At 41.0% G+C, this 144,179-nt stretch overlaps 5 protein-coding genes, 2 long non-coding RNA genes and 1 pseudogene across 11 annotated transcripts; 4 read left to right on the forward strand and 4 right to left on the reverse strand.

Annotated features, from left to right (window-relative positions):
- Nucleotides 1-3,882: 3,882 nt before the first annotated feature.
- LOC145443715 (proteinase-activated receptor 1-like) lies at nt 3,883-16,659 on the forward strand. 3 transcript variants are annotated; one of them, XM_080321666.1, is made up of 7 exons: nt 3,883-4,223; nt 4,371-4,499; nt 5,674-5,792; nt 6,068-6,195; nt 12,267-12,365; nt 12,441-12,561; nt 12,628-16,659. In XM_080321666.1, the coding sequence occupies exons 1-7, from the start codon at nt 4,011-4,013 to the stop codon at nt 12,830-12,832; spliced, it is 1,014 nt and encodes a 337-aa protein (XP_080177792.1). In that variant the 5' UTR covers nt 3,883-4,010; the 3' UTR covers nt 12,833-16,659. The 3 variants fall into 3 exon arrangements, 1 of the variants encoding a protein (XP_080177792.1); XR_013916515.1 differs by lacking the exons at nt 3,883-4,223; nt 4,371-4,499; nt 5,674-5,792; nt 6,068-6,195 and adding exons at nt 6,297-7,106; nt 7,580-7,801; nt 7,860-7,916 and having other exon boundaries at nt 7,974-12,561; nt 12,628-12,655; XR_013916514.1 differs by lacking the exons at nt 3,883-4,223; nt 4,371-4,499; nt 5,674-5,792; nt 6,068-6,195 and adding exons at nt 7,125-7,522; nt 7,580-7,801; nt 7,860-7,916 and having other exon boundaries at nt 7,974-12,561; nt 12,628-12,655.
- LOC145443722 (uncharacterized) lies at nt 12,868-21,555 on the reverse strand. 2 transcript variants are annotated; one of them, XR_013916517.1, is made up of 4 exons: nt 21,420-21,555; nt 19,755-19,856; nt 19,463-19,562; nt 12,868-14,872 (listed from the first exon to the last, which is right to left on the reverse strand). It is a non-coding gene; the product is annotated as an uncharacterized LOC145443722 (long non-coding RNA). The 2 variants fall into 2 exon arrangements; XR_013916518.1 differs by lacking the exon at nt 12,868-14,872 and having other exon boundaries at nt 15,283-19,562.
- A 12,529-nt stretch (nt 21,556-34,084) lies between these two features.
- Nucleotides 34,085-36,669, reverse strand: LOC145443708 (heat shock cognate 71 kDa protein-like). Its single transcript, XM_080321656.1, has one exon. It carries the CDS (start codon nt 36,561-36,563, stop codon nt 34,689-34,691), a length of 1,875 nt encoding a protein of 624 aa, XP_080177782.1. The 5' UTR covers nt 36,564-36,669; the 3' UTR covers nt 34,085-34,688.
- Nucleotides 36,670-42,620: 5,951 nt separating this feature from the next.
- Nucleotides 42,621-45,129, forward strand: LOC145443707 (heat shock cognate 71 kDa protein-like). Its single transcript, XM_080321655.1, has one exon. It carries the CDS (start codon nt 42,725-42,727, stop codon nt 44,615-44,617), a length of 1,893 nt encoding a protein of 630 aa, XP_080177781.1. The 5' UTR covers nt 42,621-42,724; the 3' UTR covers nt 44,618-45,129.
- A 2,332-nt stretch (nt 45,130-47,461) lies between these two features.
- On the reverse strand, nt 47,462-61,662 carry LOC145443706 (uncharacterized). The gene is made up of 12 exons (XM_080321654.1): nt 60,920-61,662; nt 60,096-60,288; nt 58,681-58,858; nt 58,454-58,551; nt 56,927-57,213; nt 55,147-55,369; nt 52,377-52,583; nt 51,581-51,670; nt 51,455-51,515; nt 48,746-48,888; nt 48,290-48,481; nt 47,462-47,701 (listed from the first exon to the last, which is right to left on the reverse strand). The coding sequence occupies exons 1-12, from the start codon at nt 61,045-61,047 to the stop codon at nt 47,540-47,542; spliced, it is 1,962 nt and encodes a 653-aa protein (XP_080177780.1). The 5' UTR covers nt 61,048-61,662; the 3' UTR covers nt 47,462-47,539.
- Nucleotides 61,663-65,797: 4,135 nt separating this feature from the next.
- On the forward strand, nt 65,798-81,109 carry LOC145443413 (uncharacterized). The gene is made up of 13 exons (XM_080321381.1): nt 65,798-69,148; nt 69,955-70,011; nt 70,582-70,818; nt 71,738-71,821; nt 71,876-72,059; nt 72,248-72,406; nt 73,425-73,539; nt 74,230-74,434; nt 75,090-75,237; nt 76,321-76,497; nt 77,122-77,342; nt 78,192-78,391; nt 79,144-81,109. The coding sequence occupies exons 1-13, from the start codon at nt 65,884-65,886 to the stop codon at nt 79,288-79,290; spliced, it is 5,199 nt and encodes a 1,732-aa protein (XP_080177507.1). The 5' UTR covers nt 65,798-65,883; the 3' UTR covers nt 79,291-81,109.
- A 2,245-nt stretch (nt 81,110-83,354) lies between these two features.
- LOC145443187 (uncharacterized) lies at nt 83,355-87,105 on the reverse strand. The gene is made up of 2 exons (XR_013916333.1): nt 86,981-87,105; nt 83,355-86,882 (listed from the first exon to the last, which is right to left on the reverse strand). It is a non-coding gene; the product is annotated as an uncharacterized LOC145443187 (long non-coding RNA).
- A 19,624-nt stretch (nt 87,106-106,729) lies between these two features.
- On the forward strand, nt 106,730-126,493 carry LOC145443415 (protein DD3-3-like; annotated as a pseudogene). The gene is made up of 16 exons (XR_013916426.1): nt 106,730-107,954; nt 108,266-108,412; nt 108,606-108,840; nt 110,448-110,561; nt 110,627-110,737; nt 111,442-111,522; nt 111,632-111,807; nt 112,717-112,802; nt 113,538-113,682; nt 114,625-114,721; nt 114,782-114,946; nt 116,267-116,387; nt 117,561-117,701; nt 123,702-123,819; nt 125,288-125,430; nt 125,820-126,493. The product of XR_013916426.1 is annotated as a protein DD3-3-like (transcript).
- Nucleotides 126,494-144,179: the final 17,686 nt, after the last annotated feature.

The raw sequence follows: 144,179 nt of genomic DNA on the forward strand, positions 1-144,179 counted from the left end.
TGATCTGTATTAATGTTGGTAATTTTGCACGCACATCGAATCAACTATTGAGATTAGATATTGCAGATACAGGCGGTTTTGCATTGGCCGACACTGAATTCACTCTCCAACACCGTTGTCTATTCGAATTTGCTAAACTTCACTTTTTTGGTAGTGCAAGCAAGCTCAGCGAAATTGGAGAAGTTTGGAGGGTTACGTTGTTCATTGAGCCCCAAAGGAAGGATTTGAAAATAAAGAAACAGTGCTAATCTCATCCAAGTATTTTATAATATCAATGTCACTCGAAACAAGGAGCTCCTTTTAGTTTTCAATAAAGTCCAGGAGCAAATTGCTGTTCTTGCTATCGCCATGACGATTATGCCACCATTACAACAAGAATGTAGGAGAGGATATCAAGTCGCAGTCGCAGTATCATTAAGCTTCGATCATCGGAATTAATCTACTTAAATTTTTTTGCAGGTATTATCGGCGATAAGGCATCTATGCGTTATATATTGATCCGTAGAAGGATGTAAGTCATATAATCGATCGCGTAGCAAATGGATTAAAGCCGATAAAACTGCACTTTGTATTCAAGTATATAGCGAATAGACCGTACCGACGAAATATCTGTCGTGGGCGTCCGACGCAGTGGAATATCAAACAGCAAGAAATTTCAAAATGGATTCCATGTAAGCAAACAATATTTTGCTATATGTGTTTTGCTCCAATATAAATAGGAATTGCCTTGTTTTGCTCCAATATAAGTAGGAATTCCCTTCTTTTATGCTTAAGCAGATTTTGTCACTTTGTCATTTTGTCAAAAGCCACGTAATCATGATTTTTCTTATTCACCATGATGTAGCAATGAAACAGGGTACCGATGAAGCAGCACTGGGATGCCGCGATAAAATAAGGAAAAGACGGATGCTGTCGGAATATAGTAAAAGTTAGCAACATCCGAATTCTGAGTAGCATTTGGGATGCTATAATAATATATTGGAATGGTCCACGGTTTATTTTTATCAGCTCAAGACATACAATGTAGAACCCGATACAGAAGACACGAGGCGGTTTGTAACAGTGTTCGATCATGATCTCTCCGACTCTCTTTTAGTTTTTATCCTGACTCTGTTCCGTTGGCTGTCCTCGTAACCGTCATAGACTGGATTTTTTGGTAAAGACGCTGTACGAACAGGGACATACGGGAGGGGTGCCCGATATAATACTGTTATACACTTCGTAACTTGCTATTTCCGGGAATCGAACTGGTGCCCATTGCGTCAATGACGTTGAATTAACAACTTCGCATCGCAAATTCAAAATCATGAGCTGACTAAAAAAGATCATCACCGGGGTCATATTGAGGCTTGGCCCAGTATTAGCCAATTACGGTAATACAAGGTTAAACAGCGATATAACGTAGGTATCATTCAGGGTACAACAAGTGCCAGGGTGTCGTGAACTGAATTCTGAGTGTTCCGCAAGGTCAAAAAGGTTTAGAATCACCGCATTACAGACATAGAATGTCGTGTTTGGCCTCATTGTGGCTGGCCTCACCGTTATATTTTAATCACCTGAAAAGTTGTCGTGTCAATTATAATAGAGCTTTTATCCAAAAATACTTCATTACATATTAGGCTTCTGAGTTAAAAATGGAATTGGTATACTACCGGTTCTTAATAGGTTTAGCACAGATCGGGCAGACGTCTTAGGTTACTCAGGTCCAAATCAGGTCCTTTTTCTAGCGCCGTGCTTCTGTAGGCTCAAACAGGAATAGAATAGTTATATAAACTATCAGTTAATCATTTGATAATGTATTTTTAGGGCGACAAATACTACCGATGAAAGTCATGGCAATGACTGGGTGGATCGTGATTTGGAGCATTGTATGTATCATGGCAGTATTTTGCATCGTAGCAAATCTGTTCACCTTGATTGTGATTGGCTCGTCAAAAAGTCTCTAGGTGAGTCGTCGATACTCGGCGCACGAGTGAGTGCACGACTATTGTAACATGCATCGAGTTCCGTAATATTCTATGGGAATAAAAGTTGTGACAGGCAGACATGGTTTACATAGTATACTGACTATACTCGTGGGAGGTTTTATCATTATTTAGTTTTATGGTTGAGCTTCGAATCTTTCTTTGGTACTGCTCTGTCAGTATCTTATAAGGTTTCTAAGAACGTGCTCGGGGCAGAGATTGGGAGTAACCAATCCCTTTTCTGGAGTACCAATTAGAGCAGTGGTTCCCAAGCTTTTTGTCTTCGCGGAACCCTTTTGGGCAGTCACGGATCCCCGCGGACCCTCAATGTTTTAGTTCAAATTTAGCTATGTTATCGTGCAACCGTCATCTGTCCTGTGACGATATAAACTGTACGCTAGTGATAAACAGCAACAAAATGGCCATTCTTGAAAATAACATAATAGCCTACTATTTAAGTAGAAATATAGAATAATTTTGTTATTTCAAAGCGAATTCTGTAGCTATTTTAAACAGTGTTTTAAACAAGGACCTTTAAAATGAATTTTGCTTTTTTAACTTGCAAAATTATGCTATAATTGTGTAAATACTTCCCAAATAACATGTTATATGAGCCTACGGACAATCAACACCCGATATAGCCTACGTATACGATATGGGAGGATTGGAACCCTCAAAATAGTACGCTATAGTACTATAGCTACTACAGCTATAGTACGTAGATATTTCGTCAAAGGATCTATATTTACCCTATATTTTCAATGTCAATCCATTATGACGTCACAATTGAATATTTGTGACTTCATGGCTTTAACGAAAGAAAAATAAAAAACAATAAAAACATGTTTTAAGCAAGGGCCTCGTTTTAAACAAGTTTGTTTTAAATTGCTTTTTGTTTGAAATGCTACCCATACTTCTAATGCAATATTTTCTGTAGCAAAACATTCGCATTTTAGATCGCGCCAAGTAGAAAATACCGTTTTGGTAGATATGCATCGTTTTATCAATAAAATCTCCACAGCAATAATTAGCGAAACCATCTCTAAATCACTGTTATCGAATATTATTTCGGTCACCAACTCGAGCATTTATGTTTTTGGCCGTTCGCGACTATGTGTACTTGTCATTATTGCGTCACAACGACAATATTCTTTCTATATTTCGAACTTGGTTAACCTCATTTACCGGCGTTCACTGCTGAAGAGAGCCAGTTGAAAAGCTTCCAGTGGAATAAATATGACAATATGAACGTATTGTTTGCAGCAAAATTATTACTTTTCACACCATTAATCTCCTATACTTCTGATTCAGATAGTTTCTTGTGAAAAATCATTATTTCGATTCAACCTTTTTGTTTTCGCGGACCACTTTGGGACCGTCACGGAGTTCCGTGGGCCCTTAAAGGTTTAGTTCAATTTTAGCTCCATCATCGTGCAACCGTCATCTGTACTGTGCAAATATCAACTGTAGGCTAGTTGTAAACAGCAACAAAATGACAATTCTTGAAAATAACATCATAGCCAACTATTTATGTAGAAATGGTGGTGGCGACTGGCGAACGTAATAATATCGCGCAACACTTCCGACGACACCTCTGGCTATGATCGCAACACAGGACATCAAAATTGAGAAACAGATTATTAGTGAACATATAACGTCCCGCATATAGTCATTTCTATCTAGCAGCTTATCTTGAAGTTATTCAGGAATAGCGGTTATGCATATCACATGAGAAAATGGATTTTTGCAAATATTTTTTTCCAGAGCACCAACAAAACATCTCTAAACAGCAATAAGTTTGAATCAGTAGGCTATTGGAAATTTGGAAATCAAAATGAGTTTGCACAGTATAATATTTCATCTCAAACTGCCATTCCGTTTATCCAAGTTATAAAGTTATAACAGTTATGAAGCGAAACTGTCTCGTGATTTCTCTTATTTAAAGATATAAAAATTCGGTTATCAACTATTTTGCAAATTTGGAGGTTTCGCGGACCCCCTGAAAATGCTTCGCGGACCCCCGGCTGAGAACCGCTCGATTAGAGTATGACTAACACTAAATCTCACGATCAGTTAGCTGTAAGAATTCAGTTCATATTTGAATTAACATCTTTGTCTTCCTGTAGAAAGCCTTTCAACGTCGTGCTGATGAGCCTCTGCATTTCTGATTTTTTATCGGCCGTGGTCAGTCCCTTCATATACTACAGATCGCCAATTAGACGGAATCGGGAATATGAGCTTCCCTTGTTTGTATGCAAGGTAAGAAAATACGAAAGAATACAACGCAGATCCCGCAGATTGAGTTTCAGCGAGCTGATCGCAATTATATGCAGATTACACTAACAAGATGTGTCTGCCCATTAGTACAAAACACCGATTTGCTCAACGATCGATTATTATTTGTAGACGTCGCTCACTGTAGATCACTGGTCCTCCGTGGCAACGTTGCAGCACATACTTAGTTTCGTGATTTTGAGAGTGCTTGCGGTTACTAAGCCTCATTCCTTCGGAAAGTTTACATTCAAACGTGCTTTGGTAAGTCGCGACCATGTATTTGTCAGTGCAATACAAACAGACATGCATGATCCATATGAAAAATTAGAATTCGTCAGATATTTGCTGGGGATTGACTTTGAATCTGTTTGCCATGGGTTTTACTATTTTAGCACAAACGATGGAGTTACCAGAATATTGAGGTATACGTTATAAAACACTTACGGCGTCTTTATGAAAAAAGGTCCAGAGATAGATACAATTAAGGACGAATTCAAGGTTGCTGGTTCGAGTCTCGGCTCTGCCATGTTTCGATGTGTCGGAGGTTTATCTGGGCTCCTCATCTCCGAGCCCGCTGTATACACAGCGCCTTGAGTAGCCCGGAGGAAGGGAGAGCTGAACTCGGGAATGATGGCAGCAAATGACCAGAAAAAGACCGCAAAGACATTGATGTAAATGAAATTTCCCTGCTGGGCGCGAATGACCCAAGTTGTTAAAAGCGCCACTAGATGTGAATAGAATAAACAAACAAGGAAGCGAAGGGTAATCGCGAGCAAATAAGCGTAAAAAGAAAGACATCAGAACAAACAAGATCGACGTTTGTTTCGTCGGGCACTAGGCGGAGGGGGATGTCAGATTAAACGGCAGTGGTTGGTCGTTTCGGCATCTTCCAATCTGTGCTCTACATATAGGCTAAGTCTTGTGTGACGCACTGGTCCATTGTGCGTCCTATTTCACGGTCCTACAGCACACTTACGTTATCTGTGAGCTGCTAACAAAGTGTATTGTTTAAACAACTAATCTGTTTGCATTCGAATCGACATCTATTAAAATCCACCAACCGTGCTTGTGTCAGCAGGAGGAATTTTTACTCCAGCTAAAAATTGGCCACTAGTTGCAGCGCTCGTGGTTTGCCTGTACTTCATGCTGTATATTCGACTCTATGAAGCCACAATTGGATGTATGCGATGGAGTTCGATGCAAGTTTTTGAAATTTCGTATTTGCTGACGATTGCCCCTGAAGCGTATCAGCTCGAAAAGCTTCGGGTTTTAGTACATTTACGTTATGTATATATATTTAAATTCTATAATCATACATTGCGAAATATAAATATTGAGCTGTAATAGTAGCCTACTTGCGAAAGTCACAAAGAAAACAATTCTGTTATATCTCACTCCACGTCCACTATATTTATTTATGTATTTTTGCCTTAAGATTTTAGTCGCTGGAATATGGATCAATACGTTCGTCACCGCGGGTTGTTTCAAAATCGCTTCTCTAGGACTATTGGCAACAGGGAAGAAGATTCTGCGTTGCCGCACACTCAGTGATTGGTGAGAAGGCTACCTAACATGTAACGATATCACGAAAACTGACAGCGGTTATACGTCAGGCAGCAGAGATGTGCCTGAAATTTGCCTTGGGCATGTGAGTAAGTTATCCAAATCTAGAACTAGCGCTCCTTCACCCTGCAGTAATCAACTAGCGCTATAGGTTAGTTACTTGTCATCAGTAGGCTTATAGCACCATGAGATCAAAGCTGCATTTTCTAATAACTCATGTTCTAAAATGTACATTCAGCCCTAAGCAAACGCCTAATTCCTTACAGGCGAAAGTGGGATATTGCGTACATTCGTTACGTTATCCCGGCAACGTTGTACGCACCATTTCTGCTGGTGCCTCTATTATCTGCTATTATGATAGCGAAGTTGGTTCAAAGACGCAAACGAAAACTAGGTAAACTTACCAATGTACAGGGCTTATGCATAAGACAAATATTCGTACACTTGTATGCACTATTTTCAAACGTTGACATTATTGTCACAGCAAGTTCGTGACATGATTCGGCGACCCTCCAGCTGATAAAAAAAATCAGAAATCAGACAAAACAATAGTTATAAGATTGCATTTAAAACAAGAGGTGTTTTAAAACAAATTGTTTAAAACATGTTTTGAAAAGTGTTATAAACAAATGTCATTTACAACAAACAAATTTTTTTGAAGCTATTGTGTCGTAATTGTGAAAATACTTTCGAAAAAACATGAAATATGAGCCTTGGGACGACTTGCACTATTATGGTCGACGTACACTATATGAATTGTCTTGAACACTAGAAATCGGCATATAGGTTCAACAGTTAAAGCACCTATATTCATATATCACTGGAAGGGAATGGATGTTCTGATGATGATGACCGCCGACCGTAAATGCTGCTTGACGATGTAGTCTTAGTCCAAGATAATTTTGGTCCGTTTAAGACGGGTCGGAAACCTTTTTCGTCAAGGGAGCCATATTCACACTATTATTATATTTTCAATCGTAATTCTTTAGGAGCCCTATAACAGTGCCAATCATTGGTGACGTCACTATTGCAAATTCGTGAAGTTTTAAATGCAACCTATAGCTATACACTGTAAATGAGATAAAGCGCAATCGCCAAATCTGCCGCTTGTGGCAGCACAATATTGTGCTAAAGCGGCACGACCGGGAGTGACCTTTAGTGCTATTCTTATACTTCCTCTTTTTCGACCGCTCCTCGCTCTTTTGCGATGTGATTCGATCACGATGACAGGGAATCAGCATTCGGGTTTTAAAGCTTTCTTGGCGAGTAACGGTATTGCATCGCAACACATCCAGAAATTGGAAGGTAACTATAAGTAATATAGCTTCAGCAATGTGCCCTGTTAACTAGCTAATCGAGACAGCTTGTGCAGTTATAATCAGTACCTGTTGTGTGGATTTGGTTGAATACTGGTGCCAATTGTGATCCATTAGAATGGTTATTTTGCAGCTTAGGTTATTATTAGCGTGTACTTTTGATGAATGTCTAACGGACAGTCTTGTTATTGGTTGCGCCACTTTGCTGGGAGTTCAGATAAGCTTACAAAACATTGGCTGAAACATCAAGTCTGATTTATACATGCAAGCTCTGTCAATTCATGTTATGTTCAAAATTATTTCATATCTTAGAGAATGACATAGATTCGGATATTTTCACCAAGCTTCGTGATAAAGACCTCCGGCAAATGACGTACCGTCTGGCGTCTGTTGAGACTGCAAGAAGTATGAACTAATTAACTATGAAAGCTCTGTTCATGCAACTAAATCTTGTTGTTGCAGTTATGATAGAAGCTATCAACTAATGGAGGTCCAGACAATACACGCCATGAATCATCCTCAGTCGCAGACCCAAACAATCCGTGCGGTGAATCAGCGTCACTCGCAGAGTCGGACACCACCTTGCCTGTGGATGAGTCGCTCCGTATTGATGTAGAATCAATCGCGCAGTCAGATACTACCCTACCCATAGAGGATATAGGAACTTCAGCCATGCCAATGCCGGTAATAATTATTTTGTAACATTTTGCTATGAATTGAGCTAAACTGTCTGCGTCTGCAGCTCCTATCTCTGGGAGATGCCGGAGCAACCAATGCAGATCTCCATGTGGATGTTATGGTATTTATCCGCATAATCCTAGTAAGATTGTATCTTTTATTACCCTCAATATTGCAGCCGTCGTGCACTCCCAAAGACCCCGAACTCATTGCTCCGATGCCCCTGCCGGTATTCAGTTTCAAACTTCAACAAGCGCTCAAGCCACGTACACTCGTACAGCTTATGTAGACCGCAATTGGCACAACTGCTTGTCTCTATTCAAGCATCAATACGGACTCCCGCGTTCTCAGCTAACGAAGAAAGAGATTTCTTGGAACGTTCCCTACCATGGGCGACATCCGACTAGTGAGTATGCATGCAATTATGACAACTTCTTATTGCTTTGTTATAGAGATTATGTGCCAAGGCTGTTTCTTCACTGTATGTGTATGGCAGGGTTGTAACCAAGTCACAAGGCTCCGATTCGCAAGGCTCGGAGTCGCAAGTCAATGTCACTTTTTTAGTTTTGACTCGAGTCAAGTTGAGTCATCAAGCAGAGGTTCGAGCCCGAGTCATGGTATTATGACTCAAGTCTGAGTCATTGTGTTTACTGCTCAGTTTCCAGATAAAGTCTTGTTAAACCCACTGTTATAACCCACTGTTTGGTGATATCGAATGGTTCGCATTTATAATATACTAATTTTTCTCACTTTCACTAGTATCTGGCAGTGTTGGGATGGCTAGAGTCATGACTTGACTCGAGTCACTTTGCTAAAATGACTTGACTTGAAATGCGGATTGGCTCGTGACTCTGAGCAAAATTCAGGAGTCCATTTGAAGTCATCAAGTATTCGTTGTCGATATTAATCACTGTATCTTGCATATGTTCGGATGGTTCACGAAACGCTGGTGTAACCCTTGAAAGTGACCAATCATTCAATGGTCGAACGTTTCACTGAGCCTCAATCGTTCTCTCACAAATAAATTGACCGCGAACGAAGTAATCGAAGCTTACAGCTACATTGTCGTAAACTCTAGTAGTAAAGCAATAAAATAGCAAAATGTCTATTTCTGTTCTCTGTTCATAACTTTACCAAACCTCTTGTTTTATTGAATTTGAACATAGTTTATGTTGTCCTCAACCATTAGCGCATGCTCGAATTTTATCATATCTATTTGTAAATGGGCAATGTATTGCATCTTATCAATTCGTTTCTCTATTTTGACTGTGAACTATATAAACTGAGACTATGCAATTATCTACGTAGTTCAACAACTCTACGTTTATGTGCCGATGCAGCGCCTTCTTGCCGGTATATTCAACTCTATATTCGTGCATCGGTTCGGAATCAATGATCACTAGTGCAAGTTTTTTTACAGATTTCTACAGCTTCCTAGATAATGTTTGGAGGGATTTTATATTGAACCTTTTCTCTCGTTTTCATACCAATTTTTACTGCAGCTTTGATCAAATAATGAGAAAAATGGAAAGGAGTGCTTTAAAAATGCTATAAACTATTTCTAGTATGGTTCTATTCTCTTTGGTTCACATAACAAAGTGCTATATGATGGTTTATCTGCATCTCAATGTTATCTATGACACAATATCTTGCAAGCAGAAGTTCAGCTACCCCTGCCAAGCACGACCGCGTCCAACAGTATGTAAATTGATCGCCTCATTAGTTCATGTCGCCTAAATTTGAGATAGTTTCCCATTTCGCGAACGCCCAGGCGAGACCGCCGAAAATTTCACTTTCACTAAGTCGCCTTATACACGCTATTCATTTTGTTGAAGTCGCCAAGAGTGTGGCAACGCCTTGGGTCAAGTTTGCAGACCTAGGGGGTTTAGGGTGTGTTATTTGACTTCTTTTAGAGGGAGGGTTATTGCTATGCTCTTTCGCTTTTTTATGGAAAATATTCCCGCATTGCGTAATTTTCTTGCTGCGTCCCTGGATAAATGTAATTTTTCCCGGTCTCACCAGAATTTTTGGCTTGCCTAAATGTCCGTTAAATGGCAAAGTAATAAACTTGACAGTTCGGCAGAAACTAGGTTGTATTCAAATATCTCATACCCTATTAATTCATCCAAAATTATAAATGCAACTTTTTACTGCAACTTTTGTCAAAATTAAGAGAAACTTTCTCGCGATTTTAGTGCAAAAAACTTGCCCTAATGATCACGCAATCTGTATTTCAGACAGCTAGCAATTCGTTTCTCTATTCTTTATTTTGGCTGGTAACTAGGGATATGCAATTACTTGCAAGGTTTAACAGTTCTGCGTATATACGAGCGATACAGCGCCTTCTTGCGTGCATATTTAACTTGATATTCGTTCATCGGTTCAGAATCAATGACCACTCAATCTGTATTTCAGACAGCTAGCAAAATGCTATGATGTAATCATGCCTCATACTTCGAAAAGGCAACTTTACTTGAAATGTGACTTGAGTCGAGGCACCGCCAAAAATCAAGTGCCTTGACACAACTCGAGTCACCTTTGAAAATCGATTGACTTGACTTGACTCGAGTCAAAATGTGCAATGACTCGTGACTCGAAGGTAGTGACTTGATCCCAACACTGGTATCTATCTGGTTACATTTTCAAGTACCAGTACGAATAGATGAACTCCCAATAGGGTGGTTATACTTTACTACTCTAGAGATTACATGGAAACGTCGCTCTTGACCGTCTGAGTCTCGAGTCATATGACTTGGTTCGAGTCATACGTAATGACTCGAGTCCAAGTCGAGTCGATATACATATTGACTCAAGTCGAGTCATCAGAAAATCGAGCTCGAAGGGGGCCCAAAATTATTTCGTGAATTAGCATAAATCATAGAGTATTTTTTGAAAATTTATGCAATTTATTCAAAATTTTTTCGCGCTGCGCGCGAATTCAAGTAACCGTTTATCTATATTATTGGGTATAGGGCCATTACCGCGCCACGACCCACCAAGACATACAATCAAGTTTTAGGTAATATAACATGCGACTCCAAGAAGTGTGCCAGAACGATCGGCAGCGAGAAAAGCTTGGCCGAAAAGGTCTATGCCCTTATGCAGACCGAAGACTTCGTTACATAGGCTATACAAAATACATATAGGTTTAATTGTCCATAGGCGCCTAAATGACTGGCGCCGAATGTTCCTGTCTTTGCAATCTGAACCTCACAAGACAAATACCATCCCGCTGGGAAAAATTTTATGCCAGTGAAGAAATACCAATTTGAAATCGTGTGCGTCTCTTAGTTTAGAAGCCTACGTTTGGGCGATTCTATATATTTTGATATAGCAGACTGGAAGTCACGAAATAACATCATGTAACGAAGTCATATCAACGGGTCCGCCCGCCCGAAGATGTTTAATCATTATTTACGGGCCCTCCCGTTTTAAATACACTTCATTCAGCTCTACCGGTAAATCTAATTACGTGAGTAGAGAGGACAATAAATTGATAGCATAATATATATGCAATCGCCGATCTGATTGACCGATTATATCATGAATTATCGAAAATTTTCGCGCTCCGCGCTGACTCACAAGACAGTACAGATAATTTCGTGACAAACGCGAACAACGTGATGGGGGGTCGTTTTATCGCCCTATGGGAGCCCAAGACCCATGTTTTTGGGCGCCTGACGAGGTGCTGTTTCGTTCCTGCCAACGGGTATACGCCCGAAGATGTTTAATTATTATTACTGAGTGCAGGTCCCACCTTTTCAAACACGCCTCACTCAGCTCTACCGGCAAATCTGATTACGTGAGCAGAGAGAAGATAAAAATTGATAACAATATATGCAATTCCCGATCATACTGACCGATGAAATCATGAATTCTAGAAATTTTCCGCGCTTCGCACGCTTAGGCGACCAAAGCTCATTCGCTAAACAAACTCCCAATGAACATGATGAATAGCGGTGAGCAGTGTATCGCGGGAGGGGGGTCTGGGGGGCGAAGCCCCCCAGAAGTTCGGTCTATAACCCTATGGGGGGCCCAAGACCAAAGTTGTGGGGGGGCCTGACGAAGTGCTGTTTCGGCCCTGGCTATAGTCAGTATTGAATTGAGCCTATTGTGATTGAATGTGTTAAATGGGCCACTAGTGTTTACTGTTCGAGTCATCCATGAACGATTTGTCTAACTTAATGTTACCAGGCCTATACATCTGATGATTGTCGAGGCTTCATATAACTGTTTGATCGAAATAGCATCCAACATAGCTAATCCCGCTGTTGCACAAATGTACTGTGGGTTCGAGTCAGACCGAGATCGATTTCTGATTCCCTACCTAACTTTTGGTAGTTTATGTGGGCCCTTCATCGCCATGTGATCCGTGTATAAGGCTATCCCTAGTTATGTCAACTCTTCACATCGTATAAACAATAGCAGACCATTTTTGCATATCAAAAATATACCTTTCTGATTCGAGCAGCTAGCGATGCTTCTAATGATGTTTCCGAAGAGAGCCGCGCGATCCTACAGGTGGCTGCCGTTGTCGCATTATTCCTGATTGGTTACACCCCGGAAATCGGTATTATATAGCCTATCATGTATGAGGGCCATGACAGGGTAGGATGAACCACTCGTGTTGTACTGTTCAAACCAGTCTATCGTGGATTTGGAAAATCAAAGAGAACGACGATGGTCTATTTCTTCGACGGAGCTCGCTTCTTCTCGTTGAGAATTTCTGAATGTCTGAATCCAATTTTCTACAACTTTACATCCAGGTGACTACAATTTTCAATCGCGATACTCTAGAAATATATTTCGGAGGATTTTTCTTTCTGTTGCAGTACTATTGGAAAAGCTTCGTCCAGTTTGCTCTGTAAAGTATTTCGCAGCAAAAACGACGACTCTCCATCCACTCTAAATTCGAATGCGTGCAGAGGAACGCAAATTTACACGCCAAATCCGGTTTTTTTTTTAACTGCCACACAACGTGCTGGAGCCGATGTGTGCCTGGCTATCCTGTGTTTAGTGGTGGTGTGTTCATGCTGACTTGCGCAGAGCTCGAAATTAATACCAGCCATCCATGAATTTTTACTCAGCTTAGGCTCAAAAAAGATTTTATTGCAACGAAAGATGAATACAGAACATTCATTTGCAGACGAAAATGTGTGAATTTCTAGCTTGCACAATTGAAAAATTTAAGCTTTTCCAAATAGAAATAAGAACTACAGCTACAAAGTTGTCATAAATTAGATTCTAATTAGAGCAAAGAAACGTTTCACTAATTGGTGTAGAATTAGAATTATAGCAACACAGTTGTTTTCGCAAATTAGATTCTAATTAGAGAAAAGAAGCATTTCACAAATTGGTGTAGCAATAGAATTATAGCGACACAGTTGCAACCACAAATCACATTTGAATCAGAGCAAAGAAACAATTACAATCCTAGCGACACGGTTGTTTTCACAAATTAGTTTCTAATTAGAGCAAAGAAACATTTCACAAATTGGTATGGAATTAGAATTATAGCGACACAGTTGCAACCACAAATTACATTTGAATCAAAGCAAAGAAACATTTCACAAATTGGGATAGAATTAGAATTATAGCGACAAGCTGTCATCACAAATTAGATTCTAATTGGAGCAAAAAACATTTCAAAAATTGGAGTAGAATTACAATCATAGCAACACAGTTGTTTTCACAAATTAGATTCAAATTAGAGCAAAGAAACATTTCACAAATTGGGGTAGAATTACAATCATAGCAACACAGTTGTTTTCATAAATTAGATTCTAAGTAGTGCAAAAAACATTTCCCAAATTGGAGTATAATTAAAGTCATAGCGAGACAGTTGTTATCACAAATTAGATTCTAATTAGTGCAAAAAACATTTCATAAATTGGAGTAGAGTTAGAATCATAGCGACACAATTGTTATTACAAATTAGATTCTAATTAGAGCACATAACATTTCAAAAATAGGAGTAGAATTACAATCATAGCAACACAGTTGTTTTCACAAATTAGACTCTAATTAACGCAAAAATATTTCCCAAATTGGAGTAGAATTAGAATCATAGCGACACAGTTGTTATCACAAATTAGATTCTAATTAGAGCAAAAAAATATTTCCCAAATTGGAGTAGAATTATAATTACGGTATAGCGACACAGTTGTTATCACAAATTAGATTCGAATCAGAGCAAAGTAACATTTGAAAAATTGAAGTAGAATCAGAATAATTACTGCAGTAGGCTATATTTTCTGAATTAGACTAGAATCCAATTAGAGGTAGTTTTTATTTCAAATTAGAGTAGAATTAGAAATATAGCTATACGGTAGTTGTTTTCTAAATTAGATTCGATTGAGAGCAAAGAAACATTTCACAAATTAGCGTAGCATCAGAATTTATAGCTACACAGCTTTTTCCAAATTAGAGTAGAAATAGATTTGTAGCTTTTTTTCGAAATTAGAGTGGGATCAGAATTATAGTAACAGTTTTTTTCAAATTATAGAGTAGAATTAGAACTATAGCTACACTATTTTTTGCAAATTAGAGTACAATTAGAATTATAGGTTCAGTTGTTTCCACAAATTAGATTCGAATGAGAGAGACGAAGCACTTCACGAATTAAAGTAGAATTATAATTATAGCTAGTTTTTTTTTTCAAAATTAGAGTATCATCAGAATTTTAGCTACACATTTTTTTCACTCTAATTAGACAACTAGACTAGTACTAGAATTGTATAGTTGTCCAAGTCAGCAAACGAAATCAAAATCATTACTGGGATTTCTGAAATCTGCTCATAAAACAGAGAAGCTTGTTTGATTGAAACCCAAATTTTTGTCTTCAATCAGGACATACTGTAAAATGGAGAGTATCTGGAAAACTTTTGGATATGTGGGGTCACAAACATAATAGAGAAGATCCAGCACCATCTCAAATGGTGTCGCTTTATTGTGAGACGATCCCTTTATGCGGAAGCCATTCGCCACGATCCATGACTGCAGGTCACCATTTTCATGGTGCGCTAGTACGAGATGTCGAGGACTCAGCTTTGTGGCCGTTAATTGGACTGAATGGGGCTGGAATTGAAAGAAATATGTTAAGTAAAATTATATTGCCAATAATCCATGTGTGAATTGAAAGCACAAGATATAGATTATGTAGAAATGCCTTTATGGGACTTCTGCATAATGAATATTGAATGAATATAGAGCTGAATAGGTCAATATAGGTTTTTGTCAATATGGTTTAACAAGCTTAACTCATGGAAACAAGTGATAGCAAATTCTGTCGTCACGATATGCTGTCTAGTCGTTGACATGTATGGGTTTTTTCCACATAATCATAAGTTTACTAACCTTTAATGATCCATTCAGATTTGATCAGTATACCATCATACAGGTTCCTTTTGGAACGGCACAAGTATTATGTTCACATTCACTGATTCTATGATGCACCATATCCATGGTAGCCATCCTCATGGTCTCGAAGTCAGGAAAACCAAAAATTACATTAGCAGCAGAAATGATTTTCCATGGTTTGGGACAAAAACGAATTTGCACCAGCTCATTCTAACTTAGATTTAGCCTTATCAAAAAGAATGATGTAATTGAAAAGCATTTAATAAACATTTATTTTTGGAGGCCTTTTTCAGTTCGAGTGTTTATTGCACCGTCATAACGTAAACATAAACAGCGTCAATCAAAACATAGGCCTACCATATTTTCAGCACCCAAAAACAATTGTGCCACATTTTGGCGGCACACATCTGAGCTCAACAGACCCTGAATTGGAACATATGTTTGTGGCGCAACTTGGAAATTAACAGACCCCCGAATTAGAACCAACTCAACATGCGCGCTAGGGTGGAGTGAAAAATGAAAATTTTTGAATTTCAAAAAAGGGTCTTGATATGTGGTGCCAAGTAGTAAACAAATAAATTCTATCATAGTTTTGGGTTCGTACACCCTCTAGTGGTCGTGCAATTTCACCGAACGAGCCCAAAACAGCTAATTTCGCCATATCTTGATCATCACTTACACTAGAAAGTCAGTTTTGGGCTTAAAAGATGCAGAAGCAACATGTTTCTATCTCACTTCCATAGAATTTACTCTTAAAAATGAACAGAAAAAAAGTTACAAGCAAATTTCTGATTTTATAGGTAAAATTAAGCACTGAAGCAGTGGGTAGGATGTCAAAAGCGTGTATTGATTGATCTTACGACTGAGCAACATACCCTATCAATTAGAACTACTTTTAAAAACTTGCTCAAACAAATGAAACCCCCTCCAAGCATAAATAGGGCTCGGGCATCGAATAGAGACTGCTAAAACTGTATTTAAAACAGCGTCCATTGGTAGTGCAGCGTCACGATATCGGTAAGTTTATAACAACGGCCCTCATGAGATTTCTTACCATATGCTGTCGTAGGGTGTGTATCATATTTGTCACAAAGCTCCTGAATGAAAGCACAAAAATTGAAAATGCACATTCAAAACACAAACATCAATTCTATACTGGAAACAGAAAATTTTTGTAGCAGTATCATATGAGTATCAGTGTGCACAAACATTAAAATCATGTTTAGCATTGAAAGATTTCATCTGCTTTCAAGACTTCAGTTTTTGTCTGATGAGGCTATCTTTACGTTTAAATCCTGAAACATGGGTAGATGCTTCAGTAACCACGTTTTAATGCAGGGGTCTCCAACACGCGGCCCGCGAGGTCCTATTTTGCGGCCCGCGACCTGATTTGAAAAAAATTCAGAAAAACGCTTAGTAAATCATGTTGAAACGCTAAAATTGATTTCAGTTGAAACATAATGTTGTTGTTTTTCAAAGTGAGCCATTCTATGTGCCCACTATCACTATTACTCACTAGTTGATACGGCTTCGGCATGGTAATATCATTCCGTGGATGAAGAATTTGCTGGTACGAATGGGCATATTGCCTTGACGTGCAATGGCCCACTACTGCCAAGACCGAGACGCCTGCAAAACGACTTCGGGCGCTCCAAAAGACCATGCTTTACGAGGAGATAGTTGTCTAGCAAGTAGGCCTACCGTGTATAGCTAACCCCAATATTGATTCTTCAATCCATGGGTGGCCAATCTGCAGCAGTAGAAGGAAAATTATGCGGCTGTCGACACTTGTAATAACAACCCTAAGTTTTCACAGATACCCCCTGCATCAGCTGTATCTGGGAATCTGATCACATTGGCCGAGAAAGGATAAATATTTTATAGTAATATGTGAAACTATACTAATATTTATTGACGAAATTCACTCATGAACATTAAAAATTTTTCGCGCTTCGCGCGACTACAGATTGGTTCTCTGTGGCTCTTTACAACATAACTACTAACGATTTGGTGCGCATAGTAAGCCGATATGTGCATATAGATTAGTTCGGAGTGTACCGGCAATGGACATGGACATGATAACGTGGGCATTTGGCCCCAGCTAGTTTATCACGACTAACCACCGGTATGCGGCCGCAGGCTACATGAGTACGCGAAATGCGGCCGTGAATTACAAAAATGTTGGCCACCCCTGTTTTAGCGGCTAAAGAGTGTTGTCATTGTCAGGTATCGTGTACAGCTCATAGTCCAAAATATAATGACATTGATGATCATGATACTTTTTGTTGTATTTGTGTTTGTTCAATAAAATATTAGTTCTTTTGTGGTGACTATAACCGTCGCCTATGTTAGAAAGCACAGCGTTGTAATAACGTAGAGTTATCAGACGTGGTTGTTGAACTGCGTTGCCTACTTTTATATCGATATTGATGTCATGCGGCCCGCGGCCTCCAGGAATTTGGAAAAGTGGCCCGCGACCTATTTTGAGTTGGCGACCCCTGTTTTAATGTCTTTCCACTGCCTTGTTGTGGCAAGGATGACTGAGCCTTAATGGTGATGATCTTAGGTTTTCCACCTCGATATCTGACAAGGTTTGGTGTGGTTGTTCTGCGCATAGCTGTAATCTTGTTAACTGTAAATCTTCGGTCGTTTCCCTCCTCGTCACCAAAGCATTCCCAGAAAAATATTTTCTGGATGTTCAAAATGAGCATTTCTTCGTAGCAAAGAAGTCAGCTTTGTGACACCGGAAACTATATTGTGGAAATTTTTAGCACCATCTACAATGGAATTGTGCATTTTTATTTCAAACCATGACGGAAAATAGACCTCCATGCAGAATTGAACAAGACAATTCAGATTTCTCGATGGACGACTCTGTCCCACATAGTACTTTGAAATCTAAGATGCGAGAGTCAACCATATTGGATGAACGGCGGGCCCAGCCTCTAAATATTGCAGATCTGGTTCCAATTGACGACTTTGAAGGAGGATACATAAATGAAACCAAACCCTAAAGCAGCAACATTGACACCAACATCAGATTCTTCCAAATTCCAGTTATCAACATCAAGGCTTAATCTTTCCACCAAATTGTCAACTTAAACCTCAAAAATATTGAACAGCCGCCTGCATCGCAATCAAGACCTTGTCTGATCACGAGTTGGGAAACCTATGATCATCACCATTAAGGCTCAGTTATCCTTGCCACAACCAGGCAGTGGAAAGACATGTGACAGTGGTGACATAAGCATCTGCTCAATGTTTCAGGCTTTAAACGTAGAGATGTCCTCATCAGACAAAAACTGAAGTCTTGAAAGCAGATGAAATCTTTCAATACTAAACATGACTTTATTGTTCGTGCACACTGATACTCATGTGATATTGCTACAAAAATTTTCTGTTTCCAGTATAGAATTGATTTTGTGTTTTGAAAGTACATTTTCAATTTTTGCGCCTTCTTTCAGGAGCTTTATGACAAATATGATACAAACCCTACGACAGCATTTTGGTAAGAAATCTCATGAGGGCCGTTGTTATAAACTTACCGATATCGTGATGCCACACTACCAATAGACGCTGTTTTAAATACAGTTTTAGCAGTCTCTATTCGATGCCCGAGCCCTATTTATGCTTGGAGGGGGCTTCATTTGCTTGAGAAAGTTTTGAAAAGTAGTTCTAATTGATAGGGTATATTGCTCATTCACAAGATCAATCACTACACGCTTTTGACATCCTACCCACTGCTTCAGTGCTTAATTTTACCTATAAAATCAGAAATTTGCTTATAACTTTTTTCTGCTCATTTTTAAAAGTTCTATGGAAGTGAGATAGAAACATGTTGCTTCTGCATCTTTTAAGCCCAAAATTGACTTTCTAGTGTAAGTGATGATCAAGATATGGCGAAATTAGCTATTTTGGGCTCGTTCGGTGAAATTGCACGACCACTAGAGGGTGTATGAACCCAAAACTATGATAGAATTTATTTGTTTACTATTTGGCACCACATATCAAGACCCTTTTTTGAAATTCAAAAATTTTCATTTTTCACTCCACCCTAATGCGCGCATGTTAAGCCATAAACTTTTCAAACTAGCTGTACTTTTGTGACGGTCTGTTAAGTTCGAACTTGTGCCGAGAGTGGCATGCAAAACGTCCAAGGTGTTACGGAAGACGTCGAACAATGTTTGCCGAAAAATCAGGACAAGAGTAGAAATCAGTACAAATCTGACAAATCAGGACGTTATGGTACTTCTATGTTCATTGTTCACACAGTTCCAGGTTAAGCAAGCAGCAAATCCTACAACTCACCTGATAAAGCGTTATCGCCCTCAAATCCTGTTGTGATTCTCTTTTCAGTTACTGCATTTCATAACTCCATCAGGAGTATAACCGCAGCGGGTTCTTTACCCTACAAATAAATATAATAATAAATATAAATAATGTAGAAGATTTGGTTGAAGGACAATCCATTTATTGCATTCCGGTTGATATGAAGGCAAGAGTTCTGACACAACAATATTTAATATATAAAATTGCAACAAAAATAAACAGGATTATCCCAATTAATAAATTCATTCTAGAATAGTTAAATAATACTAACCTCTAACATCTGTCTCTAGCTCTACTCCAAATATTTCGTCATGAGTAGTAAGTATTTCGCTTCGACACTCCTCGGAACGAACATTTGAAACCCCGCTCTGATCTATTACAAAGGCAAAGTGTTACTATAAAAGCAGCTATGTAGTGAGCTAAGCATGCACATTGCACACACACTTCTATGTGTTATATAGAGGGAACTTGATATGAATATAATAAGATTTATTTCACTGGATAATATTAACAATAATTATTATAATAGGTTCATGAATGAAATGTCATGTTTTCAACCAATGAAAATGTCATGTAATTGGAAAAACAAGTGAGTCAACTGCAAAGCAAGATCTATATAACTTGGTCAAGAATTCTAGTTGTAAACCCATATTGCATCAAGTTAGAGGATTAACAGACATTCTGAAAGTCAGTTTCGATGCTACTTCAAGTTGATCTAAAAGGCAATCTACCAATATTTCTCACACTGCTGCTTGCTGAAAGGGTTGCCAGTGAACCCGTCCCTAGGTGAACCCGTCCCGTGAACCCGTCCCTAGGTGAACCCGTCCCTAGGTGAACCCGTCCCTCGGGAAATTTTGAAATTAAGTGTGTTAACAAGTATTAATATGAATTATTAAACTAATAATGTTATTATCAACTGATTTGTCGATCTTGTAAGGAGGTCAGAGCATGCGTAGATCACACAGTCAGGCCGATTGTGGTCTGCTCGTTATTGCAACTGTAGGTTGAGGTGGGGTGTTAGGGTTGGGTAGGGTAGGGGGGGGGGGGAGACATTAGGGTTCGGGGAGTGGGACATTGGGCTCGGGTAGGATACTAGGGTTGGGGGAGGGGGGATATTAGGGTTGGTGGAGGTGGGATATTAGGGTTGCCGGAGGTGGGATATTAGGGTTAGGGTTAGGATTTAGGGTTGCCGGAGGTGGGATATTAGAGTTAGGGTTAGGATATTAGGGTTGCCGGAGGTGGGATATTAGGGTTGGGGGAGGGGGGATATTAGGGTAAGGGTTAGGATATTAGGGTTGCCGGAGGTGGGATATTAGGGTTGCCGGAGGTGGGATATTAGGGTTAGGATATTAGGGTTGCCGGAGGTGGGATATTAGAGTTAGGGTTAGGATTGCCGGAGGTGGGATATTAGGGTTGGGGGAGGGGGGATATTAAGGTTGGGGTAGGATATTAGGGTTGCCGGAGGTGGGATATTAGGGTTAGGATATTAGGGTTGCCGGAGGGGGTCCATTAGGGTTGGGGTTAGGGTTAGGATATTAGGGTTGCCGGAGGTGGGATATTAGGGTTAGGGTTAGGATATTAGGGTTGGGGTTAGGATATTAGGGTTGCCGGAGGTGGGATATTAGGGTTGGTGGAGGTGGGATATTAGGGTTGGGGGAGGTGGGATATTAGGGTTGCCGGAGGTGGGATATTAGGGTTGCCGGGGGTAGGATATTAGGGTTGGAGGAGGGGGATATTAGGGTTGCCGGAGATGCCGAGTTCATCGAGGGACGGGTTCACCGAGGGACGGGTTCACCTAGGGACGGGTTCACCTAGGGACGGGTTCACGGGACGGGTTCACCTAGGGACGGGTTCACTGGTAATCGCTGTAAGAACCCTCTTGACAACATACCGGTAATCATAACATATCGGATGTTGATATTCTTGAACGAATTACCTTCAATTATTAAAGCAATGTGTTCTCTCGTAATGCCGTACGCAATCAACATCTTCTCCATTCCTTCCGCTATGATGAGATTAGCTACACGTTCATTCACATCCACAAAGTCACTGTACTGCGACCTGTCGCTCCATTTAAATTTGACCCTTTGACCCTGACTGAGTTCGCGCCGTTACCGAGAGATGTGAAGCGTGAATGAGAGAGAGAGAGAGAGAGAGAGAGAGAGATAGCAATAGAGAAATATAGAGATGTTTATTCAGTCAACAGTCAAAAGCAGAATGCACCGATAATAGCCAGGTAACACCAAAGAATATAGAAGGACAAGAAGTGCGAGGTCATTGTGTCGTCATTTCATTGTTACGTAGGACGCCCTCCATTTTGGTCTCAGAAGACCACAACCAACAGCCTGAACCTGCTAGTGCGGCAGTTACTTTTCGGTGATATTGGCAGTGATATTTATGGGATTACGCTCGTCGACTGGGATATTGGACATCAAAACCAAGGTGAATTTGTGTATATTTGTAGTCTGCTGTTCGTTTTTATTTCAGATCTACCCGGATTACCACATCAAAATGCCTTCCTGTGCTGCTCCGAATTGCACATCTCGCAAAGCCGTATACCGTTTTCCAGCGAATGAAGAGAGGAGGCGGAGATGGAAAATAAACTGTAGGCGAGATAAATGGACGCCAACACAGAGTTCTAGACTTTGCGAAGTCTGTTGCAATTGAAATTTAAATTCAATAGCTTTTTGTCAACGCAATAAACTCTAGAAACACTTCGAAGCCGATCAGTTCGAAAGAAAGCGCATTGACGGTCGCGTAAAATTGAAGCAGAACGCAGTCCCCACATTATTTGATGTACCGAATCCGCCCCGTAAATTGGAAGGTACTCGGCGAATTCTTAAAAGGTCAATGTCAGCTGAAGGTACGAGATTATATTGAGTAGTTAGATGGAAATTTTCCTGGCCTATAAAATTCAACTGTCACAGAAATGGATTGCAATGATGGCGTCGATATGTCTGGTGAAGAACAAATCACCGGAGAATCACTGGTAGACCAACATTGCTTCTTCACATGTTTTGGCGATAAGCAACATTCGTCTGCACAAATAATCTCTTCATTTAGACTATCATCGAAGAGGCTTCTTGTGATGAGTGTACCCTGTTGAGGCAGGAGCTGGAACTGGTAAGATTAAATATTGCCGATAGCTCCATAACTTTCAGTGCAGACACAGTAACAGCTCATATCACCCACTGCGATATAAAATCTGTAGTTACAAATTGCAGCTCCAAGACCAGTGTCAGGAGAAAGATGAAGAAATTGCGCGGCTTAAATCGCAGGTAATGCGAAATCCTTGTGAAATTCATTAGCCTTTTTTACGTTTCAAATACAGAGAACCATGCAAGATATCCAAATGTGATTATAGCGTTATTGCACCTAATTCCTGATCATTTTGGTAGTTGAATGTAAGCTTCGAAAAGATGGAACGGGTGGAGAAGGTGATAGGAAGGTTTCTTAACGAGGATCAGATTCAAGTTTTGAAAAGAGAAGGGCAGGCCTCTGGATGCAAATGGAGCGATGACACAATTATGTCAGCATTGAAAATCAGGTTTTCATCTGGAAAACACGGGTAGATAACTACAGGATTTATTTAAGTCTTTTAGCTCCAACAGTATAATAATGATCTTCAGATATGAATACTTGAGAAAATCCTCCTATCCTCTTCCCTCTTATCGTACGCTCTGTGAACGGGTGGTATCACTGAAGTTTGCTGCTGGAATCCAGTACATAGTCTTGGATTGGATTGCCAAAAAACTAGGCAGCCTGCATGACTGGGACAGGAACTGCATTTTAGCTCTAGATGAAATGCAGCTGTCCCAGAGCGTGGAATTCGACCCCGGATTAAAATCATTTGTCGGGTACGTCAGCCCAGAGTTCAGGTCAGGCGAACGACAAGAATTCGCATCACACGCTCTGTGCTTCATGCTGAAGGGACTTGCCACAAAGTGGAAGCAAGTAATAGGTATAGTATTTATATATATATATATATATGTGACAGTATACTCGTATTATAAAGAATACACATCTTAAAGGAAAATTCGTATTGAATTTAACAGCTTATTATTTCACGGGAAATTCGGTATCTGGCGATCAATTGTGGGAAGTGACAAAAACATTGATCAAAGAGTTGGGTCGACGAGGAATGTTCGTCGCTGCTGTCGTGAGCGATATGGGGCCATCCAATCAAGCAATGTGGCGATCTGCCAAAATCAAAACAGGAAGGTTTGGTGACGATTAGTATAGACCGCCTTTGTCAGTTCAACTAACTGCGAACGTTTTAACCAACTAGAAATCAAGTATCGTCGTTGGTTGACCATCCGCATCTTGATGGTGCGAAGCTATGTTTCGTGGCTGATGTCCCTCATCTTATAAAAAATTTACGGACCTCATTTTTATCCAATGAGATTTACTTGCCTGAATATGCATTGGCAATACCGGATATCCCATTAACTTCCGCAACGGTATGGTAGGACTAATATTAATATTTTTAAGCCATCACAATCATCTCGGAAATTTAGGTTTCTTCATCTTACGTAAAGGAATTAGTCAACTACCAGGAGGGTAAGGAACTGAAAATGGCACCAAAACTTACTCAAAAACACGTTCACCCGACAAAACTTGAGAAGATGAGAGTTTGCACTGCTGCTCAAGTGAGATATCAATATTCGTCATGATATTGCATTTCATGTAGTCCTAGGCCTATGCATCTGTTGGCTTTGGATATACCATATCATATTTATTCCAGGTACTCAGTCACAGCACCGCGTCTGCTCTACGAGCAATGCACGCCTGCGGTGCTGTTAACAAGGATGCGGAGACAACTGCCTTTTTCTGCGAATTTTACAATAATTGGTTCGATTTGATGAATGCTAGAAGGCCAGTAGAAGGTTTATTTTCCACCTCCGATGCAAAAATACAATCAATCGAAATGGTAATTTCATATTTTGCAATGGCTCATCACAATTATCCACTTATCGTAATTAAAATCGAAGGCTATCAAAATGACTGCGGACCTCGTATTTTCGAAGCCAGGATGGAAGCCTGTCCTGACTGGGATATTGATGTCCTCCCAAAGCGTCCTCTATCTCCATCAGACGCTGGTAATCGGAGGTGAACTAAAATACCTTCTCACTGGCCGCCTCACGCAAGATGCCGTAGAGAATCTTTTTGCGCAGGTAGGCTATTATGTGGTATTATCGATTCTGCGCTGAAGTAACAGAAATGTGCTTGACATTGTAGTCTATATATCTTGCAGATAAGAAGCCGTGGCCAATCACACCCGAAAGCGATACAATTCCGTAACGCCTTAAAACTCATTTGCGTATCGCAGTACATGGGAAGCAGCACAGGGGAGAATTGTGAGCAGGATGATTCAGCGAATTTGATAGATTTTTTGAAATCGGCGGTGGACAACCACAAAAATCAAGAACGGGAGGAGAGACACGAAGTGGAAGAAAATTTGAAGTTACTTGCCGACGCTTGCCTGGACGAAGGAGAAGCAAATGCGCACTATTACGTTTGCGGCTGGGTGATCGCTAAGGAAATCAAGCATTCAGAGTGCGAGAGTTGTCGCTCGCATTTTTCTGTACAGGAACCAGTTCTCCGTTCATCTCACAGTTCTTCAAATTTAACAGTAATACGGTCCTACACTAAGGATGGAAATTTGTCAATTGCGAATGAGGATGAATACTTAACCCACCCGACTCCGTCAATGCTCCGTTTTTTCCGGATTATAGAAACAATTTTTCGCAGTAATATAGATTTGGCACGGTTTGAAAATTCACCTGACCTGTTTATTTTTGAAAAACTTTCGAAACCAAATGATTTCCCCCCGTGCCACGCTAATGTCGCCTTTTCCAGAATGGCGCTCCGATACATTAAATTAAGACTGCATGCTTATGCAAGAAATGTATCGAGGAAATCGAATGCACACAGTCATGCAGGGAAATTGGCCACACGTTCAAATATTAAGTGAGACAAATACCTCGAACACTGCTAAGTTCTTGCCTTATAAGTTACTGCTTTTCTAGTATTTAGGAACTGATTTTCCGGCCAATACTACTGATATACGTTTCGCTACTTTTTCGACTGCTATTTCTATACTATGGATTTCTCAATCTATCATATATATAGGCTAGTTCTTTCATATTTATTGCTCCTTTATTCATACTGTTCCTTTGTTCGCGTGCTTGCGATTATTGCATTTTAATTGTTGTATTATTCGTATTGTCATATTTATTGTCGCTTTATAGTCTTACTGTTTCTTTGTTAGTGTTGTTGCAATTGCTATTCGACATTATATTTGTGACATATAATTGTTATTTATATTGTATTGAATTGTTTTTTGATCACAACATCTATTGCAATAACATACATTTACCATAACTTGAAGGGTAAACGTATTATTGCAATGGGTGTTGTGATGAAACCAATCTTCAAGTTCTGTACCACGAACAGTCATTAATTTTTGCAAGTAATCTCGGGTTATAGCTGGGTTCGTTTCAGTTTCTTAGTAATAATAGATTATAAATTAAACCCTGATACTCGGACTTTTCGCAAATTATTGGAATGCTGGATCTCCAAATATCATATAGTAAATTATCATATTTATTGTTCCTTTAGGCTAATCTTACTGTTTGTTTGTTCTTGTTGTGGCTGTCATTATACTCGGCATTATGTGTATGTATATAATTGTAGTTTGAACTATATTGCATTACTTTTTATCACAACATCTATTGCAATATTATGCATTTGCCATAACTTTAAGACTAAATGTACTATTGCAATGGGTGTTGCGATATGAAACCACAATCATCAAGTTTTGTACCATGAACATTTCCTAATTATTTTAATATATTCATGGGCTAGCGTTCGTTTCAGTTTCTTAGTAATGATAAGTTAAGAGTATAAATTAATCACTGATACCCGGACTTTATAAATAAAGCGCGAAATCACCCAAAATGTCAATTTCAATAGAACCGGCGAGCGCGTCTATAGGCAAATTATAGGCAGACGGCAGCAGCTTCTGAGACCAAAATGGAGGACGTCCTACGTAACAATGAAATGACGACACAATGACCTCGCACTTCTTGTCCTTCTATATTCTTTGGGTAACACTAACGATTACTAAACAACGTACTTCAAAATAACATGGTGATGACAATGATTGATTGATTGATAGATAGATTTCTTCATTGCTATACTGCTGATATATCAATGATCAATAATGGGGAAACGCAATATAATGGAAGTCATAGTCAAGTCAGACAATCATGTGGTTGTAACAATGATATATATAATTGGGTTGAAATTATCAATTTCTTCTGCGAGTTTGGTAGGTAAATAAAATGAGAAGAGAAACGTTCACAAAACCTAGTAAATGCAAGAAAGCGACAAAATAAAATAATGGAGCAACATTGATGAAACAGCAGTCCACTTCATGGCTCCTGAGCAATGTGCCCTTTTAGGTACGCATATGTGCAATTGATTGGAGCTGACACGGGCTCTGCTCACATAAATTATAAGTTGCGCACAAAAATCCGAAGCGATGACCTTTTTTTCAGTGGTTACGCATTGTTGTCCAAGGGACCGCGCAGTGAATAGGTGAGCGCTTGCTGCAGACTCGTCAAAATTAGAGGTAACATTGCTTCTGAGCTATATGTAAACGGGGCTAAAAGCACGCATTACTTACACGAGAGTCGTTATTACCGTTCAACATCTATTATAGAAATGCTGCATCATTTGAGAATCTATATCTTGCAGCTTAATTCCTCCCCTGCAAATAACCCAGCGGGAGCAAACGGACCCCAGGGTCATTGGGTTTACCGATGACGTCATGATCGGCACACGAGTGTACCGTACCTTACCCTGGATGATCTGGTCATTTACCAGTGACATTACGATAAGTTTCAGCAGCGTTTCCAGCGTCGACCTCACAATCCCTCTCAATCTTACTGATCTCACAACTCGTGCGGCGACTTACCGGACTATTAAAATGTATACGTAAACTCTTTCATAGTGATCAAAGCCGGCGACAGATGATAAGATGAGAGCAGAAGCACATATTTTGTAACTTTATCTGATGAAGTGTGGACTTGCACATATTATGACACCACTTCGGCGAAAGATTTGGGTCGACTTTATGTGTTTGTCCCATATTGCATCTTTGAATGCACAATTTTGTGTCTAACTCGATTCTTTCGATTTAGAGTGCAGCGTCAAGAACACAGCAAATTCAAGTAAGCTGAGGAGTAGCCTAGGATTAAATTTGAACTTTATTCAACGTCATAACTCAGGCGATACCCGAATCAACAAACCATCATTTACTATCTACATGTTAGGCTCGTCGCCATATATATCGGGGTTAAATTAAGAATCGAATTAAAGAGGCGGTAGAAATATGTGAGTCCCAAACTGAAAACACTTTTTGCTAAGATCTAGAAAATTTCCATGATTTGTGAAAACGAGGTACACGAAGCCTATTATGCTACCCAGGAAACGTATAACATTGCATAAAGCAGGAGTTCTTAATGTATGGGTCACGAAGGGTATATATTGGGTCGCGACCGTAACCGAGTGATCTTTAAATGTGTATGTAATATTTACTGAATTTCTCGCATGCAGCAAAATCATTTCTTCGCGGCTCACGCGATCTCCTGTGAATAGTTACAGGGATTCCCGACCTTATTCAAGGTCGCCACCCAAAATTTCGATTTGAAAATGTTACGCGACACCTCCTCAAAATGTGGCGTGCTGATTACTAAATAAACGAACAGTACCGTCGCCCAAACCTACTCACGGCGTATGGGGAAACTGGCGACTATGTGCTCTGCTGGTACGGAGCATGGACCGGAGTCGGATTGGATATCCTGCTGGATTTTTTCAATTTTGGCCTGAGCCGGATCAGTACTTTTTCGATACGGCAGAATCTTTATCGACAAGCATGACTTTTGTAACTAAATAACTACCAACCAACCAACCACACGCAAGTAACCGCTAAGCCAGTGCGAAAATAAACGAGCCATATTTATAAATTCACGGAGCCACCGTACCATGTAGGGCGGAGCATGGACAGGAGCCGGATTGGGCATCTGGCCGGAGTTTTTATTTTTGACCAGATCCGGATCGGAGTCGGATCAGTACTTTTCCTGATACGGCCGGAGCCGGATCGGAGCCGGACCAGAGAATTGAAAAACAAGTTCGGAGTCGAACCAGAAAATTAGTCGATCCGCTCCGCACTATTGTGTGCAATTATGAAATCGTCAACCTCCGTCAATCAAGACGAAGTGATACTTGAAATTTTGCGTCACGCGAATTACGGATAAGTTATTTGGCCACGCCGAGCGAGCATGTATTATACTGTTGAGACATAGCACTGTCGATCACTTGTAGTTTTCCTGGTAGTAAAAACTACTGTTCTATTGATTTCTATGATCCCGACACTTTAATCTTCATAGTGAAGGCCAGACACCAAATTTAAGTTTTAGTAGGAAACGCATTAAATGACGCTTCGACTGATCTGATAACTTGGTTTCCCGCCGATAGCATCCGTTTAATTGGATTATATTGTAGCCTAATAGTAATTTGTATTTAATTTTCGTCGCCACCGCGACCTCAGAGAGTAGGCAAACGACAACCATTGGGGTCGTGACCCGTAGTTTGGGAACCCCTATGACAGTTTTTACATGTCCAAAGTTACCTCATTGGGTGCTATATCCAATAAGCGAGACACGCAGACAAGTGGTTGCGATACAATATGGCTTGATCATGAAAATGTGCCGGTATCTTTGCATTGCACAAATTGGTTTGATGTTAGAATAAGGTTTGTCTGACATTATGGCTTCTCTTGAATGCTTGCACGGGTAATACTCGAGCAGGGTAGAGGGAGCGAAACAGCGGGGCCGTAAATGCAGCGTGGCCAATGGTTAGCAAACGGCGATGGGTTCAGGTCAATCACAATATATTTATCTAAAATAGGAAAGCAATCGTTAAGAACTACATGTGGCGAGATAGCGTATAGTGGTATAATCCACAGCTACAACACCAATGGGTTGTGCGTTCGAGTCCGACGGAGGGTGACTCCATATTTCCTACCTAAGTGTTGGAGGTTTGTCTAGGCTTCTCCTCGCCATCTCATCCGCGTTAAGCGATGTCTTACAAAAAGTGTAGAAGTGGGCCGTGCTACAAGTCGGCAGATACGGAATGAAAAATAAGAAATATCGGCCTGTTGTAAATGACCACAGTCGTCGACAAACACCATGAATACCACAAACAACAACAACAACAACAACAACAGCGAGAATGGGGGTATTCGTTTTCTCCTGCACCACCGCGATGATTTTAACGACGGAGATGCGGATACGACCGTAAGGTCATCTATAGTCAGCACTCCTGTTTTCTTGTCTCCTCCATGCCATCTGTGGATGCTGAGCGCCTAGCTGCGGATACCAGTTTCGGAGTCTTCGGTTTGTGAGCTAAATTTAGCCATGACAATAGTACAGAAAAGACTCGAAATCACCACAGAATTCCGGAATGACTCGCATAATACTGTCTAATGAGCTTCCCAAATCGTGATCAAGTCCCATCGGAAGGAAGAATTCCACATATTCCAAAGTTAGTTTTTGCAGTGTGAATCATGTTGTAAGTGGCAAATATAGCGGCTGGTTTAAATCGGATTGGTACAATGATTTGAGGATATTCGAATTTGCGCCGAGCACTCGGTATCCAAATCATATTGCACAAGCTATGCATTTTCGCATGTCGACCCACGACATTGTCACAAAGCGCTATGATTAGGGTTGCATTTGTTATCAATTACTTTTGGTGACAGTCGCAATGTGGGTCTCAGATTGCCAGGGCAACAATATTAGGTGCCATCCATTTTAGGTGTCTATTGAAAAGGGCAAATTTGACATCTAGGCTTATATATATATATATATATCGGTCTCGACCAACACGAGGCGATCTTTTCAGGTCAAGGTTTGCGAGCCGCTGAGCAATTTGGCAGTACACACTTCACGGGGTCACATGTTAGCCGAAACGTCTTTGTCAACGTCTTGGTGTGTCGTGACGCGGTGATGGCCGACACCGAAATGCATATCCCTACACCTACATATATTACGCGTTTTTGTTGTGGTAGGGATACCTATATTAATACCAAGACAGCTAGCGACAAGACAACGCGCGAGGAGCAAAGAAAATTTGAAAATAGTTCTATAAATATAAAAAATACTATAGCCTATCATTTATGTTAATTTACGAAATAATTTTGAGCCCCCTTCGTGATTGACCCCCCCCCCTAATTGAGGAGTTTGGGGTGCGGCAATTACGGCCCTGCCTAAAGCGTAGAAAAATTGACAACCCACGGAGAAACCTCGAGTGCCCTATAGAATTTGAAAATCCCGGACATCAGAGCGCAAATCCCAGACAAGTTCCGGGTAATCCAGATGAATGGAACCGCTTACCATAGCTATATGCGTGAAGTATGCCGCTTTACGGACAATATTTTATCGTTCCATAGGCTGAAAGATTCGTAATACAGGTTGGCGCCGTTTATTACCGTGTACGTGTATGATGTATTTGAATTACCCTACCATTGTTATTAATATAGATGTTGTCATTTTATACTTTCTTTACTGCCGTTCACGAAAAATCACAACTTAAATCTGCTTGCGACAAGGTGCGTAGGAGTAGAGTCGATTTGAGATTGCGGCAGATCTTTTTTATTCTACCGCGCGATACAGCGGCCAAATCGAGATTGAAATAATGCAGGGCGGTGGGCAATTATATTCTCCGCGGATCAAATGAGTAACATAAAATACGTTGGCGGGACGAGTCAAAATGTTCAGTTATATTCTCAGGCGTATTAATAATATTTCTAAATTGAGAGCGGTAAATTACATTGTTAATAAATGCTGCTCGGTGGATGCGTTGATATTAGATATTGAGAAAATGAATTAATTACCAAAAAAGCAATAATATATTTATTTTCCGTCATAATTCGAAATAATGTTAAACAATAAACATGATACATTTTGAATTCTCTTTAATCCACGTTTTTATATTAAGAGATTAAAAGGTATTTGGGATACAACCAAGCTCATTGTCTTAATGGCTGCATTCCGAACAGTTGCTGCTTGGTAAAGTCGGCATATAGATATATCGGTTTCGGCCAATACGAGGCGGTACTTCTGGTCAAGGTTTCCTCGCCGCCGAGCTTTCTGGTAGCACACTTCGCAGACTCGTATGTTAGCTGGAACGGCATTATCAACGTCTTGGTGTGTCCTGTGTCGTGACGCGTTAACAGCCGACGCCGAAATGCTGAGCATGCTGATCTCTATAAATTAAGCGTTTTTTCTGGGAGAGCGGTATCCATATTAATACCAAGACAACTATAGCCACGATAAATCGCGCGAACGAAATTCGAATAAAGTTTTATAAATAGCTGAAATCACTCTATATTTTATGTTAATTTACGAAATAATTTTAGGTCTCCTTCGAGCTCGGGTCCCCTCCATACCGATTTCATTCCACTTGGTGACAACGAAACTAAAACTCTCGTTGATAAATTAACTTTCATTGGCGAGGAGCGTATAATTTCAGTACTCGAAAAATTCGTCTTTTACTACTCGATTCGAATCATTAAAATCAATACTCGATTCGGATTCGAGTTCTCGAATCATCAACGAGCATTGATTAACTTGTTTTACAAAATAGGTTTTTCGAAACGTAGCATATCACGAAACAATTTGAAGCACGGAACGTGCAATGCGTAACGTGACAATGGCAACAATGAAGGTTAGAACTATACTATATGGAAAGAGTGACTTCTTGTGACTTTAATTGTCACGAAACATACGTTGTAACATTGGCTTTATTTTGAACCTGGATTACGCATGCGAACCTGCGAGGGACGTATAGGCTGCGTAATCGAGGCATATTAATGAACAGGCTTCAAAGTAAACCAATTTCCGTTACGGTTCAGTTTATACAGCCTTTGAATAGTATATTCATATTGAAATAAACCCGAATATTTTCGGTTGACACTCGTCAGGGTTATTGTCAGCAACTAGTGACGATTACTCCTGACGAGTGTCAGCCGAAAATATTCGGGTTTATTTCAATATGAATATACTATTCAATTGTATATTAAAGTTCTGTACCTCCAAGAAGCTCTTCATACAGCCTATGGTTTCATTCTACGCAGCAATATTCAGAAGTACGTTTTATGTTTTGAATTCCATGCAACGGGCACGCGGGCCGCTCATAATAACTCCGCGCATTTGGCCCGCAAGCCGCACTTTGCCCAGGTCTGCCATAAGGTCACGCACGCACTAATCTAGCCGATTGTCCGACATTTGAGAATGCGACAATTTGGCTTAGCATCAGGGGTAGGGAACCGTTTACGAGCGGGCTACATATTTTTAATTATATTTCCGTGATGGTCACATGGAAACTTTCGAAATTTAAGTCAATTAACATGCAAATTTTAAAGCAAAGTGAGCAACTGTAGACGACAGTAAAAATCTGAATCTACTGTTTATTCTACACAACAGAAACACGATCTTACATTAGGGGCTTTCCAAGGAATCCGTGCAGCACGAGCGTGGGTAGCCGTACCTCATTTGTTCTACTGGCCGTCACGCGCGGTTCCTCCAAACCGGAATATATCATTTCAGCGATGGAGAATATTGTTAATCATATCACTCTGTTAACTTAAGTGGCTTACTCAACTCTCAAATTTATCGTTGGGAACTCAACGGTGCGCTATTGCGACCTACCTAACAATTGGGAATGTGGATGGCTATGTTGGTAATTTAAATTTGTAATTGGGAATGTCACTTTCGAGGGAGTTCTTTCTCGCCGATGACCAGGAAGACAGTGTGGATTTAAAAACTGTATTGTTATACAGGCGCCGTGTCTGCTTATCTCTCCGATCAATCAACTCACTGCGCGATCCAGGATTTCAAGGCCCAAAATAGCGGATACGTCCAATTCGTGAGCGATATGAGTTGCCATCGCAAGAGCAAATTTGCTTTTGAAATTATGCAAATTTCGTATCGAACTCGGCAGATTAGAGTCGTCATCAGTAGACACCCTTAATTAATTAGAAGGTTCCGTATTTGCCCTATAAAAACTATTATATTGGACTAATAAATGAGTTATCAAATTATTGGAAATTTTAGGATTTTGAAAAGGGAGGGGTTCCAGACCCCCCAAACGCCCCTGTATTCGCCATGGTATTGACCTCTTGTAGACTTGTCTCAGATATTTCAAGAATATTTATTCTGACCGTTAAGACAATTTACCAAAAACCTTCAGCAATATTGATTAATAAGATGCGAAATGGTATCGTAAAAATATTTAGCAGTGGGACACGTTAAACGTATAATATATTATCAAAATACCCATGCTGGATGACTCGCGAGCCATAGATTCCCTATACCCCTAATGACACTCAATATTGAAAATAGTCCATCAACGGTATTACGACAAATTGTTGTATATCTGACGCTGCTTACAACTGGGATTCAATTTGCCACACTTCAAACTATCTTTTTAATAATGAATTATATAATCGACACAGGTTCCAACACACTGACATAGGTATTGTACATTGTACGTACATCTCTGTATATTTTCAAAGTGTATACAAATCAAAAATCACCAAGAACGAAGCGACCTACATGGAGTTATAGTTCGCCATAGCAGTAAAATATGCCTAATCAGCGCGGGTGCAAGGAGACTCTCAAATGAAATTAACTGAATACGTAACAACCGAAAATACATAAAATATTGAAACAACAGTGATAAAGTGATAGATTTGAGAGCGGAGCACCGTGGATTTAGAGCTGCTGAGCGGCCTACATGAAAGTGCGCAACTAAATGCTAAGTTGCACAGCAAATGGCAGTGCCGTAGCACTCCTACTGCGAAGTTCAAGAGGCGAAAGATGACGATGAAATATCAACTTTAATGTCAATGTATTGTACATGATTTATCGCCCTATGTCTAAACGACACAGAGATGACGAAATGAGAAAGAGTGAAAACTAAAGAATAGTGCTTTCTAAAGTATGCAAACGAATATCACACGGCCACGGAAATAATATATAGTTCAAATGATAAACCGGCCTAAGGGTAGGAAGTGACTTTCTACGACGGAGTAGTGATCGGCAAATGAGCTTAAAATAATCGACAGGTAGGTTTGTTAGTCGACTTCTTCCACGGTCGGTCCGGTTGCATTGCCGCCATTGAAATCTGCGCTTTGACCTTGATGAAGCTTTGTAAGGATCGGCGACGTCACGTTTTCCAACTCCTTCTGATGGTATTCGTACTCGTCTTTCTCGGCGGTGTGATTGTTATCGAGCCAAGAAAGACTTTCGTTGCATTTATCCAATATCGTCTGCTTGTCTTGCGCGGATAACTTGCAGCCGACTTTGTCGTCTTCTACGGACGCTTTCACGTTGAAAATGTACGATTCTAAAGAGTTCTTCGCTTGGATGCGTTCTCTTTCGCGATCATCTTCTTCTTTATACTTTTCGGCTTCCTGGACCATCCTCTCGATTTCGTCTTTACTCAGCCGACCTTTGTCGTTTGTGATTGTGATATTCTGCGATTTACCGGTGCTTTTGTCCGACGCAGACACGTTCATGATTCCGTTCTGGTCTACATTGAAAGCTACTTCGATTTGAGGCACGCCTCTCGGCGCTGGGAGATCAAACTTTCCTAGTAAGTTGTTGTCTTTCGTCAGGGCGCGTTCGCCTTCGTAAACTTGGATTGTTACAGCCGGTTGATTGTCGGAGTATGTAGTGAAAACTTGGGACTGTTTCGCTGGTATCGTAGTTCCGCGTTTGATCAAAGTCGTCATAACACCGCCTGCAGTCTCGATCCCGAGAGACAGCGGAGCTACGTCGAGCAATAGCACGTCTTTGACTTGTTCCGATTGATCACCGGAGAGAATGGCAGCTTGAACGGCGGCTCCATACGCGACTGCTTCGTCGGGATTGATCGACTTGTTGAGATCTTTTCCATTGAAAAAGTCCCGCAATAGCTTCTGTATTTTCGGTATGCGCGTGGACCCGCCGACGAGGACGATTTCGTCGATCTTGCCTTTGTCGAGTTTCGAGTCGCGAAGCGCCTGTTCCACAGGATCTAAAGTTTGGCGAAACAGATCAGAACACAGCTCTTCGAACCTGGCTCTTGTTATGGAGCTGTAGAAATCGATGCCTTCGAACAGCGAATCGATTTCTATGCTTGCTTGCGTTGATGACGAAAGTGTTCTTTTCGCTCTTTCGCATGCAGTTCGAAGTCTTCTCAAAGAGCGTTTGTTGACCGTCAAGTCCTTTTTGTATTTACGTTTGAATTCTTGAACAAAATGATTGACCATTCTGTTGTCGAAATCTTCTCCTCCCAGATGAGTGTCTCCACGCGTCGCCTTTACTTCGAATATTCCCGAGTCTATGGTCAGAACGCTTACGTCGAAAGTACCGCCGCCGAGATCGAATATTAGAATGTTCCGTTCCGAAGTCTTTTTGTCAAGTCCGTACGCTATAGCAGCCGCCGTCGGTTCGTTGATTATTCGCAGAACGTTCAACCCGGCAATGACGGCTGCATCTTTAGTCGCTTGTCTTTGCGAATCGTTGAAGTACGCCGGTACGGTGATGACTGCGTCTGTAACGCCTTGTCCTAGATAAGCCTCCGCGGTTTCTTTCATTTTTGTCAGCACCATCGAACTAATTTCTTCTGGGAAGAATCTTTTCTTTTCGCCTTTGAATTCTACCTCGATTTTTGGCTTATCTCCGTCGGCAATCACGTTGAACGACCAATGCTTCTTGTCGCTCTGAACAGTAGAGTCGTTGAACTTGCGTCCGATCAATCTTTTCGCATCGAAAACCGTGTTGGTCGGATTCATGGCCACTTGATTCTTAGCGGCATCTCCGATTAGTCGCTCGGTGTCGGTGAAAGCCACGTAACTCGGAGTTGTGCGATTTCCTTGGTCGTTGGCGATTATTTCCACCTTTCCATGTTGGTATACTCCAACACAAGAGTACGTCGTTCCGAGATCAATACCGATCGCTGGCATTTTTAGTTACACGTTTCCTAAACTTCGCAGATGCAATATATCGTCCTTCAGGAAATTTGCTTTCGTCTCAGCATTCGAATTTCAAGTAATATGAACAGGGTCGGTTTCATCGTCCATTATATATACTTGCGATCGATTCGTCGCGAGATGGCGCGCAAGTTCGAGAATTTTCTATAGCAGAAAATTCGAGAAACCCGAATGATTATAGTATAGTATTTGCATTGATTCTCGTCATGATACAGTTGTTCATTTTAGTCGTAGTTGTCATCAGCGACAATGTTCTTTGTCATCCGCACGGATATCACCACAAACTCATTCATTTGCCGTTTTTACCAGATGTCAGCTTAACTCGGCCATGACAATAGTAGCCTACAGAAAAGACTCGAACTCTCCAGAGATTTCCGGAATAACTAACATTGTGTCTGATGAACATACCTATATCGAGATCGAGTCACCTCACTCTCCTTGGGACGAAGAATTCCACCCATTCCTCCAAAGTTATTTCTCCGTCGCGTAGAATATGTTATAAGCGGCACATAGCATCACAATACAGCGGAAGTTATCGCATGCGAAATACTCCGCAGAGGTTGAGCTGTAATGTGTATAAAGCAGTGGTTCCCAACCTTTTTCGGTGGCAGGGCCAAATTTGGAATTTCAGAGTACGACCGGGGCCGCACAAATACCAAGGCAATGAAAGGAACCGAAAATGGTCACCAAAATACGAAAATTGGCATTGTTCCGATCATTCGCTTGACGCCTTTGGCCATTGTGTTGCCGCGTTCCCGTTGTTCGGAACAATCAACCTTTGCTGGCTATTTCGGAGTAGTTTTATTGCCATGCCGAGATTTCAATTCGTATTTATGGAATCGGTGCGACACTTGCTTTCGATAAACACCGACATATCAAATTATTCGGACGTTCGGGTCGCGAGCTACAGGACTACCAATTATGTTGCTTTTTGCCGGCTAAGCAGTACGCATCTCGGCGTATTCAATCGTGAGTCATAGGATGATAACAGAACTACAGAACTTCGAAGCCCCCACACCCCCTCAGGCTAGATGGCTGTTTACCGCTATTTATCATCTACATTGTGTGTCCATTTTAGGCAGCTTCTCTCGACTGATCGCGCGAGGCGCGAAAAAATTCTATAATTCATGATTGAATCGGTCAATATAATCGGGAATTGCATGTATATTGGTATCAATTTTTATCCTCCCTCTGCTCACGTAATCAGATTGACCGGTTGAGCCGATTGAGTTGTGTTTGAAAAGGTAGGGCCAGTCAATAATAATTAAACATCTTGGGCGTATACCCGCTGGCAGGAACCAAGCAGCACTTCGTCAGGCCCCCCGAAACACTTAGGTCTTGAGCTTACATAGGGTGATAAACCGACCCCTCGTGCCGTTGTCTGCTTCTGCCACGAAATCAGGATCCCCGTTTAGTGAACCAGCGTGGAGCACGAAAATTTTCGATAAATCAAAATAAAATAGGTCAATAAGATCGGAAATTGCATATATATTGCTATCAATTACTTGTCCTCTCTGCTCACGTAATCAGATTTACTGGTAGAGCTGAGTGAGGTGTCTTGGAAACTGTAGGGCCCGTAAATAATAATTGAACATATTCGGACGGGCGGACCCGTTGGTACGACTTCGTTACATGATGTTATTTGTTATTTCGTGACCTCCAGTCTGCTATATCAAGAAATATAGAATCGCCCAAACATACTGAACTAAAAGATGCACACGATTTCAAATTGGTAGTTCTTTCCCGGCACATAATTCTTCCCTGCGGGATGGTAGCCTATTTGTCTCGTGACGTTCAGATTGCCGAAACAGGAATCTTCCGTGCCACTGTCGAGGAGGTTCTTCTCTACGGAATAGAAGCACTCACGCTGACAGAATAGCTGGCTAAGACACTCAGCGCCAACTACGATGCACTCCTCCGCTACGCACTCGGCATCCACCACCCGGAGCACATATCCACCAATGCTCTGCGCAAACTCACAAAAACAGTCCCATGCCGTTTGCTGGCTGCTGAACGACGCTTACGCTTAATCGGTCATCTAGTGCGGCATCAAGACGATCAACCAGCCGCCGCCATCATCAACCACATTCCGACGGAGCCATGACGCAGAGGTGGCTGGAATAGAACCACATAGCGCTCAACAATAGAGACCGAGCTAGCGCAACGCGGGCTATCGCTCGAAGACGCCCACGACCGCCCACGATGGAGGCGCTTAATAAGGGCCCAAAACTCATTATCTTGATGTTCATTTGTTTCCTGTTTTCTTTTGCCCTTTTATTTAATTGAAAGCCGATATATATATATATAAGACAGGAACATTCGGCGCCAATCATTTACGCGCCTATGGTCAACTATAGCTATATGTATTTTGAATATACATAACGAAGTTTTCGGTCAGCTTAAGGGCAGTCCTTTTCCGCCAAGGTTTTCTCGTTGCTGAACGTTCAGGTACACTACTTGCTGTAATATGTTACACGGCCTAAAACTTTATATGTCTTCGTGCGTCGTGGCTCGGTAATGGCCAACGCCGATATGCCCACTTCTATAAATCTTGCGTATTTTATCTTGGTCGAAGAGTACCCGATAATTAAGGTACTTGGAAACTTGAAATCGCGCGCACGCCAAAAATCTTTGAAAAAGTTGCATAGCATTTCATAAAATACGCTATAATTTATGCTAATTCACTAAATAATTTTGGGCCCCCTTCGAGCTCGCTCCCCCGGCAGTTACGGTCATGTCAATACCTATATCGATACCTATATCTATATCTATAGGTACTGCCCGTTCAACTGGAAAGTTGGGGCACATTGCATTGAAACAGAAGTGACATAATCTTAGCAGTCTACTCACAACTTTCCTGCAATCCTAATTGAAAACTCCAGACTCCAAGCCAAGCAAGAGTATTTTATAAATATATATTTTTTTCATAAATCGATTTCTCAATATTTTTGTGGGGGCCGCAAGAAGGCTAGCTGGGGGCCGCATGCGGCCCTCAGGGCCGCGGTTGGGAATCACTGGTATAAAGTATCAATTCGGAATATAAAATCTGCAGTATAACGTGACAATAATTTATGGGCACAGGGAAGTGGTACTTACCCTGTGTTCACCGAGCCAGTCCAAGCGCTAAGGGGTTCGCCGGAGGACAAGACACACATTAAACTGCTACATTGGAAGTTTCAATGATTCGCACTAAATATTTATTGTAATATTTTCGACTTGTGTAAAAATTATGTTTTAATGTTTTTTAACACTATTGTTGACGCACAGTCCTTTTTGTCCATCAGTTTCCGATAGTAAGGCATTAGATGTGTACTGTAATGTAGTATTTTGTTTTTGTGGCTTGAATGTGGAATGTGGCAGATATTTTTTTGACTTGGAGAAATTTTGGGTTCTCTTAATTAAAGTTACACAATAGCGTGAGTGCTCGGACAGAGTAGACGAGAAATGCCACTGTAATATGGCTGGACATAGCGATTGAATTACATGAATACGAGTATCATAATAATGATTCCAGTCGAGTGGTGAGAGTTGCCGTTTTCGAGTAACTAAGCTAGAGACAATATTGCGCCCTTTACACCAAGCCTTATTTTATGAACGGAAAATATAGTTTCAATGCCTTCATTCCGGAAGATCGATTGTTCGTTACTCGCCATCCAGAACCTGTTGCACACATCTACGCATTCTCAGTTAGTCACTGAAATAACATTTATTTTGAGTTAATGATCGACCCGCGACTTTATTGTCAGAAATGATTATTTTGGAATCGGGAAAGGAGGACACTTTTTCAAAATTTTCAATCTTGAAAAAAAATGGTAAAATATTCCCACTTCGTGGTCGGTTGACTAAAAAAGGTCAACTTTCCCGCTAAGTGCCCAAAATACGACTTTTCTTTTATATTATCAGGTGGTTGACTAAAAAAATAAAAGGCCAACTTTCTAGATCAGCTCCCGAAATAGCCACCGGAGCGATACTTCAATACTGATTCACTCTATCTCAATCGAATTTGCCCTACATTTAACAAAAGTTATCAAAAAAGAGGTCAGAATCTCAAAAAGGAGGACATTTTCAAAAACCTCAAAAAGGAGGACAAATCCTCCTAACGGAGGACGTATGGTAACCCTATGTTTGATTGGAACACTATTCCAAATCGCTTATAATGCTTTCTTTCTTTTGCAGTACTTCCATCTTGGGATGTATCGAACCGATGAAATTCTTTATACACTGTACTAAAGATACGTCTGTCAGGTTCGCATTTACATTTCACATGTGTCTTGTATTTCCGGGGCTGCTGGTTTACCTTGGGTCCTATTGCAGAGCATGCAGGAATATGCTTCTGTCTCAATGTGTCGGTGCCATGGTTATCGTCGTGGTGGTCGGTCTGTGGAATGATCACGAATGCGTGTAACTATTCCCGAGCCCGTTTTCTGGAAAGTTCTAGGCTTTTCGGTAGCAAGCACTATCGATCACAGTCATGTGACATTCTGAAATGAAGATAGGGACAATATCTATGCTGAAATAACAAATGTTGGGTCATGTGGCGCAATACATATATGGGTGATTTCCAGAAAATTCTACCACGCATAGCAAAGAAAAATTTCTCGAGCGCGCGCGCCATCTCGCGACGAATCGGAAAAAGCCAGACAACACACACTAGAGTAGACATTCGGAAGAGGGGAGGTTAATCACGGATTGGATTATACATTAATCTGTGAACTTGAAGAATTAAAAAACGTATTCTTTTTGCGTTTAAAAGGAAAAAATGCCATTTTCTCGTATTTCGTATCCATGACTATTTCATACGGCTTCGTGACAATGAAGTCGCGGGTCGATCATTAACTCAAAAAAATGTTATTTCAGTGAGTAACTGAGCATGCGTAGATGTGTGCAACAGGTTCTGGATGGCGAGTAACGAACAACCGATATTCCGGAATGAAGGCATCGAAACTATATTTTCCGTTCATAAAATAAGGCTTGGTGTAAAGGGCGCAATATTGTCTCTAGCTTAGTTACTCGAAAACGGCGACTCTCACCACTCGACTGGAATCATTATTATAATTGATACTCGACTCGTATTCATGTACTTCAATCGCTGCGTCCAGCCTTATTACAGTGGTTATTGGCCTTTACTAACCTGTTGAGCACTCACGCTATTGTGTAACTTAAATTAAGCGAACCCAAAATTTTCTCCAAGTAACAAAAACATCTCCCACATTCCACATCTCAGCCACAAAAACAAAATACCACATGGCACATCTAACGCCTTACTATCGAAAACTGATGCACAAAAAGGACTGTGCGTCAACAATAGTGTTAAAAAACATAAAAACATGATTTTTACACAAGTCGAAAATATTACAATGAATATTTATAGTGCGAGTCATTGAAACTTCCAATGTAGCAGTTTAATGCGTGTCTTGACCTCTGGCGAACCCCTCAGCGCTTGGACTGGCTCGGTGAACACTGGGTAAGAACCACTTACCTATGCCCATGAATAATTGTCATGTTATACGGCAGATTTTATTTTCCGAATTGATACTTTATACACATTAGGCTACAGCCCAACCTCTGCGGAGTATTTCGCATGTGATAACTTCCGCTGTATTGTGATGCTATTTGCCGCTTATAACATATTCTGCAGGATGGAGAAATAACTTTGGAATGGGTGGAATTCTTCGTCCCCAGGGGACGCGATCTCGATATAGGTATGTTCATCAGACACCATGTTAGTTATTCCTGAAATCTCTGGAGAGTTCGAGTCTTTTCTGTAGGCTGCTATTGTCATGGCCAAATTAGGCTGACATCAGGTAAAACGACAAATGAAAGCGTATGTGGTGATATCGGTGCAGATGACAAAGAGCATTCTAGCTGATGACAATTACGACTAAAATGAACAACTGTATGATCACGAGAATCAGTGCAAATACTATACTAATCATTCAGGTTTCTCGAATATTCTGCAATAGAAAATTCTCGAACTTGCGCGCCATCTCGCGACGAATCGATCGCAAGTATATATAATGGACGCTGAAACCGACCTTGTTTATATTACTTGAAATTCGAATGCTGAGACGGAAGCAATTTTCCAGAAGGACGATATATTGTATCTGCGAAGTTTAAGAAACGTGTAACTAAAAATGCCAGCGATCGGTATTGATCTCGGAACGACGTACTCTTGTGTTGGAGTGTACCAACATGGAAAGGTGGAAATAATAGCCAACGACCAAGGAAATCGCACAACTCCGAGTTACGTGGCTTTCACCGACACCGAGCGACTAATCGGAGATGCCGCTAAGAATCAAGTGGCCATGAATCCGACCAACACGGTTTTCGATGCGAAAAGATTGATCGGACGCAAGTTCAACGACTCTACTGTTCAGAGCGACAAGAAGCATTGGTCGTTCAACGTGATAGCCGACGGAGATAAGCCAAAAATCGAGGTTGAATTCAAAGGCGAAAAGAAAAGATTCTTTCCAGAAGAAATTAGTTCCATGGTGCTAACAAAAATGAAAGAAACCGCGGAGGCCTATCTAGGACAAGGCGTTACAGACGCAGTCATCACCGTACCGGCGTACTTCAACGATTCGCAAAGACAAGCGACTAAAGATGCAGCCATCATTGCCGGGTTGAACGTTCTGCGAATAATCAACGAACCGACGGCGGCTGCTATAGCGTACGGACTTGACAAAAAGACTTCGGAACGGAACATTCTAATATTCGATCTCGGCGGCGGTACTTTCGACGTAAGCGTTCTAACCATAGACTCGGGAATATTCGAAGTAAAGGCGACACGTGGAGACACTCATCTGGGAGGAGAAGATTTCGACAACAGAATGGTCAATCATTTTGTTCAAGAGTTCAAACGTAAATACAAAAAGGACTTGACGGTCAACAAACGCTCTTTGAGAAGACTTCGAACTGCATGCGAAAGAGCGAAAAGAACACTTTCGTCATCAACGCAAGCCAGCATAGAAATCGATTCGCTTTTCGAAGGCATCGATTTCTACAGCTCCATAACCAGAGCCAGGTTCGAAGAGCTGTGTTCTGATCTGTTTCGCCAAACTTTGGATCCTGTGGAACAGGCGCTTCGCGACTCGAAACTCGACAAAGGCAAGATCGACGAAATCGTCCTCGTCGGCGGGTCCACGCGCATACCGAAAATACAGAAGCTATTGCGCGACTTTTTCAATGGAAAAGATCTCAACAAGTCGATCAATCCCGACGAAGCCGTCGCGTATGGAGCCGCCGTTCAAGCCGCCATTCTCTCCGGTGATCAATCGGAACAAGTCAAAGACGTGCTATTGCTCGACGTTGCTCCGCTGTCTCTCGGGATCGAGACTGCAGGCGGTGTTATGACGACTTTGATCAAACGCGGAACTACGATACCAGTGAAACAGTCCCAAGTTTTCACTACATACTCCGACAATCAACCGGCTGTAACAATCCAAGTTTACGAAGGCGAACGCGCCCTGACGAAAGACAACAACTTACTAGGAATGTTTGATCTCACCGGCCTACCACCAGCGCCGAGAGGCGTGCCTCAAATCGAAGTAGCTTTCAATGTAGACCAGAACGGAATCATGAACGTGTCTGCGTCGGACAAAAGCACCGGTAAATCGCAGAATATCACAATCACAAACGACAAAGGTCGGCTGAGTAAAGACGAAATCGAGAGGATGGTCCAGGAAGCAGAGAAGTACAAAGAAGCAGATGATCGCGAAAGAGAACGCATCCAAGCGAAGAACTCTTTAGAATCGTACATTTTCAACGTGAAAGCGTCCGTGGAAGACGACAAAGTCGGCGGCAAGTTATCCGCGCAAGACAAGCAGACGATATTGGATAAATGCAACGAAAGTCTTTCGTGGCTCGATAACAATCACACCGCCGAGAAAGACGAGTACGAATACCAGCAGAAGGAGTTGGAAACCCTAACATCACCGATTTTGACAAAGCTTCATCAAGGTCACAGCGCTGCTGATTCCAATAGCGGCAGTGCTGCAGGCGGACCAACCGTTGAAGAAGTTGACTAACCAAATAAAAGCGGAGAAGTACCATTATCCACTGATTATTTTCAGTTTGTAAGTCCACAACTGCTCCGTTACAGAGTTTGACTTGCTGTATAGTGTATATAGATCGGTATTTCATATGGACTATTCAATTAGAGTTTAAACAATTCGTTGTTAAAGCATCATATTTTGTTTCTGCGCGGTATATCCTTAGGTCGATAAATCATGCACATTGTGCAATATATCGACAACCCCATTTATTTTGTTTAGCAGTGATCCTACCCAACGTAAATGACCTCAAAATTGAATTTGAGTGATTTGAGGCTGCAACAGTTTCATGAGCGACCTCGTGTACTTGAGCTCTTCTCTGTAGGCCGCTCAGCGGGACTGTAATAATAACAACCGTAAATTGTACACGGCGCGGAATCGCATATATTGCTTCATCACTGTGATGTCGATGTTCTGTGTAGGCATATGTATCATTTTTGATTGTCACGTATTTTTTCCATGTCATTAAAACGCCTTATTTGCACCAACTGGGAACAATTCGTGAGTCATTCTCGTTGAAGTTCGAAATTGGACAGTGTGTTATTGTGCCTGCGAATTGCAATGCATTGATGCGCATAAGAGTTACTCAAAGGGCTTTGCAAAAGTTGATCGTGAAATGCTGCAATTGTGCTGGCCATGGGGTAGAATTACATCAGCTTTTCAACAGATATTCTGATTTTATTCGATTCTTTTGAACGGGTCGAATCTTCTACATCCTAATTACCTTCGTCGCCGCTGCGCAGAATGGTATTACATAATATGAACTAATATATAACTAATTGCACATTTGGCAGAAATCGGATTTCAATTGATAAGGTCATACGATAGAGTTACCATATGCGCCATCCCTTTTGACTTTTTTGAAAGTGTCCTCGCAGGACGCCCAAATGTCCTCCTCTATTTTGAGACTTTTTCCTCTTTTTTGGAAAATGTGGTTAAATATAGGGCAAAAAACGACTGAGATAGAGTACATCAGCACTGAAGTAAACAACCGGCGGCTATTACGGGAGCTGAGCCGGAAAGTTGACCTTTTTTTATTCAATCGATTACGAAGTGCAAGAAATTTACCATTTTGTAGGATTTTCCTCCGGTATTTCGAGTCCTCTTTTCAGATTTCCAAATTATCGTACACCCTAATCAAACACTTACCATGAGCCACAAAACAAGGACAAAGAAGGAAATATGAGGCATGCACAATGGGCAGGAGCTCGTCTCGAAAATTGCCGAACCATGTCACTGGCACGCAATCGTACAATTTTTATACCATGTCGTAAGCAAATACATGGAGCTGGACTCCTACCACTACCGAATACACACCCCGGGGGCCGGGATTATTCCGGTACCAGCGATGCAAAACCAAGTATTTCCATGACCAGAACAGCCGAAACTCGGTAGTGGCCGTAGGGATTGTGTGCTGTGAACCTCTGAAAGGTTCAGGTTCGTGTCAAAGAGGAACCTTTTTAAAAGGTTCTGTGTGAACGCGAACCTAATGACGTCACAACGTTATATTGCTAATTCCAACACTACATATTAGTGAAGTAATAGCCTGTGTACACGATACCTACCTAGCGACGACTCGGGCCACATAATGCCACAATGCTGAAGTATTGACGTTTTAAACGTCGCCGAATGTATCAACTGGGGCAACCAAATGATATAATAATCCCGTAAATCAATATCTTCCGTCGCTTTGCCAACAATTTCAAGACTTGCACGAGAATATAAGCCCACACCGTAACAGTCTGAACTAGACCGGACGATGTATTCGGCGTCTGAGTATAATTGGTACGTTAATATTGAGCTGAGTGTATAAAACAGGTGTCTGTACTTTGTTACCGATATTACACCTTTACCAAGTTACACAGCAGTCAGCGGTAGCCAACACCCCAATAGCATGGATTTGGTTTTCATGATACAATATAAACATATGAAATCAAGATTGACTCTGTACGCCTGCTAGATTTTTTACATCAGGCAACTATATCGATATCATTGGTAGGTTGAACAAGCATCATTCGCTGACTATACTTACAAGTAGCGTATTTCGCTGTTGATGTTGTGTGATTGCGGGTCAAGCTCACAGCAGAGAGTCCCTAAATATTCAGTAACGAAAGCTGAATATATCGAGCAAACTTTTGTAACAAAGCAAGTAAAATGTTTGAGATTGTCAAGGTGCATGCTCGTTTAGGGTAGATTTTTTATGCAGCCAGCGATATGCATAGAGTGGCCCGCAGTTGAAATGCAATAAATTTCACACCATCCCTAGTAGTGGGATTCAATTTTTTGTACGCCATCAAAAAATATCAAAATAGTCATCGTAGTAGTGGCGTAGCAGCCAATTGTCGGTTATGGCTCTGCGCCACGAGCGGCAGGCTGCAAGGGGCGGTAAAATGCGAGGTGATGACGTTTTGTTAATCAACACAAGATTTCCAGTAAATATGATTGAAAAGCTTGACACTATTTAAATATTTGGTCGGCATTTTCAACGAAAGTCAGGGGCGGCGGCATATGTCCCTACGCCACTGCATTGAAATACAAGTAACATCGCGAATTTCACTCAAACACAAGCAGAGATATATAGTCGTATACCTATTCTCAGGGATATCTAGACTACTATCTAGTCTAGATGTCCCTGCTTATTAGTAGGCATAGTTCTGATAAGGAACTCCTAGTAAAAGCTGTTCAAGTTATCAAGTAGGTAAAACCCACTTCTAAAAAGTAGTAGTTCTTTCCCGACCACCTCTGGATACACGTGGATTACAAATCCACATTCAAGGATCCCTGCTCACCCAACCAAGTCTCAACACATCAGCGACAGCGAACAATTGAAAATTCCATATATATTTAAGATCATCTAGAACGGATGGTTAAGAATAATTCATAAGCTGTCGAAAACATTCACAACTTGGAGAGCTCGCCCTGGTTGTCCCCGACATTGAAATCGACCCAGTCGCGCGCTATAGGCGCCGACAGCATTTCGTCGCTGAGCTTGAAAGATTTGCATAAGTCGAGCGCGTCCGGGCTCAAGGCGCGGCAGGCCTCGGCTGCCACATCATTCACCTGCAAAAACACAGCATGCTAAAAGAGGTGGTCTAGCTAGTCACCGTCATTACTCGCCATACATCGCCATAAATTTCTACACAATTGCGATTAGACGTGACAATTTCCAAGACATGGCAAAGCTACACCGAGTGGATGTAGAAAAAGGCCTGGAAAAAATTCAAGTATTTCAAAAAGTTTATATTATCGAGGGGTCGCTCACTTTCAGCAGTTAATCAGAGGTGGATATTTCGCCAAGATATATCTTTGCGACTAACGCAAAATGGGAGCAGAGTAGCGAAAGACGATTTTTTCGAGTACTGAAATGATATGCTCCATTAGGAGTTAATTTATCAACGAGAATTATAGTTTCAATACTATTTTAGACTGTGTATGCCTTGAAACCTCGATTGGCCATATCACTATCGCAGTACGAAAAATGCGTAGTACAAAGTTGCTAGGGCGGAGCACGGACCGGAGCTGGATCACTAATTATTTCATATACGGGTTGGGCTTGACCTTTGAGTGTTTAAATTCCTGTTTGCACAGTTTCAATCAAGATTCAATACCGTCCTGCGAGTAGATAATTATTATCGGAGTTCAAATTACCTTTTTCGCGGCGGCAGTGCTCAGCACTTCGTTGGCGGCGAACCAACCCAAATCACGCTGAACTGTGTCGATGAGGTAGAGATGGTAGAGTTTGGACAGGATTGGCTTAAGCGAAGCTTCCGTGTCGTCAGAATCGATGGCGTGCTTCATTCTCTCGCTGATCAGACGCTCGCCGTACGACCGGGCGGCATTCTGGGAAAACGGTTCGGATGGATAAATCGGTGGTTCTTAACCTTTGATAACCTAGCCAACCACTTGCGGTAGTCTGCAAGCCTTCAGATAACCCCAAGTTTTGACCGAGTCACAAATCTACCAAATTAGACATATGATACATTACTATATTTTACTGGTGCACATAACAAACTGTGGATCAACAGAGGTTTTGAAGCCACATGCACATACGAACCATCCAATGCTAGCCCGTCGTTTTCCATTGCTCGCGACCTAAGAAAATACCTGAACGAGGTCGCTCTCTTGCAGCATCCAAGTGTCGAAAATCTTGTCCATGCCACCCTTCATGAGCTTCACCCCGAGCTCGGAGAACTGCGCGATCTCTCGCGTTTGAACGAGAAAGTGCAAATACGCGGGGTCGCTGAGATCTGGACACAAGGGCGTTGTTTTTCATCACAGGTTTACGCGAACCGAAATCGCCACTATGAATTTGAAGTCACATGCTGTGTGCTCTGATCAGAGCACCATATAGAGATGATACAGTTAAAATTGCGAAACTACATCCAAGTAAAGACGCATTTAGGAGTTACCTTGATAGGAAAGAATAGACTGCAGTCTTAGAGTATAGTATTTAGTCGCGAATTCGGTTCCATGGGAATGATTTTCCGACTGTTTTTTTGCAAATACTACACGAATAGTATGCTCTTGGGTTGGGTTGGCAATGCAATTCAATCCAATGATACAGGCCGAGTTGAAAGAGTGCATATTGTTTAAGTGAATCTATGCGTCGCTTGTGACGAAGAACTATTTTCTCACCAGGAATTATCGGCTACACACTTCCTTTTTGCTACGGGTATGGAAAATATGAATGATTGGTTTCATCGCAGCAACGAAATTATGTAGCATGGGAGTACTTACACACATAGGCACCGACTTACAAGGTTACGAGGTGGAGACCACCTCGTACAAAATGCTTAAACGCCCAAGTGATTTGTGACGAATAATTAGTAATCAGGCGAATCGACGCGACCTCGTTAGAGACGGCTCGATTTCGATACGCGCGTGTGCCAGGTGCAAAGCCAGGATCCCGATCCCGAAACCCCCTTTTTGAAACGCGAAACCACGTCATTTTGAAACGACCATTCAACTGTAATATTCAGTTGCAACTCAATAATTGTAATATCAGTGTTCCGCGCAGCCGATTTGTGAGAAGAGTGTTGTCAATTAGCGAGAGAGTCTGCGATGATCTCCCGCTGAGATGGTCTCGAAATTAGGTCATTCATTCCCGTGCGATCGGCAATCGTCGCTGGCCTGATTTATCACGTCTCGAACAAGCCTGACTCAGCTGGCCTGCACAACCACATCTGCAATAGGCCTGGTGCGAAAGATATCGTTGCAGGCCTAACTATCGCATCTCGGGCCTAGCAAGCCTTGGCTCCTATCTCTCGCTGGTTTGGAGACAACGCCGTCGAGTATACGCTGATTAGTGATTGTTAATATGTGATATTGATTAAAAGCGACATCGCGAAACTGAATAATATCGAATCGCTGCGAACATACTTTAACGTGCTTGATTGATTTCCGCTAATAATAAATCGTAACGATCAGAAGATGTATATCAATATCGAGGCTTGAGTTCTAAAAGACGAGAAAGGTTCGAACCACCTGAAATCGTTGCGGTCAGGTTGCACATTCTGATTTGCGAGAACTATCGCAGAGGCAGCGTGATACGCGGGCGTATTTTATTATTCACCCGAGATCGGGGACTTGCCAATTGAAAGCACTTTTGGACTTATCCCAGAACTCCTCTCCCGATCAAGCCCAAATAGACTTTATGTATTTCTAAAATCTAAATTATGTGCGCCCCTATTTGTTGACAGAACAATTCTTGCGCTAGCTAGCTTTGTGATAGTTGTTGTTGTTTGTGGTAATCATGGTGTTTGTCGACTACTATCGTCATTTACACCAGGCTGATATTTATTATTTTTGATTCCGTATCTGCCGACTTGTAGCACGGCCAACTTCTAGGCTTTTCGTAAGACACCGATTGCGCGGATGATATGGCGAGGAGCCCAGATAAACCTCCAACACTTAGGAAGGAATTCTGAAGTCGACCTCGGTCGGACTCGAACCCACAACCCATTGGTGTTACATTAAATAGTGATTGGACGTTACATTTTTTTCCTATATCTATTCAAGGCATATACACCGACTCCAAAAATGATTAACGAAGACGCGAGGGAAAATCGGGAAATGCACCAATGCCGCAAAAATAGCTGTTTTAATCTACAAACAATTGCTGCAATGCGAGCTACTAATGCGAAGCCGCAAACAAGAGACAATTACTGATTGGTTGCGCGATTTTGCGTTTGTAATCATCATTATTGTCTGCTTGAAACCTCGTATTCGAGAGTTGTCGTGTTTCGGACTGGTAGCGCAGTTACACTTTTGAATGATCGTACCGTTTTAAGGTTCCATTCAATAACTCGACTGTATGCTTTGATATTAATGAGTGCGGGGCCGGTATTAAAACGTCGCACGAACGGTTTAGCGCTACACGCACACCAGCGGCATGTAGTAAAGTGCGTTCTAGTATGACGATGACGTCATCGAACGATGATGACGTCACAAGACTCCGCCACCTCATAAAAAAATAAAAGTCGGCGCCTATGCTTACACAAGATCACAATTTCAATGACCGTTACTCGTAGCGACATTGTAACAAAGCATTGTTTTCGTTCGGATTGTGTGAAGGTACAAAAATGAATTTGACGACTTTTTTGACAACACATGATGTCACACTGATTGTGACTCGAATCAGTCAGATACTGGACATTGCCCTGTCGAATTCACAAGATGTGCGCATCGAATGGTACTGATACAATATTTCCTATTCGATCATGCTCGATCAACGATCAGTAAGAATTAGCCCTGACGTTTCAGTTCAAATAGAAAGCCCCCAGCACCATTCAACCTTGCTGGCATCAACCTCACCTTCGGGCACTGGCTCCAGTTTCTCCGGGTTGAACAAATTCAGCCTTTCTTTCGCGACTTTCTGTCAAGTTTCAAGACACCGGCGTCAGGACACGGCGACGCAAAACGTCAACGTATTCGGATTACCTGCATCAGCACACTGTTGTCTCCTTCCGCGGTAACGGAAGCGTGACTCGAACCGATGAAAGTGCCAAATCTGTTCACACTCAGATAGCCCTGGAAACATAAAACGTTTTTGAAGCAACCAGAGTGGCATTCATCCGCTTATGTACAACAAGCTATGCTATAGTCGGAGCACCGTCTAATCTTTGCACACACACCAGATATTGGTTAAATACATAGGTGGTGAGTAATGAAGTACTGATCTTTTGGAGTAGCCTACTTTATTGAATGTCGCATACTTCAGCTACTCAAGTGGTTATGTGATATATAACGTCCTATTCAGGCTACTTTCATTTCTCCTCAAACTGTTTGCGAAGCAAAAACAAATTATTGTCAAGTAGAAATTATGGTTTGTAGGTGGGTTTTAATATCGTTCAACAGTGAAATTTTCACACCAACCAGACGCGAGAGCCACTCTATCACTGTACCTGAATATAGTTCAGAAAATTACACCTCATTGTAGTGTTTTTTGATGCTGAGATACGGCTAACTGAGGTTACGAGATTCCAGTCATGTAACGGCGGTATTGAAACTATTTCTAATTGATAAAATTTTACTATTGGTATGAATGTGAAGGCTCTTACTAGACCCGATTTGAAGGTCGAGCTCGAATCATTATGCCCAGTAAGTATGTTGGCAAAATCTAAAAGAAAATAACAGAAAAATCCAACGACCGCAAAACCATGTCTCATTTGGACACCGCAGTACAGAATGATCACCCGATTACGTCGTCAAGCAAATACCAAATTCTAAAAATAACCTGTCCACCGCAACGCTCCCGGCAAACGGCAGCCATTTCGACCACGTGCCACCCGATCAGCGCTTTCATGACGCAGCACAGCGTCACCACGTTCAAATGCCCAGTCTTGTCGTCCGGCCGTTTCGCCCACTCGTCTTTGACGTAGTCTAGCGCCAGGTTCATGGCAATCGTCCTGGCCATAAAGGGCATCAGAGCTCTTTGTTGGAGCTGAAAAAAAGATCGAGCATTTTTTCAAGCAACCGTGACAAATTGACACTGGTGGTTGGCATTGGTAGTTGGTAGGCCTACTTAAGTAAAAGTAGAAGTAACACCATATATTTTCTCTGAATTACAAGTAGTGATTTCCATGACAGGACAAAACTACTTCAAGTGGAAGTAGAACATCAAAACCTGAAAGGTACCCAAGTACTAGAATATTATGAAAAGTAACTGGTTTTGCCAGGAGAAATGACGGTGAAGTAGTAACCCATCGAGCAAGTAGTGCAAGTAACCAAACATATTCGAGCACGGGGTCGCACTCGAGTCGCGATTTTTTGGTGACTTGATTCGAGTCATTTTCGTAAAAATGAAAAATGACTCGATCGAGTGAAATGACTCGAGACCGGGTCTACTATGACAGACATTTCATTGTAATTTCGAAGAATAGTAAAGTTATCACACTGATATTATTTCGTCTATCAGTACAGGTACTCAAAAATGCTACCAGAAAGTGTTAGAAGTGAGAAAAATTAGTATATTACGAATACAAAGCATTAGATATCACTGAGCAGAGTTGCGAAAAGCGGGTTACATATGACATCAACTCGGTACTGAGCAGTCAGCACAATGACTTGGACTTGAGTCAAAACACAACGGCACGGACTAGACACTCTACTCAGTGACTTGGGCTTGACTCGGTGGTGAGTTGAAAATGACTAGATTGACTCGAGTCAAAACCATAAAAGTCAGATTGACTTGTGACTCGGAACCTTGTGACATGGTTACAACCCTACTTGAGCACTCCGAACATATAAAAGTACGGTGCTTTGGTAGGGGGGGGTGGGGGAACTTGAGTAGGTAGGGGAATTTGAGTACATTCGACAAAAACTTTTGCTTTCTCAACATATCTGCTTTAAATTCCGCAGTTCTGCATTCATTCATTAGCTCACTATGTAAGCTCTAGATAAGACTAATAACCATTTCTATCAAAGGCCGATTATAGCTTCCACGTGGAATTGAAAGTTTGTGAAATTTTTTTTCATTTTTGACACCACTTTTCAACTTCTTTGCAGACAGCATAAAAATGGTTGTTGCATATCCAAATATTGCTTAAGTTTGTGATAGGTGATCATGCTACAAGGTATGGCAATGCATTTTGTCGATGGTGGTAAGAGTAAGTTTTAATTTGAAGAATATTTTTTTGGGGTGATTCGGGTATAGTATAAATTAGGGGTGGGTTAAATTGAGTATACTACTAAATGATAACTTTTTTTGTTGCACTGTCATCAGAGAGGTTGTAGATACTCTTTTGAATCTTGTTATTCTGATTTTGTTACACAATTAGAGAGTTAAAACAATAACAGACAAGCTCAGGTATTATGAGAAGAAGCGAACCCCTAAATATGCACCACATGAATTTGATCAGGCCATCAAAGAAAGTAAGACAGGAAAGAGCTGTTATAATAGAGTCTGGGATTACCTATGAAGCACTCAAAACAAAGTTAATTAGAGCAACACAGAAAATTGTAGCCACAAGAGCAAGAATCGGTCGAAGAAATTGACTAGATGAAAAGTTTGACTCGGGCAATTACTACACAGTAGTCTCACAAATAATGAAAAGAGAATCAAGAAATTATTTAGCTAGTCATAATGCCAAAAGAAGGCATGTTCACTTGATCTTGCCATAACTGGTGAGGTGCTGACATCAGAAGAAAGCATGACCAGACTTTAAGATGAGGAGAATGTATGAAAGCTAAAACGCAAGAGCAATGATGTTGTGGTCAGTGACGATTATGAGGAGGAAGTGGCCACTCTAAGTACAGTTCTGAGCTGGACTTGGGGAATTTGAAACAGTTCAGAAAGAGGAAGAATATCAACGAGTTTGATTGGCTCGTTATACAATACAGACAGACAAAGTTTCTGGGGCAGGTGGAAAATATGATGGGTGGCGGTGAAACATTTGAACATAATTTTTTCAACCTACGGGTTGCATATTTTCCTATCCCTGAAACATTGATGACATCAATTTCATGTTGAGAATATTTTCCATTTCATTCAATGAAGTAATTTTCAAAGTGAAAGCAACAATTTCAGAAAGAAGAGGGGTTGTCAAATTTGATTTGAATCCAAATAAGTAGTGAAACTTTGACATCTAATTATTTCGTTCTGCTGTTCAACAATAAGATATCTTGTTCCAGTTTCTTTTTTAAAAACATGTAAATATACTCAGTTTTCCCATACAATGGGTCATTTGGGTATAACGTGGGGATAAGGCTTGCTTCAAGTATAATTTAGACAGTATACTCAATTTTCCCACAAAATTGGGGTAAATTGAGTATACGAATTTGTAAAAAAAAAATCACAATATTTTTCCACTGCGAGCAAATTGAATCTTCAATTCATTTGCAACCGAAAATTCAACCATACAATGTAACAAATATCAACCAGCCACCTTTTTATTTGACTGTTTATGAAAATGACAGCTGCTCAAACTTGAAAATATACTCAAATTCCCCCATCCCCCCCTACTGACCACTTCCAGAAATGGGTATTTCATATTGCCATACAGTACCTGGTACTGAAGAATGGACATGTCCGATTTTCCTTGAGGGCCCACGGTCATCCGCGTGGCCGCGTACCGCATCGAAATGGTCAGGCATGCTTTGGCGCATCCTATCGCCATGGATGCAATGCAGATTCGACCAGATAGTAATTGATCCGCGACTGTCAAGAACCGACCCCTGTTGCTTTTGATCGAGGTGGAGAACGTACCATCTTCTGCCACGTCGGAATATCTACAACGGGTGCCGCATTATCAGCCGATATTCATTATAGTGTTGTGATAAAATATCTATTATAATTAGAACGCAGTTGATAGTCGAGGAACCAGCTCATCTTGCAGTAGTCAAACAAGTGCCAGTGACTTCAACGTGTTTATTTCTGCATTATTCAAGATGAATTTTACATCATTACTGGCAACATCTCCTTGGTGCAGTGGTCCAGGACTATCAATTACCGGTACCAATGTTTTAGACATCTACCAACTCACGAAACAGATGCAAAGCAAGCCAACCAACATATTGCAGGACCAAAATTGTTGTAATGCCAACAAACATTGCAAGAATACATATTTTCACACTCAAAGACTTTTAGGTTGCCTCTTATCATGAGCTAAGGCAAACTAAAGAGATTCAAACAGATGCAAAAGCAAACCAACACGGCAAAGTATGACGCTATAGGCTAGGTCAAAATCGACAGACGAAATACACAAAACAAAGCTAACAAATGGTAGATTAGGCAGTTATTGTGTACATAAACTGGGCTTTGTCAATGGACTAATTGTGGTTTCAAACACTTTCAAATGAAGCAAAGTATGACGCTATAGGCTAGGTCAAAATCGACAGACGAAATACACAAAACAAAGCTAACAAATGGTAGATTAGGCAGTTATTGTGTACATAAACTGGGCTTTGTCAATGGACTAATTGTGGTTTCAAACACTTTCAAATGAAGCAATGATGTATCATAAGCAATGACAGGGAGCATGTCATCCATATATAGTTTTGCACCAGACAAGTTTTTACCTCACATGCTGTTGAATCGACGAAGTGTATGCTTAGAAATTAGAACACAAGTTGGGTGTGGTCATTTGTAGGTTTTGAACTTAAACAAATTTTGGAATACCGGTATGCGGTTTTATCTGCACAAGGTTTTATTCGTTCAAGGATCCAAATTCAGAAATTTGAATAAAACTATTGCATCTCTGTTAGCTTCCTTGCATTGCTATGTGACTACAATTAGAAACAATCATACTTGTACCAGGGTGAAATCGAAACTAGGCTTCAAATAGGCGATTTGGTGCCAGGCCAATGGCCAAACGTGGTCGAATTACGTATTGATTCAGGACTCCCAAGTAGCAAATTCATATTTAATCACACCTTATAGACCTACACCATTCAATATATGCCTTAACTACTTCGATAAGTTTATGAAGATCTCTGAACTAGTAGATACGATGGGGTGCCGTTGTTAATCATCGTCCACACTCAAAAGTGTAAAAGGCTTCACAGTTAATGCAGAATGACCAGTGACACCAGAAATTGATGCAAAATTACCTAAAAGGGGGCAATATCGACAGCCTGCTAGGACAATATCACATAAAAAAGTCAGGCTAACAAGTTTAAAATTGACTTGACTAGACCTAAAAATGAAGCGAAAAGTAGTCTGAAAATATTACCAATTATGTAATAAAAGCCGAAAAACCTATTTGAGCACTTAAAAAAATTGTAAGTTATGATATTTACCAAGCCTAAATTTGCGCAAAAAAAACTGAAAATGAATACGAATCGTACTTGTTGAGTAGATTTTCCCGTGGCACCCGCACGTGGTCAAACGCCAATTTCGCGTTATCCACCCCGTTCACCCCGATCTTGTGCCCCATGTCTTCCACCGTGACACCGGGCATGACGTTCATGTCGTCATCACGGATACGAACCAGCAACCCGTGAATTCCGTGATGCTGTCCGTCCACAGACAGCTGGGCAAAGACGATGATGTGCTTGGCGTGAATGGCGCCGTTCGTGATCCAGTATTTTTGCGCCAAAGTTGACGGAGTGTTGATGATAAACTCTTGCGTGGCCTGCAAACGAGTGACGCACATTGCACAAGTTCTTAACAAATCGACGCTGATTGGCAGGTAAGTGGAGAGCAGGAAAGACTTACTAGTCTATAGAGCAGTGATTCGCAAACTGTGTGCGACCACAGATTCTCTTAGGTGTGCCGCGAGTCTTTTTAGGGTTTTGGAGCACACAAGCAGATGCGAATTAAAAGAGGTCTAACTTTCAGCAGGCTGATGAATAAGCACATGTGACCATGTCCAAGAAACCACTCAGTAATGGCATTTCCAATGAATAGGGTAATGTCCAGTCCACACTCCACATCATAATTGGACAGCTAAGTCTGGATAAAATACTTTGATTCGTTTGAAATCAACTCGCAAACAAGGAACCGTGCCGCAAATCACGAGAAGAATCATGATCTGGAATTAAACTCACATTTCAACAATACTTCGCGGGATTTGCTGTGAACAAATACTCTGTGATTTGCACCTCAATGGGCATGTAGACATGTTTTATTTTCGTTTTACGGAAATTAAAACTCGTAACTGAGAGACAATGCTAGGAAAACGACGAAATGCATGTATGTTTGTCAACTATTAAACATCGTTTTAGTCGAATATATGTTTTTCTAGACAAGCACAGCCATTGCATTAACAAATGATCCTGAAGCAGAGGTAAAAATACGAGGCGTATTCAAGTAAGCAGTTTGAACAAGTACATTGGGAGTTTGGGATAATGCAGGGCATACTGGCATTGGTTCCAAAAATTGTTCAAGTAGAAGTCTATAAACCGCTAGAGCATCAGAAGTAGACGAAACCTAATAGTGCATTCCAAAAACATGCCATGCCATACCGTACCATAACGCGAGCATTTTATCAAATAACCACTCCTGGTGTGATACCCATGTCACTAGTGCACATCTCAGTGGAAAAAGCTATTATTAGTAATATCCCCAGGCAACCAATGTATGAGAGTTCAACCATTAAATGAACTGTAACTGTAAGGTAAATGTTCATTGGCTATTGCATAAACAAACTATTCTCACCAATCAGCATCATCCATCATCATATCGGATTTACATTCCAAAGTATTACATCACTCAAAAACCCTACATGATCCATTGACGCACATAAAATTCACTGCCATGATCTCCCTGTCACGATACCAGAAACTGATACAAGAGTCTCGAGTGGCTCAGCGACATTTGAAACAAATTATCATCAAGATTAGACTGTAACCAAAACATATACAAAAGATTACCTTATCATACTCTGCAGTAGTCTCCATTTCCACAGCGTTATTTCCATATCCGAGTTCAGTTAACCCAAAACACCCGATATCGTGAAGATTATCAATTCCTGGCAAAAGGAAAGCCAATGAAGAAACTTGGCGTGCCACGCAACAGTGCACAGCTGTTGCATCTCAATGACGCAAAACTAAGATCCATGACTCGACACTGGCGTAAGAGACATGCCTGCAACCGATACCTTCAATCAGCTTGTCGTGGTGTCGCTTGGTGCCAAGCATAACGATAGTTCCTCCGAATAGATTGAACTGTACGGTCATTTTCGTGGCCATGGCTGGGTCTATGATGGCGGCGATTTCGTGTGCGGCGAAGATACGCAGTGGATTGTGCCAGAAGTCGGTGACGGAGATGAAGCCGGCCTGAATATATCACAACAGTAACAAGCATTATGGAATTTTTTAATGGCAGACGAAGTTAGTTAGAGGGTATTGCTTTAAGAGTGGGAATAGTAAGACGCAGCACGGATAAACAAGGTTCATAAATCACAGTTAGAGTAGGACACTCGAGTGGTGGCAGAGGAGTCTTTTTGATTATTATTTTAAAACGATCATCTTGAGTAAGGACTAAGGACTGGAGTATCACTTTTCATACAAATCCAGTCTAGAAATGATTTTCAAGTGTAAAGCAGCAATGATTTGACTCACTGGCCAACAAAATGAAAAATAAAAATTTTGGCAGAACATCTGAGAGCCGTTTCTGGGGTTCTGGCTTGCTGATTACGAATATCACTTTGGTTTTGCCAGATTGGCTCTTGTTTATAAGATATTTATGCCTCTGAAAAAGTCTAAATTGATGTAGGCTACATGATATCCGTGAAAGTTCATAACTATGATAAATGTAATACCCCTAAATATAGCCTACTGCTGTTGCTGTAGTTTGATTTAAAAGAGTCTTCTGTGTGTAAAAATAACAAGATTGAATTTCTAAACTTCATAGTACGACTGAGCCGATTTTCCATCCAGTCATTACAGCGAAATGGGAGATTTTGGTCAAAATAGCCCCATGGGTTATCTCCAAAACAAGAGCCAATTTGAAAAAACTACGGTTATATTCGGAACCAGTGCCCCCCAGAACCACTCTTACTTTGTCTGCCTAAAAATATGTGTTGACCAGCGTTATCATTCTACATAGTAGAGAGAGAAAGAGATATGCTTTGGATGGAAAATCAGAAAAAAATTATTGTACACAAGGTATGCCATGTACATAATCATATACCAAGAATCTATCTACATCACACCGGTGTAGAACAATGCATGTTGTTATGTATTGTGACAATCCTATTTCAAACAGAAATTTGTAGCTACCAATAATTCTAATAGATCCAATGTTTATGAGGCTACCTACGCATTACATGCAACGTAGGCCTATTATAGCGTATAGTGGGATGTTTTTTGTACAGGACCTAATATTTTTTCCATTCACTGGTGTTACAGAAATGCAATTATTATATATAGCCAGTAGTTTCTCACAAAAATCTGGACCAACAGCAGACTTGGCTATTAGTCGGCGGTAATGGATCAAGCAAAACTGCATGGACCTAGAGTAAATGTGACCATAAATGCAGATATCATCAGCATTTATCAAATATAATCTTACGTCACATATTCTTTGCAGTCTCTGCAAGGCAATGTCTCTCTCCTCCGCAAGGGAAATGTTGTATCTTGGAGTCATGCACGGGTCGCTCATGAAATTTCGAAATTTCTCACGCATTTCATGGTTGTCGTGGTCCAATAGACTGTTCATGGCGTCCAGATTAAATGACGGGGTTTTGCCTTCCGACCATTTTTCTCTGAATGACACAGGTTTAGAGTTGACTGATAAAGTCACGTAACGTAACGTAGCATCACGTAAGGAGGATTTTCAAAAACTCTTCTGCGATAATATAATCCAATCACACTGCAATTCTGTGAGGCTGCAGCCAACTACTTCTAATTTACAAAATAGGTATTCAGTCTATGAAACGAAGCGTGATGTGCAGATTAGTTACAAACAATATCACAGATAGTTCTTATTTATTCACTTGATATGACAGATTGTAGTTTACGCAATGAATATGACATGCATGCGAGAACTGTGATGTCATTTCACTCAGGCACACACACACACACATCAAATATTGGTCCGAGCAGCTATTGATGATTGATTACAAACAGATCCACCGACATGAAACCAAAATATATATGTATGGGAAAGAGAAAAGATAGAGAATGTATCACGTTATAAGTACAAGACAAGCCTCAATATTTTCGTTACTTAGGCTAATCAGTTATCATAACTTTTGTTAGAACTGTTGGGGATTCATAAAGTTCACAAGTACACACACGGTGCTACATTTTTCCAGCATAACAATTACCTCACTGTTGCCAATAATATCCTACAATAAATTATTTCAGCTAGCCTATCTGATGAAAAATGCTCACAGGATTTCGGGAGGCGACATTTTGTTGGAAAACGTCTGTCTCATTGGTGCAGACGTGCTGCATGGAACCGACGAGATCTTTTGCCAGCAACTTTTCATTGTGCCATCCGTGGTCTGGTCCTGTGACATACTAACGTTAACATTGATATGATATGTCAACTTCGTTTTTTAATATTTGACAATATTGTGTACGGAGAGTGGGACGGTGGTTATCTGCTAGTTGTAATTTACAAGCTGTGCAATGAGTATGAGGAGTACTGCTGTTACTGACATTGGTTATTCAACATATAAGTACAATAGTCGCAGAATACTGATTAGGTGATTACAATCCTCTATTAGAAACACTTTGTTCTAATACTCAAATAGAAATATCACCATGATCCAGCTTGAAAATATTTATTTTTGTGCTATAGTAGTGGAAATGTAAAATCATCAGACTGTAAACTTGCCAACAATCTTATCCAGCCACAAGAAACACGCTGCATAACTACCTCCATACCACAGAATAATCATTGATTCAATTCAAACGGCGGATGAAAAACTGCATACTCGAAGTTCACACATGGTGTTCATTGACTGCACAATAAGCTAGATTACCCAATGGAGTGATGATACTCGTGAAGACAGGTAATACAGACTATGGTAAAAATGATGGTCGTGAGTCTGAGATAAGTCCCATAGGAAGAATGATAATGAAACTGGATAAAGCCTGAGGCTTAATTATCAATAACCACTAACAACATAGAAGCATTTGGGAAGATAATTATGACTGTTGAATTTTGTTGCAAAATCGACATACTTACGACACAGTACGGTAGTGAACCTAGTTGCGACCAGACGTGGTCAGTAACGAAGTACTTTTACTTTTGCAGAGTAGCGTACTCATGGTTTTGCCTACTTGCTAAGATTTTAGAATACTTTTAATTCATTTCAACGGTCATCATTTTTCAAGGCAAAACTATTCAGGCCTATCTATAAATACTAGATTTCAGACTAACATAGAAATTGATACTTCTACTGGGTTGGAATCCCGGTACGTTTAGCGTAATACATTTGGTGTGCCAAGACAGTTCCTAGCATCACACCTGGCTAACCGAATTATAATTTAGCAAGGGCTGTAATGCATACCCTGAGAATTGTACAATATCTACAAATGTTGTTCTTTTATGAATTCCAAGTGGATTACAAAAAACAAAATTGGAAAATTTCCAATGGTTCAAAAGATGATGCGATTCAAAATTCTCTTGTCACTAGGTGGCGCTGCATGCAGATATCTTTTAAATCAATATTTTTTGCTTAAATTGATGATGGAGAACCAATTAAAATGTCTAATTATACAATTCTGGGGCCAAGGAATTGGAAAAAATCGACCTTTTTGCTCTAAACTCAATGAAAAAAAGCTACGGATGAAAGAAAATTGGGGGAGGCCCGGACTTGAAAATCCATGTGGTGTTCTGTTTCCACAAAAAAAATTATTGCAAAATGTGCTGACTTTGAAGCAGTATGGTTGATAAAAAATTGGATTTTTGAAGTGCAATCTATTCCTTCATAAAATCACCAAAAAATATTGTCTTTCAAATCATTCATGGCTTAAAATAGTATTTACAGTGAACAGTTGGTCTCTGCTGCTGACCGTAAATACTATTTTAAGCAATCAATATGTGGAAAGACAATTTTTTTTGGTGATTTTATGAAGGAAATTTTTCAATTTTTTTAATCCACTTAGAATTCAAAAAACAACATTTGTAAATATTGGACAATTCTGAGGGCATGCATTACAAATGTCAAAAAATTTGCTAAATTATAATGGAATGAGTCTGTCCCTACTGGAATCTCGGTACGTTTTGCTTAATATATCAGGTGAGCAGCGATGACTCTCCAAGTTGAAGTAATTAAATAAACATAATAATAAAATAAAACCTAGTGTGACTGTGAGCACAGGACACCGATTCCCCGGGTTGGAATCCCGGTACGTTTAGCGTAATATCTTTGGTGTGCCAAGACGGTTCTCAGCGTCACACCTGTGTGTAGTCAGTAGAATCTTTGGTGTGCACGAGACACCGATTCCATATTGGCCGATTCCCGCATACAGGTGAGCTGTGAGTGTAGTATCTTTGGTGTGCACTCCCTATGGAATCCCGGTTCATTTTTTGAAATAAATCCTGCGTGATGAGATTTTTTCTGCATAGAATAATTATGTAATCAAACAGAAAGTTCTGCGTGACGTTGCCACCAATTCCACTCTGGCGAGGGTTGTGCACGAGACACCGATTCCATATTGCCTTGGTAGGTTACTTCTACACCAGTATAAATTGATGCTGGTATAGGCCTACTTTTACTTTTATTTGAGTTCATACAATGACGGCTTGACTAACTGGTCTGGCTGTGACCTTGCCACTCAATCGGCATGTTGCGACATAGCCGACATTGCACCATTCGAAGCACCCCCACTCTGATTTGATGCGTTGATTTATTGTTGTGGCACATTCATTGATCGATGGGGATGATGTACTATGATCCATCCAACCACCGAAACACTCACCTTGGAATCTGTAAAAAATAGAAAGTTGGTAATTTACAGGATTATGGCCTGGTTAGAAATCGAAAAGTGGACTTTGGACTCACCCACTTTAGCCCAAGCCGAAATAAACCGGTTATGACGGCATCTTGACGCAAGCACTTTTGACCTCGAACATGAATTTCTTGCTAAAGTCCACATACTTGTGTGGCAAATATAATGTAAAGAAAATAGTATCTAACTGGCACAATAATTCGATTCAATCAGGTGTCCGTTCTGATCACTCAAGTCGGCAGATCCAACAAACAACAACAGACGTAGATCGGATACTGGAGGAGGCAGAGAGCCATAACGAAATGACAATAGAGATATGACATCCTTTATATTATATCTATTGTCTATAATGCTCATTTCGTAATGACTGAAATTGAAAAATGTATATGTTATTGTGTCAATAGATTTACAACTCTTGAAGGAATTTCTGACGTCAAAATCTGACTGAACACTGAACACGAACAGACATCATCAATATCCATTCGAAATCAAAATTTCAAACGCTTTGAAATAAGACAAGTGTGATATTCTATCTTCATGCATAAGTGTGAGCATATCTGGGGAATAACGCAGTCGGGTATGGCCAGTAAAGAAATGACTGTAGTCTGGGGACAAGAGCTGATCCTCCTCTCTATCAACTCGATAAGGTTCACAGGTCATAGCTATCCACAAAGTTTTGTGCATACCTATTTCCAACTTGCCGATCCGTGTCGATTTCGTCTATTGTGGATCTGTTGTAACATCGTACCGTGTATGCTTTGTTAGGTGTTATGAAAGATTTATACGCAGTATTTGAACTAATCGTGAACTGTGAACTACTTGTGTAAATCTAACCAACCGTTTATACTAGTTCAAGTAGAGAAGTAGGCTATTATATGTATGATATACCTGTAGGCTGCAGTGTTGTTCTAAATATCCCTGTATCTGTATACCTGTAGTATAGGCTACCGCCATTCAATTGTGAATACATTGCAATTTTCCTCCTATATGATAAAACTGTGTTGAAAGTTCATATATGCCAGTAATTTAATTATGTGGTAGGTTCAGTTCAGAGCACTATCTGGCAATGGCACGGACTTCTCGCTGATGTTGGTGTAAAAGCTAGAATTGAATATTCAAGATAATCCATAGCGGTTCTAGTCCCTATAATCCCGCAATTCGCTGTTTCGGCAGATTCCAATGATGTCACTAAAGCAACTCTCAATTGATCTGATCGCTCACCCGCACGATTATTACTATTGCATTATTACCTAGCCTAGACTACCATCCTGTTGACATGGATGAAACGGTGTATATATATGGATGACTTCAGTGAAATTTTTCAATAAATCTATTTTTTGACCAAATTTCTGATTATAAATGACTTACACTTGACTTGAACTCACATTTATGAGTCAATTTGAATTCAATATAGGGCTATGTAAAGTGATAATTATATTCTGTGCCTTTTCAGCCACTCTAAAATATATACAAGCATTTAACAAGACTTTACTGGATGTAATAAGTGTTGAAAACCATGAATAAATATGATCAATGTCAGTTCTATTGAACCTCTCTTAACAATGAAGTCAATTACTATATATTTCAACTCCATTCAATTTCCTTTGCCGCGTGGCGATGTTAGACCTGATCAGGCGTGTCAGAAAAAATATATACCGGTATCTCAACTGTTTCTAATAGAGGTCGACCGATATTGATTTTTACAGGCCGATACCGATATTTCGACGCTCACAAGGCCGATAACCGATATCATAGGCCGATGGAAGGAGCAGAGAACTATTTCGCCAAAAAATATTATATATTAGGCAAGGTGGCACTTGTTCATGCCACAGAAAGGTGAACAACAAACGAGAAACTGAAATCGAAAAGACTTATTGCTTAATTGTGAACATTCGTTGAAATTTGGGATGACCCGAAAATCAAAACATGATACAGAATTGCAGATCAGTTCAGAAAAGGTCGATTGTAGTTAGATATAAATATCGGTCGCGATATCGGCCTAGATTGGCCGATACCGATATTCGAGAAAGTTCCAAATATCGGCGCCGATAATCGGTCGACCTCTAGTTTCTAACATATCACTGGTATGCTCTTGCTTGGTGGCTCCAGCTTGTTCTTGACCGCCCCACTAAAGGATGCGCAATAATATAGCTTGCTGAAGATGATATAATTCATTCTTTCATAGAGCCGAGTGAGTCATTAAGTGTAGTGAGTCAAGTCGTTTAAAAACATGACTCTCATCATCCCAGCAATGATTCGATTATGGCTTGAAGGTACCGATCGTACACAAAAAGCCTTGGTATAAAATTATACTTTTAAATTAGTTGTATGTATCATTATAATTTTTCAGCTTGCTGTATCCTACATGAGTTGATAGCCACCGTTCCGATATCATGGGTAAGAAAAAAGGCAAGAAGGGAGCCGGAGAAACGGACTCTGCTCAAATTGACGACGACAGCATCATAACCTCTAAAAAAGATGACATTGTGGATGGCCTGAAGAAATTAGATTTAAACGATAAAAAGCCAAGCGCCAATAACGACGATGTTGAATTTTTCGAGCCAAGCGACGACGAACGGTCCAAAAAGAAGAAAAAAGGAAAAACGAAAAACACGGTAACCGAGGAACCACAGAAGGAACTGACGGAGAATAATGAAGAGCCCGAGTTTTTCGAGCCTAGCGACGATGATAAGAAAAAAAAGAAGAAAAAGAAAAAAAACAATCAGCAAAATGATGTGGAAATCACCGAAACTCAACCGCAAGACGGAGAGGCGGAATTCTACGAGCCTAGCGACGATGAAAAGAAGAAAAAAAAGAAAAAGAAAGGAAAAGCGACGCAACAAAGCGAGGAACCGGAAAACAAAGAGGAGGACCCTGATGAGGACGACGGGCCGATAATCAAAACGAAAGCGCAGAAGCTCGCCGAAAAAAAAGAGAGAGAGCGCCAAAAGAAAGAGAGACAACGGCAAGAGAAAGCGAAACGGGAGAAGAAAACCGCCGAAAAGCCGGCTGCGGAAACGCAACCGGAAAAATCGGAAGCGACCGAAACTAAAGTCGATGACGAAGATGAGCCGGAAGAAAAATCATCGAAGAAAAAAAAGGACAAGAAATCGAAAAAAGAAAAAGAGGCCGAGGCGAAAACGAAAAAGAAGAAGCCGAACACCAAGATGCTCGCCGCGATGCAGGAGAACCTGAAGAAAATCAAAGAAGAGGAGGAGCGACTCCGTCGCGAGGAGGAAGAGAAAGAGCGCAAAGAGGAAGAAGCGCGTCAGCTGCGTTTGAAGAAGCTGGAGGAGGAGCGACTGAAAAAAGAGCGGAAGAAGCAAAAGGAGAAAGACAGAAAGGCGCGGCAGAAGGCGGAAGGCACGTACATGACCCCGGCGCAGAGAGAAGCGCAGAAAAAGCGCGAGGCCTACCTGGAGACGCTACGCGAACAGGGACTCCTGCCCACCGTCAAGAAAGAGAGGCCAAAGTTCCAAAAGCGGCCGAAAAAGCAACAGAAGGCCGAAGAAGCCAGTGCCGAAATGTCGGTGCAAGATGAGGATGAGGAAAAAAAAGATGCGGAACCGCAGGAGGAAGAAGTACAAGTGGAGGTGGAGCAGAAAGAGGAGGAAGACGATATTGCTGACGATTGGGAGGAAACTCTGTTAGACAGCGAGAGCGAAGAGGATGATGTTGCGGTTGAGAAAGAATCTCAAAAGTCAGCCGATGAAGAGAACGAGGAGGAGGATGATGAGGAAGATGAAAGCGAGTCTGAAAGTGAAGAGGAATCTGAATCCGAGTCGGAAAGCGAAGACGAAGATTTGACTCCGAGGCAGCGCGCGGAGAAGAGAATCATGGAAAGGAAGGCAAGAAATGAAAAAAATCGGTCCACGGACGATTTGCGTTCGCCTGTAATCTGCGTGATGGGCCACGTCGACACCGGCAAGACCAAGATTCTGGACAAGATACGCCACTCCCACGTACAAGACGGCGAGGCGGGTGGTATCACACAGCAAATCGGCGCCACTTTCGTTCCGTTGGAGACGATAAGGGAGCAGACGTCCATGGTGAAAGGATTTCCGGACTACGAGCTCACCGTGCCTGGCCTGCTGGTTATCGACACGCCGGGGCACGAGTCGTTCAGCAATCTGCGTTCGCGAGGGTCGTCCGTGTGTGACATGGCGATTTTAGTAGTGGATATCATGCACGGGCTCGAGCCGCAGACTATCGAGTCGATATCGATGTTAAAAAAGCGAAAAACGCCGTTTGTGGTGGCTTTGAATAAAATCGACAGGCTGTACGATTGGAAGCGCGGTCCGGATTCCGACGTGGCGAACACGCTGAAAAAACAGAAGCGTCACGTCAAAGACGAATTTGACGAGAGGCTGAAAGAAATCGTGGTCGAATTCGCGAAACAGGAGCTCAACGTGAAGCTGTTTTACGAAAACGACGACCCAGCCGAATGGATCAGCATGGTACCTACTTCGGCGCATTCGGGCGACGGGATGGGTAACCTTATCGCTCTCGTGATGAAGTACAGCCAAACGATGCTGCCGAAACGCCTGTCGTTTTCGGAAGAGCTGCAATGCACCGTGCTGGAAGTGAAAGCTATACAGGGGCTCGGCACTACGATAGATGTGATATTAACGAACGGAAGGTTAAAATGCGGCGACCGTATCGTCCTAGCTGGTGTCGAAGGTCCCATTTTTACGTACGTCAAAGGGCTTCTGATGCCGCAGCCTCTCCGTGAGTTGCGTGTCAAGAATCCTTACAATAAATTCGACGTTTTGAAGGCGGCGCAAGGCGTTAAGATACTCGCGAAAGATCTCGACAAGGCCCTGGCTGGAACACAACTTCGCGTCGCGCACAAGGACGATGAAGTCGATCTCTTGAAAGAGGAAGTGCAGTCGGAAGTCGATAAAATGCTGCGCAGCATCAAACTGCAGGACCGCGGCGTTTTCGTGCAAGCCTCGACGCTGGGATCGTTGGAGGCGCTTCTGGAGTTTTTGAAAACGTCCAAAATTCCATACGCGGGCATCGGAATCGGCCCTGTTCATAAAAAAGACATTATGAAGGCGTCGGTCATGTTGGAGCACGACTCGCAATTGGCGGTTATCCTCGCGTTCGACGTGAAAGTAGAAAGGGAGGCGCAGGAACTCGCCGATCACGTCGGAGTTAAGATATTCACCGCAGATATTATCTACCATCTCTTCGATTCTTTTATGCAGCATCGTGAAAATTTGAAAAAGCAAAAGCAGGAGGAATTTCGCAGCGTGGCGGTGTTCCCGTGTAAACTGCGTATCATGCCGAACTGCGTGTTCAAATCCCGCGATCCCATAGTCGTCGGCGTAACTATCGAAGCCGGCCAGCTGCGCAATCACACGCCGATATGCATTCCGACGAAAGAATTCATGACTGTCGGCTACGTCACGAGCATGGAATTCAATCACAAGGCCCTGGAAATCGCGCGTGCCGGGCAGGAGGTGTGCGTTAAAATCGAGACACCGCCCGGCGAGCCGCCGAAAATGGTGGGCAGGCATTTCGAGGAGACTGATATCCTCGTGAGTAAGATCTCGAGAGATTCGATAAACGTTTTGAAAGATTGGTTCCGCGAGGAAATGCAGAAAAGCGACTGGCAGCTGGTGATAGAGTTGAAGAAAATGTTCGAGATCATCTGATTTCGGTCGGTTTAAAAAAAAATAGCTTAATTGCAAGTGTCTGTGGTCGCAGATTGTTGGCGGATTGGAAATAGCTTGTTATCCGGCGGAATATGGAGGAAAACGCAGGGGGATTGCTAAATTTTGTGCGTTCGGTGTTTTAATCTTGCGCTTTCGGTAGCGGGCTGAAATTTTGTTTGGTGACGGTGACGATTTTATAGGTAATTCGAAACATTGTGCGGATATCATGGAACACCGATTACTGCGTTGTCGTATTCCTGAGTACACAGATATTTTTATTGCTAGAAAAATTTGAGGCTGCTCGCTTATTTACACTAGTTGTAATTTATTTTCGCCGATAATTCCACGTGCATCCTTGATTCTAATCGCGGATAGTGAAGTTACCGTATTTTTCTGACTTCTTTCGATATGGAACAATCATCGCTGAATATTTCTTTTCGACATTGGTTCTGGGGTGCATTTCTGGTTTTATGCTTGAAAATGATGCAGAATTCATAATATATTAGTTATTGGTCGAGTTGCAATTGTTTCTCTGCAAGCAGCTCTCTTTTGTTGTGATGCATCCCTGTGTCAGGTGAACGCAACAATGGTGTTATTTATGTTGATAGCGATATTTGCGTTCCCATGACAGCATCATATCGCCGCCATAGCGACGTTGAAGTTTGTAGCTTAGTACTTGAAGTCTCGAGGGACAGTTGTGATATCTTTGCACAAATGCGAACGATTGGATTGGAACATAAATCATTGGTTCTTGCTACTATCAATGTTCCCTTAATATAAAATCTTTTGCTAGTGATGTTTCAGGTGTGATGTACGAGATTTTACAGCAGGATTCTCAGGATTGCTGTAACAACTATAGAAGTAAGATGTGACGTCCTTTGATTCTGTTGTGTTGAACTGTGCTTGCTGGTGAGATATTGGATATGGCTTCGACTAATTATGTTCGAGCAGACACTGAATGTAGGTTTGCCAATAGTAATTATGTCGTTGATTTCAACTTGGCTCGATTGCATTTTCTTTTGACTGAAACAGTATTATCATATGTTACCGACTCCACAATTTCTCTTGTTATGCTTCTATTTCTCATAACAAAGATTAGAAGATGAGATTTTTTGGATGAAGTGATATTATTCGATAACAAGCCAACTCCTGTTTATTGCAATCGAGGTGATATGTCAATTCCTGTACACACTCGTGAAGAAGTTATGAAATAGCAATCCATAAACAGGATTCTAGGTTACCGTATTTGGTTTACCAGGAATTGCTACAATTGATGCACGTTTCTGAACATACTTTCTACTAGTGTCTGCTCTGAGTATGTATGATCACGGTGTGTTTTTATCTGCGATTTACCGCTACGGCCGCTATGTGAAGTCTTGGGAATAACGAGTGGTTGCCTTTTTCCTCCACAGCGCCTATTCGCTTGAATGTAACGTAAACTAAATCTAATGTATGCCGGCGACGGCTCATATCCAGAAGATGAATTGACAGCGGACCTCGCGATAGAGGACGAATCGGAACGCGATGGGTTGGAATACGACGATACGTTTGAGTCGCCGTTCAACAGCGCCGTTTTGAACGCGCGGCGTAGGAACAGGCGGAATGCGCTGGCGCATATCATGGATGAGGACAACGAAGATGTCGAGCCGGACGACGATGAATTGGCGGGTAAATAAATTCCCTGAAAGCTGGTCTCGCAGATTTGTTGCACCTCAAATTTAAACGACAGTCTAATAATCGAGCAATCTATCTACATAGCGTGCAAAATATTTCCAGTAAAAAGATGGTTGCGTGAAAACTCGAAAAATTTGCATGAAAATTCGGAAAAAGTTGCAGACAGTTTCATGAAAAATCGATAAAGTTGCATGAAAAAATAGAGAAAAGTTGCAGCATAAGAATCGTCCAAACAGCTTAAAACACCACATCACATAACTTGTGAGTATTTAGGAAGCTGTAAAAAAAGTTGCAAAAACTTGCCCTAGTGATTGGTAATAAGTTCTGCCACATTTTGGCGTACTCATGCGAGTTTTGCCTGCTTGGACTGCTTGTAGTTATATTTTTTGATTACTTCCACTGCTAAGCAACAGTTTTCCCTGTCTTAGGCAAAATTAGACCTGGAATACATTTTAGTGATTGGAGATTGCAGGTTCGACTAGATTAGAAATTTAAGATGTTGCCTGAGGACCGCCAAGGTTACGTACTTTGACCGCACATGGTGGGAGCAGATTTTTTCTAGTCTTCGGTTGACTCCAGTAGATTAAACTACTCGGACAGCATAAGTGGTTGTGCTTTGTTTTGTCTACTTCTACTTTTAGACAGAACTACTGGTAGGCTACGTACCTTGTAGCCTTCGATCAGCAAAATTTTCATTATGACTGGGCGGCGTGGTCCTTGTGTCACGGTAACTGGATGAATTTTTGAAATTTCAGTGTATTGATTCATTTTTCGCTAGTCGCAAGGATGCACACTGCAAATTCAAAAGTCGTCACCTCTGACTTTGTATTTGAGTAGAAATTTGATGTTACTACTATGCTTAGAACTGCTTGAGTACCAACGATGGCTACTTTGATCACCTCTGTATCTACAGACGAAGAAAGAGAAGACGACAGTGGCAGCGACGATTTACTGGCATTTGAAGTGGAACAAAACTCAGATCAACCAGTAATGCAAAGTACGTCGTTTTGCTTGGTAAATATCTATCGATAAACAAACAGTTACATTTCAGCCGACAACGGCGTCTCGGCCGGCAGCTCGCAATCCGGGAAACGCGAGCAATCGTCTCCGCCGGGCACTCCCGCGGCCAAAAAAATTCAACGAGACTCTATGGATTCTCAAAATGACGGCGACTGTTGTCTGATATGCTTCGAACCCTGGTGCAATAGCGGAAAGCATAAATTGGTCGCTTTAAAGTAAGTAGAAAGATCGATGTTGTGTTGAACCGTCAACCTAGTTATTTTCGTACAGTGCACTGCTCGGTGAAGTCATTAAAGTAGCGTTCGTAAACGGGTACGGAGAGGTGCATTTATTTTTCACCATTCATGACGTGCTGTAGCATTTGGCTATTCTTAGAACGATTGCATTTTTGTTTCTTTCGCAGATGCGGCCATCTTTTCGGCATGAATTGCATCGAACGTTGGATAAGAGACGCGAAGAGATGTCCGCAATGTAACGTGAAAGCCAGAAAAGCTGACATACGTGTTTTGTATGCAAAAACGTTAAGGACGCTGGACACGGCGGAATTGACGAAAGCTACAGAGTAAGTGGGCATCGTTCTTTCCGATCTCGCTTTTCTTGAAGCTTGCATTGAGAGGAAGTAGAATTTCTAAGGTTTTCTCTCTATTGACTGATTCATCCTAAATCGGCGGTTCTTAACTATCGGTCCGTTTATTAGGCTTATTGAATTGAAACTTCAAATTTTTAACTGATTTAGAAATTTTAATGTGATTTTCCACATCGTGACATAATGTAAAGTTCATGGACTGCTCTGGACTTACCGTACAATGCTGCAAGTGTTGGTACCGAACTGTCTAAAACTACCCTACAACTCGACGGTGCAATTTAGCGACATTTGACAGCAAAGTTGCATTTCTTTGAAAAAAAACTGTCAAAAATTTCAATGGAACCACGTATGATATCTAAAAATATAACAGTAAATTTCTCACTATTTTTTGTTGGCATATCGTAATTGCGTTTTAGGTTTTTGATTTTAAAGGCTCACCAGTCCTTGAAATTTGTTTGGAAATTCCGCTGGACTATAAGCTGAAAAAGTAGAGGTCCACCAGCCTTAGCTATTTCGGACGATTAAATCTTGGAGATTTTCGAACTCCTCGCAGACTTCCTCCATTTCACTCATTTGCATCTATCTAGTCTAGAGGTAGCCCATGCTTGGAAAAAACGAGCGGAACAGCTTTTATGATGTTAACCAATATAGCCTGTGTGTCGTCTGAAAGTATCGGAATCTTAGTTCAAAGCCGTGCCTCTCTGACTACTTTTTATGGTAGAAGTACTTGACGATATGTTCGAGTAGGTTCTTGCGAAAGGTTCCGTCTTCAATTTAGCTTCAATGAGATTACAACAGAATCGATTCTAGCTTTAAGCTTGGTCATAGACTTGCAAGTATCCTACCGTGCTGCTTCAAAAGATCGTTGAGTAATCCCTTCATGATCAAAGTGTGACTACGCGAAAAGTTTTAGCAAGATCGCGAACCAACTATCTGTGCTGAGAGCTTTGAGTCCTTAATTTGATGCTTGACTGGGATTCCCATCGAATTTTAGAATGTACGAAATGGAAAGGAATATGCGTAGAAAGAAAGAGATGGAGCTGGCCAAAACCCAGATGCAGTATCAAATGGCGATGTCCGAGGTCAACAGACTCAAAGAGAAACTCGAGGTTGGTTGCAATCCAATTTCTTCCGCTACTCGATGGAAAGAAATTCTTAAGATACCTCTGCCTCCTTTACAAGTCTGTCGGTCTATTTTTTGTAATTCGGACACCAAACGGAGTCATGGTCCAAACCGGATTGTAAATTATTTGGTTCCCTTCATTTAAAAGATGGATAATCATGTGGGATAGTGTCATATCAATGATTGCAGCTCTTCTAGCTCTAAATAGCATTACAGGATTCTGCTGTCAAACAATTTCGATGCAGGCCCTACCAGTATCAGAAATTAAATTGAGGAACTTTTTAAAATCTTTTGCATTGAAATTTCTTGAATCCGACATGCTGAAGCCTCTCATCAGGCAGGATATTCTTACCTTCAAGGGAAGGGGGTGCAGTCTATTTCCACTGTTTTGTGGTTACCCATATTTTGAATTCAAATTCCCACTGAAATAACAAACACTTTATGTGACCATGTGAATATAGAACCCTGAACTTCGCTGCCCCGGTTTCAGACTTTAGATTTTAACCAATGCCCAAATATAATGTTTCCGAAGCAAAAATCTTAATATACTTTGACCTCGAAAGGGTCCTTGCGTAAGCTTGTATGAGACCAGATTTAGACAATACCTGCAGTTCAGACGATCAATTTCTTTTCGCCATCTTGTCAAAACCACTGCAACTCTCTCTCTCTCTCCCAGGAGCTCAAAAATCAGCAAGTCGTGTCCTCGCTACCTCAGTCGGCCCAGGACAGCCTGGCCGCTTCCTCGTCTGCGTCAAAAAAATTTATGCACGTCAAAAACATCATGGTTTCGTCCGGCGGCAATTGCAGAGTGATGGACTTTCATCAAGAGTCGCTGTCTCTGGCCATCTCGCTACCGAGCCCGCATTCGTCATTCATGACAGGTATGTGGTTAAAAATGCTAATTGAAATTTGTAGCTGCACGAGTGAGCAATGTACATGTTAAGGGGATGTCAAACATAGCAGAATATTGAAAGGACCGAGAACTGCCTTTCAATCTACCAATCGGCTTAATGACCAATGTAACAGTGCTTGATCTTGACCTTTTGGTTGTCTTTCATTCAGAGGTGGTCAGTATTGAAATAATTCTTCCTTTTAGGATAACCTGCATTTCTTGCTCGAGTGGTTATGGTGTTCGACTACTTCTTAGTTACTTGGAAATCGCTACTTCTGTTGTAGGCTACTCGATAGAAATTTACAATTTTACTTCTGCTTCTACTTGAGTAGTAACAGTGACTACTTTTACCACCCCTGCTTTTTTCTGTTGCTCATTAGCTTACTTGTATTGGTCCTTCATGTGATCTTTGTCTGGACTTTATTGCTGTAAAAGCATCGTAAGGACAGTCACGTAGGTAAGGATAAACCTCCAGATGAACACCCGACATCAAAATTTGCCATGGTGAAGATTCGAACCGCAGTATCTCTCGTTGATATCGGTAGATTAACCAACCGCCCATCTCGCACGAGACTCCCTGATATGCAGAGACCGTGTATATTTGGTTTCAGCTTGTTGGCAAGCTGTGTATTTTTACTATGCAGGGTTTGGACTGAAAAAGTTCAGCGTCGTCGACATGAAAAGTTCCCAATTCAATATTCTTCACACCAAGCCTATCAAGGACGTCAGGTTCAGCACGCACGGATCGCTAGTGCTCACCGCTTCTCAAGACGGGACGTTGAAAATCACAAAGTATGACTGATGTTGCAATCGCTGCCTTTTTATTTAGTCCTCAGCATTACGATTAATATAATTAGGACTGTGCAAATCAGGTTGACTACCTCAGGGATTTGATTCCGATCGAGTATTAGGGCGTCGAGTGGAGTATTCGAACATCACATATTTCTATCGCAATAATGGATATGTCTTTTATGCGACCTCGAAGAATATAATGCCAGCTCTACTCCCACTTTGAGATAATTCAGCATGATTTTGACCATACCTCTCATTTCACTTGCTGACAATACTGATCACGATTTCACGGAAATGTCATTTCTACTAACTTTGTGCATAGCTTCGCACTACGTGTTTTGGATGCTGTGATATGACTAGTCGGGGGTTTGAAGGCTTGCGGGGACCTGGCCACCGAGCTAGCATGTTCCGAAATTCTTTTTATGTTATTGGAATAGGTTACGAGTAGGGCTGGGCATAATGATTCGAGTACTCGATCTGAATCGAGTATTAATTTTAATGATTCGAGTCGAGTAGTGAAAGACGATTTTTTCGAGTACTGAAATTATACGCTCCTCGCGACTGAAAGTTAATTTATCACCGAGAATTATAGTTTCGATACTAATTTTCACTGTTGGAGCCTTGAAACCTTGCTTGGCCGTATCGTAGCATACGAAACATATAGTACAGAGCTAGGAACGTTACTGGAAATAGCATATTGCTGCAGTTATATCTTCCCACAACATTGTCAGCAAGTGCAATGAAATCGGTATGGTCGAAAAAACACCAAAGTATCTTTAATGTGATGGATAACAGGCATTATATTCTCTGTGGACGAATAAAAGGTACATATTTGAACTTTAAAATTTTACATTCTGTTATGACATCATAATGAGTGATACTCGATTACTCGACTTGACCCGAAGCATATTACGTGATTCAGAATCGAATCACTCAGATACTCGATTTTGCCCAGCCCTAGTTACGAGTTGGTATTACTTACTCTTTTTAAGTTTGATATCATCTAACAAATCTCGTCCTTTAAAGTAGCAATGTTTTTAGATCGATCAATTTTGTATGTGATTGCGGTTTTAATTTTGCCAGCTGGAACAGCAATTCTCACGTACACACGTACAAACCTGAACGGCAGGTCTGGTGCTGCAGCTGGGACGCCGCCAACTCGAACATTCTCTATTGTGGACTTAACAACGGCGTTATCCAATGTTACGATATCAGGAACACTGCAGAAGTTTTGCACAGTATATCTAATCCTTTATCAAAGTAAGCGTGCCGTATTAGTAGTTATTGCGTTTCATTTGGGTTTTAGGATATTCAAATATTCGGAGTTTGATATGTCTATGGATGCGCCTTTGACCAGATTCAATGCATGGTTATGAAGGGCATGTAGCTACTGAGTATAAACCAGGCATACCGGTACTAATAATTGTGGCAATAACATCATGTGTTTATTCTCTGCCCAAATATACAATTGAATAGTATATTCTAATAGAAATGAACCCGGATATCTTTGGCTGACACTCGCCAGAGGCAATTGTCAAGAACATTGTATATCACCAATCGTATTACAAAATATGACGTCATATTTTGTAATACGATTTCGTGATACGAATTGTGTAATACGATTGTTGATATACAATGTTCTTTCCAATTCTCTACTAGTTGCTGACGATTACCCCTGACGAGTGTCAGCCGAAAATATTCGGGTTCATTTCAATATGAATACACTATTCAATTGTATATTGAAGTTCTGTACCTCCAAGAAGCTCTTCTAATACATTTGTATTAAAAACTCGAGTATCCCCTACAACCAGTTACGATGTAGAAACAAGCACGACATAAAATGCGGTCAAAACAAATATGATCGTGACCCTTTCGATTTCGCAGGTGCCCTATCGTTTCTATTTATAATATACCTCGACAAGCTGATCCGGACGTTCCCGGTGGTTTGCTGGCTCAAACCTTGGAAGGAGTCACTTTCTGGCAGGAGAAAGGAAATTCCCCGGCCGCCGAGTACGAACCGCGCATTCTGCCGTTGCAGTCTGGAAACTGCGCCGGCCTGCAATATTCCAACTCGTCTAAGCAGTGCCTGGTGACTTTTCGTCCAGGTAAGTCACACCTTTACGGACAGACTTCTGAGCAACACCATCGTGTCCGGTGAGATGATAATTTTGCGTTTCAGCAGAACTGGACAGTGTCGAAGTGACCGTTTTTAGTTCCAGTCTGCCGCTTCTACTTGACAGATTTTTAGCCAAAACTACTTACTTTTGGACTTTGTAAAGTAGTGCAATTGTGCTAACGACTGGCCAAAGTAGCCCCTGTACCTCGGTACCTGTACCAATTCAAAAATTACACGTATTTATAGTGTCATTAAGCATTTTTATGTTAGTCGCAAAGATGCACCCTGCAATTTCAATCGTAACCAATTTTTAGACTAACTCTGGTACTTTTCTAGCTATCCATTTCTGCTCCAACTTGGAACAGTTTAGACCTGCATTGGACATTGTTACGGAGTAGTTAGACTTGTCTTTCAAATTGTTACTTCTACTTGTACTCCAGTAGAAATATATGTTAGTTCTGCTTCGCAAGTAATTTTGTGTTTCTGCAGAGTTGTTCAGTAAGGAAGTACTTCAACTTTTTCATATTGAAGTACCGGTAGGTTTGCCTTCTCACAATACTTAGTCCAGTTGGTTATGATTTTAGACTTCTTCCAATTAACAGTTTTGAGATTTCTAGGTAAAGCAGACATCAAATGCTTACCTTTACTTGTTTGGAAATGGCTTTGCCTACTTCTACTTGATAGTTCTCAGTTTCTCAGGCAAAACGGGGACCAGAATACTCTTCATGAAATGACTACTTTCTACTTGACAGTTTCGAGTTTTTTAGGCAAGCTAGACTTTTTGATTTACTTGGAGATTGCTACTTCTACTGCTTACTTGACCACCTTTGACTTACAGGACGCAGTTACCAGCGCGCCACGCACGTCTTGTGCCGGTTGAAATTGCCCACGGACGAAACGGACGCGTTTGCCTGCAACGTGGTTGAAACGTACCACGGTGGCAAGACCCACAAGCTGCTGACACGAAACGCAATCATGACGACAGAGTCCACCGGCGACGTGGTGTGCGTCGGCGACGAGTCGAAAAATATTGTCAACGTAAGTGTGACGTTTGGTGATTTACAATAATGATTGCTGATAATGGTTACCTACTAGTGAATTCGGCACTTGGGGGCCACCAGCACAAACCAGTGTTGTCGTGACTCGACTCGTGAGTTTTTGGTTCGACACGAGTCAATTTTTGTATTGACTCGGCTTGTACTCGAGTCATTGCGCAGTCCTGATCGTAAATTGGGCCACAAACTGATAGGACTGATGAAAATTATTATTTTATGAATGCGAGCCATTCTATATCACTCGAGCAGTGTTGAAATAACTGGTTGAACTGAAACTGAACAGTGAACATAATGATTTGGACTCGAACTCGAGTCAAAACACTATGACTCGGACTCGACCCTATTAGTTGACTTGAACTCAGACTTGACTCGAGTCAAAACGATAAAAGTGAGATTAACTTGTGACTTGGTTACAACCCTGACACAAACACATACATTCCTAGTGCATAGTGTCAAATTCACCAAGGGACTTTAGCCGTATACCAATACCACATTTCAAACTCAATAGCCGATTCAGTGAAACATTCGTTTTTGAATTTGTTAACAGAATATTTATGTATCGCTGACATATCGATATCTGTTAATACATTTCTAATGCCAAATCCATCTAGTGCCGTTCATCACAATCCACACTTCGTGTTCGGTGACACATTCGTTTTCGAATTTATTAACGGAATATTGATGCAACGATTTCATAATCATAATAATCCCTTAAAAATGCAATTTCCATTTCAGATTTACGAGGCCAAGTCGAAAGGCCGTTTATTGCAATCATTGGGTACGTGCGGGCCGGCGTTGGACATTTTACCCATGCGCGTCAACGACTCTTGTTTTTTATCTACTCTCTCCGACAGAGAGTTGAGAATTTATGAACAGAAGTAGTACTGAAGTTTCCTATGTTAATAGAGTTATCGTCAGGCCACAACGTAATATTCTTCATTTTTTAAGTCATCCTTATTTGACAATACACAAGGTTTGTTCCAAGCAGGTGACCGTACATTTTGATGCGCCAAAACTATGAATGTACTGTTTTTACTGTACTACTGTATAGCACGCAGCCATCACAAATTTGGGGTGTATCTTGATGTAGCATGCTGTTCGAACAGTTGTATTTACCCCTTCCTGCATTAGGATGAATATTAAGTTAAACATACCTTACCTTGACAATACCTTAAGTATGCCTTATTGTTTTTGGTTAAAAGTTCATGAATTTGTGTGTTAATTGTGAGGCCCTGCCTTAGCATTAGGACTAGGCCACATGAACAAACCACATTTGTTTACATATCATTCATTTCACGTCTACAGTTTGGTTATGCAAATATTTTCAACATGACAATTGAACACATGGTTTGAGATTCAAACCTAGCAACCAATGAATCTTTGTGCGCATTTGATATGTTTTTCTTATCATCTATGCTCATGTGAGGCCTATTTTTGTACTTTGTTCAATTCTGAATTCTTTTAAGAGTTTATGGTCGGAATCAGTTTATTTACGAACAATGTGGTAGCTTTCTTCCTGGGTTCTTTAGACATGGTGCTGCGGTTAAGAGTAGGGCAACAGACACAAATGTATTTTGGTTGCAAGTTTCTTGAAATATTTTGAGAGCTACTCGGTTAGCTGTAGATTACACACACTACACATGCACGAATAGTATATGTTGTACACTAGGTCGGTTAGACATTGACTTCAAAGTTTCTTTTCAGTCTTGATACTAATGTACCTAAGAATACCACTTGTGTTGAGAATTCCCTTCATGCAGTGACGCCTTCTAATAATAATATGGCAACAATTTCAACATTATGAACACTGTCAATATTATCAAACTCTGGCTTAATTGTGAGGCATCAGTTGGAACCAAAGAGATGCTAGGCTCACGGTCAAGAGTTATTTAGAATCTCTCGTCATATAATGTGCTTGTAATACACCTGTCTATGTCAAGTTCGATTTTAGTATGCGGTAGTAGTGGGGAGTTTCTACTGTTATCCTGCATAAATGCACGATACTGCAAATATTTATAATTGGTAGGCTTACTGTAGTATTGAGATTTAGATGTGAAGCTGCCCACGTAACACATTACACTCCGACTGGATCTGGGGACATGGACTTGTCAGTTTCTAGGCACTGTAATTGCATTGATTTATGGAAACATAGCTCACAAGCAAATCAAGATATTGTTTAAAACATCATTTACAAACAGTATGTTAATGTCAGTGCTCATCAGTTGGACGCCCCGATAAGGGTTTTTAGGTTCCTCAAACAGCTGGAGATGTCAAATAGATCCAACATGGCTATTGAACCTCCGGCAGCGATACCCGATAAGGACTGTGTACATCCACAAATTTAAACTCCTTACTTTGCTATGCCCCATAACTTGGCTTGATGTCTTCTATATCCTGCATCATTAGCACGCTGCCTTTGTGAGTGAAGATTTACTAAGCTTCAGCATTAAAAGTGCAGAGCTATATCACAAAATAATAATACCAGGACAACAAAACCAGCAGAGCAGTTACCGGGTAATTGCTACCCACCCAACTTTATTAGACAGATTCACTGTGATATAAAACCAAGTAAATGTATATCAATGTAAATAATCTTCATAATAGTTTGCACTAGTTGAATTGAAGCAATTCAGTGAATGCGAAACAACTTTCGCTAATCTCAACAAGCAGACCACTGAACAACACCGAACCTACGTGTGTCCTTTTAAAAAGCGAGGTATATTGAAGTCGCCTACTGGTATTATCCTAGGGTACAATTGCGACACGAGATGCTCGTGATTACTAGTCCAAAAATCTGGAATAAAACAGCACAAGTCAGCAGAATTATAGACAATATAGGTACAGGCCGGAATTCAGAAAGACGTAATCTTATCCGGTGGCAGATGCCCGGTGTCACCAAGACAGCGTAGCGATACCCTTCCGTTCGGTCTTACAGAAATCCACGTAATGCTACAGTGCCGAAGATTGATGCGTAGCCACGCTTCCGGAGGAAACTGTAAAGCGCGACATGCTATGTACCGTATCACGTTTCCGTGGCATACGTAAACTTCGACGGAATCTTTTTCTTGTTTCGGGGAAGCGCGATGGAAAAATTTCCGAAACGCAGCTTCGATTCTGGGGCCGTCGGCATGAAATTCGTGCTCCGGGGGCTCCCACGAGGCATGGCTTGGCTCTGGACGTATCGGTGCACCCTCTCGGAGTAGATCGGTTTGCTGTACTTCTACGTCTGGTAGAGATTTTCGGATGAGTTCAGACGTTTCTTTTGCCCTTGTCATTGTGGACTCGTATATTTTGTCAATATCAACACCGTGAGCTTTGAGTCTTTCTCCCGTCAACAAAGCTTGTTCCCGTCCCAAAGTCGTCAGGCTTTTTTCACAATCATTGCTACCTTTCAGGTTATATTGCCCGTGTCGAACCAGTATATAATGTCGCGTCGCTGTAGGTCTCTGCACATCCTTGTCGGTGTCCCAATTTTTCCTTTTATCCCAATTGTCATCCCATTGTTTATATGAGCTCGTTGAGTCTTGCCTTTCGGGTACAGCCGCCCTGAGTGGTGTGCTGAAATGTCTCTTCACATCGCCTCTGTAAGCGTATATTCCACAAGTGCCAGCTCCGATTATCACGGCAGCAGTACGATACAACTTAGAATTTAACATGGGGACTCGGAATTGGATATCTAGGAAAAAAATGAATCACAATTACAATTATTGAGATAAGCAAACACAAGTAAAATAGCATGCCTTAATTCTTGTATCTTTTCACGGTTGGGTAGGCTACTTATGTTCAAGCTCAAAGTAGGTAAAAGTTGAGGTGTAGAGTCCTATCTAAAGCTGCTCAGGTACTTGGTATTGCCGGAATGTGCTCCACAACAGTATTTTCGTGTATGAAGGAGTTCGGAGACGTGACCACAAAGTTTCAGAGCTGACTGAATAAGGACCGCCTCTTAATTACGTGACATATGCCCATTGCCCATATGGTAACGGATACAATCACTTCATAGTTCGTAGTATCACATCAGGCATAAACAAGTCTCAGAAAGACAGCATTATTGATCGGTACCATGGGGAACACAGGCTCTCTCCGATCGTAGAAATTAAACATGGAACGGCAACGACCGATTTTGCAGCTTTGTTCCGCTTCGCTGAGGCTGGAGTGGAGAATTGTTTTGCGTCAGCGACTGTAGGATTTCTGGCAATCCAAAAGTTATTTTCCAGAGTGCAGAAATTATTGAATCTGGTCCTGATCGAAAGCTACTGTTAAACCGATTCCGAAAATATAAATCAAAATATGATCAAGCACTGATCCACCTAGAATCCGTCCTCCAAGTCTGAAATATCGGCATAGTTCAACTTCGGGTCTCGAAAAAGAAAGCAAAAAGAAAGTGGCTGCAGCATTTTTATCGACCTCCGCAAAGCTTTCGACACAGTTAACCACAGAATCTCAAGATACAAGCTAGAGCACTATGGAATCAGGGGCATTGCAGCAACTCTACTTGAAAGCTACCTGGCAAACCGCAAACAATTTGTTAAACTGGGGACATTAAGAACGATGCAGCAGTAGAGGAGGTCCTATAGGTTGTCCTAATGTCCTTACTGTTGCAAGCTCTTCAATTCACAGCGAGTTCTCTGACACGAATGTATTGCGCATACACGTGGAAACGACAAGGAAAAAACAAGAAAGACGTTCGTCCTAGTAGCGGTAAAATGAGTCTGACATTACGTGATCAAATGATCAAGTCTCTATACTACAGTAGTACGAAACAATGGTTGTAACATTTAGCCAATGAGGGAAACGAATTGCAGAAAACGTCATGAAGTATTTAGCCAATAGGAATACGGAATAGTCGCGGTACGAAAAAGGCAGAGATATCTATGTAGAACTTTAGTTTTACGTAACAGAGATGGTGAAGTTTAGCCAATAGGAATACGGATCACGAAATAGTCGCGGTACGAAAAAGGCAGAGAGATCTTTCTAGAACTCTAGTTTTACGTAACAGCGGTTGTGAGGTCTGGCCAATAGGAATACGGATGGCGAAATAGTCGCGGTACGAAAAAGGCAGATATATCTTTCTAAACTTGCGCAATACACAAAAACGATACTGGCTTTGACTAGTTACAAGATGTAAAATACAATGTATGTTGGCCACACATGATAATCCTAATAATACGCTCAAGTCCAATTCACGTTGACAGAGTCAACTACATTATCCCCTCCACGGAAAAGGAATTTCACTTGGTTTCAATGAAAGGGAAAGGCAGGTTAATGTGAATTGGTATATCAGTCACAACAGACGATTATAGCACAGTAATGTGCATAACGTAATTAAGGAACGAGGCCAAATACAGAGGATAATTTTTGGGCATGTCAGAGAAGTTTTATAATAAACAACATTAGCCTATAAACCAGTTAAGCCTAAACACAGAATAACAATTAAAACTACACCGACGCAGACATGGCGCAAGAGTCAGTCGATCCAAGATCGTCGCGCAGCGAGGGGGCTAAACAACTTTAGAGTCAAGGTCACCGTGTAATACAGGCGGGACCAGTTGCATGTGTCACAATACCTCGATCGGTAATAGCCATGCGAAACGTGGAGGGCTACAATTCCTCGGTCGGTAATTGAAACGCGAACGCTGGGTGTTGCAGTACCTCGGTCGGTAATTGTAACGCGAACGCTGGGTGTTGCAATACCTCGGTCGGTAAATGCAACGGAAAACGCGGGGCGCTACTCATTCGCGGAATCGGCGTGGGCTGTTGTCGTCGACGGCCGTCGCGTGACGAAATTGTGTATTCTTGAGACCTCGTGGTTACGCTCGTAGTTTTCCAGCTGAACAATACGTGTGTCAGCGGAGCAGCCGCAGATGCGATCGTGGCCGTCATCGTCTGAAGATAGAGCGTTCTGGACCGGATTTTCGGCTGGATGCGGAATATGCATCAGGCGGCGTAGATCGGAGCAGTCAGTCGCTAGCATCTTGTCGATTTAGCGCGAGGTCATACAGTAGAATAAGGTCGCTCAGTATCGTCACCCGAATCGTTGCCCGATGGAAGTGGACGAATACATTTCGATCCGCGAATGTGGAGTAGTATATCGGGTGTCGCAGTGTTCATGAACATTTGGACAACAGGTTGGTCTGAAATAGCTCACGACAGCATCACGGGTAAAAGGACATATAAACTAAAAACAGCCTATCACGACCAACAAACTAACAGAGAAATGTAAACACTTAAACAGCATCCATGGCAAAGCAATAATAATAAGTTAGCCTGCCGAATAGGGTACAGAATTAAGGTTGGGTGTGGTGCTCGACAACATGGTAAGAACGCACATTATGGTCTCAGTGATAGTACCTGCGCCCAAGTCGTTGTATAATTAAAAAAATATTTATTTTCATTTAGCACGTTTTAAAATGGCGCGAAGGCAAATGTGCCTTGCCATATCTAATTGTTGAGCAGTAAGACATATAATCCTAATATCGCTATTGGTCTGGCGCTGAAGTACCATCCACAAAAATGAGTTATCATGGACTGTAACCGTATGCTGAATACAGTTATTTAGGTACAAAAAGTCTCCAAGAATTCTCATCCGTGGGCCACTTGAGGAGAGAAAGTGATGGTGGAATAGCCTGAGTGCCATAGGTATCAATGGCTATCGACAGATAACTGGTTTTCCACCACGCACTCTAAGTTATTGAGTGAGGCATTAAACTCTATACCTTTCGAACGATTCCAGTGTAACTGCTGAAATTTCGAGAGCAGCGGACGTTTGTCGATGCGCTTGTATGGTTTAACCTGCCAGCAGACATACCCAAGCCCAGCGATTTCACGTCCTATGCTTGACAGCGAATCGGCTGAGTGTAGAAGCCGTTGACCAGGCCGGACGCTTCCCGCGTAGGCATCTGGTCAGTTTCAGCAGCAACCGTGCGCGCTGAACGAAACGAAAGCTTTAAAGTCCTCTGTACCTCTACTGGCACAACTATCGAATGCGAGCTAAATTGCATCACTATTGAAGCTTTAAATTAGAGGGATACCGTGGGACATGACCGTTTTGCAAGCATGTGATCCCAGAAACAGTCCCAAGCGCCGTAAGGCAATTGCCTAAGACCGTACGGCAGTCAGAAAGAACTACCATATGAGCGCTAAGTTATGTAGTAAGGGGATCGTAGTAAGTAGATCGTTGAAAGTGTGGACGCACTGCCAGGTGATATATAGTATCGTAGCAAGTGTGCGTGGAAAGTGTGGACGCACTGCTAGGTGATATATAGTATCGTAGCAAGTGTGCGTGGAAAGTGTGGACGCACTGCTAGGTGATATATAGTATCATGGCAAGTGTGCATTGAGAAGACTGGCAAGTGAGGTCTGCTATGTCTTGATTAAGGACGGTAGGATATCTAGATATCCCTGAGTAAGGAAATGAAATCACGTAAAAACGGTGGTGTGATTGATAGTCCTGAGAGTTTGTGCTAATGTCCAAGGGAGAGATGACAAAATATAAGAATATAGCGATAGTGCGTCAGTAGCGGCGTGACTGGGAGAGTCACTCAGGCTAGGGACGAAACAAAAATATATTCTTCAGTACTCGCCATGGAGGAATGCAGTTAAAAAAAAAAGGGGTGTATATACTGAAAATCCAAGTATAGGTGTCGAGTTAACTTCGACTTGGCTATCGTTATTATGCGCGCTAGCCATGTCGTCGAGCACACAGGGTAAAGATTTCTCGAGCTTAACATATTTAGGGTTCTCAACGTCAGGGCTAGGGGCCGAAACGGGCTTAGTATCATCATTACTCGCCATGGAGAAATGCAGTAAAACACGTTTCTAATAAAATGATTACGTAGGCGACATGCACTAAAAGGTACACTCTAAGAAATGCCGTATATGATACCCGAGAATCTGCTGTCGTGAAGCGTATTCAGAATTGGAATATATAAATAAACGGGTCACCGGATAGAATGTCCTAGATGCGATGTCGAACGATGGCGGCGGTGGCGAACGTCGGCTTCTGTCGTAAGAGGTGTTAGCTGTGGTTGATCTCACGCATAGGCACCATGCAGCAGTAGAGGAGGTCCTATAGGTTGTCCTAATGTCCTTACTGTTGCAAGCTCTTCAATTCACAGCGAGTTCTCTGACACGAATGTATTGCGCATACACGTGGAAACGACAAGGAAAAAACAAGAAAGACGTTCGTCCTAGTAGCGGTAAAATGAGTCTGACATTACGTGATCAAATGATCAAGTCTCTATACTACAGTAGTACGAAACAATGGTTGTAACATTTAGCCAATGAGGGAAACGAATTGCAGAAAACGTCATGAAGTATTTAGCCAATAGGAATACGGAATAGTCGCGGTACGGAAAAGGCAGAGATATCTATGTAGAACTTTAGTTTTACGTAACAGAGATGGTGAAGTTTAGCCAATAGGAATACGGATCACGAAATAGTCGCGGTACGAAAAAGGCAGAGAGATCTTTCTAGAACTCTAGTTTTACGTAACAGCGGTTGTGAGGTCTGGCCAATAGGAATACGGATGGCGAAATAGTCGCGGTACGAAAAAGGCAGATATATCTTTCTAAACTTGCGCAATACACAAAAACGATACTGGCTTTGACTAGTTACAAGATGTAAAATACAATGTATGTTGGCCACACATGATAATCCTAATAATACGCTCAAGTCCAATTCACGTTGACAGAGTCAACTACAACGACTACCAGAGATATAACTTAGGGAGTGTCACAAGGCTCAGTCCTTGGACCGACTTTTTTCCTCATTTATATTAACGATATTGTTAATGTGCCATCTTTATTCCGCACAACCCTATTTGCTGATGATACTCACCTCTTCATTACCTCCAACACTGTCGATGATTTGCATGCATCTGTGAATAGGGAGCTCCCAAAAGTGTCGAGATGGCTGCAAGCAAACAAACTAAGTTTGAATGCAGATAAGACCGAGATGCTCCTTTTATATAATGCCAATCATGGTTTCACTGTGGACATCAATCATAAATAAATCTCCATATGTGACTAAGCAAAATATCTTGGCGTCACCATTGATGTCAAAATGTCCTGGAAGCAGCATATTGAATGCACAATATCAAAACTAGCTCGGTGTGTGGGAATAATGACCTGTCTGCAATCTTTGGTTTCCAGATCAGTACTACGAACCATCTATTTCTCTCTTTTCCACTCTCACCTGCAATATGGAATCGTAGTATGGGGAAGTGCATGCAAAACATTTTTGTGCAGAATTTGAACCCCGCAAAACTGTGCGATACGGCTGATCTCATCTGTAGATTACCAGTGAACCCGTCCCTCGGTGAACCCGTCCCGTGAACCCGTCCCCCGGTGAACCCGTCCCTCCGTGAACCCGTCCCTCGAGGAACTCGGCCCTCGGTGAATTCCACCCTCGGGAAATTTTGTATTCACCGGCAACCCTAATATCCCACCTCCGGCAACCCTAATATCCTACCCCAACCCTAATGTCCCCCCACCGGCAACCCTAATATCCCACCTCCGGCAACCCTGATATCCCACCTCCGGCAACCCTAATATCCTAATCCCCTACAGTTGCAATAACGAGCAGACCACGCGTGGTTGATATGTGAGGGTTGCCGGAGAACCCGGCCTTTGGAGAACCCGTCCCTACCAACCCGGCCCTTGGAGAACCCGACCCTCGGTGAATTCCTCGGGAAATTTATAAATTAAGTGTATTCACAAGTATTAATATGAATTAATAAAGTAATAATGTTATTATCAACTGATTTGTCGGTCTTGTAAGGAGGTCAGGGCATGCGTAGGTCACGCAGTCACGGCGTGATCAGATCACGGATTGCGCAAGCGCCAAGCGCTGGAGGGAACGCGACGTTCACATATCGATCACGCGTGGTCGGCTCATTGTTGAATTGACTTGGCGAGAAGCAGACGTGTGATTTTCGAAAATATGGATATTAGGGTTGCCCGGGGTGGGATATTAGGGTTGCCGGAGGTGGGATATTAGGGTTGCCGGAGTTGGGATATTAGGGTTGTCGGGGTGGGATATTAGGGTTGCCGGGGGTGGGATATTAGGGTTGCCGGGGGTGGGATATTAGGCTTGCCGGGGGTGGGATATTAGGGTTGCCGGGGGTGGGATATTAGGGTTGCCGGGGGTGGGATATTAGGGTTGGTGGAGGTGGGATATTAAAGTTGCCGGGGATGGGATATTAGGGTTGCCGGGGGTGGGATATTAGGGTTGGTTGAGGTGGGATATTAGGGTTGTCGGGGGTGGGATATTAGGTTTGCCGGAGTTGGGATATTAGGGTTGGTGGAGGTGGGATATTAGGGTTGCCGGGGATGGGATATTAGGGTTGCCGGAGGTGGGATATTAGGGTTGAGGGAGGGGGATATTAGGGTTAGGATATTAGGGTTGCCGGGGGTGGGATATTAGGGTTGGTGGAGGTGGGATATTAGGGTTGCCGGAGGTGGGATATTAGGGTTGCCGGGGGTGGGATATTAGGGTTGGTGGAGGTGGGATATTAGGGTTGCCGGAGGTGGGATATTAGGGTTGCCGGAGGTGGGATATTAGGATTGCCGGTGAATACAAAATTTCTCAAGGGCCGGGTACACATTTCTTGCATTTTTAATTCAAAATTGTTCGAGGGCCGCATTCACCGAGGTCCAGAGTAGTCGAAAAACACCGTGAATACCACAACAAGTAGACCACGCGTGCTTGATATACAAAAATTCCCGAGGGCCGGGTTCTCCAAAGGCCGGGTTCTCCAAAGGCCGGGTTCTCCAAGGGCCGGGTTCTCCAAGGGCCGGGTCGGTTGGGACGGGTTCTCCAAAGGCCGGGTTCTCTGGTAATCTATGTGAGCAATAACAATCGTTGGGATATATTTTTCATGTGAACAAGTCACCCACAATATACAATGCGATAAGACCCAATGCGATGTCATGAACAGATACGAGGATGTCATCATTGGTTTATTAGCAATTTTATTAGTTCAATACACCACAAACGAACGTCGAACGTCGCACGTCCGCCCCTCGCCAAGTCAATTCCACAATGAGCCGACCACGCAATCGTGATCACGTGATCTGATCACTCCGTGACTGCGTGATCTACGCATGCCCTGACCTCCTTACAAAATCGACAAATCAGTAGATAATAACATTATTAGTTTAATAATTCATATTAATACTTGTTAATACACTTAATTTCAAAATTTCCCGAGGGCGGAATTCACCGAGGGCCGAGTTCATCGAGGGCCGGGTTCACCGAGGGACGGGTTCACGGGACGGGTTCACCGAGGGACGGGTTCACTGGCAACCCATCTGTACCTTGACCTTTACGTACCAAACTATCGCCTTACTACCATAAGCACCGAATTTTGCAAGTTGACTAACTACATCGCTTCGAAGTATCAAAAGTCATTCACAAATATTTTTCCAATAGTTTGCCTCCTGTGTTTGATGACTTTTTCATACCTGCCAAAAATGTCCACTCCCACTACACGATATCCTCGTCTAAAGGAAATATCTACTTACCCCTACCCAATAGCAACCCAACTAAGAGATCTATCGACTACTCGGGACCTATTATCTGGAATGCATTACCACCACACATCCGTGAATTGCCTTATAATAGATTCAAAAAAGCCCTACTTGATCACCTCTTGTCGTTACACTAACACTGTTGCCCTACATCGCCCAGACATTGCTTCATTCATCATTTGCTACCATCGTTTAATTTTTATTTCATTTTATTTTTTTAACTACTGTAACCTTTTTTACAGCAAGACTGCTTAGAGTCAAGTGTACCTGTTTGATGCTGGTGTGATCAGACTAGATGACCTTCACGGTCTTATCGATCATTCCTATCTAATACCGAATACTGTCAAAGCATATTTTCTGTACCACCATCACTGTCGTGTGTTATGTATTTTGGTTGGATGACAATAAAGACTCTCTCACTCTCTCTCTCTCATCTCTTATAATAGATATCATTGATCGTCCCCCATTAACTATAACTATTTTATGCATAATTTCAAAATTCTTAGTGATGCCCGCTCGAAACGTAAATGGCGCACTAGTGTGCCGCCATGGTAGAGAACAACTGGTGTAGTCCAACAAGAAAGGTCGACGAGTCCACACACTGGACATACGCCATTGTCATCTAATAGATCGCGGCATCTTGAAATTTGCCTTAATTTTTCCGTGCAAGAAGAATAAAGAAAGTGAATCGTACGTTTCTTCAGTGAGCGACAGTGAGAGAATAGGTAAGTGAAGCTAATATTATGAGCACTAGCGGGGCAAAGAATATGGATGCCCGGCAAAACGTTTACCAGCGAGAACACAGAAATATAACGCAATTTATCTATCTCGATAGCTCTGCGTCTGTAAAAAATATTTATTATAAGCATTCTCTATTGGCTTACTACTGCTCAGATTATAATATAGATAGCAAGAAGCACTGGAACACTTAAGTATTTGAGTGCTTGTCTCACCAGTCCACTGGTCATAAGTCCTTGTTTTCACCGAGTGGGAATTGGGAACCGGTGATTTGTTGCGCAACTTAAACGTTCATAAATATATGTTAGACAGGCAGATATTCCTGAATATGTTCAAGGCAGACGAGATAGGACCAAAGTGTTGAGTGAGCATATGATCCTCTGTTTTCGACCGACGGTTTTGAGGCCAAAGAGTATTTTTTCGTTCCACCGGTCCCTCATCTCCTCTACTACACCGTCGGTTAGTGAAGTCTATAAACGATAACGCATTGCTTCACTGCGATGCGATTGTCAATTCTCAGCAAACGCTGCTGAGAATATATTTCCTGCCGCCGGTCCCCCAATTCCACAATCACACCGTCATCGGTTAGTCAAGTCTATAAACGATAACCCATTGTTTCACTGCGCCATCATTGTACAATTGTACATAACAAAGCCGAATTTTGCATTCCTTGGCGATTTTTAAGGGTTCTGAAATTATTGAAATTTGCATATTCAGATTCATTGGTATAGCAGCATTCTATTGAAACCAGCTAAAATATATAATACAAGTAAGGCGATGTTTTACCTAAAATGGAAGTATTTGACCTAAAAAATCAAAATTTTGACATTTTTCGACCATAAAAAATTTCACTTTGACAAAATTTTGACCTCACGTATGCAAATTAGGTGTTTTCACACATAATGTTAGAATTGTACTAGTTAGCTTCCTTTCTGGTTGGAACTGTCTGCCCTTTTGGCCCGAAAAAGCTTTTTTGACATAAAAACTGACAAATTTTTACATGAAAAAACTATATTTCAACGAAATATGGCCCCATGAAGAATTCTAGTAGCTACATCACTTATTATGGTAGAAATAATTGAAATTTGTTGTAGTACAACGAAAGATACTTCCTACATTCTCGGGTTGAAAGTGTCCTTAAGTATAGCTTGCCATGAATGGAGAAAGAACGTTCAGCAGCAGCAGTTGTTGGCTGACAGCAACGAAGTTGTGCGTACTCCGCTGGTGACACACCGTATTGCTTCATTCTGGGGACGATAGGGGGCGAAAATGTTAGATCGTCCAGTAGGATTTATTTAATTAACATGGTTAAAAATGCACTTGAACACGGCTTACTCTGCGTATATCCTGAAAAAGAGGTCAACTCAATGGAAAATAGACGCGGTTTTACGAGCACCTGCCAGAGTGATTCCCAAACTGTGTGTCGCCACAGATTCTCAAGTGTGCCGCAAATATTTTGTAATTTATTTAAATCAAGGCACGCAGGAAAGCACAAGCGGAAAAGGAACTCTAACCGCTTCATATCGGATAAATAAGCACATTTGAACATTACATTGGAAACAATCATGGCATTGCCGATGAGTAGGTTAATTGTCACGTAATTTAAGCGGACTGTTACGTGTCGAAGATTTGTTTCACGCTACTTGTGAAGCATCTCCTCAACATAAAATTACTCCGCAAAATCTGACCACACTGCCTGGACTTCAACTTGCATTGCAATATTTCGTCTCGCGATTTGTTGTTCACAAATTTAGATGGGTAGTCCATTTGGAAGCAATGAAACAATTAAGCGATCTCATTGATACATACGAAACATCCCATTTTTTAAAACGCTGTTTCCACAAAAATGGTGGTCTCCTTTTCAAACCAGATTTATAGCAGAATAGGCACAAAAGCGATCCGAGTTGCATTGACTTTTGTTTATTCATGACTATGTGAACATAGCTGCTTTGTTTTGAATGATATTAAAAGCTGCGCCCGAGAGAGACTGCTTGAAATTGATGACGGAATACGGGTATGTCGTCAACAATCCAATGTAACTTCGTTTCAGTCGCATATATGTTCGTATAAATGAGCATAGCGATCGCATTACCACGTAAATTTTTTCTCAAAAGGCACATTTTTGTAAGCGTGCCGCGAGCGTTAATTTTTCTAGTGTGCCACAAGCGAAAATGTGGGAACCACTGACCTACTTGCACCTCGGAAAAATGGTATTTTTTAGTAAATTCACCATCGATCAATGCTACGTGAATAAATCTTCCGTTTATGCGCCCTCTTTTTCTGGATCCGTGAATTTACAGGGGCGAAAATTTGTGTCGAGAATAATAAGGCGGCGATGAGTCGAAAATGGTTGGGAACCACTGGTCTACATCATAATTTTCATCATGGGCTTCATGATTTAGGAACCATGAAATGCTAGGCCTATAAAGTAGGGATGGTGTGCACCTCCGAAAGGTTCAGGTTCGTACGAACGCGAACCTTGTTGAAAGGTTCTGTGTGAACGCGGACGTGAACCTCATGACGTCACGTGACGTCATATAGCTAATTCAAACCCTACATTTCAATGTAGTGATATATCAATGTCGTGAATGTACAGCACGATACTTAGCGACGACTCGGGCCTCATTATGGCAGAATGCTGAATTACATACTGACTTATAAACTTCGCCAAGTGTATTAACTGAAGCAATCAAATGATGTAATAATCACATAAAATCAATATCTCCCGTCGCTTTGCCAACAATTGCGACAAGGACTTGCAAGGGAACATAATCTGACGCCTTATTAGCTGACTAGACCAGACCGGAATATGTATTCGGCGTCTGAGTATTGTTCCGTTGATATTGAGCAGAATGTAAGAGGGGTTTCTATAGTCGGCGGTCAGCACATATGCTGCCGCCCATGGCTTTCGTTGAAAATGCCGGCCCAATTTTGAAATAGTTTTAATCTTTTCGATTATAATTAGTGGAAATCTTGTGTTTACTAAAAAAAGGCCAGCACTCTGTCTCGACTCCTGCCTTACCTACCTTTTTAAGTACTTCTGTGGTGTTGACTTAGAAAGAGGTCTTCACCTCACATTTTGCCACCCTAGCAGCCTGCCGCGCTGAGCGCCAAATGGCTGCTACGCCACTGTCTATACTTGCAACCGATATTATCACATTAACAAGTTTTACAGGAGAGCCAATACCCCAATCACAAGGATTTGCTTTTTTATGATGCAATAAACATATCAAATTAAGATGGACCCTGTACGCCTGTTAGATTTTTTACATTAGACAACGATGTATTTTTTATATGAATTTCAGTGATTGCTTAGATAAGCATCATTCGTTGACTACTTACATGTAGCGTATTTCGCTCGTGATATTGTATTGCACAGCAGAGAGTCACTAAATATTCACAAACGGAAGACTGGATATTTCTAGCAAACTTTTGCAACAACGCAAGTAAAATTTTTGAGATTGGCAAGGTGCATGCTCGAATAGAGTTGATTTTTTACGCTGCGAGCGCCATGCATAGAGTGTCCCAAAGTTGAAATGCAAAAAAAATCAACCAAAAGATGTTATATTGACGTGAAAAATTGTAATATATGAAAAAGGTTCACAACGTGAGAGCCTGCCATAGCTCGTTTGTGAACGTGAACTTCTAAATTTCTGAGGTTCTCACACAGAACGCGAACGTCCACGTCAACGCCCACGTACATACCATCCCTACTACAAAGTACGCTACAAGCTGTAAAATGTCAAATTATAAGTTCACCGACAGTGCAAAATCTACGATACAAACGAAATACGGGTTGCAAAAAATTGACTTTGTAAACAATTTTGATAATTTTTTGACCTAACACTACAATTTTGACCAAATTCCGACTTATTTTAACTTGTCAAAAAAATCGCCCTATTTATGAGATGTTTATGACGAATTGGGATATCAGGGATGAGGATGAGGGCTGTGCCTCGCCTATCCATTCTTTCGCGCCTTATATTTGAGCACAATAAAAAATCAGGCCTATACAAATTGCGTACTTTTGGGTGTAACAAGTGTTCAGAATTAGTCGAACAGGAACATAAAAAGCAATACCAGCAATCAGTAATTTTATTTTACTTATAGATCCTATGACGATCGACCACAGGTGAGGCACTGCCTCAAAGGTGCGAAGAATTTAAGTGTCATCTGTTAGAATTAGAGGTCGGTTTGACAAAGCAGATCTAGGACCGATAGTCCCGACAGCTGACTACAAAAATCAAAGAGAGAGCATCTTCACCCTACGATGCAGCTGATGATAAATTAAAAATTAATAAACCAATAATTTTTCAACGATGCACAATCAGTGTATTTTAGAGCTGAGAACGATTGCGAATATGAGGGCAGAGAGAAAAACATGTAGCTCCTCATAGGCACACAGAGAAAGAACACAAGGGGAATAAGACTCCCTTCGCTGAGATGAAGAATATGCGACAGCTGCTGGGCACCGAAGGATATTCCCCATCTAGAAAATATTGATAGACTTGATCGACGTGTTACGAGCAACGACATATGATACACCTCAAAGACACTTACATACGTGAAAGCGCCATATATTACAAACATTTACGATACAATGATTCGTTTGCACAGTGATACATCACGAGATATTCCTGCAGGCAGCGACAAGATACAATGCAAGGTATTTCTCAAACAAAACGCTGCGAACAGAGTATGAAAATGTATTCTTTGAAAATGTCATCAATACCACATTTAATCCATTTCATTCGACCTTTTAATACCCAACAGGTGGCAAATACCGCCATATTGTCAAGCATATGTAACTTTATCTGGTAGTAGATGGCCTGTATAAGCAAGATGATCGAGTGACACTGAGCCATCAGGTTGTACAGTAATCAGTGCCATACTGCAGGGCGGAATGTTGATACGTGGCCAATGCTTCTCTGGAAATTGAAGCGCAGGCGCACGAAGTAATCAATAACATTTCGATGACAGACATAGATTTCAAGGGAATCCTTTTTTTTTGGTGTGGAGAAGAGCGATGAAAAAATGACGGAACGTTCCATCAATTCGCAATCTATCGTGGTATCTTCGATATTCGGAGTTGCCCCAAGTATCGCGAATTGACTGCGGGCCAGCAAAAGTACCCTCTAGCAGCAAATCGGTTTGTTGGAATTCTATACCAGGAAGAGATTTTCTGATAAGACAAGAAGTTTCCTACGCCTTTGTCATTGTGGATGAGTATATTTTATCGACCGGAAGACCAAAATTTCTGATGTGATCTCCTGTTATCAAAGCCTGTTCCCTTCCCAGACTTGTCAGCTCCCTTTCACAATCCTTGATGACTTTATTATTAAATAATCGACATTGACCTTTTCGGATCAGTAGATATCGACGTGTCGCTGTGGGTTTTGAGGCGTATTTGTCGGCACTACTATGTTTCCTTCCATCCCAATTGTCGTCCCAGTTAAGAGCAGGCTTGCTCAAGTCAGCCTTATGCCGTTCATGTTTAGGTTGTGGGGCTGCGATAAATTTTGGAGGATTCACATCACCACAAATGCTTCGTCTTTCGGTCAAATAATCCTCGATTGATAGTTGATCGGGAATGACATCCGGCTCATTCTTGATACCACCCAGCGAAGACCTCATGGTGGTGTATAGAGCCGGTCCGAATTTGTAAGCTGCTAGCAGCGAGCTAGCAGCAACAGCTAATGCCGGAGGGATCAACAGGTACATCTCAGAAGTAACGGAAAGTGAACTGCTGATGGAAAGCTGTTGCATGGTTTTCAGGAGTCCCCAAGTATGTGAGAGTGTCTTGGAGTGTTCTACAAAAAACTGCAAGTAAAACAAGGTGTGAATTCACCGACTCACATTGATTAGAACTTACAAGTTTGCAACTGAGCAAATGGGGAATTATTGGCGATTTACGCTATACAGCTGTGGTTTTCAACCTGCTTACTGATTACGTGTCACGTGGCACGATTGCAATCACTTTGTACCACAGAGTCCCCGAAAGACAAATATACTGACATGCAAAATAGGGATAGCATGAACCTCTGAAAGGTTCTGGTTCGTGTGAATACGAACCTTTTCGAAAGGTTCTATGTTAACGCGAACGTGAACGCCAACCAATGACATCACGCGACATCATATAACTAATTCTAACCCTACATTTTAGTAAAGTAACGAGTAAGCCTAATCCCGTACATGATACCAAGCGACGACTCAGATCACAGTATGCTACAAAGTGGAAGTAAAGGCTGAATTTTTAAGCATCCACAAATGTATCAACTGAACAATCAAATGCTATAATGATTCAAAAAATCAGTATTTTCTGTCGCTTTCCCAAAAATTTCGAGGATGACCTGTAAGAGAACATAAGCTTAGGCCCACCGGTCAATGTATTCTTAAAGCGTCCGACTATTTTGCTACACTGATATGAATCAGAGTAAATACCAGTTGCTATACCTGCTACAGATATTACCTTGAAATTAAGTTATTCAGTTGCCAACACCTCAATCGGCGGATTCGGTTTTTATGATACAATATACAATATAGGTACTAAATCAAGATCGATTTTGTACGCCTGCTATGTTTTTACATTAGACATAGACAACGATGCATTCTTTTTATAAATTTCGTTGATGTCAATCATTGATAACAATTGCTATTGCGGGCCAAGCTCACGGCAGGCCGTCACTAAATATTCACCAACGGAAAGCTGAATATTTCGAGAACAACTCTTCTAACAGAGGAACTAAAAATTTTGAAAAGGGCAAGCTATGCATGCTCCTTTAGTGCTGAATTTCTTTTCATGCTGCCAGCGCCACGCATAGAGTGGTCCGAAGTTGAAACGAATTTGAACCAAAGACGTTATAATGTCGTGATAAATTGTAATTGATGATATAAGTTCACAATTCGAAACCTATCAAGGTTCGTTTGGGAACGCGAACCTCGAAATGTATGAGGTGCACAGAGTGCACACACCGAGCGCGAACGTGCACCTCACGTTCACACCAATACAAAGCCACTAGAAAACACCACAGTTGACTTCATGATGACCATAATTCAATGAGACGCACTCCGTGATTTCTTTCGATTGTCATTCGCAAATTCCATTCAGAAGTTGATATCAGCGAAATTTGCCCGAAACATATCAAACGTAAATATCGGATCACTTCTATAGAAAATTGCAAGAAATATGAAAAATTTTCCGCGATGTTAGGTGAAATTCATGAAAAACATTCATCTCAAGTCTACCCTATGCCAAATTCTACCACGCTCAAATTATTGTCGAAAAGGACCACCGTTTCCATTTCCATTCCAGTGAAACATGAGGTAAATTCTTAAAAAACGTCCGAGAAATTGCCGGTTACAACTATTCAAATCATTTTCCTAACATAACGCTGTAAACGGCAAATTCAATTCGTAATGGACTATCACGTAAATTAGAAACGTATGTAACATACCCGTTTTCAACCTGAGTCTTGCACTTGAATGGCATGTTATATTCGTTGCACGCGAGACAATTCACCCAGCTGTCTCTCTCCGGAGCTTTTTTCTAATTCCATAACGATGTGTATCGTTCAGACATGGGGTAATCGCGATTAGTAATCGTAATCGATTACGACGATTACAGCATTTTCAAGTAATCGTAATCGCAATCGATTACATTCGAAAAAATTCCGAAGTAATCGTAATCGTAATCGACTACTTCACATATCTAATCGATTTCTTTGTGAAAGAACGATTACTTTTTATTTGTACAAGGACTATGACATAAACCGAACATTCGTGAACACTGAACAAGGAAGGTTCGTGATAACACAAACGTTTGATTTTCAAACTCCACTGCTCATTATTACGTCAGAAGCAGTCTATTAACTTGTGCGTAATTGCGTAAGAAGTATCCACAGTAAATGGATATTCGATGTTCGTACGTCGTACATTAGTGTGATTGTAAGAACACCCGCCGTGCTGTATATCAGGTTATCAACACGTTCCACACGCCATCACCTCGCAGCAGTATAATTTATCTCCGCTCTGCCTAGTCTAAAATAGTAACTTATGTGTTGATGTTTGGTTAGGCTTATGCTTAGTTAAACGCAGTTTGACCGTTGCTGCTTTGCGAGCAGTAGGCCTATCTAGTACGTACGTACACCGGACATAGATTTGAAATTTTGTGCTCGCCAAATAAAACATTGCGGTTTCCACAACGAAGCAGTAGAAATTAACAGCTGGTGATATATATATCAAAACCGAGCCGTTTTTGCCGTTTCTTGTAACGGCAGCATGCAGTACAATGCCTGTATTAAGTAGAAGGCAGAATATGTTCGCTTCGTCTTATTCTCATATGACTCTTCTTGAAACGGGCGCCAATCGTTATTTCACAATTCTTTACTCAACATTGAGACCTGCTGCCATGGCCATGGGCTTATATATCATGTTAGCGTGGGTTATAGCTGAAATCAGGACCAAAACAGCAATTCGTCCCCCGGTCTTTGGCCCCCATAGGGTGGTAATCTAAAGTTGAAGACTTAGTAAGTAAAATTAGTAATTGCATAATACTACTATTATTTTTATTCCTCTCTCAGTCAGTCAGAGTCAGATTTACCTGTAGAGTTTGTTTGAGGTGATCATGGTGTTGGTCGACTACAACGGTCATTTACACCAGGCCGATTTTCTGCATTTCTGATTCCGTATCTGCCGACTTGCAAAACGGCCCACTTCTAGGTCTTTTGTAAGGCACCGCTCACGCGGATGAGGCGGAGAGGAGGAGCCTAGATAAACCTCCAACAATTCGGAACAAATCCTGAAGTCGACCTCGGTCGGACTCGAACCCGCAACCCACTGGTGTTGCAGTCGTGAATTATACCACTGCGCTATCTCGCCACACAATTACCTTCCTGTAGAGCTGATGGCACGTGACTCATAATTATAATCTCTGATATCTTGTTATAATTACTTCAGTGTATGTTGTTAATTCGTGACCTCCAGTTTGTTATATAATCAAAAGATATTGTAGTGGCTCAAACGTAGCAGACTAAAAGAAAAACTTTGGTGAGACGCACAAACAAATTGTCATGTCTTTATATCTGACTGCATGCCTAGCAACTCAAGTTGTGAAGTACTAGGGTCAGCGGCCACATTAACTACAATAGGACTTGAAAACATTTTCATAATGGGCAAAAAAGCATTCAATCCGTCAATGCGGCCGTTGAACTTAACAATCAACTCAAATGATCCATTGGTTTGATAGTTGGAAAACGTTGTGAAACGTGTTGTAACACCACCTGCACTTAATTAAGTCTTATGATGAGCAGACTTAAATTTGAGTGCCGATCCAAATGTATTTGAGTGTTAGCATACATTTTGACGTGAGTTGAGTAACGAAATCGTTGCTGAGTAGAGAATTGCTATTCGACAGCAAAGGACTTGGTCTCCCCCCTTAATTAGAAACTCCAGGTTCCAAGTCAAGCAAGTGTAATTTTTGAATATCAATTTATTGTTTGTTATAGATTGATTTTTTATTATTTTTGTTGGATTTTCCAACGTCAATGGGAGCCGCAAGTAGGCTAACTGGAAGCCGAACGCGGCTCGCTGAGCCGCGGTTGAGAATCACTGATCTAGAGAGGATTTTCAAGTTAATTAGATCTCTCGAAAATACTCTCTAACTTATGTTGGTTTACGAAATACTTTTGGAGTCCCCTTTGAGCTCGCTCTCCACCCTGTTGGGAAATTTGGGTGCGACAGTTATGGCCCTGGCAAGTATGCAAATCGTTGGGCGCGATAATTGACCTCTATGAAAATAGGCACATTACGACGTAACAAGCAAATGACGCATCTTATTTAAAGGGAGTTTGTTATCTCATTAAGCCTTTTCAGCGTAATCCATATATTGTCTTCCAACATAGCTTCTAAGAAGCAAAATAAACGTAATCGTGAGTAATCGTGATTACTTTTCCAATGTAATCGAAATCGTAATCGACTACTTCCTGATTTTGCTGTAATCGTAATCGTAATCGTAATCGCGTCATTCAGAAGTAATCGTAATCGCAATCGATTACATTCATGAAGTAATCACCCCATGTCTGGTATCGTTAGTCTTCTTAGTAGAAAACTACGGCTTTCTCCAACATTAGTTACGGTACTACAGTAACCAGTAACCAATCAGCACACACTATAGCGCACATCTACCGCAGTGTTCTAACACTACTAAGATTTTACCCAACTATCAATCGATCAGCTTGCTGCTGGCTAGTTCAGTCAAGCATTTCTCGAAAGTGACGATGAGGACTGCCTGAACGATGTATTCGACGCGACCAAAGCACGGTCGATGACGACGTTAGCACAATAACGCCGACAAGTGTACGGCGGCCATTGAAGCCAAAGCTGGCGTGGATTTTATCAATATTCTAATAGATTTGCGAATGGTGTAAATTCTGGTCACCATCGCATCAGAGCGATCTTCGAATATTTGTGTGATATTTTCTGAATCTCGTGCAACAAGAAAAATTCTTCGCTCTTCGTGCGATCTCCTGCGTTAAGTTTGTGCATGCCAAAGTGAGATGTGCAGTATTATTACATACTACAGCCAATAATCGAGAAATGTATGGAAAATGGTTACGACATCAGTATGGCTTCATCAGCAGGCCGTGTTATTTTTGGCATTTCAGGAGCCGGATGCCAAAACTGCCAAAAATAAAAATTTGAAAATACCTTCCCATGACTCTTCCATGCGAGTTTGTAATATTAAAGCCACCTGAAGTGAATATATCAGTAGACTGAAGGGGAAATGATAGTCGGGCTACTAAATAGAATGTGTTGAGAGACAACACAGGAAACTCCTGGAAAAGGATCGGGAAGACAATTCTTTCCGCGACGAGATCGATGGCACTGGCGAAGTGATCTCTTTTCATGATGCATGGAAGCCGATTCGGCCCTCCAAAGATTTTGAAGCTCTGAAAACCTTTTGTGGATGACTGGCAACATTCTTTCCCTCAACGGCTACTGTTGAAGCCGATATTTCCCAGATTCTCTGGGCGAGAAATGAATTTAGGAGAAACTTAGCTAACCTGAGTTTGGAAGCACTGTTACAGTGCTAACGATTTAAGTCTATTCAACAGCTGTAACAATCAGCTGTTGAGCGTGTTTGTTTGGCTTTTCTTTCTTTTTTTTTGCTTATTGGCACCGATTCCGATGAATACTGCACATTTTGTGGTTTCGTTTGATAATATTAACCTATGAAATCGTTAGGTTTTTCTTCTTCCTATTGTTTGTTGGCACTGATTATAAGTGGATGCTGAATATTTTGTGGTGTCTTTTGACAAACTAGCCCAAATAAAGCGTTTTTGTGACTAATTCGAGGCTGAAACTATCTATTTAGAGGACGATGCCAAATCTGCCAAAAATAAAAATCGAAAAATGCCAAAAATAAGTTATTTTCGGCAGTTTTGGCATATGCCAAAAATAACACGACCTGTTCATCAGTAAAATGTGCTGACCGTTGTATTTCGCAAATTGATTTGATATAATGCTAAGAGTTGTCCGACATTGGTTTCTCTGAAGAGCTCTAACTCACGAAGGTAATACCCTGGCAGGCTGTAGGGAGGGAAATATCGAGGCCGTAACTGCCAAACCCGTATTCCCTAACTGTATTAGCAATTATTTAAGGACGGTATATTTGCAGCATCGCTTAATGCCGTTGGAGATCGTTCGGATGCTTCTGTCTAGGGATACGCAACGCGCTGGTGCGGGACTATTAGACAAAGGTATTTAGGCGTCGACCCTTTCCGCGCCGGGACACATGACACATGAAGATATATGGTTTGGGCCAAAATGCGACTGCGGCCATGGGCAAAGAGCCTTGGCAAAAAGATCGGCGGCAATAAATCCTCGGCCGAAAATGACCGCCGCTGGTTGTCAAAACCTTCGATATTGAGATGATGGACACCGAAGAGCCCCGTCCTCGGAATCTGAGCCACGCGGTACAAATGCGACCGGAAGAGGAAAATAATGCACCTCATATATTTCATGGAACTGGGTCGCGTACAATTGGTTGTCTGCACCCTCTCTATTTTATAAATGTCCGTATAAACGTACTATATTAACATTCAAATGCATTCATTTCGATGTGGGAGGATTGGGTCGCGACGTGCCAATAAAACTCAGATTTCGGTAGCGGTCTAAAAGTTCAAGTTCCATTGCTATAGGATGATGCACGGTAAAAATCTAACTGCTTTAGTGTCAAATGTGGTAAATGATGATCTAAAAACATCTTTTAGGATTAGTTGTCCTATAAAAAGCCAATTTCAACTACTGTGTTTTGGCAAAAGCTTTACATCGATATAGGCCTACTCCGCAGTCCGCACACAGCAATATAACTCTTTATTAGCATGCGTGCTGGAAGATCATTGTATTTATCACCGCCATTCATAAGCTTTTTATTCCTATAAACACAATCGTATCCTTAGATTTCATTAATCGTTATAGGCCTAACGTTAGGTATAATTATTCCTGTTTTGCTATGTGCAATAAATCGCTTCTCCATATCCTGATAGCTTGGTTTCATTCCTATATACACAAGACTCCACATGATTCGGACATCGGGTAACCGCGAAAACCGTTTTGTTCGGCCAAAATGCTCAGGAATGGAACAAAAGTAAAAATGGCACGTACAAAACTCCGGTTAATTGGGACATTTCTCCGCCTAAGTGGGATACAGGCTCTTAGTTCGGCAGTTAGTTGCGTTAGTGGGGATATCAAAAAGCACTCTTTGAATCCTATATGCGTCTGTTACACAGTGATAAAATATGCAGTATTTGTTGAATAGATTGGTATCGAAAGTACTGTGTAATACCCAGAGGTGGTCAGTAACGAAGTACTTCTACTTTTTGGAAGTACTCAAGTAGTTTTCCTCTACTTCTGGTACTTACTCAAGTAGATCTAATTTTCTCTATTTCTACTTTTACTTCGTAATATTTTGTGATCTACTTACTTACTTTTCGCTATTTTCAGTTTGTCAAGTAGAAGTAGTTTAATCCCCCAATACGAAAGATAACCTGAGAAATTTTGGGGCTGTTTTCACCGAGTACCAACATTTAATATTCATAAAAGTCAAATAAAGCCTAGAAATTTTGTTGCGCTTCGCGCACAGTAGTTATGGAGCGACAAATATGTTTCACGAAAGTATCAGTGAATATAATTTAGGTACCTGATTACTTGGTTCCGCTCACACCGCTTTGTCACCCATATCAATTATCTCAGCACAGTAAATATGGCCCATCATAACGTTTGAACCTACATTTTCGCAATCTAGCAATTACCTATCATATCGTAATCTAGTAGCCCATGACGTGTCCTGCTAATCTAGAAAATCCGGCTTTTTTAACGTTACACTTATTTCAGCAGATCACCTTTGAAGTTTTATGGACAAAATATATTTTCCGCTTTTTAGAGGTGGTATTTGTATTTCACTTTAATTGCGAGTATCATACTTTGAGTTCTAATTACTTTCAGTTCTTTTGTCTGCAGAACATACATGTTTGGGCATAAAAGCAAATGTAATAATGCCTCTATTTTCCGAAAATAAAGCTACACTAAATATAAAATTTTAGGATCCACAACATTTGTTATTAACGTATAGGCTACTAATCGCGCAAAGTGTTGAAACTGTATCCGATGCAACTTCTCCGTATTGCTCTTCGCTCTCCTTGCCCTTCGCTTTATAATATGGGGCAGGGCCCCATGACATGATATTCTCTAAAACGGGATCTTCTAGTAAACAAAGGGTTAGTATCGCATTTTCATATCAACACTATAATTTGCATTCCATGATGCGAAAGAATTCTTATTCTGTCGAAAATTGATACCTCTTCGGATGCATCAATACGAATCAAGCTCTCTGCACCTTCCCCATAGCTCAATTTGCAGCTTGTGACAGTCAATGCGAACGAATTAAGAGTGTTTTCAAAACTACTTACTTACTTGAGTAGATTTAAAGTCATTCAATTCTACTTCTACTTCAAGTAGTTTTAGGTGGCTTATGGAAGAAGTACTTCTACTCGTACTTGAGTAGATTTTTTCTTCACTACTTCTACTTCTACTTGAGTAGCTTTCTTGGCTACTTTGACCACCTCTGGAATACCGCTAACTAATGGGGATGGTGTGAACGTGAGGTTCACGTTCGCGTTCAGCGTGTGAACCTCGGAGATTTTGAGGTTCACGTTCACAAACGAACCTTGGTACGTTTGGTATAGGTGCTGCACTACGAACCAATTTTCACGTCATTATAACACATGTGATTGAAATTCTTTACATTTCAACTTAGGACCACTCTGTGCACGGCGCTGACAGCATAAAAAATCAACACTAAACGAGCATGCACATTGACAATTTCGAAAATATAATAGCTTTGTTACAAAAGTTTGCTCAAAATATTAGGCTTTCCGTTTTTTTATATGTATTGTGACCCTTTGCTGTGAGCTTCACCTGCTTTCACACAACATCAAGAACGAAATACACTACATGTAGCAAGTAGGTAGTCCGCTAATGATGCTTTTTCAACCAATCAATGAAATTGATATAAAGAATACATCGTTTTCTAATGTAAAAAATGTAGCAGGCGTACGGGATGCAACTTCGTTTGATATGTTTATTGTATCATAAAAACCAAACCAGTGCGATTGGGGTGTTGGCTACTGTACAACTTGTTTATGGGGTAATATCTGTAACAAGTATATGGAAACCCATTTTACACTCTGCTCAATATCAATATAGCAACAGTCAGATACCGATTACGTTGTCCGGACTGGCCTAAACCGTTAAGGCGTAAGCTTATATTCTCTTGCAAGTTCCAACACGGCCCGTGCTAAATTGCTGATTCAAATTTCGATCAGATTTCGAATTTCAATTTGAAGTCGAATTCACCTCTATTTAATTCCAAATGCTTTATTTCCGTTTTTGCATCATTGTTAATATTGTTTCTGTTTTTTAGTTATTGAGTATTTCGGTTGGATGAAAGACAAAGTCTCTTTCTTGCGAGTCGCAGCCATGAACAACGTAAAGAACTTCTAGGATATATACAATCATATACATATGGATATATACGATTTATATCAGCAACCGGTGAGTTGTAATTACATATTTATATCGTCATTTGGGCGTTATAGAAATATTTCATGTTTATTGAAAAGAGAAAATGAAAGACAATCTCAAACGCTTACCGTTTTCTTGGTAACGATCATCGAAAATGCCACAATAGAAAATTACGTAATTACTCGCAACGTTTTGTGAACGTTGACCAGGCCCTACATGGTCAGCGTACACCACTAGCGATTATTCTTTAAGAAACTCGTTCCTCGATCCCGTAGCATCAGACCCGATGTGACCAAACGTCGTTTAAATCAAGCGCACAAATTACCATCTGTTCGAAAGGATACATGTTCGTAATCAATGTAGCTAATAAATAGTGTATCCTCTTTAATATGGGACAATAGATATAGACGCACAGTGGAGATATCAGACGCACGATGACTTAACAACTGCTATAGCATCATGATTAGGTCATCTGTAACGGTAAGGTCCAACAAATGCGTGGTATGATATTAACTTAAGGATGGAAAGGATAAAGCAAATCACCTGACCAACCGCATACTTTCAAGTAGTATATGCCTTGACAAGATTACCGCTAGAAACGCCAATGTTGAACTTATCGTGCAATGTAATTGTTGTGCGAACACGATAGATCCTATTCCTATTACATATTGGACTAATTTGGTATGACATTTTCTTATGGATATTGATAGTACAGGGAGAATCAATGATGACGACACATCTATAGAATTTATAACTTTCTATATTTCTTCTCACGTTTGATACAATCAGTTCGATTATGGCTTATATGCGCGCGGCAGGATACCGAGATGCATTCCTATCAATTAGTCTATATATTCGTTCCGGTTAGAACTATTTATTGACTGTCAAAGGCATTTATTGGATATTATACGTTGGCTAGAACCACGTTTCTTGAATTTATAAACAGCATCTCTTCATTGTATTGTATTAACAGAATATGTAGAATTGTACATTTCTCTTTATGAAACAGCGATTAAACTGGATAGAAATAGCATAATAGCACGCGTACACATGGTATTACTGCCAAGACATTTTTAAATAAGCAACAGCTTAATATATCTGTCGACATGTCTGTAATCCAGAAAGCTCAACGCGATGGCGAAATTGCGAGCCCCCATCGGACTGCAGTTTGAAATGATTAAGTTTACATTTATCTTCGTAACGACTGCCTGTTCAGCTGGCGTGTTACCGTTAACACCGCAAAACGTCCACCGCAATGCCGGGCACTATCGAAAAATGAACGCCGAAATTGTTTCCATTCACAGCGACTTTGTCGATATATTGTATTTTTTGTAGTTGCGGCTTGCGGTTCTTTGAATGTAAATTCAGATGAGCTCGATGGATACGGCGACGAGCCCGGAAGCCTGCTATCAAGATATGCGCAGTTTAACATATGATTTAAATACATGTATATTGATATTATCCTGATTGAAAAGTAAATAATTACTGGAGCCTATATAGGCGGCTATCTCGATCGACGTGCTCGAATAGAAATATATTTGGTCAGTTTAGATGCCGTCGTCTATCCAGTGAAATGTATGTGCTGCATTTTACAACTTAGCACCTCGATTTCCGGAGTTTTCCTATTGAATTATACGTTGATCGGTATTTGAAGTTTTGCAGAATCGCAAACTTTCAAACGAGCAGAGATAATGTTGCCGAGTCGGGTAATCTAGCTTTTGCGGCGTTGATAGATTGTTATTCGAATTATATTATATTAGGAGAATATTCTATTTTACTTGACACCGTGATATGTACCTCGTCTGTACGAAATCGCGTTCGTTATATTGTAGTGGCAATATAACATTCCTACTGCAAGATATTCACGCCAAATGATGTATCATGCATGGAAAATGAGATGTAGATAAAAGACATCCACGTTTTAGCAAGCGGTGGACTCGCACCACACCTGGTACTATCGTAGCGAACTTTTACGTTTAATAGAGTCGCTATACATATTATTAGTGTATAGCTGTATGATGCTAAATTTATTTATACGTGTATACTTTTATTGCGTTTTTGTGTTCAGGTTTTAGGCATCTCATGTAGATAACGTGCTATCGTACTTCAGTATACACACATGGGGAAATTTCCAGTTTCTTTATTATACGTATTATTATTTCGATATGGGGCTTGTGACATCAACATTCATAATCCAAGGTATAAGTATAATTTATTTTAATTTGTATATCGTTTTGATGATAAGATATATAGACATGGTGTAGGTCTCCCAACATATGCTGTATGCCCAATCCCCATGAAGGTCAAAGGGCTATTATGGAAGGATTATTTTCAGTATACACTGATACCGAATACTGAGCATGCATATATTCTGTACCACCATCAATACCATCTGTTTTTTTATGTATTTTGGTTGGATGAAAATATAGACTCACTCTCTCTCTCTCTCTCTCCCTCTTTCTGGCTTGACCCTCAGCATCTAGTGGCAAATATTTAACTTTTTGCCGCAGGGGAAGCAACGATCGCCTGAATGAGGAATCGAGAGCTCGTGCTAACGGTAATCGAATGTTCAATTCGCAAAACAATGCCCGAGGTGGCCACAACGTTGGGGTGCAACCTTTGTACTTTTACTCTGGTTCAAATTTGCGGATAGAATGGTAAGGCCGTAAGTTTATGGCACGGAATGTACTCTAAATGCATGATACATTTGTAATTTTGACTTCAAAATCCAACTGTCATTTCTTCGACCATGCGCGATTCGAGTCTAGCAGAATCGACAGCCTTCACAGTCGCATCAGTCAAACGGGTTGACTTGATGGGCCAACATTGCTATCTGCCGACATGTTTCAGGGCTACTCAACATAGCTGCGGGGATGAGAACAACAACTGCGAAATAGTCATCCAGTACATGTGCGGAGAAAACGTCAGAAACGGTGAAACAACCAACACTCCACCGATCACTCACACGGCTTGCAGGGGTAGGGACTGCGGCACTGATGAACGCTTTGGAATGCACGAGAGCCTACGGCACTTTCAAAAATGTCAGACAAGAGAACGAAATAAAGGTCTTTACACTGCTACGCAGGTAAGCCTGAATGCATGCGGGATGTATTTTAATGACATATAGGTCAACGAGTCCTCCTCGCCATGCGATCCGCGTAAGCGGTGTCTGACAAAAGCCTACGAAAGAAAGTAGGCCGTGCTAGAAGTCATCAGTTACCGAGTCATAATATGAAATACCGTACTGGCGTGAAATGGCCATATAGCAGTCGAAACGCCATGATTATACCAAACACAACAACAATTACATTCTATTAGTGCCAAACAGAGATGCTCCAAATAGCCGCAGATGACACTAAAGTAAAGAAGTGGAGTCAATATGCCATAAATTTCTACTCAATCACAAATGGAATTTGGAATTTTCAAGATATGATCAAGTCAACCAGAAGTAGAAAACGAATGGTCAGAAAATTACTCAATATTTGGTTAGGCAAGAATCCCAATGCTTTACGGCTAGATCTCTTCCCCGTAGGCCGTCATTGGTGGGATTGCCCCTACCCACGACAGCGACCTTACCACGACGACGACAGCTTCAACAAACTCAAAATCGACCCCACCTGAACTAATAACTCCCTTCGATCGAAAAAAAAACAGAATTTACTCGTGTACCACCTGGAAGACCTTCGCGTACCACATATTGCGAATCACAGTTTCACAGAATGATAATGACATAAGATGCAGGTTATAGCTTCCCAAGTGGAATTCCCAGTTTGAATCAGATTAGAATTAGGATTAAGATTTGAATATACAAAATTTCTGGATTAGGATTTGAAGCTTCGGATTTGAATTGGATTAGGACATAGAAATTTCAGATCGCTCATCTCTGGCAAGTATATGCGCATGCTTAACCTTGTGCAGGATATTTTTTGGATCCGAATTTTGACATTTGTGACGGAAATAGGATCCGGATTGGGTCAGGGTTCCATTTTATCGAACAGGATTGGATTGGATGTGGATTCCAAAAAAACATGACCCGCACTTCTCTATGGATAGTAGACGTTCGTCGTTCATATATTTGGTAGAATATATATTTGAAACTTACCCATGCCTCCTACACTCACATGCACGGGCAGTGGGCGATTGGGCATAGTCTCGATGAAAGTCAGAAATAGCGCGAAGCCCTGCAACGATGAAATGACATCATTATTCAATTGTGACGTAACTAAACACTGTAAAGAACGTCTCTTTGCCAGTAATATAGAGTCACGCTTTGAAAGAAAATCGGTATCGGCCACTTTAGGTAAGCGAATATCGGCAGTTTTTGTGATGTCACATTGTAATAGGAAGTCAGAGAGCCAAAATTTGCGACTGCTATAGATCAGGAATGTTGATATATCTCATATAGCTCGCAGGTGATCGCGGTGCAGCCTTTTTATTTTATTCATGTCCAACGTGTCCAAGCACACAGATGGCTGTAGAGCTGTTCAAATAGATGCGCTGATGTTTGGTAAACCCGCATTAAGCTAGATACCATATATTTTCATTTTTCAATATCGGCTGAATATATGGGGATTATCGGCGAAGGTCGACTCATCGACTTATCGACTCATAAGTTCTCACTCAATATAATATGCCCGTCCAACAATAAATATTGGATGACGCCTTCGACAATCACAACTTCATCTTTTTAAGACTCTTCGAAAGTCTGCAAGAAGTACGAGGCAGAATAACGAAGGGGAAAGATACGGCTACGAATGTCAAGAGGAACGAGATTATTATCCGTACTGGGCTTCGTCGCCGTGGAAGGTTTGTATCAAAATCGTACCTTCTCAATGACAGAAATTTCAACGATATTCTGCGTATCTGTTCAGGATATCGTGATTTTCACTAACAATCCGAGACGTGGTCCGTACTATCAGCAGAATAGTCAGAACGTGAAGGGAAGATTCGAATGCGATTTCGGCGACGAGTTTTGGAGAAATGTGAGTTCATTAGTTAATAATTATTTAATTATGACGATACTATTGAGGATTGTAGTGTTGCCCATTACTGCCTTTTGAACGACGGGCTGTATAATTTGTTACAAGTTTATTTAATAATAAGTCTGTTTCAAAGTATCGTGAATTCCGCGCTGAAACCATGGGTTAATATGAAGGACTATACAGTGGCGTAGGCCTACACCACAAAATTCCATAAATGTGTGCAATTTGTATTAAATCAAGACGTTATTGACCCAAAACAGTATACGCGGAGTTGACGAAAGCGGACAAGCGGTGGTGTGTCGTTCACGATTTGATATATTCCTATATAGCAAGTTACTATATTAGAAATAGCGACGTGACATGGAACCTTTTGTTACCAACGTTCGATTCTCTTCAGGTTACCGCCTATTGTTGCAAAAATTATGAGATATATCGAGTTTAAGTTCTCACTATAGTATTCATGGGTTTTCCGATTCCATATTGGTCATTTTACACCGGCACGATGATTCCTGAGCTATCGACTTTCGCATGGCTCATTTTCGTTCTATGCTTTCGTAAGGCATCGCGTACCCGGATCTGGTGGCGATCAGAAGTCCAAATAAACCTCCAACACATAAGCAGAAATTCCTGAGTCGACCTCGGCAGTTGCAGCTGTGGGACATACCACTATGGCACATTGAGACAACACTTGAATTGAATTACAGGCCAAGAGAAGACACCCCGTCCGGCTATACCTCAGTAAGGAAGAGTGCGAATGGTCGTCAGCAACCATCGCAAACAGAACGGTAGGACAAAATGCATACCGATCTCAATTTCCTTTAACACCCCATCATACAATAAACGCAGCGAGTGCATGAATTAAACAACAGTAAAATAACATTTGTGGCGTTTCAGTTCCACGGAAAGTGGATTTGGCGTCGGCCTCACAGGCTTCCGCCGCCGGAGTGCCTGAAAACGCCGTGGTCTCGTGATAATCACCAAGGTAACACGATCGGCGGGCGATTCATGAGGTATGACTGGCGTATTCCGGAACTGGAAGGCGACGATCAGAATTGTGTTATACGGATTCGGTGAGAGCTCTTTTTATCGCTATCATCTAATTGCAAATGTCATAGCGGATGCAATTTAAGCATACAGATATGACAGTGATTCAATTTTGAGCAGTGGGATTCGGACACATGAAGGTGTAAATCCAAACTCTCTTAATCACAGGAGTTCTGGAACTTTTCAGTGCGGGCCCATAAATTGGTTAACTTAGGGCTATGCGTGGACGTATGGACCACCGAAAATTAATTGTGGTTGCGAGATAGGGTTAAATTTGAAACAAAAATCAATTTAAAACAAACATTATCAAAACAAGGCCCTTGTTTAAAACATGACTTTTATTTTTCTAAGCCATGACGTCACGAATATTGAATTGTGACGTCATCGTTGATTGACATTCACAATTGAAAATATAGGGTAAATGTAGCTCCTTTGACGAAATATACGCATACTATAGCTGTTGAACGGACTATTTTCAGGTTTTCAACCATCACATATCGTATGCGTCGGCTACATATATAGGGTGGTAGACGTCCGTATAGGCTCATACAACATGTTTTTCTGGAAAGTGTTTACTTCATTATGGCATAATTATACAACTTGAAAAAAAAAATTAAAAGGCATTTGTTTAAAAAACTTTTTAAAACATGTTTTAAACAAAGTGTTTCAATCAAACATTTGTTTTAAATGCAACCCTAGTTGTAGAAAATTCTGAGTAACAATTTATGAAGTTGATGACCAATACAAATAAAGTATACTTTCGCCATTCGCCCGTCATTGACATATGGACTTGAAGCCCACGGTCTAAAATAAAGACAGATCTTAAGGACAACATAGTTTTGTATATAGTTAATAGCTGTAGTTGCGACATTGGCCTTCCGCGGAATCCAGTTTAAGAGCCCACGACTTTAACAATTGGACGATTGATGTTACAGTTACAACGTATCCACTAATGATTTCGATACCTGGAGCACGGATTCCGCATCTAATGAGAACCAACCAGACGTGATTTGGAAAAGATTTGGTAATTATTTTATGTTACCATGCCGTCCTGCCTTCGCATGGATATCAATTTCCTGTTTTTAATCTCCTAACGTTAAATGATATGAATTCACGTTTTCTGAATTCGTTTCGTTGCAATTGACAACATAACTCCTCGCGTTTAATAATATGGAAGTGGAACAGAGGGGAATTTTATTGAAAGAAAACAGGCAATCATTCTAATAATATCTCGATATAATATCTGCCATTTTTAATACCAATGTATTATAACTCAGCCCCGTATGTGAAGTTACTGCATCGCAGATAACCACTCGCGTTATATATCAGCCTTAAAAACAGCCATGCATACTGATGAAGTAATGCGTCTGAGCTCTAGGTTATTTTGCTATTTTGGTGATAAATGACATAATACATCCATTGCCATTACGCGGAATATGAGAATGCGCCAAAACTAATGTGACAACGAGGATGACGTACATTATATGTATCTAGAACGCTGTCAACAATCAATCATCACACTAACACGAATTATCGGCGAAACTGTTGTTACGTATAGAATATTTTATTCTCACGTTTTATCCCGTACCATGTTCTAATAACTTGTATGCTCTTATGGCGTGACTATATGGTCGGTGACTCAATATGTGCATACCTGTATCCTGGACATTATGTCTCTTCGGGATTTCTTTATGTTTTTAGAATGAAACATTAAGCCAAATCTAAAAATTCCTTCGATGCATTAAAATTACGTCAGGTCTTAACGAATGAGATGCCAGAAAGCGCCAGTACGTTTTTCGCAACAATCCCAATTTGGAAGTCTTCCAGTCTAATATGAAGAAAAAATTCAGATTGAGATTGGCCATTGATACAGCAAAATACGGCAGGACATTCCAAGACAGGTAATGAAGCCGAAATATATGATATCTCCTTGATTCGAAACTTTTCAATATAGCATGCCGAACACGATATTTACGTATACTGTAACATTCCACATGTTCAACCATTTTGACAGCAATTACTAAAGTCAAACCACCTCATCGATGCTTGTAAATCTTAAACAATTAGAGATTAGTTCATTTGTAGGTAGAAACATAGATCGTATTTTGACGAAGCTGTACTTTAGTGTATTGCATCAGGAATGAGGAACAGTTTGGGAATAGGACCAGTTCGTATAATTCGGTCAGTATTATATTACCTTTTCGCGTTCACGAAAGTGCAATTGTAATTTTGGTAATTTTGAAAGCCATCCCTGCACAATTGTGGAAAGCATTCTACCATTCAATTTCTGAAAGATATTTAATTGAGTACTACGTTTTATACCCTTGTCTGTACTGTATACCCATGTAAAATTTGCCATATAGCTTAAACTGGAATCTCATCACTAACTATACCACCCAAAGAAGAGGACAAAAGGGCGTCCTCCGAGGACACTTTCAAAAAAGTCAAAAAAGAGGACAAATCCTCTTAAAAGAGGACGCGTGGTAACCCTAATGTTGAAGTTTTAAACGTTGCCAAATGTTTCAACTGGGACAATCAAATGATAAAATAATCCCATGAAAGCAACATCTTCCGTCGCTTTGCCAACAATTTCAACGAGGAATTGCGCGAGAATATAAGCTTACGCCCTAACGGTCTAGGCCAGACCGGACAATGTATTCGGAGTCTGAGTATTGCTATACGTTGATATTGAGCAGAGTGTATGACGGGTTTCGTATGGACGTCGATATGACCATGGATAAACCATTCAACCCGGATCTCAGAATGGGCTATCCTAGAAATTGTCAAAATTTTTACGAACTCACTTTTAACTAATGGATGCATCTGTTTCTGCAAACTGTCAGGACTCATGTCTTTCGCGTTCTCCGCCGACCAAAACATCTACGCGCTAAAGTGATTCACAACGTGAATGTCAGAGGAAAGAGAGGCAACATTGTTCAAGTATGTTGTGTTGATGCTAGTGACTCTTTATGAACAGCAACAAACCACCACTCTTTTCAGGTATATCCGTCCACTGTCTACGACTTTGTGCCGAACAAATTACTGGCTAAGAAAGGTGATTTTGTGCATTTCCAATGGACCGGATCCGATTCAAACCCTCGCATGAATGATGGGCGCGGCGAGGTGAAAACAGACCGGAGTAACATCGTGCAACTGGCATACAGGGTGAGATAAGTAGCATATCAGTGATACTATACTATCTCCAATGGATATGCAGAGGCTGTTTGTATAGCGAATTACTTCTTGGTTTGCATCCCTTTTATTAGTGCAGTTGTAATAATTACTTCGGGAAATATCCGCTACATCGCGATAACTAAATATATATCGAGCGATTGCACCTATTCGTAGTGTCATTAGTGGTTGGCGTAAGTCACAAAAATGCATTTTGCGATTTCGTAAGTAATAGCCACCTCCTTATCAGCAAAAAAGCACGTGCCTTGTCGTCCAGATCGATATTCTGAGCTATAGCAATGGCTTCATGAACATCACACAACAGAACATCCGCATCACTAGGGTGGCATTTTAAACAAATGGTGTTTCTAAACAGTATTTTAAAACATTGCGATTAAAAAAAAATAATTGTGTTTTTTTTATGAAAAGTTGTGTCATTATGCTATACTTGTGTAAATACTTTCGAAATATATAGGGCATATGGGCATATGGGCGATTTTCACCCGATATGGCACGTTTAAAACCCTCGCAATCGTCGTCGGTTCAACAGTTATAGCACGTAATTTTAGTTTATTGGTACGAAAATGATATTCTGATGATGATGATCGCCGACCGTAAAAGTGCTTCATTACAATGTAGAACTGGTTAAGCGTATTTTTGGTCCGTTTAAGACAAAGGTCAGAAGCCTTTTTCGTCGAAGGAGCCATATTTACACTAATTTTCAGTTGTCGATGTCATTTCACTGTGACGTCACAATTAAGTATTCGGCACCTCATATCAAATAGAACACAAAACAAAAAACAATAAAAACATGTTTTAAACAAGAGCGATGCTTTAAACATGTTTGTTTTAAATTTATTTTTGTTTCAAATGCAACTCTGGGTATCACTATCCACGCCAAACGACACAAGAGTTTTCTAGTTCTAAAACTATTTGTTTTAAATACGCAACTATAATTCGAGCTTGAGCTAGGCCTGTACTAAAAAAACAGTAGTTTGACTGTCAACTATAACTAGATTGGCAGTTTGTACAAGTCTGGTCGAGACTCAATCGTCATTGACGAAATCGGTTCTAATCTCGCTCAAAGTGTCCTGTACACGGCGCGAGGGATGCAAAATATGAATTGCGTGTTGCTGTCAGTCTGATTGCGACTACTTAACATCGGTTCATAAATTGCATGGATGCATGAATTATATATTCATTGATATCCAGGACAGCTGCAATATATAATAAGTAAAGTTAAAACTCCTCTTACCATTACAAAACTTTGTTTTTAAGTGAGTGTGTTGCGTTGCATTACCTTTTTCTTGACAGAGCTTTGGTCCCGCACGAAAAAGGGTTTCACTGGCTACAAACTATGCCCATGAAACACCAAATTTCTTAGGAATGGGATGGAAGATAACGGACGACTTGGCGTTTTTGGAAAGATGCACAGGTTAGGCGCTGAGATACGACGTCAATTGGCAGCGAAACACAGTCACCTCCGCTTCATTCGGACAGTTTGGTTCCACTCACTTTGGGCCGAATTAAGAGGAGAAACGGCTTTGTCGGATTTTAAGCGGAAAATCAACTTCGTGTTCGGACGTAAATGCACATAACGTATTCGAAATACGGTGTTGTTGCGTAATAAAGTAAAATAATTGCAGCTGCACTATACTGCGGTAATTGACACAGATCGCATAAAACGTACATTAGTTATACCTTCAGGTTAGTTGTATTGTACAATATTTTCGATACCAAACCATTCAAAAAATACTGTATTACTGTATAGTACACGCATATCGGATTGAAACAATACTTTTTGATATCCCCACCAACGCAATTTCACTTTTTATGCTAAACGTTTCTGCACCAATCTGTTTTACAATGATGCGGGCACAGCCTTGTATGAGTTCATTGTCGATTGTTACTGCGTGAATCGTCAGTGTATCGCCATAATCACTCATCTTATGTTAAAACGAACGAGTACTGTTTATTTTGCCCTGACCCAGCAATTGGAATGCCAAGCCAGCGTCCGAATTAAGCGTGGAATTGTCCGATTTTACCGGATTTTTTAAAGTGCAATACTTGGTTTTGTTCTGTTCCTGAGCATTTTGACGGAAATAAAGTGGTTGTCCGGGTTATCCTGCGAAGTTAATCGCGTCGATTACATGGTGCGCCGACGAAGTTAAACCATTCGCTATATAAATATCGTCACAGTCAAATAATCTAGTAGTGAGAGTGCAATATGAGGGTTCAGATGAAGCAGTCCTGCTTTATGTACTGCTGCTTCTAGTGACAACAGGAGAAGCGATGTCTCATGCACTTTCCTCTTATATGCCTAGCTGCCTCGGGAGGCGGAGTGTTTTCCACTCAGCCGGTGCTATGCTTGAATAAAGCTCATACAACACTTGTGCCGTAGTTTATCAACTACATTAGGAGGTCTGTTACAATGCGAAAAGTTCATTCCTGCTCCGAACCGTCATTGCGTTTCCATGATGACAGACATCACAGTCGCGATGTCGTCAAAAACTTTGAAATACGATACTCTGCGTTACCAAGAGCACCTGCATGCATACAACAGTGGTTGATTTCTTTCGATTGCTATCCGTTCCTCACTTTGTTTCAGGTTCAGATCCGCTTCTTAATGGCAAAAGCGCGTATTTCGATCTGAGTCCAAAAATGCTGAACAGTACTGGCGCGTTCTTTTACATGAGTACCAGAAACAACGACTTCTCAAAATTGACTCAAAAAGCAACTATCATTGTCGGTAAGTGTAGTTATCACCCAGGTACATTTTAGAATACACACTAATACACAATAGTACGCTTACAGTCGAATAGCTTTATTTATGTGATTTCACTACATCAGCGGTTCTCAACCTTTTTTGACATGCGCCCCCGTTGGCGATGGTCAAAAAAATTGCGCCTCCCTGACCCTCCCTGCACTTATCGTCATGTCAAAAAGAGCACATAGTATAGTAGTATATTAGCATAGTAGCATAGTATTCATGGTATATCTTACGCCAAGTTTGACACAACATTCCAGTTGTTGATTCTTTTACATCTCTGACAAATTACCCCGAAACTTGTTTGAAAATACAAAAAAAAAAACACTGAACAGGACATCAATTTATTTGAATAACTTGCGCTGATACTAATCCTAATGCTGGTAGTGACTACGGAGAGCACGGTGTCGTTCTGGCCTGCCATGCTAAATTTGATCAGTTTTGGAATTGAATTAAATTGTGTTGATTTATAGGGTAGCCTAATTGTGGGCGAAACCGGGCAACCTATATTGTCTTAGGCCAGGGGCGGACAACTTCTCCAGTTGGGGGGGGGGCGGATATAGGAAAATTAGGTACTTGGCTGGCCGGATAGCTAAATCGATACATTATGCGCCTATTTATCCACATATACAAGGAATAAATCGGATTTAATGAATGTATTTAACAGTGTTGGGATGACTCGAGTCACCTTTTTCGCATGACTTGACTTGACTCGAGTCACTTTGCTAAAATGACTTGACGTGACTTGACTCGGCGTATCAGAAATGGGGATTGACTCGTGACTCGGACCAAAATTCACGAGTCAATTTCAAGTCATCAAGTAATCGGTGTGGATAAAAATCACTGTATCTTGCATATATTCGGATTGTTCGCGAAACGCTGGTGAAACCCGTGAGAGCGAATAATCATTTAAATATTGTGCGTTTCACTGAGTCTCGATTGTTCTCTCACAAATAAATTGACCGTAAACGAAGTAATCGAAGCTTACAGCTTACGTTGTCGTAACTCGAGTACTAATAATAAAATAGCCAAATGTATATTTCTGTTCTCTGTTCTTACCTTAACCAAACCTCTTGTCTTATTGAAATCGAATACAGTTTATATAGTTCTCAACCATTGGCGCAGGCTCGAATTGTATCATCAATTTGTAAATGGGTAATGTGTTTCATCTTATCAATTCGTTTGTCTATTCTCTATTTTGGCTGGTAACTATAAACTGAGGTTATGCAAATACGTAGTTTACCAGTTCTACGTATATGTGAGCGATACAGCGTCTCCTTGCGAGTATATTTAACTCTGTATTCGTGTATCGGTTCGGAATTAATGACCACTCAATCTGTATTTCAGACAGCTAGCAAATTGTAATGACGTAATCATGCCTCAGACTTCGAAAAGACAACTTGACTTGAAATGTGACTTGACTCGTGACTTGACTTGACTTGACTCGACTTGACTCGAGTCACCTCCAAAAATCGAGTGACTTGACTTGACTCGAGTCACCTTTGAAAATCGATTGACTTGACTTGACTCGAGTCAAAATGTGCAATGACTCGAAGGTAGTGACTTGATCCCAACACTGGTATTTAAACGACAGCAATTTCACTCAAGGCCATTTCTCGCCGGTAATGACGAAGACAATTTGGAATTGAGAACAGCATTGTCATACAGGCGCTGCCATGTCTGCTTCTCTCTGATCAAAACACACGGTGCAATCCCCAGTGTTGGGATGACTCGAGTCATGACTTGACTCGAGTCAGACTCGAGTCACCTTTTTCGCATGACTTGACTTGACTCGAGTCACTTTACTAAAATGACTCGACTTGACTTGACTCGGCGTATCAGAAATGTGGTTTGACTCGTGACTCGGAGCAAAATTCACGAGTCAATTTCAAGTCATCAACTAATCGGTGTCGTTAAAAATCACTGTATCTTGCATATGTTCGGATTGTTCGCAAAACGCTGGTGTAACCCGTGAGAGCGACCAATCATTCAATGATCGTGCGTTTCACTGAGACTCGATTGTTCTCTCACAAATAAATTGACCGCAAACGAAGTGATCGAAGCTTACAGCTTGCGTTGTTGTAATTCTAGTGGTAAAGTAATAAAATAGCAAAATGCATATTTCCGTTCTCTGTTCTTACCTTAACTAAACCTATTGTTTTATTGAAATTGACTTCGAATATAGTTTAGTCCTCAGCCTTTGGTGCAGGCTCGAATTGTATCATATCTATTTGTAAATGGGTAATGTATAGAATCTTATCAATTCGTTTCTCCATTCTCTATTCCGGATGGTAACTATAAACTGTGGCAATGCAATTACGTATAGTTTAACATTTCTACGTATATGTGAGTGGTACAGCGCCTTCGTGTGTGTATATTTAACTCTATATTCGGTCATCCGTTCGGAATCAACAAACACTCAAATTGTATTTCAGACAGCTAGCAAATTGCAATGACGTAATCATGCCTCATACATACTTCGAAAAGGCAACTTGACTTGAAATGTGACTTGACTCGTGACTTGACTTGACTTGACTCGACTTGACTCGAGTCACCTCCAAAAATCGAGTGACTTGACTTGACTCGAGTCACCTTTGAAAATCGATTGACTTGACTTGACTCGAGTCAAAATGTGCAATGACTCGAAATGACTCGTGACTCGAAGGTAGTGACTTGATCCCAACACTGCCAATCCCTAATTAAGATTCCAAGGCTTTCTATAAGGCCGGTACTTCAAATTTACCAAGATATCAATTCATTAGGATTAATATATGGTAAATGCCGATAATGCCAATCTTCTCGCTCCGACGGGAAACCGTCCGCGGGCCGGATCCGGCCCACAGGCCGTATGTTGCCCGTCCCTGTTCAGGCAGTGCAGTTCGCCAGCTATTAACAACAGCTACCCAGCGCACCGAGCTTTGGGCTACTGCCGAAGCTATGAAGTAATGAATGACTTACACGTAAGAATTGCTCTAAATCTTCAAAGAATATCAAAAATTTGCTCAAATGAAATTGAAATCAGCCTATACTCCGTTGAGCACGACTGCTGGAGTTTTTATTTGGCAAGCTTTCTTGAATACGTAATTAGTTTCCTCTTCAACAATCGTCTTCTCAGAATCGTTGTGAAACACATGTTTTGTCACAATTTATATAGACTTTGTCAATTTCTTGCGCCCCCAGGTTCAGAGCCGCTGCACTCCATGGTTTCGCGTGAAGTCAGGGTATAGCGTTATCCTTATCTAGCATATGCCTTAGAATAATCTTATACATAAAAAAGCTAGTAGAAGGCATGCATACTTTGTAATAAAAATATTATTATAGAGTCCGATTGATATCGGAATTTTGAACCGAAACCGATATGACAGATTTTTGCCGTTAAACCGATATAAATATGTCACTAGTGTCAAGTAGAGCTTTTAAATAGTGATCGTATAAGTTGCAAAATGTCCCATACCAAATTCATTTATCCACCATACAGCAGAGTAACAAAGTAGCATTCCCATCCTGAACGACGTAGACGGTAGTCCAGGAAACAACTTTTTCGTGTTTCCACCAACATAGGAGAATCCTACGGTCTTTTGAGATCAGTCCTACCGAACTGAAAACAGATAATGACTCCGATACCGAAATTTCAGCCAACATCATTTATAGAGCTTCAAGGAGGTACAGAGCTTCAACATCATTTATCTAAAGCAGCAACATTGCCCTTAAACTAATCAACCAGCCGCGAAGGATGATGTGAACAAGCTAATAATTTAGCTTATCGTGATTTCGCGTGTAGACTCTAATCAGTCCCCTGTAATTATGCCTACAAACGGGTGGAGTGATCTGACAATACCATCGCATAATGGTCCAGAAGTATATTGGAGTGATCTATTCCGTATTTTACAGTAGTAACAATTTACGCTGCTTATAGCAAGGCATATAAGGTAACCGTAATAACCAAAGAGCGAGAAACTTTGTCCGGAGGTGGATATCGTTCGAACTCTATATGTTACGGTATCCGTCGGTATATGACTAGGTCATTATTGTTGTTGCTGTTGGTTAGTATTCATGTTGTGTCGACATTCTTGGTCAAATACCAAGTCGATAATTTTTTTTGCGAATTCCGAGCTGCCGATCCATAGAACTGCTCACTTTTTTGTAGACTTTTTTTTTACAGATGGTACCCACTTATGCGGTCGAATGGAAATGCGGATCCCAAATAGAATTCCAGCACCTACAATTAGTAAATAACAAACTTCCGATTTTAGGCGTATTCACGCAGAAACGTTAATGGCAGGGATGGTGTGAACGTGAGGTTCACGTTCGCGTTATGTGTGTGAACCACAGAAATTTAGAGGTTCACGTTCACAAACGAACCTTGGTAGGTTCTGCACTGTGAACCTTTTTTATATATTACAATTTTCACTTCATCATAACATATTTGGTTGAAATTTATTGCATTTCAACTGCGGGCCACTCTATGCATGGCGCTGGCAGCATAAAAAAATCAACGCATGCACCTTGACAATCTCAAAAATTGTACTTGCTTATAGTTACAAAAGTTCGCTCGAAATATCCAGCTATCGTTGTCTGATGTGATAAATCTAGCAGGCGTAGGGGTTCAATCTTGTAGGGATGGTGTGAACAGAAATTGTTAGGGTCACGTTCACAAACGAACTTTGGTAGGTTCTTCACTGTGAACCTTTTCCGTGTATTACAATTTAGCACGTCATTATTACATCTATAGTTTAAATTCTTTGCATTGCATCTTCAGATCACTCTATGCAAGGCGCTGGGAGCATAAAAAAATCAACACTAAGCGAACATATACCTTGCCAATCCCAAAAATTTTACTGGCTGTGTTGCAAAGGTTTGCTCGAAACATTCAACTTTCCGGTTCTGGATCTTTAGTCACTCTCTTCTGTGAGCTTGACCACCAATCACATAACAGCAAGAACGAAATACAGTACATGTATAGCTAGTCAGGGAATGATGCTTATTCAACCAATCATTCAAATTGATATAAAAAAAATACTTTGTTGTCTACTGTAAAAAATCAAGCAGGTGTACGGAGTGCATCTGCTCAATATCAAAGTCGCAGTTGTCAGACGCCGAATATATTGTCTGGTCGGGCCTCGACCGTTAAGGCTCGAGCTTACATTCCCTTGCAAGTTCTCGTCGAAATTGTTGGCAAAGCGATGGAAGATACTGATTTTATGCGATTAATATAGCATTCGATAGGTTCAGTTGATGCATTTTGTGTATATGTGCAATGTACTTCAGTATTGTGACATAATGTGACCTGAGTCGTCGCTAGGTCTTGTTAACGTTATTATATATCACTTCACTGACATGTGGGGTTGGAACGCCATTGGGTTCACACAGAACCTTTCGAAAAGGTTCGCGTTCACACGAACCTGAACCTTTCAGGGGTTCGCACCGCATCTTGACTTCATATGTTTATTGAATCATAAAAACCAAATCCGTGCGATTGGGGTGTTGGCTACTGCTGTATAACATGTTAATGGAGTATATATCGGTAGCAAGTAGAAACCCGTTTTACACTCTGCTCAATATCTACGTAGCAATACTCAGACGCCGAATACATTGTTCGGTCTGACCTAGACCGTAAACGCGTAAGCTTATATTCCATTGGGAGTCCTCGTCGAAATTGTTGGCAAAGTGACAGAAGATATTGATTTTATGGGACTATCGTATCATTTGATTGACCCAGACGATACATTTATTAGTGTATCATTTTATCACCCCAGTTGATACATTTGGCGACCTTTAAAACGTCAATATGTAGCCTACTTCAGCATTGGGGCATTATGTGGCCCGAGTCGTCGCTAGGTATCGTGTACTTGTACATTAATATAGGCTATCACTTTGAATGTAGTGTTGGAATTACCCGAACCTTTCGGAGGTTCACACCATCCCTAGTTAATGGTGCTTATTTTCGATTCATGCTCACATCGCATTTTACTTTTCGCACAGGAGAAGGATCGCTGACCAAACGCAACAGAGGATCATCATATTCAGGATTCCAGCGAGTCACCGCAGGTGGCCATTTGTGTCAGCGATGGGACGAGCAATTTCCTCATAGGCACCCGTTGTAAGTGAAACTATTCTCTGAAATATTATGACGTGAGACGAATAAGTTATGCCCATTCAAATAAAAGATGGACGCCTTGCCACAGAGCGAAGTGGGCTAATCAGACGCTTTTGAAACTTTTTTACACCTTCATAATTATTCAGCGTTACATCCCACTGTCCAGTTACTCCGTGGTCGACTGCGAAATATGGTTTTGAGTAATTCTGAAAAACCACATAGATTAATACAGTAACTTATGACATTTGTCAATGAGATTCGACATTAATATGTTTTGGTTAAGCAATGATGACTAAAATATATTGTTGCTTGTAACACTCACAATAGGTGTATGGTTACCATATTTTGAGATCCGAAAAAGACGATACTCTTTACCATAGTTACAAAAGATATAATAGAGAACGAGAAACCGGGTAATTTAAAAAATTTTACGAGAAATATTTTTTGAGTTAACCAAATATATGTTATGTTTCCGGCTCGAGTACCGGAAGACCCGGTCCCACGTAATTATTTTGGTCAGCCTTGCCGTCACTGCCGTCAAAATCCATAATTCACGTCGTTTATGACAATTTTGTGTTGTCCCTGTACAATCGCCTGGCTCTCAAAGCTCTTAATGACGACGAAATGCCAAAAAGGAGGACATTTGAGCGTCATCGGAGGACATTTTCGATTTATTGTAAAAGGAGGACGTCTGGTAGCCCTACATTAGGGTTTCATAAACCAGCTACTTTTGTTCCACTCCAACGGACAAATGCTTGAAATCCAAGATATACAACATATACAACATATACATCAGTAACCTAAAACCCGCTGCGCGTATAGAGATGATTCAATTCAATTCAATTCAATTTATTGCTAATATTTTCATCATTTCAATACACCACAAGACTGCGATACAATGGAAGATAGGAAAGTGTCCAAACGACGTGGACTAGGCCTAGTCTTCGATATCAGACTCCCACCCGGCCTAGGCGATATAAGGAAAGGAGACATGCACCACTGAATGAAAAGTAAAGCAAGATAATAGAAAAAGACAAGTGATAAAAAGTATCGGAATGCGAGATCGATGTGTCAGGTCGTGGTCCGGTAAAATGAAGGGCCAACGAGCATTATTGATTCATTAGAACTGCCAATCTTATGATATGCGGCCAGCCACTGCTGGTCTAAGCTAAGGTGGGCCGAGAGAAAGTACTAAAATAACAATAAAATCTATAAAATATGCATGAAATGTCTTTTATATTCGATAACCAGAAATATTTTTTCGCGTAATATACGCTCGATTTGCCTCCAGGTATTCACGATTGTTATGTATAGTTCGATAACGAATTTTGGGATATAAGTCTCGCCATCAACGGGTTACTACTATGTAATCTTCGTCGCCGGCGGTGTCACGGCGTTACTTATATCGCGCCCTGCTTTTACAAAAAGATCGCACACTCCTGATCTCAATAATTAGATTGCTATTTTACAGTCGGCCAGCAAAATATCGAAGAAGCAATCTCGAGAGTAACTTCTGTCGCAATCCTATTCCGAAAAGACGAACGAGGCCATGGTGCTACACGATCAACAGAAGAGTGGTATGGCAATACTGTGATTTAGTCGACGAAATACCAGGTATATACTGTAATTATGTCTCTGATAATTATTCATTATTCAAGCAATGTTCCCTGTAGAGTAGACTAAGGGGCGATAAAATTAAAACTCTCGCAAATAGTCCAAAGTGATTCTGAGATCAATTCGATTGAGGATGCTCCGCTTATCTGACGAAGGCGCGTATATATGGTTAGAAAACAATGGACATCCTAATTATCAGAGACATATATTGTTAATTGAAGGTTGGACAGACATGATGGATAGATGAACTTACGTCACAATTCAATATCAATTCGATTTTGTGTTTTTGGATAACGTATCGCCCGATGGGAGCGTTAGTTTTCGCTGAAGCCTCAGCGCTGATTTTTTGGAAGCATTTACTCAATAAAATGATATCAAATTTCATTTAGACCGTATCAAGAGGTCCATTGACGAAGAGACTTATGTATTTCCGCAAACAGACCTCGACTTGCCATGAAGACGTATTTTTAAGAAGATGATCAATCTCGAGTAGTTGATTCTGAAGTACAAGCTCATTGTAACGGATGACATATAAGGAATAACCTTCTAGCAGGGACATGACATATTGGCCGACCCCGCCAAAAGTTTGAGCTATATTTTTGGTCAATTAAATTTATTTCGAAATTGAAAGCAGTGCATGAATTATATCAACACAAGCTGTTGCAAAGTGGATGTGTTAATTATTATTAGGTAATATTGAGAACGTCACGATTAACTTTAAAACACCTTAAACTCCCAGACACTTTTCTTTTTATTCAGAAACTGAAAAAGTGTTTGAGATTTTACAAAGTTGATCCCTGTCGCTGCATCGTGAGCTTAGTGTAGCTTGGTAAATAGCCTTTTTGTATTATTAGCTTCGCAAGCAGGTCTTCCGACATTTTCGCTCTCTCAGCCTCAGTCGAGCGTCTGTATTTCACGATGTGTTTCTGCTCATATGGCCAACATAAATTACACTCCTGAAACACGGGAACCTGCTCACCACAAACTAAAAATAGAGTTCATCCAGGTGGTTCCTTCGGATCATCGCTCCCTTGTCAAGCTCGACACAATTTTTCGCGACCCCCTCATATTTACGGATCCGAAAACGAGGACATATAAACGGAAGATTTATTCACCTAACTCGGATCGCTGGTGAATTAACTGCAAAAAGGTCATTTTCTGAGACGGTGCTCGAAAAACCGGGTTCCGTTGGGTCGACCTTTTTTGTCAACTTTCACACGTCATATGTAGAATAAGCCGTCTTCGCGTGTATTTTATTGGCCGTGTTAATAAAATATATCTCACTGGACGTTCTAACCTTTTCGCGCGCTATCGCCCCCCAATCGCCCCTTTGGTATTTTCGCCCCTTGTTTATCAAAATCTCCCACGTTGGAAACCACTCAGGTCATGCCCCAAATGTTCTTGTAATTTCGGCCTCTCCACCTATCTGTTTTTGATATGCCCGTTAATCGTTTATGCGTGACGACGATCGCTAATCACGTGCACTTATTGATTTGTGCTACAAATTAGGGATTTGGAAACGTATGACCAAACGATTTAAAGGAAAGATAACGCAATTCCTATTAAATAGTGTTTGAACCGTACTCTATGGAAACTTGACTTTAATTATTATTACTGACTTAAAAAGCCATCACTCTGACTCGATTCCCAAATGGCCCGCTCAAGGTCCGCGTTACTTATTTCGCGTCATGTCATTTTTGTCGATTTTCAGTTGACCCTGTCCTAGCCTAGCTGACAAAGCTGTAAAAGAGGACGAATTTCCAAAAGAGGACATTTAGTCGAACTCGGAGAACATTTTCGTTTTCCTGAAAAGCAAAGTACTTAGTTTATTTTTGTCCTTGATGTTTTTGCGGCATATATACACCGACTCATGATATATATACGCACGATCTGTGCATATGCATACCATACCATAAGTTCATGATGTGCATATGCCACTGGACAAGGAAGGTGCATATATAGCATTTTACGGTTTTCTAATAGTCTTGCACAACTCCTCCATGCTATCCCAATGCATGAGCGCCAAGCTGGGAAGTCATAGATACCAGTGTTACTAATCAGCAGGTCTTTGGCCTGCCCGGCCGGGGATCGAACCCACGAACACCTTTTTGTCTTCGCAGACCACTTTTGGACCGTCACGGACCCCTCAAGTTTCCGGTCAATATTAGCTCAATTATGGTGCAACCGTCATCTGTCTTGTGCAAATGTTAATTACAGGCTAGTGATAAACAACCACAGAATGACTTTCTTGAACATAACATAACATAACAGAAATTGGGTAGGCTTTTATTATTTCGAAGCGAATTTCGCAGCTGTATTGTCTTGAAAATATGCATCTTCGATTTCATATGAACGAGTGCCAACAATTCATTTCCACCTGGTGGGCTGGTGGCGAGTGTAATATCATAGTGTCCTATATGGTGTCGACACAAGCAAATCGCACGGTTCAATGAAATTGTATCACGTCACAGTTTCCATTTGGCTACAGGCAATTTGACGGTGATTTTTGACCGGCTTGCCGAGCATTAAATTTGATGAATCGGGTATCAATCGAAAGCTGACTCTGCACTGATTACGAAAATATAAATTTTATTCCGCTCGCGGCCCTGGAACCCCCACAGTCAGCCCCAAATTATTCATTGTCGAGTAGATTGGCAGTGTGACGCAACAATGCTGTCTGGCGAAACGAGAGACTAGCTCAAGAGCAAGGATGCGGCCGAGCGGCGAGAGTGGGATCAGCTGACGTCGCTGCGAGAGCAATGTGCAACCGCGCTAAAGAGAAACGCTGCGCTATTGATACTTTTTCTATGCGTTTCGGTACAAGCGAGCACACACCAGCCTTTCCTTGACTTGTAAGGGTAGAACTGGGTCCACAGAATGTATTAGGGCCATACCAATTTTCGCGCAATATCCTTCAGCTGATAGAGATATGTAGGCTACGTCTAAGTAGTCTACATTGGATATGTCAGATTATTATGATATCGATTGCCTAGCACACCACACACCAGCCTTTCCTTGACTTGAAAGGGTAGAACTGGGTCCACAGAATGTATTAGGGCCCTACCAATTTTCGCGCAATATCCTTCAGCTGATAGAGATATGTAGGCTACGTCTAAGTAGTCTACATTGGATATGTCAGATTATTATGATATCGACTGCCTTAGCCCGCTTGTTGCGTAGGGCTCCAGAGACACGTCGCGCTGTTGATGGCGGGTGTCGATACTTTCTATAGTCGCTTTTATGGTTAAGTGTGAGCAAGGAGCATTGAGCATGAGCATACATTACAAGCTTTTATTTGATCCGTATGGGTAGGGCTTGGTCCGCGAATGCAGCAGGTAAAATGTTGATTGTTGAATAAAGTTTAACAGCAGGAGTGTCGAATTAAACAGGTATCGCTGTCCGGATTCAATCCGTTACTAGAAAGCTTGCGGGCCATACCTGCCAAATGATTCCAAAATGTTACCACCAAATTCATACCTTTGTTTTTCACTGGAATATATCTGATATCACTATAAACGTTGACGTTGGAATTTGGTTTAGCATTTTTCAATCACCAAACAGTTTTTTTGAATGCCGGGGACCTTTTGCGTCAAAAGTAATTCAGTGGTATCACAGATATTTGAATTATATTCATTTTGTAGCCTGTATATATATTCCTAATGTAACTTACGTAAAACGGATTTGCAGTATTTTTTTGCATCTGTGAATAACTGAATGTCCATTGTCCATTCGGCCCAACAGAGCTGGCACTTTTTCGCCTCCTCGGAATTTGGCAAGGTCACCGACGTGGTGCTTATGGGGACTAGAGTGAAAACTCAACACTGTAGTTGTATTACTACAATATGATATTTTTACATTATCTAAATTTGCTGTCTTGAGTGAATCTTATTACTTGAAAGTATATTTTTCTTACTAGAAATTTCTCTAACAGCTGAAGGATTGCGCGAAAATTGGTAGGGACCAAATACATTCTGTGGACCCAGTTCTACCCTTACAAGTCAAGGAAAGGCTGGTGTGTGCTCGCTTTTAGCGAAGCGCATAGAAAAAGTATCAACAGCGCCACGCATCTCCGGAGCCCTACGCAACAAGCGGGCTAAGGCAATCGATATCATAATAATCTGACATATCCAATGTAGACTAGTTAGACGTAGCCTACATATCTCATCAGCTGAAGGATATTGCGCGAAAATTGGTAGGGCCCTAATACATTCTGTGGACCCAGTTCTACCCTTACAAGTCAAGGAAAGGCTGGTGTGTGCTCGCTTGTACCGAAACGCATAGAAAAAGTATCAACAGCGCACCGTTTCTCTGTGGCGCGGTTGCACATTGCTATTGCCGCGGCGTCAGCTGATCCCACTCTCGCCGCTCGGCCGCATCATTGCTCTTGAGCTAGTGTCTCGTTTCGCCAGACATCATTGTTGCGTCACACTGCCAATCTACTCGACAATGAATAATTTGGGGCAGATTGTGGGGGTTCCAGCGCCATGAGTGGAATAAAATTTATATTTTCGCAAGCAGTACAGCGTCAGCTTTCGATTGATACCCGATTTAACAAATTTAATGCTCGGCAAGTCGGTCAAAAATCACCCTCAAATTGCCTGTAGCCAAATGGAAACTGTGACGTGATACAATTTCATTGAACCGTGCGATTTGCTAGTGTCAACACCATATAGGACACTATGGTAATATTATAGAAATTATACATGGAACGGCAACGACCGATTTTGCAGCTTTGTTCCGCTTCGCTGAGGCTGGAGTGGAGAATTGTTTTGCGTAAGCGACTGTAGGATTTCTGGCAATCCAAAAGCTATCTTCCCGAGCGCAGAAATTACTGAATCCGGTCTTGATCGAAAGCTACTGTTGCACCGATTCCGGAATTATAAATTAAAATATTGACCAGGCACTGATCCACCTAGAATCTGTCCTCCAAGTCTGAAATATCGGCATTGTTCAGAACAATCGAGTAACCGCAACACAAAGGCCATAACAATGACCCGTTGCGACCCTCCGATTGTTCGAACAATGCCGATATTTCAGACTTGGAGGACGGATTCTAGGTGGATCAGTGCCTGATCATTATTTTAATTTATATTTTCGGAATCGGTGCAACAGTAGCTTTCGATCAAGACCAGATTCAATAATTTCTGCGCTCGTTGAGATAGCTTTGGGATTGCCAGAAATCCTACAGTCGCTTACGCAAAACAATTCTCCACTCCAGCCTCGACGAAGCGGAACGAAGCTGCAAAATCAGTCGTTGCCGTTCCATGTTTAATTTCTATAGTAATATTAACGCGCAACGCTTCTGAAGACAGCTTTTAGTGTGAGTTTTTAATGAACATATCACGTCCAGCCTAGTCACTTCTATCTAGCATTTCATCTTGAAGTTATTTAGTGGTTATATCCAGGGCTTTGGAGCAGCCGTAAATTTAAACTGCTCCAGCTCCGGCACTTTCTTCTATCATACATTAGCTCCGGCTCCAGCTCCGGAGCCGCATTATTACCACTGCTCCGGCTCCAGCTCCGGCTCTGAAAATATCGAATGGGCCTGTCTATATCAGGGGTGGCCAACCCGCGAGGTATTTTCCTATTATATTATCGAAAATGAATTGCTCAGATTGTGAACTTGCAATGCCAACCAAAAACTACAAGTCTGTCTGCGACACTTGGGACGTTGATGACTAAGATATCAGTTCCGACGCGCATTGGAAGATCCAGGGTCCAGTCACATGTTCAGTAAATCGTCGTACATTACAATAAACTAAAATAGTAGTGAAATTTTTCTCCTCGCTTCGCGTGTTTAATTGTCACACGATTTCTTGCTTGGTAGCCTACCCCCTACTGAAAATGAAAAAAATCGCTTAATTTACCCGATTGAGTCTAACTGTATTCGCAATTACGGGAGAAATTATTTTGGCGTTTGCGCTCGCATAAAGACCGTCGACGATGAAATGTAGGCACAAAATGATTGTCGCATATTATCGGAGACCTTCGATATCGATGTGACCAGACGCCTAAGAGTCGTGTCCTTGCCAAGTGAGCCTAGCGCGCGGTATACAGTAGACCCGCAATATACTCAAGTAATAATATTATTGACCTCTATTTAGTTTCTTTATAAACTTTGAAAATTTTACCCGCTTGGCGCGGCTAGTGAACCGCGCACTCGTTCGTCAATTGCATGTGCCCCTTTAACTGAAAAGGTTGGCCATTCCTGGTCTATATAGATTACTAATCTACCCATAGGTTAGTTATCTATGGTAGCCTAATCTAGAGTCTGTCAGCCGTCAGTAACATCCGATGTAGCAACGAAGACATAGGTACCGCCGTGCCGGCTTGTGACGTCATAATCAATACTTGTCAATTGCAGATAACATCATAGTTGCACTAGAACGCACTTTACTCTCTGTCATTGCTGTGCACAGCATTAAAATTCAGGCCTGCTGTTCAATTATGATAAATCAGCAGATGTGGTTGTTGCATATATAATAGCATCTTATGAAATACGTCGGAGCCGGAGCTACTCCTCAAATAACGGGGTCCGGCTCCGGCTCCAGCTCCGGTGAAAATGCACGGCTCCGGGGCTCTGGCTCCGGGCTCCGGCTCCGGCTCCAAAGCCCTGGTTATATCACAGGAGAAAATGGATTTCGTGGCGAGGTTTCAATTCATTCATTGGGACATATTAGGAAAAGAATCCAGGAATTTTAAACGAATGTTTACCAATTTGCTGAGAATGAAAACTTCAAACCCAAAATGTATTGCAAATTTTTCAAAGTCACCCTGTTTGACCTTGCTATCTCCAACACTTCATTTTCCCACAAACCTCAACAAAACATTTCTAAACAGCAAAATGTTTGCATCGGCAGGCTATTGGCAATTTGACAATTAAAATGAGTTTGCACAGTCGGATATTTCATCTCAGACGACCATTTTAATGACGCGAGTCCTGTATAACTAGACTTGAAATCCTGCCTTCTTTACTTTGCATTCCAAAGCCTTCTTCAACCTTGCGTCGGAATGAAATGCATGTAAAGATCTGTGCTTCCCCAGGTCATTATTGTCAGTGGTGGCACTACATTTATAAACATAGTAGTATTTCGTTGTTGTTGATTGTTGTAACTAAATATATTATCTTCTTTTCAAATTATATTCTTAATGAAGAAATAAACATTGAACTGTAATATTATCGTTTCTACGCAGTCTGCACTTTTATAGACATGCATCGGAGTGGCGGCTAGGGTTAGGTAAATGAAGCGTCGACCGTTGCTACGACGTCGTCAAGGCCATTGTCTTTGGTTTAAGGCCGTTTACCTACAAGGCACCGTACCAGCGATCGGGGGGTCTGAAAGGGTCACCGTGCCAACGCAGGCTTCACGGCACTGTGCGAGCGGGCTCATCTGAACCCCTGCCAGGTCACCAGCGATTATATTAACTACTCTTTACATCGGTATCAAAAGTGCATACGCACTACACGCATGCGTCCTCGTCGTCCAAGTACCATAATATGATCGTCGCGAAAGATCATCGCTTTATCAAATATGCAGGGCCTAATTTATGGAATATTATCTCGCTGGCTCTGTCAGTCGTCGAGCATGTCCACATTCAGGTCGAAATAAAACCAATTTCTACTGAATCATTACTTGTCAGCCCTATACTTTACCGGACGACGAGCTGACATATCGATCTCGTCTACCGGTATGTTACCATATTTCTGTGACCCAAATTCAGGACACTCTTTAGCGACCATTAGTGGATTTCAAATTGAGTTATGACGTCGCACTAGCAAAGCTTTGCTCATAGACCAGAGGTGGTCACGATCCGGTACAGGAGTATGTGGCGGTGTGTTGTGCAACCGGGATCGAAACCACATTTTTTCAGCCCCTTCTCGCCTAAATAAACAATGATTTTGAGCCCACCATAGGGTAATCGATGCAACTTGGGGGGGGGGGGGGCTTGTTATATGAATCTGGTTTCTATATGCATCTGGCCGTTAAAGTTTTTGAATGAATTCTGTCAATAATATTTGTTGTTTCATATATTACTATATAGTTACTACTCTCCGCCCACATGATCAGAGTTAGCGGTAGAGCTGGTGGACGATGATGAGTTCGAAAATACAAAAATGCAGGGAGCGTAATTGTACATCGTTAAGTGATGTTCATGTCCCACCGATAAGATTGTTTATCAGCCTTATGCCAGTCACACACCACGAAGCTTTATAAACACCCCACATCCAGTGGTTATCAACCTTTTATGGTCGCGACTCCATCTCCAATTTGAAAATGTTCCGTGGCCCAGATTAAAATTCGACGAGCTGATTACTTGAAGAAGTCAGCATCTTTGCCCATACACGGGCTCTTTTGGAAGCTGATTAAGTTCAACATATTTGCGAACCCAAGAATAAAGGCAAACGACCCCCACGTTTAGACCCACTATCTATGAATAAAGCATTTAAACGACCTTAACGATCTCTGGGAATATACCGCTCTCCTATAATTGCGATTAAAATTAGGCTTTATTCCAGTAAATGAAGGTTGCTTTTATTTATATTTTATGGCAGTTTTTGCGAGGGTGGTAGCTCCCATATTAAAATCAATAAACGTGATAGTAAACCGCGCGCGAAGAAAAATATCATGCAGCATAAATATTCCCAAAATAATGCTTTTATGTTAATTTACGAAAAAAATTATGAGCCTACGTCAAGTCTTCAAAATTCCGGACATCTGGTATATTTTAGAAATTCCTCTTGGACGCAAGTTTGAACAGTGAAATTCCGAACATGTCCGGGAAATTCCGGGCGTATGGTAACCCTATAGTCTACCGTCACATGTAGGGTTGCATTTAAAACAAACGGTGTTTTAAATCACTTTGTTTAAAATATGTTTTAAACAGTGTTTTAAACAAAGATCTTAGAAAAAAACAAAATGTATTTTTTTAAGTTGTAAAATTATGCCATAATTGTGTAAATACTTTCTAAAAAAACATGTTGTATCATCCTACGGACAATTACTACCCGATTTAGCCGACGTATATCGATATGGGATGGTTGGAACCCTCAAAATAGTCGGTTCAACAGTTATAGTACAGATATTTCGTCAAAGGAACTATATTTGCCCTATATTTTCAATTGTCAATGTTAATCTATTATGACGTCACAATTGAGTGTTCATGACGTCCTTGCTTAAAAAAAAACCTTTAAATTTATGCTTTAAATTGGGGCTTTGTTTAAAACATGTTTGTTTTTAATTGATTTTTGTTTTAAATGCAACCCCAGTCACATGCCACCTCATTTTGTCGTTTGTCCTTTTATCTTAACTTCTTTTACTTATCATTCAGCGTATATGCTTCCTCTTTACATCGCCTCTAGACCCAGCAGGGTGTCTGATCTCAAAAACTACTCCAAGTGGTTTCGACACCTTCCTATCTTTTCATTGTATCGCAGTATTGTAGTGTTTTGAAATGATGAAATTTTAATAATAAACTGAACTGAACCAATAACGGCTTTTGGGTAAAATCTGTTCGCGATAAATAACGTGTCAGCTCTCACTCGACTTAGGAAACGAAATTACCACCCACATAGTTTAGTGACAAACCTGAAACTTTTGGCACAGCGTTCGATACTAAAGTTATGACATACCGTACCAAATCTCATTGCCGATCTCTGTATGGACCATCTTCAAAATCAATGGAGACCATTTCCGGCTTTTGAGGAATCGGTGTTCCATTCTTAAGAATACATCTGTCCGGTCTACCCGAGTCCGCGTCGAAATTCTTGGCAAAGCGACGAATACATTAGTATTTGATTGTTCCAGTTGATACATTAGATGTCGTTTAAAAAGTCCGCATATACTTGTGGCATAATGCGGCCCGAGTCTAGTTACCATGAACATGACTATATTACTTTACGGAAATCCAGGGTTAGGATTAGCAATATGACGTTACGTGGCGTCATAGGTTCGTGTTCACGTCCGCGTTCTCACAGAACCTTTCAAAAAGGTTCGCGAACACACGAATCAGAACCTTTCAGGGGTTCGCACCATCCCTATAGGGTCAGAAATGGAGATAGTGTTATTGTCTGGTCATTGTGAATCATAAACATTCAAATGAAACAAATAGGTTGACATGGTTTAACGATAAATCTTTTGATATTCGGCTCGCGCATGAAGCAGGTCTGCCTACCCCTGTACTATAGTCAGGGTTGCCATCGACATAGACTCAAAAATAAGGACAGTCGAAAAATTAGATTAGCATGAAAAAACGTTTTTGAACATACTTTGCATTTTTATGGGCCGTGGCATATTCGCTAGAAACAATCTGTTCCAGCAACTCCTTGTTATTAGAAAGTGCTTGATGGATCTCACGAGAGCTCAGGTCTAGATTTACCTTTACTCATGACCGAAACAGCACTTCGTCAACCCCCCTTTCTAAATAAGCGTTGGCGTAAGTGCAATATAATTTAGAAAAATTTATCAATGATTAACAGCTTACTGCTTTTTAACCAATGTATCGATTGCACTACGCAATAAATGCTGCCTTTTCCACAGCTTGAGCTTATTCTGCTGTAGACCAAACAGCAGGAACCGAGTACTACTGTTTACTGCTAAAATGACGTCCGCCGTGGGGCGTGGTAGCTTGGTACAGACGAAACCACTCACGGGCACGGCTCGAGCTATCTCACCACTTAGAAGTCAAATTTTATGGCGTGAACGTCACAAGAGCTCCTTTCCTTTATGATGTCATAAAATCTCGACGCAAAAGCAGAATTTATGAATATTATGCAACACAAATACCAGAGAAAAACGATCAAAGTTCTGCAGTGGTTGAAAATAAGAAAAAATAAGGACGCAAGTCGAAAATAAGGACATTTCTTAGAAATAAGGACAGTTGCGTTTTCTAAGACGTGACCCTTCAAAATAAGGACAAATCTTAGAAATAAGGACGGTATGGCAACCCTGACTATAGTAATGTATTAGGTGTGCAATTAAATCTATATTGTGCTAGATTTTTGTTTTATGACTTAGCGAAAATTTGGGGTTGGCGTCTTCGCGAACGCTTGAAGATTAGCGTAAGTGTTCCACGGGTTAGTAAAGGTTGTGAATCAGTGAATTACACAGAAAATAGCGTGTTGAAAACAATGACTTGTCATTGATTGATGATCAGGCTCGATTCGAGAGTTCAATTGCAAATTTCTAATAGTGCAGTGCCAGCTTTCCTTAAATTTTACAAGTCCTGTGTAAACCATAAGTAAAGAAACAACACGAAGACAATACGCATATTGTTAACACGGTATAAATGCATCAATTTATAATCAGGTTAAACCTCTCTAACAAAATGGCGAAACGAACGTGAAATCATTCAAGTACCACAATCGCGGTCCGCAGTTTGCTCATCCCTACTATAACTGGTAGTCTCAAGGGAATGACTTTGATTACTGAAGTGAACATGTTTCAGACTATTTTCATCTTTACTTAATAGTTATATGTCAATTCCGCTCAGTAAATCGGCTGTGATAAGCTGCAGGTCATTCTGTTTGGGGATGAATTTACAACAAAAAGCACATTTCAACCACGCTATTTTTAATTTTATGTTTGGGAGACATTGCCGCTATTTAGGGCTATACTTTCGATGTATGATCATATCAGGGTTGGTCAACGACGTAAGCTGTAAATATTATGAATATCATATAATTTATGCTAAATAATTGATGGTTTATTCAACTCTAATTAATGTAGTATTCTATAACTACTGAATTTAGTAGCTTAAATCTCTTAATGAGGCCTGACTCGCTGTTACCTTAAAACCGTGGAATTATCACGAGTATTACCTTCGATCACCGAGGAAAAATGAACCTTGTGATATACTAAATCAACCCGCATTTCATAAACAATAATATGCCGGAAATCGAATAAAGTGGAATTATAAATTAAGAAGGTACCGCTGACATTCGTGACACTGCAATTTGTTATTGATATGTGATAGTGGCAGAAACAACGAAACGAGCAAGCGATAATGTAGGAGCAAGGCAATTTGCCATCGTTCTATATCGGCACAATTTGAGAGTTATGACGCGCGACACTGTTTGATTCTGCCAAATTGGATTCGCGCCGTGACGGAGTTATCGGGTCGTTTCGGAACCGTAGCATGCGCTGCGGAATTAGTCGTTATGTTGAAATCCGGCTACAGCTAGAAATATAGAATATAATTTAATTTGCCATATTCAATGCAATATTTGATATAATTATTACAAACCCGTATATTATTGGGCCGATATCACAAAGATATTTATACAAATGATAAATAGTATTATAATTATCGATCAATCATAATTTTTAAAATTTGGAAATCCGTGAAGTTCGCAGTGTCTCTGAAAAGCGTGCATAGCTAAAACGGGTTGAAAAGCACTGTGGAAATTGTGTATGTTAGCGGAGCAGTCTAAAAAGCATTTGCCTACATGACATTATATAAAGACAGCTGTTTCACGGTTGTTCCGCACCATGATATCATAGCTTCACTTGCAAGGATTAGACTGTGAGTCTAGTGAGCCATAGCTAGTGACTCTTATTGTGAGCCATAGCTGCAATCTCACTATTGACATCGTCACAGTATAAATGAAATTCTAAATTTCTAGATTTGATATGACTGCTCACTGTGCTCAGTTATCGCAATTCACAATCCGCAATTTCTTAGTAGATCGAGTTTTTTGCGAGCAAAGCTCTTCCAGTTCATGGGGTCAAATCGATCTACTATGCACTGCACATGCACATCATTAGCAGTAATCAAGACATACTCAATCTAAATTGAGCAATAATGGAATAATGATGTAATCGAAATAGAAGTTATTGCTTCAGACAAGCTGCGATAACCGACGCAAAATCAGCTTTGCGCAATAATGATGTAATCACCTCAGCGTCCTTGGCCTGGAACCATAGTGTCCTATATGGTGTGGACACAGCGAGACTGAACGGCCCACTGCATTTGGGTTACGTCATACTTTCCATTCGACCAAAGGCAACTTTACGGCCATTTCCGACCGGCTTGCCAAGTGCTAAATGCGATGAAAACGGGTATCAATGGAAAGCTGCTGCTGTATTGATTACGAAAATATCAATTTTATTCTGCTCATGGTCATGAAACCCCTCAAAATCAACCTCGAAATTTGCATTGTGATCGAGTTATCTGGCCCTTTCCTCTTAGCTTCACTCTCGTTCTGCCAGACAGAATTGTTGCGTGACAATGCCAAACTCGATCACAATGCAAAATCCGATGCTCATTTTGGGGGGTTCCAGGACCATGAGCAGAATAAAATTGGTATTTCCGTAATCAGTACAGCTGCAGCTTTCCATTGATACCTGTTTCATCGAATCTAGCGCTCGGCAAGCCGGTCAGAACTGGCCGTAAAGTTGCCTTTGGTCAAATAAAAAGTATGACGTAACCCAAATGCAGTGAGCCGTTCAGTCTCGCATGTGTCCACATCCACACCCTATTGCAGTGGTTCCCAACCTGTGGTACGCGTACCACTAGTGCAGGGGTCACCAACACGCGGCCCGCGGGCCGCATGCGGCCCGCGAGGTCATTTTTTGCGGCCCGCGACATGATTTGAGATTTCGGAAGAAAGCTAAGAAAACCATTTTGAAGTGCTGAAATTGACTACAGGTTCAATGTATTTTTGTTGTTGTTTCAAAATAAGCTATTCTCATGTGCCCAACATCACCATTCGTCACAAGCTAAAACGGCTTTGGTGATGGGAACAGCATGCCATCGAGGGAGAATCAGATGATATGAATGAGCACGGGCATATATTGCCATGACGTGCAGTGGCTTAAACACTGCCATAACCGAAACGCTAAGAAAACGGCTTATGGCAGTGGTTCTCAAACTGGGGGCGTGAAAGCATCTGAAGAAGGGCGGACCTGTGGTCAACTGAAAAAATTTTCGCGCTCCGCGCGATTTACCGCAAATACATGGTTATTGCCCTGTGTGAATTTCGGAATTCATATCATACATTTCTCTAACCATCAGTCATAACCTTCCATGCCATCAACTTATCCGTTGGGATTGCTAGCATTCTGGTTTCATTTTGTGATATGACGCTACGGGTCGCGCGAAATTTTTCAGTAAGGGGGGCGTGTCTAAAAAAAGTTTGAGAACCACTGGCTCAGGGCTTCACCACAAGATCAATCTTACGTGGAGATGGTCTTTCAGCTAGTAACGTTTCACGGTATCATGCACAACTCAGAGTTCAAAATAAAATGAAATTGATGATAGTGATTTTTTGTTGTATTTGTTTTTCTTTAATAAAATATTATTTCTAATGTGGTCACAATTCCCATCGCCTATGTCAGGTAGCACAGCGTTGTACTGACGTAGAGTTTTAAAACGTGTTGCCTATTTGATATCGATACTGAATTCATGCGGCCCGCGTGCGCTACGAAATTTGAAAAGTGGCCCGCGACCCATTTTGAGTTGGCGACCCCTGCACTAGTGGTACGCGAAGGTCTTCCAGGTGGTACGCGAGTAGATTCTGCTTTTTTTCGACCGAAGGGAGTTATTAGTTCAGTTGGGGTTGATTTTGAGTTTTCTGAAGTCGCCGTCATCGTCGTGGTAAGGTACGTCGAACAAACGAAACCGACTTGTTGCGCCCATGCAAGACTTTCGATGCGCTGTGAGCAAACGTATGCCACGCATCGACCAGCTAGTGGAAAATAAACAAATGCAGCCATCGCATTAAACCAAGGGTTGCCGACCTGCGGCAGTAGAAGGAAATTTTTGCGGCCGTGGACAGTGGACACGTGTTTCATTTTGTATGTGTTGGCGGCCGTCGACATGAAAATTTAACTTACGAATTTACTCCCAAGTTTTTTTAGGAGATTTTGATTACCTTTGAAATTTTCTTCGCGCTGCGCGCGATTCAACCCGACTTCATTTTTTCGATATTATTGTGGTAGTGCCCTTTGCAACCTGAGCACCACAGTACAGATGTGAACAGCAACGAAAAATGATGCGTCCCAGATAAAAATACCAACTTGGAATCGTGTACTTCTCACGAAAGAAATTTGTTTCTATGGTGTGTTTTGGCGATTTCAATATCTTTCCAATATACCCCCAATCATAATGGGAGGTCAGGTAATAGCAGTATTCAACAAAGTGACTTATTACATTTGCTCCTCCCGAAGATACATCATCATTTATATAACTAATGCCCTAAATTTCCGAAAACACATCGTCCATCAACTTTACCGGAGAATCTGATCACATTGGCTGAGAAAGAATAAATGTTTGATAGTAATTTGTGAAACTACGAATATTATTGAAAAAATTCATTCGTGAATCTGAAAAATTTTCGCGCGGTACGCGACCATGACGTAATCCAAAATATCCATTCATAACATGACCACTCGCGATTTCGGTACGTACGCCGATATGAATAAACAGGTTAGTCTGGCGCTCACCGAAAATGGACATGGACACTGGACAGTTTAAAATGGGTATTTGGCATCCAGTTTTTACATTACGAACTATGTCCTGGAATGCGACCGTAGGCTACATGACTACTCGAAATGCGGCTGTGAATAGCAAAAAGGTTGGTCACCCCTGCATCAAATAAATGAACTTATGTTGTTTGTTTTATTTTATTATGTTGTTGTTCTTCTTGTGACTGGTGAAAAAACAATTCCATGCATCTCATCATCAACCCTCACTGATAATGCCTAGTCTAGTTCAATAGAATTTGTTATTACACCTCGCATAGGTCAAATACGTGATTATGACGTCATAAATGGTGGATGTAGGTGGTACGCGAGCACTGCATAAACCACGAAATGGTACGTGGGTGGAAAAAGGTTGGGAACCACTGCCCTATAGGAAACTATGCTGGAACTATAATCATTCTCTCGTGCAACCAAAACCTCTCTCCTATTGTATCCACGCCCATATTTTCGTGCGTTCTGATTGGATAAGAGACGTGTCAAAATGCTCGAAGGTGATTGACCAGCGTATAAAGTAGGTATATACTCAGGGTTGCCATAAAGTCCTTATTTTTAAAATTTGTTCTTATTTTGAAGGGTCACGTCTTAGAAAACTCAACTGTCCTTATTTCTGAGAAATGTCTTTATTTTGGACGAGCGTCCTTATTTTGTCTTATTTTCAACCACTTCAGAACTTCGATCGTTTTGCTCTGATATTTGTGTTGCATATTATTCTAAAATTAGGCTTTTGCGTCGAGATTTTATGACATCATAAATGAAAGGATCTCTCGTGACGTACACAGCACAAGATTTGACTTCTACGTTGTGAGATAGCTAGGGCAGTGAGTGGGGGTATAGCAGCTTCGCAGAGGTGGTCAAAGTAGTCAAGAATGCTACTCAAGTAGAAGTAGAAGTAGCGACGAAAAAATCTACTCATGTAGGAGTAGAAGTACTTCTTCCAGAAGCAACCTAAAACTACTTGAAGTAAGTAAGTAGTTTTGAAAGCGATCGTAATTCGTTCGCATGGATTGTCAAAAGCTGCAAATTGAGCTATGCGAAAGATGCAGAGCTTGATTCATATTGATGAATACCAGGAGGTATCCAATTTTCGAGAGCATTAGCGTTCGTCCACTTCATGGGTTGAAAATGATAGTATTGATATGGAAATGCGATTCTATAAACATCTGTTTACTCGAACAGCACGTTTTAGAAAATATCATCGTAAGGTGCCCTCCCCCATATTACGAGGCCCGTAGTTTAGTCGAAGAGAACTACGGAGAAGTTGTATAGGACACGGTGTAAACGCTTTGCGCGATGAGTAAACGTTAATAAAAAAATATGGTGGATCGTAAAAATGCCATATTATGTAGCTTTATTTCCGGAAATTAAGGCATTGCTACACTTGCTTCTATACTTCAACATGTATGTTATCCAGACAAAAGAACTGATACTAATTTGAACTCAACGTGTGATACTGGGAATTGAAAGTGAAATATAAATGCAACTTCTAAAAGCGGAAAATGTATTTCATGTCTTAAATCCAGAAAGATTCAAAGGGGGTATGCTAAAACAGGCCTAAAACTAAAAAAAGTCAGAGTCCACTTTTCCAGATTAGGACACACCATAGACTACTAGATTACGATATGATAAGTAAATGCCAGATTGCAAAACATCAGTTTCAAACGTCTTGATGAGCCAGATATACCGTGATCAAATATTTCATATGAGCGACAATGCGTGAACGGAACCACACAACCCGCTACCTAAATGATATTCACCGATACTTTCGTGAAATCATATTGTGCGCGAAGCGCGAGGAAAATTCTGGGCTTTACTCAACTTTTATGAAAATTAAATGTTGATTCTCCGTGAAAACAGCCCAGAAATTCCTCTGGCTATCTTCCTGATAGGAGGATTAAACTACTTCTACTTGACAAACTGGAAATAGCGAAAAGTAAGTAAGTAGATCACAAAATATTACGAAGTAGAAGTGGAAGTAGCGAAAATCAGATGTACTTGAGTAAGTAACAGAAGTAGAGGAAAACTACTTGAGTACTTCAAAAAAGTAGAAGTACTTCGTTACTGACCACCTCTGCAGCTTCGTCTGTACCAAGCTACCGCAGCGGACATCATTTTTGCAGTAAACAGCAGTACCAAGTTTCTGCTGTTTGGTCTACAGCAGAATAAACTCAAGCTGTGGGGAAGGCAGCATTTATTACGCAATGAAAAAAGGCGCAGTGCAGTCCACACATTTGTTAAACAGTCGTAAAGCTATAAATCATTGATAAATTTATCTAAATTATATCGGACTTGCGCATATAGTTTTAGCTACTAATAAGGCTAAATATGATTGGTTAAAATGAGCAGGCGTAAAAACGTTTTTCGTGACGATTATGAGAGAGAATTCAACGGTATCTAACGAAGCTTGAAGGGCGATTGTTTCGCACATTGCAATATCTGCAATTGTGACAATAACCTGGAGGCCATAGAAAAGACCGCTATTTCAACTCACATTGGTACCTCAAAACACAAGAAGTGTGTTTGTTTTGTGGTATTCATGGTGTTTGTCGACTAATACGGTCATTTACACCAGGCCGATATTCTTCATGTTTATTCCGTAACTGCCGACTTCTAGGATTTTTGTAAGGCACCGCTTACGCGGATGAGGTGGCGAGGCGGAGCCTGGATAAACCTCCAACACTTAGGTATAGGAATTCGGAAGTCGACCTCGGTCGGACTCGAACCCACAACCGATTGGTGTTGCAGTCGCGGATTATACTACTGCGCTATATCACCACGAAGTGTGTCATAATGATTAATTTGAGCCAGTAGATGATTAATTTTTTCACCAGTCGATCAGCACCAATGACCACAGACTACAAGGCTGTTACAGACGGTACCTGGGCATTCCATACTGTCAAACACCAGCAATCATTTCTTGCCAACGATTGCACATCGCAATTGTTCAAAGCAATATTCCTCGATTCCAACATCGCAAATAAGTTTTCTTCGGCCAGGACCAAGACTACAAGCATTGTTACTGAGATTCTTGCTCTATACGCCCAAAAAATGATTTGTCTAAACTTGATGTAAGGCTTTTTTCCACCTTGGTTGACGCCTCTAATCACAACGAGGTGAAGAAGTTTGGTTTATCACCCTATGGATGGGGCAAGACCACTTTTTATTTTGAGGGGGTGGCTGACGAAGTGCTGTTTCGGCCATGAATAAAGGTAAACCTAGACCTGAGCTGTAGTGAGATGAAACACTTTCTAATAACAAGGAGTTGCGGGA

Source organism: Botryllus schlosseri, chromosome 7 (assembly GCF_051294905.1).
Source record: "Botryllus schlosseri isolate E-star chromosome 7, Bs_hap1, whole genome shotgun sequence".
Taxonomy (NCBI): Eukaryota; Metazoa; Chordata; class Ascidiacea; order Stolidobranchia; family Styelidae; genus Botryllus; species Botryllus schlosseri.

What these genes read in the sequence shown, in the direction of transcription:
- LOC145443715 (XM_080321666.1), top strand. Translation starts at nt 4,011, where the DNA reads ATGACTAACACTAAATCTCACGATCAGTTAGCTGTAAGAATTCAGTTC. An exon ending in TTACATTCAAACGTGCTTTG is followed by an intron (nt 4,500 to 5,673) that starts GTAAGTCGCGAC and finishes TTTTGCCTTAAG; the next exon opens with ATTTTAGTCGCTGGAATATG. An exon ending in TTCTACAACTTTACATCCAG is followed by an intron (nt 12,562 to 12,627) that starts GTGACTACAATT and finishes TTTCTGTTGCAG; the next exon opens with TACTATTGGAAAAGCTTCGT.
- LOC145443708 (XM_080321656.1), bottom strand. Translation starts at nt 36,563, where the DNA reads ATGCCAGCGATCGGTATTGATCTCGGAACGACGTACTCTTGTGTTGGA.
- LOC145443707 (XM_080321655.1), top strand. Translation starts at nt 42,725, where the DNA reads ATGCCAGCGATCGGTATTGATCTCGGAACGACGTACTCTTGTGTTGGA.
- LOC145443706 (XM_080321654.1), bottom strand. Translation starts at nt 61,047, where the DNA reads ATGTCACAGGACCAGACCACGGATGGCACAATGAAAAGTTGCTGGCAA. An exon ending in GACTGCAAAGAATATGTGAC is followed by an intron (nt 58,859 to 60,095) that starts GTAAGATTATAT and finishes TGATATATTCAG; the next exon opens with GCCGGCTTCATCTCCGTCAC. An exon ending in CTACTGCAGAGTATGATAAG is followed by an intron (nt 57,214 to 58,453) that starts GTAATCTTTTGT and finishes ACTCGTTTGCAG; the next exon opens with GCCACGCAAGAGTTTATCAT.
- LOC145443413 (XM_080321381.1), top strand. Translation starts at nt 65,884, where the DNA reads ATGGGTAAGAAAAAAGGCAAGAAGGGAGCCGGAGAAACGGACTCTGCT. An exon ending in GGACGACGATGAATTGGCGG is followed by an intron (nt 70,819 to 71,737) that starts GTAAATAAATTC and finishes CTGTATCTACAG; the next exon opens with ACGAAGAAAGAGAAGACGAC. An exon ending in GCATTCGTCATTCATGACAG is followed by an intron (nt 74,435 to 75,089) that starts GTATGTGGTTAA and finishes TTTACTATGCAG; the next exon opens with GGTTTGGACTGAAAAAGTTC.